Source organism: Onychomys torridus, chromosome 7, assembly GCF_903995425.1.
Source record: "Onychomys torridus chromosome 7, mOncTor1.1, whole genome shotgun sequence".
In the NCBI taxonomy this organism is placed as follows: domain Eukaryota; kingdom Metazoa; phylum Chordata; class Mammalia; order Rodentia; family Cricetidae; genus Onychomys; species Onychomys torridus.
Genome location: NC_050449.1, coordinates 10,948,817 through 11,074,291, shown reverse-complemented (window position 1 = coordinate 11,074,291; position 125,475 = coordinate 10,948,817). Strand labels below are relative to the sequence as shown.

The 125,475-nt window shown below is 42.6% G+C and overlaps 5 protein-coding genes and 10 non-coding genes across 31 annotated transcripts in view; 5 read left to right on the top strand and 10 right to left on the bottom strand.

The window, feature by feature from the left end:
- The first annotated feature begins 5,291 nt into the window (after positions 1-5,291).
- Positions 5,292-49,952, top strand: Cep295 (centrosomal protein 295). Of its 7 annotated transcripts, XM_036193975.1 has the most exons (30): positions 5,292-5,409; positions 8,262-8,395; positions 9,986-10,186; positions 11,593-11,717; positions 12,737-12,830; positions 18,280-18,375; positions 22,462-22,602; positions 24,707-24,890; positions 25,072-25,179; positions 27,724-27,945; positions 30,452-30,544; positions 30,671-30,774; positions 31,119-31,256; positions 31,451-31,548; positions 31,818-35,226; positions 36,359-36,539; positions 36,645-36,788; positions 40,294-40,443; positions 41,643-41,746; positions 42,244-42,346; positions 42,712-42,930; positions 43,824-43,969; positions 46,098-46,242; positions 46,694-47,229; positions 47,999-48,136; positions 48,490-48,583; positions 48,666-48,755; positions 48,833-48,932; positions 49,011-49,110; positions 49,190-49,302. In XM_036193975.1, exons 1-30 carry the CDS (start codon positions 5,292-5,294, stop codon positions 49,226-49,228), a joined length of 7,554 nt encoding a protein of 2,517 aa, XP_036049868.1. In that variant the 3' UTR covers positions 49,229-49,302. The 7 variants fall into 7 exon arrangements, with proteins under 7 accessions (XP_036049868.1, XP_036049867.1, XP_036049866.1 ...); XM_036193974.1 differs by having other exon boundaries at positions 46,101-46,242; positions 49,011-49,952; XM_036193973.1 differs by having other exon boundaries at positions 49,011-49,952.
- LOC118588142 lies at positions 41,849-41,928 on the top strand. Its single transcript, XR_004945542.1, has one exon. It is a non-coding gene; the product is annotated as a small nucleolar RNA U2-19 (small nucleolar RNA).
- Positions 42,086-42,154, top strand: LOC118588141. The gene has a single exon (XR_004945541.1). It is a non-coding gene; the product is annotated as a small nucleolar RNA U2-30 (small nucleolar RNA).
- LOC118588135 lies at positions 49,486-49,614 on the bottom strand. Its single transcript, XR_004945535.1, has one exon. It is a non-coding gene; the product is annotated as a small nucleolar RNA SNORA25 (small nucleolar RNA).
- LOC118588139 lies at positions 49,787-49,907 on the bottom strand. The gene has a single exon (XR_004945539.1). It is a non-coding gene; the product is annotated as a small nucleolar RNA SNORA32 (small nucleolar RNA).
- Taf1d (TATA-box binding protein associated factor, RNA polymerase I subunit D) lies at positions 49,949-59,043 on the bottom strand. Of its 10 annotated transcripts, XM_036193983.1 has the most exons (11): positions 58,586-59,043; positions 57,218-57,315; positions 56,168-56,543; positions 54,837-55,012; positions 54,394-54,445; positions 52,600-52,661; positions 51,895-51,935; positions 51,647-51,680; positions 50,735-50,767; positions 50,426-50,469; positions 49,949-49,979 (listed from the first exon to the last, which is right to left on the bottom strand). In XM_036193983.1, the coding sequence occupies exons 2-10, from the start codon at positions 57,286-57,288 to the stop codon at positions 50,457-50,459; spliced, it is 858 nt and encodes a 285-aa protein (XP_036049876.1). In that variant the 5' UTR covers positions 57,289-57,315; positions 58,586-59,043; the 3' UTR covers positions 49,949-49,979; positions 50,426-50,456. The 10 variants fall into 10 exon arrangements, 7 of the variants coding, with proteins under 7 accessions (XP_036049876.1, XP_036049878.1, XP_036049879.1 ...); XM_036193985.1 differs by having other exon boundaries at positions 49,952-51,680; positions 51,895-51,936; XM_036193986.1 differs by lacking the exons at positions 49,949-49,979; positions 50,426-50,469; positions 50,735-50,767 and having other exon boundaries at positions 51,646-51,680; positions 51,895-51,921.
- On the bottom strand, positions 50,286-50,359 carry LOC118588131. The gene has a single exon (XR_004945532.1). It is a non-coding gene; the product is annotated as a small nucleolar RNA Z40 (small nucleolar RNA).
- Positions 50,536-50,668, bottom strand: LOC118588136. The gene has a single exon (XR_004945536.1). It is a non-coding gene; the product is annotated as a small nucleolar RNA SNORA1 (small nucleolar RNA).
- Positions 50,903-51,040, bottom strand: LOC118588132. Its single transcript, XR_004945533.1, has one exon. It is a non-coding gene; the product is annotated as a small nucleolar RNA SNORA8 (small nucleolar RNA).
- Positions 51,784-51,856, bottom strand: LOC118588152. The gene has a single exon (XR_004945549.1). It is a non-coding gene; the product is annotated as a small nucleolar RNA SNORD5 (small nucleolar RNA).
- On the bottom strand, positions 51,968-52,100 carry LOC118588140. Its single transcript, XR_004945540.1, has one exon. It is a non-coding gene; the product is annotated as a small nucleolar RNA SNORA18 (small nucleolar RNA).
- LOC118588143 lies at positions 52,775-52,902 on the bottom strand. The gene has a single exon (XR_004945543.1). It is a non-coding gene; the product is annotated as a small nucleolar RNA SNORA40 (small nucleolar RNA).
- Positions 59,044-59,131: 88 nt separating the features above from the next.
- C7H11orf54 (chromosome 7 C11orf54 homolog) lies at positions 59,132-83,514 on the top strand. 2 transcript variants are annotated; one of them, XR_004945490.1, is made up of 10 exons: positions 59,132-59,260; positions 64,913-65,062; positions 69,838-69,936; positions 73,793-73,866; positions 74,040-74,141; positions 76,144-76,320; positions 77,451-77,600; positions 80,429-80,545; positions 82,681-83,007; positions 83,308-83,514. XR_004945490.1 is itself a non-coding variant. In XM_036194171.1 (9 exons), exons 2-9 carry the CDS (start codon positions 65,008-65,010, stop codon positions 82,852-82,854), a joined length of 948 nt encoding a protein of 315 aa, XP_036050064.1. In that variant the 5' UTR covers positions 59,132-59,260; positions 64,913-65,007; the 3' UTR covers positions 82,855-83,514. The 2 variants fall into 2 exon arrangements, 1 of the variants encoding a protein (XP_036050064.1); XM_036194171.1 differs by having other exon boundaries at positions 82,681-83,514.
- Positions 83,515-88,887: 5,373 nt separating this feature from the next.
- On the top strand, positions 88,888-111,019 carry Med17 (mediator complex subunit 17). Its single transcript, XM_036193296.1, has 12 exons — positions 88,888-89,276; positions 91,154-91,320; positions 92,792-93,011; positions 94,207-94,343; positions 94,425-94,509; positions 98,391-98,543; positions 99,489-99,619; positions 101,325-101,509; positions 105,704-105,841; positions 107,493-107,610; positions 109,066-109,225; positions 110,493-111,019. Exons 1-12 carry the CDS (start codon positions 89,033-89,035, stop codon positions 110,702-110,704), a joined length of 1,950 nt encoding a protein of 649 aa, XP_036049189.1. The 5' UTR covers positions 88,888-89,032; the 3' UTR covers positions 110,705-111,019.
- A 4,659-nt stretch (positions 111,020-115,678) lies between these two features.
- Positions 115,679-125,475, bottom strand: part of Vstm5 (V-set and transmembrane domain containing 5) — an 18,800-nt gene continuing 9,003 nt past the window's right edge. The window contains exons 2-4 of the mRNA XM_036193210.1: positions 117,469-117,795; positions 117,239-117,379; positions 115,679-116,744 (exon numbers count right to left, since the gene is read on the bottom strand). Of these exons, the coding sequence (XP_036049103.1) occupies positions 116,701-116,744; positions 117,239-117,379; positions 117,469-117,795 (512 nt within the window). The 3' untranslated portion in view covers positions 115,679-116,700. The remainder of the gene's footprint in view (positions 116,745-117,238; positions 117,380-117,468; positions 117,796-125,475) is intronic.

The window sequence follows — 125,475 nt, the reverse complement described above, 5'->3', positions numbered from 1 at the left end:
AACATACATATAGTATAACAAAAATAACTTTAAATTTATATCAATATACTCAAATCCATGCCAATGTAAAATATCTGAGTTTAATAGTTGTCTTTGTATTCTATATTCCTATATCCCCCATAAACAACGGCTGCTATAGAATAATCCTCTAGTACACTGTTAAGATGGCCCAGTTGATCCAACATTTCAGAGTGCCTCTGTTGCAGTTTTCTCTGAGTTCTGCATCCAGAACAGCTTCAAGATTGCTGCCTAAGATGATCCAGCCTCAGACTACTCCAGTCAGGACTTGACCATATCCTAAATTTTCTCTGGGTCCTCCAAAGATTACCAGCACCCCCAATCAGCAGTAAGTAGTCTAGAGAACTATGTATATATTCCCCCAAATAAATTATGAACATTTGTTTTTATTTAATGGGGGTTGGCTATAAATTCTTAAAATTCAGCTACAAATGGCAATCATCCATAACCCACCAAATGATTATAAACCACCCACCCCACCTTTTGGGAATGTGGGCATTGTGTTCTTTAGATTGCTTCCTGTTGTCTGGGGGTGACTCTGAGAAAATTGAGATAATTGTCAAGTCTTGGGAAAACTAGTTGTAACATTTGTTGTCCAGTCTCAGAACTGTTGCCATTCAGAGGTATCAGAATATATGTCACCTGTCTTGTAGTTTTTCTTGGTTTATTTCTTTATGTCTGCAGCCAAGATTTTCAGGAGGTCTCCTCCAATCAAATCTGATCTCTATTAACCTTGAAGGAATCTACAGCTTTTCATTTCCTGTGGAAACAAAAGCATAACCTCTCCCCCATAGCAATACATTTTCTGAATTCCATTTTAAAGTTAAGACATCTCTAAAGTATCTAGGCTTGTTTAATTCAGCAGTTCCTTTTATAATCCAGTATCTGTCAGCAGCTGTCATTCGCTTATCAGCATTCCAAAAAATTCAAAGTCAACACAAAAGATTATAGGATCCAGACTCCTTGTTAATTTCCCATCTTTACTTGGCTGTTTTCCTTTATATTACTTTACTCTCTCTCTAAAGACTTGATAATTTTTAAACTATTTTTTGTTATGACTATCTATACCCATTTTCTTTTCTTTTTTTTTTTTTCTTAAGCACCTACACACATTTTTAAAAACACACTGCAACCTGTTTAGAGATTCCTTTGTTCTGGACCTGCTTTATGGCACACCTGTAGCATTCTCTGACTGAGCGAGCCAAACAAACTGGCTACTTGGCTTTGTGCTGGTGGCTGGCTCAGGTCCACAAGAGCAGAGCTTTATGCCCTGTGGTCCTGGCCAAGAGCTGCATTTAACTGGGAGCTTTGTTTAACAAGGAGCTGTACTTAACTGCCCCAGCTGTAGGAAATTGGTATCCTCACTGTGGGATGTTTTTATTTAGCTTGTTGTTTCTACTTAATGTGCCTGCTGCTCAAGTGGTTGCTATACAGCAGAGCTATGCCTCTGTACGCTATTAGCACCAGGCTACTAGGAAGCCACGTCAGTTCTCTTTTTTCTTCCTTCCTTTCTCCCTTCCTTCCTTTCTTCCTTCCCTTCTTTTCTTCCTTCTTTCTTTCTCCCTTTTTCTCTCATTCTTCCTTCCTTTCTTTTCTTTCTTTTTCCAGCTTTCTCAGGCCCTGCATAGAAATATGTGCCCTACATTGGATTCCAAATGTAGTTGGAATATTTTTTGGTCCACCAACCAGCTCCCAAGTAATGACATGGAGAGTTATTATTAATTCTAAATGCTCAGCCTTAGCTTGGGCTTGTTTCTAACTTTTTTAACTTAAATTAACCCATTTCTATTCATCTATGTGTTGCCCTGAAGCTTGCTTACTTCATCTAAATGCTGTCCATCCTGCTTTCCTGCTTCCTCCATGTCTGGCTACCTGGCTCCCCCCCCCATCTATCCCTCCTCTTGCCTAGCTATTGGCCATTTAGCTTTTTATTAGACCAATCAGGTGCCTTAGGCGGGCAAGGTAAAACAGCAACACATCTTTACATAGTCAAACAAATGCAGTATAAACAAAAGCATCACATCTTTACATAGTTAAGATAAAAAAGTATTAACAAATGCAACACATCTTTACATAGTCAAACAAATATTCTGCAACACAAATAAATGCAAATGCATCTTTATATAGTTAAATATTCTATTCCACAACAAAAGACCTCCTTTCTTTTGGATTGATTGTTGAATAGGGGTCTCACTGCATCCCTGATTGTCCAGGAACTTGCTATGTGCCCTAGACTGGCTTCACACTTGTGGTAATACCCCTGCCTCTGCCTCCTGTGTGCTGAGATTACAGGAGTGCACTCAACCCAACATTCTTTTGAACTTTATACATGCTTAAATGTCAGGTTTATTTTTTAATACAGAATATAGTTAGAGATTAAAGTGAACTCAGAGCTATGAAACCATCTTAAACTATTCTGCTGTGATTTGAATGCATTGTCTCCCACAGTCTCACAATTGCAATGTTTTGTCTCCACATGGTGATGCTGCCTGAGGAAGTCATGGAAATTTTAGAAAGTGGGATCTAGTTTGAGGGTGTAAATCATTGACAGTGGGTACTTGAGGGCATGCTTTCCCCAACTTCTTCCCATTTCACTCTTTCTATTTCTTGTCCATGACTAAGATATGAACTGCCCCTTGCCTTCCTGGCCATGATGGACCAAAGGCCTCTGAAACTGTAAGCCAGAATAAACCTTTCCTACATTAAGTTGTGCCTCCCAGGTACTGTGGTCATATGATACTAGTAACCAATGCTCCAAGCCTAATAGTCTTCAGTTGTATTCTGAAGAGAGGCTGCATTGCATAGAAACCAGCCACACTAATGTCACAATTCTTCCTCTTGACCAGCAGTGTTTGTTTACTTCAAGGACTGGGAAATGGCCCAATCAATAAAGTACCTGCTGTGCGAGCACAGGGAACTGAGTTCGGATTCCCATCACACATCTAAAAACCAGGCATGGTGGTGTTGGAGGTACAGGAAGGGGTTGTGTTTAGACAGGTATATCCCTTGAGAACCCTTGTCAGTCTTGCTACCAATCCAGCTCAGTGAGACTTTCTTTCAAAAGACAAGGTGGAGAGCCATAGAAAAAGACACCTGGTCCTCTGACTTCCATACCTGTGCACACACACATGTGCACACATATGTTCAAACATACACACACATTCATTCCCAATGGATGGACATTAGAATCTAAACATACCCACCTTCTCTACACCCATAAAATATAAGAACATAATTAAAAATCAGAACCAAACCATTATGTGCTATAGTGACCATGCCTTTAATCCCAGCACTTGAGAGGTAGAGGCAGGCAGATTTCTGTGAGTTCAAGGCCAGCTTGGTCTATACAGCAAGTTTCAGGACAGCCAAGGCCACATAGAGAGACCCTGTCTCCAGAATAAAATTTTTAAATGTATTAAAAGGCAAAATTTTAAAAGTAGCATGTGTCACACACTTTGATGCCAGGAATTGTCCTAACAGCGTAAAACCTCACAGAGACCTTTTGGAGCACTTTCGCTGTATCTGAGTTGAGAAAACTGACTTCTAGGGAAGTTCAGGTATTAGCACAGGGTCAGAGTCGGTAAGCCAGGAATTTACATCCATGAAGTTGGACTCTGGATCCCATATCTCAGCCATTATTCTGTTTTAGCTCCCAAGATGCAAGATATTCTGTCTATAGACTATAACCTGTAACCTGACAAGTTGTAGTGGCACATGCCTTTAATCCCAGCATTAGAGAGAGTTCAAAGCCAGCCTGGTCTTGAACTCACATGGTTCCAGAACATTCAATAAGATGGTGTCTCACAAACGAAACACAGAACCCCATATTGAAAACATCTTAAATCCAGGGTTCCTGTCAGAAAGATACAAAATGACCAGGGGTGCTGCTGATGTCAGAGATGGCTGCATCCAGGGGTTTGGACACTGTTGGAATTCCTTCGCATGCTCCCTGATGTGTGTCAAACTTCTGCCTTCATTCAGATCAGCTTGTGTGGAATCACTCAATGAAGAATTCACTCAGCGAGGCTCTAGATTCATAGCCCAGCATGAACTTGAAAAACGTGTTCATTTTTGCTGGTTCCAGTAAGAACAATTACTACAAAATACTGTTGGCCCAGTTGAGATCATGTACCCATCCATGGGCCAGTCACAATGACAAGGGAGATAGAGGATGACAATTGTCCTGTCTTGGTCATACTTCTGTGCTGAGGGGCTGGGTCTGTATCAAAGGGCAAAGTTCTGAGCAAGAAAGAAAACACACAAAAAGACCTTATGGTTTTTAGAATCTGCAAAGTGCCTTCACATGATTCTTAACCTTTGAGTCTCCCATGGACTCAGGGAAGAGGGCAGCTCAAGTATTACTAAAGACACCGCAGGGGACTAAGATGCCCATAAAGACTTAATTTTCTCCTGACTTGAGTTTGGGCTGGCCCTGATACTTAGCCAATAAAATTCAGCAAAATTACAAAGCCTCAGCTTCCCCTACAAAGTCACTAACAGCCTCACTCTTTCTGGGAGAACGCTTAGGACTCTGCCTCTGAAAACCCAGCTAACAAGCAGTGCGATAGATGTCTGGTCCCCATGGTAAAGGCACAGGGAGGCAGGCACTCCACTGAACACTTCCAGCCGAGCCCTTAGCTGACAGGAAACAGATGCCAGGTGAAAAGAATACACCACTTTGGACATTCCAGGGTGGCGTGGTCTACAGCAATACAGGTCTAAAGAGAAACTATGACTCCAGTGGTTTAGGGTCCCAGCTAGCATGCAATAGAAATGCTCTCTCAGCTCACTGCGCTTGCTTTGATTCCTCATGGTCTCCTATTAAAAACAGAACACGTCTCAATCCCAAATTTCCACTTGAGGACTTCTTGTCCAAGACGCCCGCTGAGTAGAGCACATGTTTGTTCAATCAGCAGGTCAACAAACACAAGCTCGAAGTACCAGGCAACAGAACCAAACGCGCCTCAAGAACACGAAAGACTAACGTCCCCCTTCATGGCTCGCCAGCGAGCTTCCCTTCCCTACATCTCTGGTTCCCGGTCTGTGAAGCACACGGAGCGCCAGAGAGGAAGTGAGACTGGTCACCCCCGGCAGTTGGGAGAATAATGGACTCCTGCGCAAGACTGCGCGTGCGCGCACGTAGGCGGGGCTCCATGTACGCGGGGCTGGACGTGGGCGGGGTCTCAGCAAGGCGCGGCCTACCCGGCGGCCCCGGCGGAGGCGGGACCAGGCTGCTTCCCGCCGTCCGCTCCCGCCATTGGTGGGCCGTTTGAATGGCGGAAGTGACGGGGTCCTGGCGATGGCCGTCCCGCGGGCACCCAAACGGCTGCTGGGTAGCGGGCTGGCTGCGGACGCCTGTGTGCGGTGAGGTCCGACCGCACACGCTGTCAGGTGAGTGACGGAGGCCCAGCAGGGTTCTCCGGGCAGGCCGCGAGCAGGCGGGCGAGCCTTCCGGCCCTTTAAGCCGCCCCGAGGCCGGTCCTGCAGAGAGCACGGCCCTTCTGCGGGATCCGCCATCCGTAGCTCCCCTGGTCCTCTCTGTCACACTCAGCTTTGAAAGAATAGCAGCCCCGGCCGGGAGTGTTGGTTTACCCAGTGATCCCAGCACTCGCGAGGCAGTGCTGAGGCAGGAGGAGTGCCTCGAGTTCAAGACTAGCCTGGGCGACATAGTGAAACCCTGCCTCAAGAAACCACAGCAACGAATAGTTGTCGTCAATCTTCTTGTTAGAAAGTGTTAGGCGGTTTCGCACTAATAAAGCCACATACTTAGTACGCGGAGTAAAGAAACAAGACCCAAGGCATTTGAGACTTGGCTACTGCCTTCTGCTAGTGAATGGCAATGTTGTCTCTTGCATCCACCTCTGCGGAAGCCTGTATTAATGTGATTACTGTGTGTCAGATACTGCCTAATTCTCAGAATGAAATATATCAAAGTAAGTCCTATTGTATCTATTATTAGACAGCTACAAAACATAAAACTTAACCACACACGGATAGAAATGACTAGTGAATAAACCAGGCAACAGGAGTCTACTTGGTAGGTGTAGAAGTAATAATTTTCTCCTATGGCAAGCAACTTATAATATTCTTCCCTTGGAGCCCCAAACATCGTGGAAGTTTGTTTTTGTTCTGTTTTGTTTTTTCTTAAGACTATCAGTAGGGGCTGGAGAGGTGGCTCAGAGGTTAAGAGCACTGGCTGATCTTTCAGAGGTCCTGAGTTCAATTCCCAGCAACCTCATGGTGGCTCACAACCTTTTATAATGAGATCTGGTGCCCTCTTTTGGCATGCAGGCATATATGCAAGCAGAATTCTGTATACATAATAACAAATCTTTAAAAAGTGACAATATCAGGATGTATTGGAAAGGGTTTTCCATTCAAGCAATTACTCCTGTTTGACATCAGACCTCTTGTATATAATCATGACTGCATCTGCCCATGTGGTAATGTATTAAATCTCTCTCTCATTCAGTCCACCCTAAATTATCTATAAAGTGCAAAACAGTTTTTTAGACAAGAAACACAAGGTGATGAATAAGACCATATTTGTCCTGGCCACACGTGATGGAGAATTCACTGAAAAATGTATTGGTTCTTACTAGATTATCCAAGCACTTCATTGAAACAGTATTTTTAAGTTATTATATTTATTTGAGTATTGAGTTAAATAAAAAAACCTATAACTACTATCGTTCTACAAAAGACGGATAGTAATTAGTGAAAAACTAAAGGGTAACCCTTCCCTTTTTGAATATGCATCCAGATAGTCTGTATTCTAGGTGAGATGAGTGAGTAAAGCTCATTCATAGAGGACAGCTCCTTAGAAGAGGCTGAGCTTAAGCTCACTTCACAGAGCTGTAAATATCTAGTGATACAGTTTGCCTGCTCATCACTGAGAAGAGACCAGGAACATGTGTACTTACCTCAGATAAAATCATAATGGGGTGGTGATGCTGAGTGATCATGGGAGCAGACTGGTCCCAAAATTACTTGGAAAGAGTTTTCAAATCCCACCAGCTATAGATATCACAGTCTAGTTTCCAATACCATACTCCTTTAATAAGAGCATGTTAAAATTTAAGCTCTAGAGGAGAGGAGTGGGGTTATAGCGCAGTGGAAGCATGAACAGGTGCAGAGCCCTAGTTCCATCTCAGAACCACAGAGACAGAAAGGAAGCATAGGACGGACAAGGACACCACCAAAATGGCAGTAGAATAATAGACTTAGGAATCTAAGTACTTCATGTGTCCAATTAGAATTATTCTATAGGTTGTTTTTTTAAATGGTCATTTTTTTTAAAAAAGAATAACATAATCTTGGTTAGTTTTGTGTCACCATGACACAGAGTTGTTTAGGAAGAGGATTTTCAACTGAGAAAATGCTTGCACAAAGTCTGCCTGTGGGCACATCTGTAATAATACATTTTCTTGATTGATGATAATGTGGAAGGGCCAGACCCACTGTGTACTGATCCATCTTTGGGCTGGCCGTGCTGAGTGGTATAAGCAGCTTGAGCAAGCCAGTGAGCAGCATGCCTCCATGGCCTCTGCATCAGCTCCTGACTCCATGTTTCTTCCATTTGAGTTCCTGCTCTGACTTCCCACAATGATGGACTGTGATGTGGAACTGTAAGCTGAAATAAGCCTTTTATTCCCAAGTGCTTTTGGTCATGGTGTTTTATTGAAACAGTAGAACCTTTAACTAGTACAACATGTTTGTAATTGATGAGGAATCTTTTAGACTAAGCCCATGGGATTGATAAAATTCAATGGAATTTAGTGGCACTGGGTGGTCAAATTGTATATAGCAAACCAGGGGCCCTTAAAGTTACCTTTTTTTGTTGTTGTTGAAGTACAGGCTACCGGTGTTAAATTGTTTTTGATAAAACATTTATTCAATGCCAACACATCTTTTAAGTGCTTAATAAATTCTGGAAATGCCAAAACAGGGAAAAAATGTCTGAATTATTGTCAGTCAGCTATAGGTAGGGACAAACTTCTGAGCAATTCTACCTACTCTTAATTTTTTTTCTCATCCATATGACAACCAGTGGTCTAAAGACCAAATTTATAACTGTTTGTAAATAAGTTGGACTTTGTTTACCTATGCTAATACACACACACACACACACATACATATATGTATGTAAGTAACGGATTGAAGTTTTGACATTATTTTAATTGTTGCCCTATTTTAATAATATCTTTTATAGACATTCCTCTGTTTATTTCTCTTCAATTCAGATCCTTTATATTTAAAATACGCAGAAATGAAAAGAAAGGTGATGAACACTGGAAAGCTGAGATTGAGTCCTAATGAGGAAGCCTTCATTTTGAAGGAAGATTATGAAAGAAGACGGAAACTAAGATTGCTTCAGGTATCATTTACCTGGATTCTAAATTTCTTGTCTTCCTCAAGTCCTTAGTATTTTTTGGATTAGATCGTTCTAAATGAATTGTTGAATTTATGAGCTTTTTCTGTCCTTGAAAGAGACTTGGTTCTTGTGTATAAACCAGTTTTGGAACATTTGAAACATAAGCTGATGGTAAGCAGATTGGAGAAGAGTTGAAAAATAGTGCTTAACTCAAGTATTGGAAAATAGTTGTTTAAATGTATATATATATATATCTGTGTGTGTGTGTGTGTAATTTTTATTCTTTGGTAATTGCATATGTGGATGCAATGTATTTAGATCATATCCACCCCTCTCTTCAACCTCTATTTCCTCCCCAACTTCCTCTCACATTCTTCCTACTTCATGCTATCTTTTTCGTTTACTTTTTTTCCCCCAATAACTCACTGAGTTCCTTTAAGTCTGCCTGCACCTGCATGTGTGTACTGCCATCCACTGGAGCATGGGCAGTTTACCATTGGGCCACATGCTGAAGAAAACTAACTCCCCCGCAGCTATCAGCTCCCAGGAGCTCCTTAGCTAGGCGTGGGGCATCATGAGCACTCCCTCTCCATTCAGGAGTAATGACTGGCTTGATCTTATGCAGGTCTTGTGTCAGCCACCATAAGTCCATGTATACAACAGTTCGGTTATATCCAGGAGATACTATTTTGCAGTAATCTCCCTCAATTTCTGGCTCTTAAAATCTTACTGCTCCATTTCTAAATGATCCATAGTTGGTGAAAATTAGAAAAGGAAGCTTAGAAGGAATCTGGAGAAGACTACTGGAAAGATGAAACAGATACACACACACACACACACACACACACACACACACACACACACACACACCAAGACAGGGTTTCTCTGTGTAGCTTTGCGCCTTTTCCTGGATCTCGCTCTGTAGACCAGGCTGGCCTCGAATTCACCAAGATCCGCCTGCCTCTGCCTCCCCCCGTGCTGGTATTAAAGGCGTGCGCCACCAACGCCCGGCGAAACAGACTATTTATATCAGCTTCTAAGACAAATGTATTAGGAAATTTCTAAAGTTAAGCCTTTGTGAGTAAGGTAATAGCTTTCTATCTAGAGTCAGAGATGATATACCCTGGAGAGGGAACTCTTATCTGACCTCTTTGGCTATGAAACTTGTGAAATGGCCTACCTGTTTTAGCATTTGTATGTTATTGAGGGTAGAGAGAGCAGTTGAAACAACTCAATTAAGAGACTTTAGAAATAGCTTTGGGGGTTGCTGAGATGGCTCAGTAGGTAAAGCTTCCAACCCAGGTCCTATCCCAGGGACCTCATACCAGGGAACTCGTGCAGGCTGAACGCTGGCTCCTGGGCTATGACACACGTATACATAAATAAGTGAATGCAATAAAAAATTTTCCAAATAACCCTCCCCTGTTGTTTCTTTGTCGGTTGGATATTCTGCTAACCATAGTCCTTACTTAACAAGTATTTAGGAAAATTGATACACCTGAAGAGAATTCATCTGAATTCCTAGTCTCAGTTAGATTTTTAAAAATGTTTAAACCCCCTTCATATATTTTGTATGAAATACTCATCTTTCAGGTTCGAGAACAAGAAAGGGGCATTGCCTTCCAGAGAAGAGAAGACATAAAACAGAGGCGGAATCAGCAGTTTTCGCGGTTGGCTGAGGAGCTAAGGACAGAATGGGAAGAAGCACAAAACCAGAAAATACAAAACTTGGAAAAACTGTATTTGGCAAGTTTAAGACATACGGGAGAGGGACATCGACAGGCTAAAGAAAATGTGAGTGGCGCATCTCATCATTGATTGAGACAGTGTGGTATACTAAACTGGATTTATTGAGTGATTATAGGAAACGTGTTTTAATGTATAGAACTGGGAAAGCAAGCTGACCTTTTCTAAATCAGTTTAATCTATGGTGAGAATAATGGTGTTATTTGTTTCCTTGTAAATCATGCCAAGCACACCTTTCTTCCTCTGGTGTCCAAGTTAGCATTATTTCTTCTCATTCCTGCCTGTATAAAAGATGGTAACCTATGCAATCAGAAATTGTCTGTCTCAAGCAGTTTGACTAGATCTGGGGAACTAAATTCAGATTTCCAAACTCAGATTCATTCCTGACCTCTAAATACATAGTAGTGAATACATATGCACTTAGGTTTCGTTGATGACTTTCCTAAAGGCAGAGGAAAGCTCAGTGTTTGAGCAGGTCCTTGAGTCCTTTGTTGCTGACTGTGATTTAGGGCTGGAAAAAAAGCAGTTTGGCTAGGTGTGGTACACGTGGATGTTTGTAATCCCAACCCGCAAGTAAAGAGACAGGAGGACTTCTTAAGCTCTGAGCCATCCTGGTCAGCATAGTAAGTTACAGGTCAGTCAAGGCTATGTAACAGAACTAAAGAAAATGGAAACGGGGAAGGATAAAGGAAAGAAATGCCAGTTTGTCATCCCAGAGTCAGTCACACAGTAAACAGGCTGGCTCCAAAGAAGACTCATCTTCAATAGCTATTATTGAGGAAAAGGAGTACCTTGAGGGGATATGGCATCTTGGTTTTTGTGTGTTTTTACCAATAGCCCTACGTTCTACTGTTATTTATTGTAGTGATTTATTTTTACCTTTTTTGGGGTCACGGTCAGCCTTGTGTTTAAACATCTTCCCAAGCCTAACTCATTTGAATGACACTCATGATTTGTAGACAAAACAGCCTACTGTATTACTATAAATTCGATGTTCCCGTTTAAATAAAATATTTTATTGGTTAATTTAACCCTTATTCAAAGTAGCTTGATATTTTATGTTTTTATACTAAGTTAAATGATTGCTATTATGGTATGACAGTAGTGGTATCATTCCCATACTTTGGAAAATATCTGTATACTGTGGGAAGGAATGACAGAATTGAAAGGTTACTTTGAGGCTGGAGAGGTGGCTCAGTGATTAAGAACAACTGGCTGCTCTTCTAGAGGTCCTGAGTTCAATTCCCAGCAACCACATGGTGGCTCACAACCGTCTGTAATGAGATCTGGTGCCCTCTTCTGGCATAAAGTTGTACATGCAGATAGAGTGTCATACACATAAAATAAATGAATAAACCTTTTTTTTAAAAAAGGTAACTTCTGTGTTGATATCAAATAGACACATTTCTGTTCATCTACTTTAAAATGACTTTTTAAGCCATATATACTTCTAGGAACCTGACTTGGATGCTCTGGCTCGGCGGGCAGCAGAAAGAAAAAGAAAAGCTGAAATGAGGCATAAAGAAGCCCTTAAAGTGCAGAAAAGTCAAAAAGAAATGTTAATTAAACAGAGAACCAGGTAACATAATAACTTGACCATGTTTTCAGCTGACGGCAATGTGACTAAAAATAGAGGGCCTTTGGAGGCAGTGTAAGGACATACTAAGGAAGGAAGGTTGTGTGTCCATTGCATTCCGAACTGTGCTCACTAATGCAGTAAGGATGCTTTACCTAGCTGAGCGAACCTTCTGAGTTCAGTGGCAGTTGCTAAGTTTCTGAAGAAATGTATGGACAGTTCAGACTTAATATTAACCAAAAACTGTCTCTGATGGAAAAAGGAAGTAAAAAAAAAATCTATGTGGTTAAGAACATTAAAGAGATCTTGGGGCAGGACATGGTGGTGCACACCTTTGGTTCCAACACCTGGAAGGCAAAGGCAGGTAGATCTTTGTAAGTTCAAAGCCAGCCTGGTCTACATACCAAGTTTTAGGCCAGCCAGGGACAGAACAAAATACACAACAACACACACAAAACACAAGGTTGTAGACTGGAGAACTTCAGTTGTCAGTAGTTTTTGCATGTTGTTACTGGTCTGCAGTGGTCATTTTACACCATTTTTAGTTCTGCTCTTCCTATAAAGAACTCTAGACTAATGGTTCTCAACCTGTAGGTGGAGTCAAAGGGCCCTTTCACAAGTCACCTAACACCATCTGCAAATCAGATATTTATATTAAGATTCATAACCAGTAGCAAAACTTCAGTTATGAAGTATCAATGAATTAATTGTATGGTTGGGGGTCACACAATATGAGGAGTTGTATGAAGGGTTGAATCATTAGGAAGGTTGAGAACTACTGCTCTCTGTGATTATTCACTTGACCCTCCTGTCTTTAGATAAGCCTCTTGTAGTTGGTAAACTTGTTCTTACATGTTTGCTTGGTCAAACTGCAATTGAGTGTGCACTCAGCTACAAGATGAGTCTCTGGCTTTTACCTTTTTAACTCTGGGTAATGATATCAAGTAAATGCATTTCTGTTCCTCTTGGTGACAGCAGGTATTACCTAAGAGACTAATTGGCGGCATCTCTTATTTTTTAAGGCACATAAGAGCTCGAAAGGAAGCGTTGCTTGTGGAAAAAGAGAGATCAGCTAAAGTGGCCAGGCTGCCGCCTCCTGTCCCAGCCCCTTTTGAGGTGAATTGCCTAGAGCTTGGTTTAAACAAGTTTTAATTGTGTAATAATATAGGAGTATATATGGAATATTTTAAAATTTTTAAATACTGTTTTACCTACAAATACTTTAATGTATGGTTTTAAGAATTCTTTAAAAAAATAAAATACTGACATTTTTCTCAGTTTTACCTAATACCTACTATGTGTTGAGGTTTCTCCAGTGGGAATTTTGTGTTTGTGAAGCGTAGTGGTTTTGGTTTTTATAGTCCTACTAATCGTTCTGGTTTTTTATTTTTTTATAGCCTTTATTTGTCAAAAAAAAAAAGTTATTTAGTTGTCTTAGACAGCCCATATTCTGAATTTGGCCGCTCACAATCTAATAAAGAAGTAGAGCTCAGATACAGTTAAAACTTTGTTTACAATCATAAGGTCATGAGAAGGTTATTTATAGTAGTAGAGTGTGTACTTTGTGATTAGACTCAGTTTTGTTTATATGTTTATATGTTTAAAATAGTTGAATTTTATGAGTACTAGAATGGACATGCTGGCTCATACCTATATTCTCAGCACTTGTGAAGCTGAGGCAGGAGATGAGTAGTGAGCAAAACAGTAAGACTTTGTTTTGAAGGGAAAGGGAGGAAACAATCGATTCTCTTATTTATATTAGCATAGAAGCTTTAAAACTTAATACCTGTGTGAGTATGTCTATCCTGTGTGTGTGTATGTGTGTGTGTGTGTGTGTGTGTGTGTGAGAGAGAGAGAGAGAGAGAGAGAGAGAGAGAGAGAGAGATCGATCGATCAGCATGAGTGTCAGGCTCTGGGGTCTTCCCTTCTGATGTCTTCTCTGCTCTCACTGGGCCACCTGCCATGTAACAACACATGATCCAGTGGAGCCCAGGTGAAAGTATCCTATTTCGGCCACTCCCCCAGGACCATGCAAGATAGTAGAATGCAGGCACTCTTTTAACCTATGATGCCTTTTGAGAGTTTTTATTATATTCCAATATTCATAAGCCAAAATAACTTTAGCTTCTTGAAGTAAAATGCTTTTTCAGAGTGCAGGATGGGTAGAATTATCAATTCCAGAGCAGCAAATTTGTTGTTGCAGTTTTTTATTTGTTTATTTAGCAGTGAGGATGGATGTCTTTCATTTTTGTGAGCATCATTCTGAAGGTATTGAGTTTTATTTTTCTACACATAGCTATTGTCATTATTCTTTTTTCTTTCTGAAATTCATATCATTGAAGAGAAGGCTCTTCAAGCTGGCCCTGTATCCATGTTTCCCAAGTGCTGCTTGGTTCTCTAGCCCAGCAGATGACTGGTTCTCTGTGAACATACACAGCCCCACTTCCGGGTCTTCAGAGAGCCTTGCTTTGTTTGTGTGTTGTTGTCTGTAGCTATATAGCTATATAGCTCTTACAAACTAAGATCTGGGTGATTGTATTCTTGTTTGGTTAAAAAGGAATGTTTTGAGTAGGTTCTTTATTCAGACCTACTCAGGTGTTGGGAAAAGAACAGTGTCTTAGAATATGTTTTGAGCTGGTTGTGAGTTTGTGATACCAAAGGAAAGAATAGGACTTTGTTTAAAGGGCTGAGTTGTGGAGTGTTTGGGGATCCTGAAGGTAAGGTGTGCCCTTTAAGACATTCTGTCATATATATACAATACATCAGGGGCACTGTTTCTTCACACAGATAAAAATTCAAACAGGAGAAACCTGAGGAAAGAGATGTAAACTATTTAGGCTTTTCAAACTAAGAGTATCTTAGCAGGCATGGCAGCATTCTCCTGGAGGTGGAGGCAGGAAGATCAAGAGTTCAAGGTCATACCCTTTTGGAGAAGTAGATGGGAGCTTGGGAGGGAGAACTGTGGTTGGTATGTAAAATTAAAAAAAAATTTTTTTTAAAAATTCAAGGCCAGTCTTGCCTACATGGCAAGTTGGAAGCTACCTTACACTATGAGATGAGACCCACTCATGAAAAACCAAGCAAACAAATAAGAAACAAGAGTTTTATTTATTTAATCCAAGGGAAAAATATAATTTGGATATACTAAACTCTTACCCAGGAACTGTTCCTATGATGTAGTGAGTGGGCACTGTTGCATATCTGTGGTTTTAGGATGTCACATTTACTCACTGTGATAACCATGCAGAGTAAAAGTTATCCCTGCTTCACATGTGAGGAAAGGTGAAGATCAAGGGTTGACTAACCTGAGTAGAGAACCAGAGTTTCTATCAAGATCTGATTATACAATCATCATCTTTCTCCTGCGGCACTAGCTTCCCATGGATCCATTTCTTTAGACTTCACTGAGGTAAACTAGTCTGCCCTAAGGTCTGCAAATGCAAACAGCCATAGTATTGGAAACCTCAGAGCTGTGAGCACTGGACTATCTGAGGCAGTATAATGCACATTTAAAAGCATGTTCTTTCTTTTTTGCACTGCCTTTGGAGACAGTACTAGATACAGGAGAAATACAGGCTTTGTTTTTTTGTTTATTTTTGTTGGTGTTTTTTTGTTTGTTTGTTTGTTTTTTGGTCAGAGCTAAGGATCGAACCCAGGGCCTTGTGCTTGCTAGGCAAGCGCTCTACCACTGAGCTAAATCCCCAACCCTAAACAGGCTTGTTTTATGTGTAGTTATGAGACTTGTTGGATATACCCCCTTTGCTGGGTGAGCCATTGTGAGTACTGATGAGCTCTGCTTTTAGCCTATACCCTGGTAGTTTAAGTACAGGGGTAGCTTACAGCAGAGCTGATCTCAGGCTGGAAGCTAAATATTGTCTGAGCAATTTAAAATCATTTGCAAGTCATCCTAACGGTGCTGACAGTCCATGGACTTATTTAATGAAACTCTAAAGTCTAGCTCACTGGAAATTGTGTTTTAACTAAGGATTGGTGGCAATTAAAATCTGAGCAGGGAGTCCTGATTTCAGTCTGTATGTGGGAGTACTGGTTCTTAGAAGTTGCTTGTAAATTGAATCATGTTTTATATCCAGTTTTTAATATCCTTGTGAAGAAGTAAGTTTTGTTTGCCTGGGTTTTTTGTTGTTGTTGTTGTTGTTTTCGGGACAGGGTTTCTCTATGTAGCTCTGGCTATCCTTGAACTCTATAGATCAAGCTGGACTTGAACTCAGAGATCCATCTGCCTCTGCCTGATGTTTTTTTGTTTATAATTTCTTTTCTTTTTTTTTCTTTTTTTGCCTCAATTATAAGACTTTGAATGGGATCGCCCTGTTCTCACCCTGTCTTCCCTGTGTTTCCAGGTTCCCCTCTACACCTTCTGACTTGTTCTCAATTTCAACTGAACATTTGCCACCTGGGAGCTTAAAAAATCACTACTGCTAGACATTATCACCAAAGTTCTGATCATATAGTGGTTTGGTGGAGAGCCAAGATGTCTAGTTTTCAGAAGCTGTTTAGGTAGTTCTCCTAGTTAGCCCATGCATGGCGTTTGGTCTTCCTTGATCCTGTCTTCCTCTTTTTCTATTTATTTGAGTGCTGTTTGTTTTTTCCCACTCATTTATGTTAAAGCTGTGTCTGATCACTTCTTAGTCATACTTCTCCCTGTTAATAATATTCTGATCCTGCCCTTTGGTGCCGCCCTATGCCCTGCCGTAAAAGCCTGTTCTTAAGGGAAAACTCTGCCCATTTCCCTCTCCTCCTCTTCCGCTTTTCTCTGCACCTCTCGAACCCTTCATCACCTGCCAGCCTACTTCTAGGTCCCACTACATACAATTCCTAACACTCCCTCTGAACTTGTCAGTGTTACCTCTTTGTGGCTTAATAGGTGCTTTCTCATATACATTGTGAGTCCCACACTAATTGTCACCATAACCATGTGACATAGAGATAACTGTGTGCCTTCTTTTTATATCAGAGCTGAGGGACAGTGCTGGAATCAGGTACAGAAGAGACTCAAGAAAATTGGACTGTTACTTTATTTTCTGTACAGTACCTAGCTTGGATAGAGTGGACACACAGAAATCCCTTGTTTGTATAATATAAATGGACATGATAAATTGTAATGGGCTAAATCTACTTTTATGCCAAAGTATCGGAAGCAGGGAACTACTTATTTCCTCTCTTGAGACTTGTGCAGTTAGTATGCTTAAATATTAGCTAGTATTTCTAGACCAGAACTAAATATGTGATTAAACATTGGTAGGTGAGACTAATGTGAATTCTAGTGGAAATTTTGTGATTAGTTGTGCTTCTAACTTGATTGGGTGTGTCTCATAATCATGTTTTTAGTCAGGAGATTTGAACGTGCTCTGGAGATGGAGCTCAGTGGAAGATCGCACCTTCATGCTATAGGGTACAGTCCTCAGTACAGGGCAGAGTGTAGGAGATACTATTACAAAAACAAATTGCTGTGGATATCGCTCTGTATAAATAAATGCTGTTTGGCCAGTGGCCAGGCAGGAAGTATAGGCGGGACAAGAGAGAAGAGAATTCTGGGAAGTGGAAGGCTGGGGCAGGGGAGACACTGCCAGCCACTGCCAGAACAAGAAAGAGATAAGGTACTGGTAAGCCACGAGCCATGTGGCAAAGTATAGATTAATAGAAATGGGCTAAATATAAGAGTAAGAGCTAGACAATGGTAGGCCTGAGTTAATGGTAAGCAGTTTAAATAATATAAATGTCTGTGTGTTTATTTTACAAATGGGTTGTTGAACTAACAGGGCTTTGATGGCACCTGGAGAGAAGCTCTCCAACTACAATAAATGTCTCTTTAAATAACTTAGAAGTTAGAGTGAACTTCTGAACTGAAATAAAACAATTGGCTATATATAATATACACATCTAGAAGGTCTTTGAAATATTATAATATCTAGTACTTTTATTAAAACTTGAAGTAATTTAACTCTGGATGAAAAGAGTTATTTCATTATTAAACAGATTTTAACATTGATCTGGTTTTAGTGCATTTTCTGTTTCTAATCATACAGTGCAGTAGGCGAGGTAATTCATAGAGAAGACTGGCTCATGGTCCAACACTGATGGACTGCATCTGGCAGTAGTCTTCTTACTGGCAGTCACGAGTTGATGGAAAGCATCAAAGCCACAAATAAGGAGATCTAGGCAAATTGGCGTTTGTAGCAGACTCACCTTAGAAACAGCCTTGGAATTCATTAATCACTTGAAAGGATTAATCTGTCCATTAGAAGAGCTTCCCTAATAACCCAAGAAATTTCTCCTCTGTTCCCTCCTAACATCTCCTAGTGGGGATTCAATTTGAACAAATTTTAGAACAAACATGGCATGACTTAGTAAACTGTTTTGTGCATACCTATAATCCCAGCACTCAGGAGGTTGAGGCAGGAGGACTGCCATAAGTTCCATGCGAACCAGGCTACATGGCAAAATACTGTTTCAAAAATAAAAACAATTTTACTTTTTGCATTGGATCTAGACTTACTGAAAATGTGTGCTTTTAACCTAGACTCTTATTTTATGTTCTATTTTTCAGAACATTGAAATAAACAGAATTCCTTCATTGAAGACCAATAGTTCCACCTACCATCACATTTCCACTTTTGTGAGTAGACAGATGGGCACAAAGCAGGTGATTGACTTACTGTTTGTTCATATTCTTTCTGTGTTCTTGAGTTTTATCTTGAGTCTGTGTCTGGTGTGGCCAGTTCTCAAAATTTAAACAATCCTACTTACTATTCTAGGGTAAAAGAAAACAAAAAGCCTTGTAAATGTGTTTTGAATTTTCATGTCAGATATATGGTTATCCCGTATGAATGGAAGAAGTATATGACTATTTGTGACTGTCTTTTAAAATGGTAAATATATTTTTATCATGCATTGTACAAAATAGGTTTTATTATAACATAAATTAGGTTTTAAAACTTTTGATCATAAAATAATAGATTCTTTGCAGAAACGGGACTTTGTACAGAAGGTAAACTAGGAGCATCAATGACCCTTCACCAGAAGACAAAATAGTTAATATCATATGAGTTAGAGTCTGTCTTTATGTATAAACATGCATACCAAGGGTTAGAAACAGGATTTTTTTTTTTTAATGTTTATGGGTATTTTGCCTTGTATATGTGTCTGTGTACCATATCACATGCCTGATACCTGCAGAAGCCATAAGAGGGGTCTCCCTGATACCCCTAGGACTGGAATTAAAGAGCATTGTGAGCTGCCATATGGGTATTGGGAGTTGAGCCTGGGTCCTCCAGAAGCATAGCCACTGCTCTTAACTGGTGAGCCTTCTCTCCAGCCTAGAAAAAGGATTTTTAACAGCCCCTCATAATTCATGCTTCACTACATAATAGAAACATAATAATCTTATACATTTATATCTATACCTGTTTATATATTAAGAATATATTTCTAGAGGAAAGATTCCTGCTTCCAGACTGCACAATATATGATAAAATTCATTGAACTGCCTTTTAAAAAGTACCAATAATATCAGAATGGCTGTCTTCCCATTCCTTTATCTTCATAGATATTATGACTTGTGGGAGCCCACAAAAGCTTCCTAGTGAGATCTGAGCTTGCTTTACACAGCAAGGCCGTGTTAGAGGATGGCTTGACCATGTGCATGGTCACCAGGTGTCTGGGGTGGTCTGTACTTGGCTGTGCTGGGGAGAGGTCTTTTGCTCCACCCCTTGGCATTCCTTTAAAAGCCCTTTAGTAGAGACAGAAGGAGCTCCTGAGCTATCCTGTGTTTCTAACTGTCTCTATATTTATTTATTTCTATCTATGTTTCTCACTTCTCCCTCCTCAAGAGTACCCTGGGGGAAAAAGTGGGAGTTGGTCTCCATCAATGACTTAGAAGTCCCTGCCAGTGTTAAGAGAGAATGACTGATATTTCCTTATTATAATTGCTATTAATCTGTAACAGTCATTTTTCCTGTTTTTTGTCTTGTTTGTTTTTTAAACAAAGTTTCACCATATAGTCCTGGCTGACCTGGAACTCAGAGATCTACTTGCCTCTGCCTCAGCCTCTGCCTTTGTGCTGGAATTAAAGCATGTACTAATACTCCTAGTGTAACTGTAGTTTTAATACTTTTTCATAGTGTATATATTTGGCTACTAGGGAAATAAGTTATCAATACAGCATTAATGTGGAGTTTTAAATACAACAAAATTTTGGTTGGCTGCTTAATATGAGTGCTGAAGTCAACATATAGCTATTATATAAGATGAATGTTATATAATGAGCCTGTAGGTTTGAAAACTAAATTTGTTTAAAATTATAGGGTTTGGGGAGATGGCTCATTTCCTAAGTGCCTGCCATGTTGTAAGCAGGAAGACATAGGTTTGGTTCTCCAGCACCCACATTAAAACTAGGAATGGCATCACACATCTGTAAACATAGCACTGTTGAGGCAAAGCAAGCAGACCCCTGGCATCTCTGGCTGGCTGACCAGCATAGCTGAGTCCATGAGCTTCCTGCTTTCTGAGAGCCTGTTTGAAAAAATAAGGTAGAGATTGATAGAAGATACCCGGTCCAACTCTGGCCTCAGTGTGTACACATATGTCTGCCCCTAGCTTATATTTAGTTACTCTGGAATTTGTGAAATATTAAATATTTGTTGCTCTAAAATACAGTTTTCAGTTGGGCACCTTTAATCCCAGGACTCAGGAGGCAGAGGCAGGCGAATCTTTGTGAGTTCAAGGCCAGCCTGGTCTACAGAGAGAGATCCAGGAAAGGCGCAAAGCTACACAGAGAAACCCTGTCTCCAAAAACAAAAACAAAAACAAACAAAAAAAGCCAAAAATAAATTAACTAATTAACTAAAGTTGTCCAGTCATCCCCAACCCCTCCACCCACTACCCACCCACCCCTCCCCACTCCCGTGTGTGTGTGTGTGTGTGTGTGTGTGTGTGTGTGTGTGTGTGTGTGTGTGTTGTATATTGGATACAGGAGACTATATGTGCTAGGCTGAGCTACATCCTACACCCCCAACCCTCTTTATTCATGTTGCATACTCCATTATCCCTGGATTAGACATAATTATTATTCATGTTGTGTATTGTTTTAAAGTTTTTCATCTCATGATTTTTTCAAAATTGACATTCTGCTTTAAATTCATCCTCAAGAGAGGGGGAGAATTCCATAGCAATTTTTTTTCATTAAAACTTTATGGTCTGAACGGGTGAAGTATTGTTTAATGTTCTGTGCTCATTACAATTTTTATTTTGTTCTGCCTGGCATTATTTAGATTTGCATACATTTTTTTGTTTTTTGAGTTTTTGCTTTTAAAAAAAAGGTAATTTTGGAGGGGAGTGGGATGTTTCAAGGCAGGGTTTCTCTGTGTAGTCCTGGCCATCCCGAACTCTCTCTGTAGACCAGGCTGGCCTTGAACTCAGAGATCTGCCTGCCTCTGTTTTCCAAGTGCTTGGGATTAAAGGCGTGTGCCACAGCTGAGAGCTAACTTTTTTCCTGAGACAGCGCTTCCTCTGTGTGGTAGGCCGCCAGCCGTCAAGCTAACTACTTTTAATAGGTTCATTTGGCAGTGCAGTCCTCCTTACTGCCATCTTCTTTCCATCTTTCTTTGAGACAGTGCTTTACTTGAACCTGTTTGGCCTTGAACTCAAACCGAGTTTGCAAGAGTGAGCCACCATACCCACTCTAGGAGCATTTAATCTTGCATGTAAAGTTAATAACTTGTTTTCATCATTATTGTTTCAATTTATTGATAGAATTTGATCATATGAAAAACAAAGTTGCCGGGCGGTGGTGGCGCATGCCTGTAATCCCAGCACTCAGGAGGCAGAGGCAGGTGGATCTCTGTGAGTTCGAGGCCAGCCTGGTCTACAGAGCTAGTCCAGGACAGGCTCCAAAGCTACAGAAAAACCCTGTCTCGAAAAACCAAAAAAAAAAAAAGTTTTTCTCTCCTGATTACATTCAAAATGCTGCCTATTTGGCTAAAGACATGGCTTAGTAGTTAAGTGTTTACTATGCTTGTAGAGGACTTCTCATAACCAGCTTTAACTCCAGCTCCAGAAAAATCAGATGCCCTCTTCTGGACTCCCAGGGCACCTGCATTCATGGATGCACATATACATAATTAAAATAAGATAAGTGTTAAATAAAATGGTGTGTATATTTGAAAGTAGATATTCAAATAATAAAGAGTAACAAGGGGTAAAACTGGCATAGTCACTGTTTCTGCATGAGTTCTAGGAAGCCAAGATTATATTTAAATCATTATTCTGGCTTTCTTAGCTGAATCAGCATTGCCATTTAGAGGAATTTCTTTCTGTCTTCTTTTTTTTTAAGATTTATATATTTATGTACTTTATGTAGATGGGTGTTTTGTCTGCATGTACATTTGCGTACCAGAAGAGGGCATCAGATCCTATGGGACTACAGTTATAAATGGTTTGAGACTGAGCCACTGAGCCATCCCTCCAGCCCTAGAGGAATTTCTTAAAAGTCATGGAGTACTATCTTTGAATGCACAAAGCCTGATGTGTTTTAAAATGTATTTACAAGACTCTATACTAATAATTTGGTCATTTTATAGCTAAATGTTATAGTTGCAAATATTAAAAACTTTTTTACTATTGAATTTTATGTAAGTAGGAAAAATTCCATTAGTGACATTGCTTTTTAAAGCTATTTCTTTGTTTCACATTTTTTAAAAAAAAATCTCAAATTGTGTTGATTGACTGCTAGCCAGATGCTCATTTGGCTGCTGAAGAAGAAGCTAGGCGGTTGGAAGGACTACGAAGACAGGCCGCACAGGAGAGATGGGAGCAGTTTGAAAGGGCTCATGTGCGGGGATCCCAAGCCATGAAGAAGATCCACTTGGCCCAAGTAAGACCTGACATCTCCTTGTGATCTGTGACTGCTGCTGGTGGGCTGTTTGGTGGCATTGTAGAACTTCTCAGTGAGGGAGTTCTGTCCTAGAGTGTGAATACAGTGTTTCTTACTGTCTTTTTCTGTTGTTGTGATCAAATACCCTGAGAAAAGCAACTTGAGGAAGGACAAGTTGACTTTACCTCACGGTTCAAGGTAAAGTCCATCATGGAGGGCAAGTCAGGGAAGCAGGAGCTTGAAGTAACTGGTCACATCACACCACAGTCAGGAACAGCTTGAATGCCTGCAACTACTCAGCTTCCTTTCTCATGCAGTCTAGTACCCAACTAGGGAAAATGCCATCCACACTATGCAGGTCTCCACCTCAATTAATACAATAAAGATCATTCCCCATAAGCATGCCCAAAGACCCATCTTCAGCTGATTCTAGATTTTGTCATGTTGACAACATTAACCATCACAGAAAGTCTCTGATTTTTGCAATTATATTAAATTTTTCCAAAAATCCTTTTCCTTTTTTTTAAAAACTTGGATTAAAGATAGGCTCTTGTCCTTGCTTATTCTTGAAATAGCATAAAAGTGATTCACCTTCTGAGATTGACTACATTTGTGTATTTTAAATACCCATTACCTTAAGAGAGGGTTTTTAAGTGCCTCAGTGGACTTATCCTAAGGAAGTTTACTTGGATAGTAGGGGTTAGATTTTAACCTCCTGCCTCAATTTTTAGTTTTCATAAATTGGAAGTGAATTGTGATTTAGTTAACTGTCTGAATTATTAATCATCCCTATCTAAGAAATAAACCTCTAAGAAGTAACAACAGAAACTGTGAGAAACAGTTCTAAGTTGAACACATCCTTCCAGAAGAGCAGCAGTGTTGAGTGGCCACAGAAGTGAACTTTTACAGTTTGCCTGGACTCAGCTCTGTAGTATTTGGCCATCTTAGCTTGCCTTCATCGTCTGTTTTCTGAGGACTGTGTGAAGCTCATAGGTTTTTTTTTTTGCATGGAATTTAAAAACAGGAAAAATACTAATGGAGTGACATACCGTGCTTTTAGTGAGCCAGAGTAATGCATTTACTGAAGTAGCAAGTAACACATATGCTAGCATCAAAAAAAAAAAACAACAACAACAGCTGTTTGGGCCGTTCCTCTTTATTCTAGACTAGTATTTCTCCTAGGGAAAATCATCCCAAACCATGGCATCTTAGCATTAATAGATTCCATTGCCCTGTCTGAACCTTTGGCCTAAGACCTTTTGGTCTAGGAATGGATTTATTGCCGGCTCTGTTGTAATTGGCACTTGGCTCCTGTCCCCTCCGGTTTTATATTTTGTGTCTGTAATCCCTTTGCCCTCTGTGCCTTAGTCATACAGATGCTCTGCTTTTTTCTGTTGCCTTTAGCTGTTCCTCTGTGCTGCACCTATCTTTTCTTCTACTGCTTCATCCTCTGCTGTGTGACTAAATGCTTACCCAGCAACTGAGGAGGTTTCTCTGATCCCCTTTCTTTGTCTTTTACCATCAGAATTCAATTAGATAGCTTCATTAAGACATTCGGATTAAATTTGATGTTAATAGTACTCTACACAGAGAGAGATGAACACATCCCCTCTAATCATGGGAATCAGAGTTTGGAGTGATGGGAAGTATCATCAGTTAAGTCTCAGTCACAAGGACTTGAGAAGTACAGAGAGAGCTGAACTACAGCACCTTGCAGGAGCCCTGGCAGTTAAACAGAAAGTGTTGAAATGGCTTTCCTCGGCCAGGAGAACGGTAGTGGCAGACACTTTTCAGACGTTATAGTCGAGGCAATATCACCTCTCACTGCTCCCTGCTTTGTCCCATTACGAGTCTAGGGTTGTTGACATTTCCCCTGATGTTCTCAGTATGTTATCCAGCAGAAACTTGTTGACTAGAGAGATTAGGGTAGTATGTTTTATGTCAGAGCAAATGGAAGAGGAGGGGGAGTTTTAGGCCTTATTCTTTATACACCCCCCCCCACCCCCACCCCCACCCCCCCCCCCACCCCCCGCTGCCGCCGCCGCCAGTTAATGTGACTATCTGAAGTTTGACTCGGCTGTCATTAATCTGTTTATTCTTGAAGAACCAAGAGAGACTCATGGAGGAACTCAAACAGCTGCAGAAAGAGGACCTGGCACGTAGGAGGCAGACAGTGGCGCAGATGCCACCACAACTAGTTGAAGCGCCCTACCGACGCAGTGAGGTGAAGGAGCACTGGCAGCGAGAGCTGGAGTTCGCCTTTGAGGACATGTACAGCGCGGACAGGAGTAAGGGCTCGCCGCCGTGCTTTTCAGTGTCCGGGGTTATTTGTGGTAATGAGCAGTGTTGATTTTGTGATGGGCGACTGTGTGAAAAGGGCCTTAAGATTTTCATAGTTGAGTTCCTTTTTTCCCTAACTATTTTCAGTCATATTAGAAGGAAAACATGTCTCTGTGTTTCTTTATTCAGAGGTGAAAGGAAACCTGATTTTGCATCTTAAGCCAGAGCCTTTGCCTGCCATGTCCAATCAGCTCCAGGATGAAGAACTGGACCTTTTAATGGAGCGAGAAAACCGAGGTAAAGATGAGAACCCTCACATGCAGAAACAACTGTCCTAATGTGTTCTAGTGGACAGGTGGTAAAAGCCTGTAAGCTGAGTGTTACAGCTCACAGGAAATAACTGGAATCATCAGCTAAGAATTAGGAAAATGTGTTCAATTTAAGCACCGATAATGACTCCTGGAAGCAGTAGCAGGAAGTGGCTGCATGTTTCTGCCATTAGAGATCAGTTCCATACTTGTTGGAGGGAGCCATTCACCTGTGCTGACATCTGGAGAGCTGCAGGTTGTGTGAGCTAGATGCTTCGTTCTAGATTCGTATGAAGGCTCAGCAATTTTTAGACTTGACCAGATAATTAGGAATCCTATTACTGCTGGGTACTTCATGTATCATGATAAGCTGTACAGACTTTGATCTCCTACCACCCCGGCTTCAGCGGTGAACTCTCTCACTGGTTGTCCCACAGGTACTTAACACTCATACCCAGCACTTAGTGATCTCTTGCTTACTGAAAACTTCGCTTCCTATCTCAAGTGAACGATGGGGCCAGCACGATGTCTCAGCAGGCAAAGGCACTTGCCTCCAAGCTTGATAACCTCAATTTGATTCCTGGGGTCTTCATGGTGGAAGGAGGGAACCGACTCCAGCAAGTTGTCCTCTGACCTCCACATTCCCTTCCCCAGTAAATAAATAAATGTAATTAAGTGAATGATGGTATCATGGTTGCTTGAGGCAGATCAAACAATTTTCTCTTTTACTTCTGTGTCTCCTTAACAACCATCTCCACACCATTGAACTGACCTCATTTGTCCTCTTTATTTCTACCTATGTTGCCTTTATGTCATGCCGCTCGGGTTTTTTATCTCATCATCTGCCCCTACACTTCTACACTGTGGAAATGGCTCTATGGCTCTGACTTGATGGTGGGGGCTCAAGGTCTTCTCCCTGTCTTTTCTACAAACCCCAAGTCTCACAAGTTTGGTTCTGCTATGGCTGAGCAGACAGCAGGGTTGGTGCTTACCCATCCTGCTTTTCAGGATTTCCCCAGAAACGATTTCTTCTGAACAATCTTATTTTCTTGCTAGGTTAATAGTGTCTTTAAGAAGACTTTTTTTCTTTTTTTTTTTTTTTAACCATTTCATCCAGGTTTTAGTTGTTTTAATGGGGCTTTTTATTCATATTTCTAGTTAGCCAGAATTGAAGCCTATCATTATCTAAAGAAACGCTATTTCCTGCCAATTCCAGTTACGATCTGGCGTAATGTTGCTCAGTCTTCCAGCTTTTCATAAATAGCTAGGAAGCTGGGTGTTGTGGCACAGCCTGTAGTTTCAGCTCTTCAGGGGGCTGAGCCAAGGACAACCAGGTGTTTGGGGCTGGTCTGAGCAAAATAGCAATACTTTGTCTCTTGAAAACAACAGTAACAACGGGTGAGGAATTCCCATTACCCTCCTTTAAAACTAAGTCCTCTTTGATAAATAATTACAAATAAAAGTTGGCGATGTAGCTCAGTAGTAGAGTGTTTCCCTAGCATGTGTATAAGGCCCTAGGTTCCATCCGTAGTGTGTACACACACAAAATATGGATGGATGGATGGATGGATGGATGGATGGATGGATGGATGGATGGCGAGAATTAATCTGCCTTAAAAATGGGTAGGTCACAGACTAATGGTTAACTGAGAAGCAGCCAGAAAGTATTACCTCGATACCTGGCTCTGTGTTTATGTAGAACTAAGGAACAGAATAAACTAGTGTGTGGTTGTGAGGTAAGTGCAATTAAGTCATTTTTTGTATGTATTGACTGGAAGGACAAAGAGCCTTGTCAGGGCTGGAGATGATGCACAATGGCCTGGATAATGTTGATAGACACTTATGTGAAATTTGTTACACTGAACATGCAACTTTTGTATGCTGAACTGTTTATTACATTTCTATTAGAACTTTTCTTTAAATATGTATTAAAACATACTACTTTGCCAGTTTTCAACCACTTTGGTATTTTTAATTTTTTTCTTTGATTAAGCTGCAGCACAGTTTGGTTCCCATAGAGAATTTTTAGTTCTGTTCTTAGTTAGCTTATGCTGTCTCTGTGGAACGATGCTTGAAGAAATACCTTCAAGCATCGTTTTTGATAAGTGAAAGGATTTGCTTACAACCACAGAAAAATTTGCCTCAGATATTAGCAAGAATGATTTGAAAGCAGGTGCTTTACTTCAAGGCTGTAAGATTTTCTTTCTCTGTAGCCTGCTAAGTACTGTTTGGACCATTCCCTAACACAGAGCATGAAACCTTACAGTGCATGACTCAAATTTAACCCTAGTCACCAGCTGATTAGCAAAGTGAATGTCCTCTTGAGAGTTAAGCTTGAAATTAGTATATATGTATTATGTTGTTGGAAAATGGTCTAAATTTGAATTTAAGTGTATTTGTTGAATACACTAACCTTTAAATATTGAAAACAAAGTTGTGCCATTGCTTTAAGTAATTATAGCAATGACTGAGTAAAAAGGTAAAATAATTTGCTTCAATATAATGATTTGTTTTCTTTTTTTTTTTTTTAAAGTACCCTTTGCAGTGAAGACCCAACAGATCCCCTCAAGAATTCTGTTTAAAAGATTGTTAAATAAGATTCGAAGCCAGAAGTCTCTGTGGACAATTAAATCCGCGTCTGAGGATGAAAGTGAAGTGACTGGCAGTGTCAGCGAGACTGGGAGTAAAGCACCAACCATGGAGTCGGGAGCTGTGACCCTCGAAGAGGGAACGCTGTCCTCTGAGCAGGAGCAAGGTGCTCTCTCCCGTAGTCCATCTGCTGGCACACAAACCCTCTTCAGATGTTGAAAACAATGCTCAGACTGAGTTTGGGGTCTAGCACCACAGTAGAGATTCAGGGCCCTGGTTTCAGCCTGTGTTACTGGAAGGATGGCGTGGGGGTGCATGGTGGTTGTCTCATGCATGGGAAAACAAAGAATAGTGAGCAAATCATATATATATATAATTCAAGAGTTCTTATTAGTATGATCCTAGTAACTTCTGGAAATATGTTTAAGACCCATTCCCCCATTCTTTAAAGTTAACAAATAAGGAAAGGATCTCTGGTGGGAATGTAAAGAGATATAACACACTCAACAAACACTAACTAAAGATGTGGGGAGGCTGGACAGAGTTAGCTGTTTAAGAGTGCTGGGTTTGGTTCCCAACACTGGAGAGATGGCTCAGAGGTTAAGAGCACTGGCTGCTCTTCCAGAGGTCCTAGGTTTGATTCCCAGCACCTGCATGGCAGCTCACAACTGTCTATAACTCCAGTTCTAGGGGATCCAGCATCCTTATACAGACATACATGTAGGCAAAACACCAATGCACATAAAATAAAAATGAGCAAATCACTAAAAATAAAGAAAAAGAAATGGGTTGGAAGGAGGCTCAGTATTTAAGAGCACTTCCTGGTATTTCAGAGGCTTAGGTTCAATTTCCATCACCCTCATGGTGGCTCATAGTCTTCTGTAACTGCAGTCCTAGAGGGGCAGACCCTCTCTTCTGGCCTCGGAGGGAGGGTATGAGGCAGGCAAATGATACACAGGCATACAGCCAGCAAAACATTCATATACATACAATTAAAAACTTTAAAGTTAAGAAACAATCCTGCTACTTAAAGGCCACAGAAGAATGCTGCACACCCTAGTGATTCTCCTGAACTACTGCTGTTGTTCATTGTATAAACTTCTGGAAGTCATTGAACACATTAGTTAGTTACTTGTAATGTTTAGGCAATTGCTTTCTTATTTTTTTTGTATTATTACTGAAGTCTGTGCCCACATCTTTGTTTTCTATGCACTTGGATGTGTGTGTGTGTGTGTGTGTGTGTGTGTGTGTGTGTGTGTGTGTGTGTTTTATGTGTATGGTATGTCATATGCCTGGTGATTCACTCACGTGGAAGTAAGTCAGAAGACATCAGAAGATCCTCTGAAACTGGAATTACAGTTGGTTGTGAGCAAACATATGGGTGTTGGGAACCAAACCCAGCACTCTTAAACAGCTAACTCTGTCCAGCCTTCCCACATCTTTAGTTAGTGTTTGTTGAGTGTGTTATATCTCTTTACATTCCCACCAGAGATCCTTTCCTTATTTGTTAACTGTAAAGAATGGGGGAATGGGTCTTAAACATATTTCCAGAAGTTACTAGGATCATACTAATAAGATCTTGCTCTGATTTCAGTTGTATTTCTTAGAGATTTATCTTTTGGATATATATATATATATATATTAGGTGTGTGTGTTTGTGTGTGGAGGTGTTTTGCTACCAGACTGTTAAAAGATAGTTGGATTTTATGGGTACACAAGAAGCCTTAGCCTGCATCCTTCACTAGGCCTCCTAACACTTCTCTCATTTTTCTCCTTTGTGTTTTCTTTTGCTGCACCCATTTGTCATCGCCCCCAGAGCCCGTTCCTCAGCTCTGTTTTCCTTCATTCAGAACTCCCTATTCACCTCTGACTCACACTGTACAATATTTTGTATTTACTGATGTCATCAAAAGTGTGTATCCCAAGTTGGCCTCCTTAGATTCAACTCAATATTTGATACTTTCACTTTCAGATCGATTACCACCTTAAATTTGACCCAAATTGAATTCTAGGTAACTCCCAACCTATCCAGCTGCTTTTTGTACCCCCAACTCCCTACAAGTTCATTACCTGGTAATATGTTAATTCATTTGCTGGAGCAAAAAAGCTTATATCATTCTTGTTCTCTTGTTTCATTACCTACAATCCAAACCATCAGCAATTTCACACCTGACTCAATAATCTAATATCTTTATAATATAGCCTGTTTTCTTTACATAGTACCTGATTTAATTCTCCAAATTTTTATGAGGTGATTCTATGGTGTTTCTGTCCCTCTTTCAACCTTCAAGCCTCCTTGAGGCCTCTTGCCATTCAGCACAGTGTCCCTTGTCATCCTCCATGCCATTGTAGATGGCTGAATGAGTGCTCTGTGCAGAAAAACTGGCTCCCTATTATGGGGGAATTTGTGTCATAAAATCCCTAGTGTCTAGTTAGCCCAGGAAAGGCACATTGACCTTCCTTTAGCAGCTCTTTAGTCTTTGATTTTTCTTGTAATATTTGGCTTAGGTTGGCTGGTTAATTTATGTAGCTACCAAAAAGATGACTGAGCCTTCATTGAGGGTCTACTTGCTGTGGACCAAGAGAGAATGGTTGATCTGATCTAAATAATGCAGGTTATTTTGCTCTCCTTAAGCTTGATATTATCAAACTAACAATGGTATTTGTTACAGTCATGGACTCTGATAGGCTGACAATTGACTCTGGACCACTGAGTAGTGAAGATAAGCCATTTTTCTGCCAAGCAGGTGCTGGAAAGGAACAAGGTATTTCTGTCACATCCTCAAATTAAACCTTCTTGGTCCTCACATCTTTTCCTTAGTAGAGAAGGGTGCCACAGTGGGCGTCTTGCTGAATCATTAGCGCTAATTTCTGTTTGGTGATTTTTGCAGCAGTTGCTGTATTTCCACCTGTCACACCTGTGCCTCCGAGTTCAATACTCCTTCATCCTCAGGAAGATGCAGTCAGAATTCGAATGTCAGCAAGACACAAACAGGTAAGCAGGCCCTGGAGGGGGGGCTACAGTTTTGTCTGACTTATTCAGTTCTTCTTAATCTCGGATTGGTACCATGTTTTTAATCTTACATAACATTTGGCTGACAGTGTGCATTCGGTCTCGTTACACTCATTTGCCCCTTGGGTGTCTGCTGTGTGCTTCTTCCCCTTTCTCTTAGTTCTCCTATAATCCCCTTGGCAACACCAGCGGTAGATTTAAGACTACTTACTGCGTGGATGAGAGGTCCTTTTGGTGATGACATGTATTTCTTCCTCATGCAACACATGTGAACTTTTCCCTTGAGAGTCTGCTGTTGTCAGAACAATAGTGCTCTTATTATCTAGATAATGGAGATAGAAGAGCAGAAGCAGAAGCAGTTGGAATTACTTGAACAAATTGAGCAACAGAAGTTAAGGTTAGAAACTGATTGTTTCCGGGCTCAACTGGAAGAAGAAGAAAAAAGGAAGACTCAGCAGCCTGAGGTAGGAAGCCATTGGGAAGCCAAAAGATAGTAGTCATGGTGTTTAAGTTCCACCCACCTGACAGATTTCCTCATCAGTGTGTGTGCTGTGCCGGTGTAGATGCAACCAGGTTTGCTAGTGAGCTGTGTACTGAGCTTTTTGGACTTACCTGTCAATGTAGAAAACAGTAAATTACTTCATTTCTTCATTTTTAGGTTTGTCCTCCTCCAATGTCACATGCTACAATTTCTGATGAAGACTGTCACAGACAGATGATTCGTAACTATCAGCATCAGCTTTTACAACAAAACAGGTATGAACTGGGGTATAATTTCTATAAGACAGTGTGCTACATCTTTGGGATTTATTATTTGTTTTATATAAGGATCTAATTGGAATTACCTTAGGAATTGCCATGATGTTATCATCAAGGGCAGTGGTGGGAATGTCCTTTTCTGTGGTAAATATGGCCAACTTTAGATTGTTACTTACAGGGTTTAATGTATAAATATTCAAGAATTTGATGTTTTTTTAATTAGTAATTAAATTAGTAATATTTGTTTTTATATTTGTTTTTGATAGGTTACACAAACAGTCTGTTGAAACTGCCAGGAAACGATTACTCGAATACCAAACTATATTAAAGGAAAGATACCCATCCATGTCACCCACATCACTGATACCTGATTCTGTTATATCAGGACCACCACAGAAATCTCAAAAGCCTACTGCTGCATCAGAGCACTGGGATCCATGCCAGAGACTGAAGCTGAGTCTTAACAAATATCAACCTGTGCAATCCTCACAGGTCCCTGCATTAGATCAAAGTCATAATCAGGCACTAAGACAGGGTCACTTTTCACAGAGGCAAGGAGAAACAGATGCATCAGAGATATTAGCCAAGCAGTCTGTGGGGTCACGGGAACATCTACAGCATCTCTCTCAGGTGGAAGTACATCAGAGAGACTGTGAATTTGTCCCTAAAGAGTCTCATGCACTTTCAAGAACTTTGTCTTATGATAGGCCACAAACATTATTGGATGCTGGAGAAGTATCTCAACCACTGAGGGGAATAACTTGTCAAACTTTGGATTCCCAACAGATAACATCAGAGGATAGTGAAAATATATCCTCTAAGCCAACTGAACCTTCTTCATTTCTCCCACTGGTGCCTGAACGTTCTTTTACTAATCTCCCTGTTAAACTTGAATCTGGAAAAGTTCAGGAACCCTTTACAACCATAAGCAAAAGTACAGTTTCCATAAACCACTCGGTAATGGGTCACATGCATGACCAGCCTTTGTCATCCTCAGACACAATCACAGTCCAGCAGGGTAACTTCAGGTTTCTCCAAGAACAGTTAGAACTTCAGAAAGAAGTTCTTCAAGCAAGACAAGAAGCCCGGGAAAAGCTGGCTTTTTGCACACAGAAAGAACTAAAAAAGCAGGCTAGTCTTCCAGTATTCTTCCCATCATCAGCTGGAGATTTCTTTACTTCACTGCCATCTACCTCAGCTGAATCGGGAAAAATCCAGGCATCTTCAGCAGAAAGTGATGCCACTGTTTCCTCAGGCAATATGGACACGCCTTGGGGTTTTTCACTACCTGTCTCATCACAGCAAACTAATTTAGAATTTCTCCAAAACCAGATCAATGTTCAGAAGGACAACCTTCAAGCTAGGCGGGAAGCCCAGGAAGTTTTGTTGGCACATAAACAGAGTAAGCTGGATGAAATTGTACATTCTGAACAGGCTGGGCCCTCTGGGCCACATCAAGTGGCTCAGCAGTCATTTAGTTCACTAACATTGACTGATAGACAATCTAGAAAAATCCAGGAACAGCCTTTACCTATAAACCAGAAAGGTCTCCTCCGAAGCCAGTCTGAAATCTCAAGGTCTCAGGATGGGTCTTCAAGTTTTCTACAGCAGATCCTCCCTCTACACAGTAGCTTAAAATTGCTGCCAGAACACTTGGCTCCTCCAAGGAATGCAGTTCAGGCTGGAGGGGAAGCACCAGAGGAATTCCTTCTACATAGAGAAGGAAGTTTGGGAGACACCATGTCTAGGCCAGGAAATTCCCTCTCCTCGGTGGTTGCTCAGCAGTCAGATGTTTCTCGTGCAGTTTCAGAATCTGAGCCCGAGAGGCCCCAGAAACTGTATTCATCTGAGGAGACTATAGTTCCCTCTAATCATTTGATCACCCCAGCACTCGAGGAGGAGTCTCATGGCTTTTCACACCACGACTTAACAAAACAAGAACAATTTGCAACACTCCAGGAACAGGCACACCTTCAGAGAGTTATACTTGGTGCTGGAAAAGAAATTCAGGAATATGCACACCAAGAAAATGAATTAGAAAAAGGACTTTGTTCTCAACAAACTGGTGACTTGTCTTCTCCATGCCAGGTAGCTGAATGGGAAAGATTCCAGGAGCTTATATCAGTCAAGAGTGACAGTCCAAGGCCCCTAAGCCTTAAGATTCCAGGATTTCAGGAAAGACTACTTAGATTTTCACAACATACATTCCCTCTGCAAAATAATTTGCAAGAACACCAAGAATGGGTAGACCAAGACAAAGAGAGTTTTCAGTTTAGTCCTCAAACTCGGGAAAATTCATCTTCTCAACAGACAGGTTTTTCTTCCTTCATGCCGTCATTAGGACCATCGTCATGTGTGTCCTTGCCTTCTGCTGCCTCTGGTACAACACAGCAGCCCCTTTCCACAGAGAGTGACAGTAAAGTATCAAGCCGTCTTCAGATACCAGAGTTGCAGGATAGACTTTCGAAGATATCCCAGCTTATTCAGCCTCAGCAAGACAGCTTGAAGGCCCTTCAAGAACAATTAGCTACACAAAGGGAAGCCATCATCCAGCCTAGACAAGAAGCTCATGAAGAAATATTAAGAGAGTGGAAGGAAAGAGTATTCCCAGAGCAGGTTGGTCCATCTTCTCCCCTGAGACCTCAGCATTCACATGCATCATTCTCTCTCTCTGACTCTGAAAGAACACAAGAACTTTGTTCAACCAACCGTGGTGATGCAGTATCTTTAGGTTGTTCTGACATGCTGGGTTTGCCTGGCAGGGCATTGGGTTTATCACATACTGCTTTACCTCAGCAGAATAATCTGACTGCACATCCAGAGCACCTCCATGCACAAACAAATTCCTTTCATTCTACTGAGAAAGCCCAGGAAGGGTTGGTATTTCCCATACAATGCAGATTTGAAGAGATACCTGGTGAACGTTTTATCCAACCTCATCATGGTGACTTGAAGGCACTTCAACAACAGTTAGATATGCAAAAGAAAGTCATTAGATCTGGCCAGGAAATGCAAGAGGAACTGCTTTTGCAAAGGTTAAATAAATTGGAGCAAAGGGTATCGTGCAAACAGATTACCTCCTCTTCAGTCTCGTCACAGGTAGCGCTACTTGTTGCCAACTCTGAAGGGACCTCACAATCTTTCCCAACCAAAAGTGGTGATACTGAGATGCCTAGATCCCATGGTGAGTATCTGAGCTTTTCACAGCCCCTTCTACCTCAACAGGATAACCTGACAAGACAGTTGGACTTAGAAATGACATCTCCTAAAGAATTGCTTTTACACAAACCAAAAAGCCAGGACAAAGGTGACTCTCCTGAGCATGCCATCCCTGCTTTGTTTGTCTCCAAGGAACCAGAGCACCCATTCATTCCATTACCTTTTGCAGAAGCTAAATCTGAAAGCTTTCGTGAGTTGTACTTACCTAAAAAGGAGCATGCAGCTCGTCGTGATGCTGTGACCCCAAGATTGCAGAATAGACTTTTGAGTTACTCCCAGCCTGTTTTAACTCAGCAAGACAACATGAGACTTCAGAAGCAGTTGAATCTACAAAGAGAAGCTCTACACTCTAGGCAAAAAGCCCAAGAAGAATTACTTGTACAAAGACAGACAGCCTTGCAGCAGCAAATTGAAAAACACAGAGAGACTTTGAAAGATTTCTTGGATGTCAGTCAGGTACGTTCCAAATTTAAAACTTCAGCATTACACAAAGTTGTTTAAACCTGATTCTATTTTAGTCCTAAACTATCTTCCCTTTAGTTACTTGGGAGTATGGAAATTAAAACAAAGATTTACCTACTTCATAAGCTCATTTTAAAGAGTTACCATTAAAGAATATCTTATCAGAATATTTTCTTATCATATGGTAGATCCTGTTCTCTACTGACTTGTGACATTTGTATATGAATTAAACTCTATGCCCTCTTTTTCCCTAAGTGGCATATGATACAGCTGGCATGGGTGGAAACTGACAGAGACCAGACCTATTGATGACTGCTTACATTTGAGTTGTTGAGAAGACTGGTGTGGTCACTCAGACATTGCCATGTATTTATTCTCAGGAATATGAATGGGTCTATTCTATTTTAGGCCATTTCTTACGTTTCATAGTACAAATAGAATTCTGCAACACCTAGATGTTCAGGAGGCTCTTGGTTAAGTCTTACAGTTGTGAAGAAACAGTAAAGGGGCACAGAGGGGGACAGCAGGTCTAAGCTGTCAGCAGGCACAGTGGCAGCTAGGGTTGGGTGTGGGGGCCGCATTTGCACTAGGGGTGTCCTCCTTTAGTGTTGGAAGTATATCTCAGTTTTAATCTGTCCACATAAAACACAGAGATTATTTATTCTAGCTATACTTGGGTAAATGGGTTCAGGTTTTCCTGAATAGCATGTTCCACTTGGAAACAGTTACAGGAACTTTATAGGCACAGAGCAAAAGAAAATCATAAACTCATGGTGCTTTCCAAATACATTGTCAGGCCCATTAGGTAGGTGAATTACAGAGATACAGGGAAAACTGCTATAGTAATGGAGCTAGTGATTCAGTTGAGGTTCTGACTTAAGTGAGATGTAAATCTTCTTTTTTAATGTGTTTATTTTTATTTTGTGTACATTGGTGTTTCCCCTGCATGTATGTCTAGTTGTGAACTGCTGTGTGGGTGCTGGAAATTGAACCCAGGTCCTCTGGAAGAACCTCCAGTTTTCTTAACCACTGAGCCATCTCTCCAGCCCGAGATGTAAATCTTGTGGATTCTTCACATGATCCCATAACATACATCCCCATTTCCCTCTCCCATCCACTTTTTTAGGCAAGGAAGCCCACAGATGAGAATGACCTGAAAATGCAGCCTATAGAACAGCTCAGAGGGTGGCTTCCTCACATCCGAGGCTCTGCTTGGGGAGACTCTAATCAGGAGAGCTCTAGCAGTGGGCAGCCACGTTCAGTAGATGTCCTTGATGAGCACAGTGGTGAGATGATCCTGTTGTCTGGTGAGCATGCCTCTTTGCCATCATCCCTGCAGCTTGCTGACTGAAGAAAAGCTTCCTGTGTGTTCACAATGTTTCATTTGTTTAACCTTGTCTTTGACCTGATAGGTGAGAGTCTGGGCAAAGAACTGAGTGGTAGAGCCTCTAAGCCACCTGTCTCCAAAGTGAAATGTGATTTGGACTTAAACCAGCATGAGCTTAGTACTATACAAGAGGTGGAGTCACCAGCAAGTGGCAGGACTTCCATGCCAGGTAAACAGCATGGTAAAATTCAGTATTTTACTAGTTCGATAGCTTTCTGCCCTTTTCCAGTATGCTAAAAGAGCTACTCTTGAGTACTTGTAAAAGGAGAAACTGGTTTACATAAAAATAATCTAAAATTTGGGTCCATCGAGATGGCTTTTTACCAGTTCAAAAGCATTTTCCTGCTCACTGTACAAACCTGACAGCTGGAGTTCAGTCTCTGGATCCCAGGTGAAAAGAGTGAGCCAACTCCCAAAAGTACTCTTCTGACCTCTACACACATGCCATGACACACCTACACACACCAATACTCACATATCACATGTACACACAATAATAAAATAGAATTTATGGAAGTCCTTAAATTTTTGACTTAAGGAAATACAGCACTGTAGGTCTTTCAGTCTCACATGGGGTAGGCAGTGTACAATGTTAACTGTTACAGCTCTGAAGGAAAAGGTATCCTGACAGTCGGAAGCCAAGGATTACCTATAGCTCGAAAAGGGAAGGTATCCCAACAAAAGTGTTACAGCTCTGTTTCAGTGGGACGTTTCCCCCAGCAAAGTGTTAAAATCCTTTCTCCAGGAAAAATTTCCCTAATGCAAGTTTAACAACTGATCCAGAGAAATGTTACAGCTCTGCTCAGATTCCTGGAATGTAACAGTTCTGGCCAGTAAGGGAAAGTTTCCCCACCGAAGTTGTTACAGTTTTTCTTACTACTCCTGCTCTGCTTGGCGGACACATTACAGCTCTGCTCTGCTCTGCTCTGGCAAAAATTCTTACTCTAAGCATTAGGGTTGGGATGGAAAGGTATCTTGGCAGCCAGGAGCCAAGGAATATCACAAAGTCACACTGTACAACAAACCTCACATAAGAGATTTATTGGGAGAAGAAAAAAACCAGGTGATTGGCTGCCTCTCCTTGGGCAAGAAACAGCAGCAACCTGAACAGGATACAGAGCTTACATAGAGTTTCTTAGGAAGAGGATGGAGCTTTCCAGGGTGGAGATTGGTGGGATTTAATGTCCAGAGATTGAGCTTTTTACTCTGTAGGATGGAGGCAGGATCCAGCAGTTAGAGCAGTTAGAGTGTTCTGTGGGTGGAACTTGGCAGTTAGAGGTCCTCAGGGGAGGGGCTTACAGTTATAGCTCTGCTCTGCATAGGGGGTTTCCCTGCAGAAATGTAGCAGTTCTGCTTTACTCCGGCCAGAGCCATTACAGCTCTGCTCCAGCAAAAGAAAGTCTATATAACAAACCTCACTCAAGAGATTTATTGGGAGGGAGGAATCCAGGAGAGTGGCTACCTCTGCCGGGGTGGAAGAGGGTAGCCCCAAACTGACCAGGTATAGGGCTTATGGGTGGAGCTTTCCAAGGTGGAAATTTTTGGGGTGGGGATCGGTAGGATCTCAGTTCCTGAGTTTGGGACAAGCTCAGAGATTGATTGGATTTCATTTCCTGAGTTGGTTAGGAGCAGGGTGTGTTTCCTTGGCTCTGGTCTCAGGGCCAAGGTGTTCTTTCACTGGCCCTTTTTACCCTAGAGTAACTAGCTTCTCTGTCTCCCATGGGAAAGGCAGTGTGCTGTGACAAAGTCTTTGTTGTCCCACATTTCGGACACAGTGCGTTCATGTCTGCCATCTAGACATGTTTCAAAGATGAGACTCAGTTCTCTTTTTCCCTTCTGCTCTCTACTCTCAGTACTCTTCTACATCTTAATGGTGGTTTTTTGTTTGGTTTCTAAACAGACTCTCACTTTGTAGTCCTGGCTGGCCTGGAACTCAATATGTAGACTAGCCTGGCCTTGATCTTTTCTTGTATCTTTTATAGGATAATTATGCCTAAAACAGATGTATTTGTTTACCATACTACTTTTATGTCCAGACAACTAGAAGTTCCTTCCTGAAATCCTTGAATTTCTTAACACCCTTTAGAGTCACCAGATAATTTTCTTGATGAAATTTCCTAGAGCAGGGCTTGTGTAGGAGAAAATTGGCTTTTTGTTGATAAAAAGGCACACAGGAGTGTAATGTTAGTATCAGCTGTTTGGGTCAAGTCATAAACTAAATGCCTGTTTTTTACTGAAAGATCGTGGGAAGGTGGGGAAACACAGAGGCCCTCCAAGATTCAGTGCCTTTCTGTTCATAGTAGGAGAGAACATGATATGTTTCATGAAATGAGAGGATTTTATCAGTGGTTTTGGAAGCTTTTTCCCATTCAGGAATTAAACAGTTTACCTAATTGAGAATGATTGTGAGCAAAGTCCTTGTCACTGATTCCAGTAGTTAATTGAATCATGTTTGAGATTACAGAAATGCCATCTTGTCTAAAGAGAAAATCCACTTCCTCTTTAAAGGTTGACCCCTCCCTTGATGTCCTCCTAATACCCAGTAAATTACTATCTCTTAGTTCTCCTCTTTGAGCTCGTAGACCCGCCCACTTTCCATTCCCACTCAATCCTGACTGTTGTGTTTGGTTGTGACTTGGATGGCTGCAGTAACTTCCAGCATCATTCCTTTGTCTCTTTGAAGCAGAGCCTTGCAGTGTAGCTCAGGCTAGCCTTAGATACATGGTCTTCTTGTCTCAGCTTTCCAAGTGTTGGGATTAAATATGTGTGCCTTGTAAAACAAGGTCATTCATAAAAAATGTCCTTTCCCCCAAAGGAAATGAAAACTGGTTGAGGGAAAAGGAGAAAGCCTTGCATTGTTTTTAAAGCTTGGTTGAAAGCTTCATATGGGTAAGGCAGTTAGAGGGGACACAGGTTGATAATTAAGTTGGGAACATAATATGTATTGATATTTCTTTTCTCTTTTGTATTTTTGTTGTTGTTGTTTGCTTTCTGGATAAATTTCCTTAATTCTTTTATTCCACTGTTTCTTTGTTTCTGAATTTTTATTTTGATTATCCAATTGCAGTTAACAGAAAGTCATTTTTTCTCGTTCTCCCTACACACCACCTTGGTAATATCCTACTTTTGTTTCATGAATACAAAATAGGAGTTACTTTAAAAGTTAGTTTTTTGTTTGGTTCTCTCTTTTCTATTGGTCCAAAATTTTATTTACTGTTGAATTTCATGGAAAAGGTGGGGCATTTTCATCATGGACCCTCAATAGGAAAGTCTTACACCAGCCCAAGCCTGTCTGGTGGGAGTAAAAGAATGTAAAGGCCTGACTAAGCAATCAGCCCCTATCTTCCTGCTGTATAAATTGAGCCTTTAAGAGTTCAGATATTTAAGAACTATTATCTAAATGGCCATTTTCGATTGATAAAACAGCAATTTATGCACTAGAGAGGAAGTTCAGAGGTTGAACACTTACTGCTCTTCCAGTACCCAGCACACAGCCATTTCACCTCCAGCTCCATGGGATCCAGTGCCCTTCTGACCTCCAAGGGCACTGCACACACAAGAACACAAAGAGAAAAATACTCAACAAATAAACATATCTAAAAATAAATGGCCGCATTAGTTTTAACAACTGCAACTTAGTGAGTCTTTGTTTTGTTTTTTGATTTTTAACCCAGGTAAACGAGACTTTGATCAAGACCGGGACCCCTTAAGGGTCTCCATAAGCAGAGAACAAAGTTTCCTGGGGAGTCCACTGGCACATGACCCATTTGGTTGTCACCAGCCACCTGCCCAGAACTGCGGAAGCCATGACTATGATGAAGCAGGTAGGTTGAAGTGTTGCACACAGGACATGTGGACAAAAGGTGGTGGTTAGGTTGTGTGTAATAGTGGTAAGTAGCTTTGGTGATTGGTGGTAATCGGTTCACTGTGGTACACCCATGCTCTCTTGATTTATGCAGTCATTAAGTCATGAGAGTGAAGCTAGACCAGACTATCCTGGAACTCACAGAGATCCTTCTGCCTCTGTCTCCCAAGTGCTAGAAAATCTTTTTATTGTAAAACTGTCATATTACGTGAGTACCATCAGGATTATATGAGATATGATGAGTTGGTGACTTTGCAGGCCACATTGTGAATACAGTGCCAGGAAATTCTGTCTTCTGAAAATTGTGACATTCCGAGAGAGTGCTGCATGATACCTGTAAACATGAAGCATTTTAAGTCAGCCAATTCCACCATCCAGTGGCAACCAAAGTTAATTTTCTTGCTTTTGAATTTATGGATACATTATAGATATGAAGCTAAAATATTGTTTCCTAGCCTGTAAAACAGAGCTCCAATACCATTTTATTAGTTGTAACATTCTTTTTAAGTTTATCTTTCTCGGATTTCTGTTTATTTCAGCTTCATTTAAACACAAATAATTGATAGGTGAATTGTAGCTATTGGAGGGTTCATAAGAGGAGGACTGACTCCAACATCTGCTTTTTGTGTTACAGTTGAAACATTAATAGGACATTGTCATTTTTGATATTTTGACTCTCCCAACTTCACAATTAATATTTAAAGAGAGTTTTACCACTGGACTAGCAATGACTACATTTTTTAAGTAATCAATATTGCCCTAGTGAATCCCCCCCCCCCCCCCCCCCCCCCCCCCCGGAGCTGAGGACTGAGCTAAGGAAGTGCTTGCTCTACCACTGAGCTAAATCCCCAACCCCAAACTTTTCTTTGGTTTTTCGCGACAGGGTTTCTCTGTGTAGTTTTGGTGCCTGTCCTGGATCTTGCTCTGTAGACCAAGCTGGCCTCAAACTCACAGAGATCCGCCTGGCTCTGCCTTCTGAGTGCTGGGATTAAAGGCGTGCACCACCACTGCCTGGCCTGGTATTTTTTTATTTGGCCTGAGGTAAGACAATTTTAAGAAGCAAAATATAAAAATAAAGTATAGAAATGCAGGTACTAAAATTTTACTTTGTCTTAACCTCCCCTCCCACTATTTTGAAACCTCCAATCCACATTTTAGTTAAAGTCAAGGAACCTGATGTTGAGAATCATGCAATACTGAGTCATGCTGTCTCAGAAGAAGGGTGTGCATACCTGGGTCCAGTTGTGAAGCCAGATGATAAGGTCAGTGATGCTCCTTTGTGTTCTACATTGACCTGTTTGATTTTGTATTGCTGTTTAGTTTGTTAGAAACTTCAAGTTTGTCCTCTGAGATCTACTGAGGTGGATCAATGATGAAAATAGCCAAATCTGAGCATCAGAAGACCTTTTGGTCTGCTTGGTGCATGATCTCGATAGTTCTGAGAAGCAAAACTACAAAATAGCTTAAAACAATTAGAGTCTGTGTGTGGTGAGAGAAGGGGTGTGTGTGGGGGGAGGTGGTATGGATGGTGAGAGAAGGGGTGTGTGTTGGGTTGGTATGGATGGTGAGAGAAGGGGTGTCTGGGGTGTGTGATCATTTCTGAGCAATGATGAAAAGGCTTTAGAACTGAACCTCTCACTATGAAGGTTTCTACACTTGACCTGAGCTCAGAATTGACAACTAGCAATATTGATCGTTTGTGGTTTTTCTAGATAGGTCATGATACATCATGATCTAATATTTCCTTTTGAAATTTTAGGCTGAAACACAAGAGATTTCTCAGGAGACATTATCTTCAGTAACTGTTTCTACTGGAAGCTTCTTAAGTTATGAAATCACAGATTTGAGCCTTACAGATCCAGGTACTATCAAACTGTGTGAACATATTGAAGGAACAGCAATGGCTGCACTGCAGTGTGGTAATGGAGGGAGCAATTGCTTTTTCATGTTCTGTCTAGGTGATGTGTTTAGGGGAGAAGCTGTCTCAAGTCAACAAAGGCAAACACTGGTGTTGAACAGATACCATACAGTGTGATATTCTAAAAATCACTCATGCTCTTTGGCACATTTTTCCATTTAGTGGAAATCTCTCTGAACAGATTTCTTGGTTGCCCCAATCTCAGCAATATATACTGCTATGACACATTATGTTTGTGAGGAAGTACCCAGACATTAACTTAATGTATTATAAATGTTAATTGACTGTTTTCATTGTACTCGATTTTAGAGTCATTTTTGGAACAGATGGAGCATCAAGAACAAGAATCTACCAGTAAGCAATCTACCAGTAAACAAGGTATTTGTCAGCAGCTGCACACCTCGGGTGCTAATGGATCTCTGTTGCCCACGGAGGAAGAAAGGGCATCCGATCACACAAGTGTTCAGCAGATCAGAGACAAGGATATAAATGAAGCAAATCTGATACCTGAAAAAAGAGACTTGCAGGGTAAAAATCATTTTAAAAGACTATTTTTTTTAGCTCTTCACCTTTCATCATTTTTGGTTTTATGTATTGTTGAGTTTCATCTTTTTTATGGCCTGCTATCATTTATGCCACAGATAATATTGAGGGTATTTATGAGACAGGGCATCTGGGAGCACTTTAATGGAAGAATAGAAGGGGCCAGCCAGATGGCTTGGCATTAAGTGTACTTGCTATCAACCTATGATCTATCTGAGTTCAATCCCCAGAACTTACACGTTTAAAGGAGAAAACTGACTTCTGGAAATTATCTCTGACCTACACACAAGCACAATGAATATAATTTTTTTTAATTAAAAAAAAAAAAAAAAAAAAAAAAGCAGCTTGAAGAGCCTAAAGAGATTAATGAGGACATCTCCCTACAACTCGGGCAGGGATTTCAGTGAGATTTAGAGCATTTCCTGGCTATGAGACCTTTTCTTCCATAAAAGAGAAATCGAAATTAAATGAGATGTGCACATAAAGTACAGTACATGCACCCCAGCAACAAAGACGACAGTGAACCTTTGTCATTTTCAACCCTTGACCATGAAATGAGCTAAGTAAGAGCTCAAAGCCTATAGTTAAGTTTCCCATGTAGTCTTATGTAGCCTGCTCTTCCTAATTAACCCGACAAGCCTTTGAAGCTGGTAGAATGGAGATTTGTATTTTAGCTTTTGTCCTAGAAGATTCCATTTTATACCTGGGGAACAATCATGATTGAACTTACTTTGAATGCATCTGGTGAGCATGGAAAACAAACGGAAGTAATCCTGCCATATTAGAAATGTTTAAAATCGCTAATGAGTTCTCAGGACTCCTTTGCCAGGTTTCATCACATTTTTAAATTAAACTTATTTTTTTCCCCCACTCAAAAGTTCCAGCTGTGGACCTTGACTTTCCAGAATTGGAACATATATTTCCACACTTACATCGTCAGCTCTTTAAACCCTTAGAACCATATCTAGATTTTGACTTATCATCATCCTCTGGAATTTCTCAAGACAACAGGGACTTTTACGAGGTAAATTAAAGTTCATTGCAGTGAATACTGATGAACAGTTGATTTTTCATTTTGTACTTTTTCGTAGTCCAAGGTGAAACTGGATGTACTGCCAAAACAGTCTGACCCTCCTGTGCATGTGCTGGGGTTCTGGGTGTGCACCACCATGCTTACCCTGAGTCGTTTCTTAATACTAGAAAAGAATGTCACTTTCTTCACACGTCCGTGCTCCAGCAAATAGCCCTCCATCTGTGTTTGTGCAAGCAACCCTAGTTAAACTCAACACAGAAGACCTGAAAGTGGGCAGAAGGGACTCAGTGGGAGGAGGGAGAAGGAAAGAGCAGCAGGGGATGGGGATGACTGTAATTCTTTGTATATATATGGATGAAACTGTCACAGAAGTGAGTGTTAATATACACATTATATTTAGTCCCTTTTTTTTTTTTTTTTTTTTTTTTTTGTTTTTTCAAGACAGGGTTTCCCTGTGTAGCTGTGTGCCTTTCCTGGAAATCACTCTGTAGCCCAGGCTGGCCTCAAACTCACAGAGATCCGTCTGCCTCTGCCTCCTAAATGCTGGGATTAAAGGTGTGCGCCACTACCACCCAGCTAGTCACACTTTTTATTTGTATCAGTTTTGGTATATTTTACTGTTTTAAATATTAGTACACTAAATGTAGATTACTAATTTTTTTTTTTTTTTTTAAGATTTATTTTTAAGTGCATTGGTGTTCTACCTGCATATATGTCTCTGTAAGGATGTTAGGGTCCCTGGAACTAGAGTTACAGAGTTGTAAACTGCCATGTGGGTGCTGGGAACTGAACCCGGGTCCTCTGAAGAGCAGCCAGTGCTCTTAACTCCTGAGCCATCTCTCCAGCTTGATTACTAAATTTCTAAACACACACACACACACACACATATATATATATATATATATATATATCCTAGCATACATATTGCACCCGATCAATTAAATGAGAATCTTGGACTACTTAGGCACTAGGTATGTACACATACAGACACATCCTCATTTTCTAATTTCTGATGTAAAAACACAGGTGAAGCCATGCACACTTGTAATCCCAGAATTTGGAAGCACTTGAGGGATGGAGGCCAGCATGCTACAGAGATGGCCTTATGTCAGTCAGCCTCATGTCTAGCTTGTATGTATGATCCCATAGGGACCTTATGTTTTAGTGTTTTGGTTTAGTTCTTACTCAGATTTTATCTTAATCTGTTGACATATTGTAAAAGTTAAATATTTCACAGAATCTTAAAAATGTCAGTTATAAAGACAAGCCCAAATGTGGGACTTTGTAATCCTGTATGTAGACTGTAGGTGGTTCTTTACATTTACTGTGTGTGTGTACCATGTGCTTGTGTTATGGTGTGAAATGTCGTCGAGGTCAGAGGACAGCTTTGGGGAGTCTTCTTACATTGTGGGTCTTGGAGATCAAGTCAGACCATTGGGCATAGCAGCAATTGCCTTTGTATGCTAAACCATCTTGCCAGCCCATCTGTTCTACATAGTTCCTATTTATCAGGGAAAAAAAAAAAAAATTAAGTGATCTATGTCTTTTTCAGGGGTTTGGGAACTTAGACTGAATTGAGCATAGGTCATTGCATTCATTCTCCAACACCAAGAAGCCATTAGATTTATCAATAAGCACGCTATTACAGAGTTCACTAAAGACCTCTAGGAAAAGACAACAGACTCAATCCAAATTATAAGTAGATTAATTTATTAATACTGTTAGCAGGGCAACAGCCTTGTGTGCTGCACAAAAGGGACTAGGGGGCTTTTAAGGTTAAAGACCAGTTACGATTTTATGGAATTTGCAGCTACATGAGGTGCTGTCCTTCTCCCCCTTGTACACATTGACAAAGGAGCTGTCTAGCTTGGCATTAAGTGGGTTTACAGAAACCAGAGCAACTTCATTATCTCACAGCAGTTATACCATTCTGGGCAGGGTACAGGTCGCTAGTTCATCTTTCAGGAATTTAGGAGGGTGGAATGGAGTTTCTTTAGCCATCACAACACCGTGATTATAATGGTAAAGTGTAGTGAAGGAAAAACAGTATTAAAGACATGTGGGTGATTTGACTGGTAATACAGAATCAGTATTCCAGCCTTTCTCTTACTGTTCTCAGCAGAGCTCCGATGTTAAGGTCTCATCCACAACCACAGTTTGTTTCACAGCACTGAGGGCCAACTTGCATTCTTCTAACTCAAGACTAAACCAGCATCCTGATGTTCACCTGGCTCACGATGCAGCTCAGACTTTTGCTGCTGAGGGTATGTGTAACTAAGTTAGAGATAGATAAATGAACTCCAAGACTCACTTCGTTTCTTTGGCATTTATCTCTCATGTCTTTCTTAATCTGTCCCCTTTTGAGGTTCTATTCATGTTTGATTTAATATTAAGTCTCACACAATGAGAAGTCCCTTTTTTCCCCACCCAACCTACTCTAGTCCTCTTTCTGGATCTTGTACACACTTACACACATACACTTAAGTATTTTTCAGAACTCTGATGGGAATATCCTTAGTGTCCAATAACCATGGATTTTAGTTGATATTAGGAATACTTTTTTGAAAATCACTGACCACTGTGCTTTATGTTTATATATATATCAACTTTCCCACCTAAAACTATAGATCATAAAACCTAACTGCAATTTAACTTAAAATGTGACTTTCTCTTCTCTATACAGTGTTTATGCTGACTGAAACTTTTTTAATGCAGGATCTGCACAATCTTTTCAGCAGCTTCTACCAGAATTCTCTTCACAGGAAAGCCAACATGCTGATCTACCAAGTATTTACAGCATCGAAGCAAGAGGTATTTACCAAAGCATGGAAAACCAGAACTACTCTGAACAGACTGAAATACCACAAAGTAAGAAAAAAAGTGTTCATTTTCAGTCCTCGACAGAGAATCTGAGTCCAGTCTGCTGTTCACCTGATGATGCTACTGTATTTGATCAGTTACACCAGCACAGCACTCCATGTGGTTCCATCTCTAGTGAGTGCTCAGGAAAACAATTAGAAAGCAAAGAAGAAATGCCAGGCTTTAAAGAACTGTCAAAGAAAGTGGTTACAGTGTCAGAAAGCCAAAGACTCACTAAAGATGAAAATGAAGCTATAAATCCACATGTAGAAATGGACTCGGAGGGAAATTCACTGAGTCTTCAAATTAAAACGGAAAGAAACCTATCTCAGCTAGCACAAGCAGAACACATCACAAAATCTAAGTCATTTCAGAGGTCTATTCCCATCTGGGTAAGTAGGTGTGTTTTGTATAACACTTAATCACTTTTCATGAGAAATCCTTCCAGCACATCTGGCTTGGCTTATCCTTTTAGCAGAAGTTTAGTTCTAAGCTTATAGTCAACTAGCTGTGGTTTCCACTTTCTACTACATACTGTGGCTGGAGGAATGGCAGTTACATCTAAGAGCTGGGAAGGCAGAGATGGACAGATGTCTGCAGTTGCTGGTCAGCCAAAATCTGTCAAAACAAAGATTGGCCTGATGCTATGGCACACTCCATTAATTCCTTATGGGATTAATCTCCTGTTTCCTGTGTAACAATTCAAAATGAGAGGAACGTGTCATACATAAATTCCATGGTTATTGGACACTAAGGATATTCCCATCAGAGTTCTGAAAAATACTTAAATGTATGTGTGTTATTGTATATGTGTACAAGATCCAGAAAGTGGACTAGAGTAGGTTGGGTGGGAAAAAAGGGACTTCTCATTGTGTGAGACTTAGTATTAAATCAAACATGAACAGAACCTCAAAAGGGGACAGATAATGTCCTGAGGACAGCCAGGAGACCCTACCTCTTCACACTTATGTCAGAAGTTGATTTCTTTGGCCCTGCATACATGAACATGTACACAAAGATACTTCAGTCCACATTTAGGTTAAACTTATCATTGCTCCCATACATGCCCTGAATATACCCCAGTCCCATAAGGTCTTCCAAATTAAGTGTTGAAACCTAATTTATGTATGACACATTCCTCTCATTTGAATTGTTACACAGGAAACAGAGTCTGGCTATGGTATAATGGAAGAACCAGACCTCACTCTGGTAAGCACCAGTGATATCAGCATTGCTGAAACAGATCTTGCAAACTTAACCCTTGAAGAAAGTGACAATGAAACACAAAGCTGTTTCCAGGTAAATACCCCTAAGTTCTGGACTTTCTGTCCTTCTCATTAGAACACAGAGCAGGATTATTAGTCAAGTACAGCAGGTTTTTATGCTACCCTTAAACCATTGAAAACAGGTTAAGTCGATCTCTAATTCATGTGCTCAGCCACAGAATTACACAGGAAACTTCTTGGCACTTTGGCAAAGTTGGTGACAACAGCTCACATTAAGTACACAAGCTACCTAGGCACATCCACTAGTTCAGGGGTCTACAAAGGAAGACTGGGGGTGGGAGTGGATTTGGTTTGAGGCCAGCAGTCTTACATACAAGGAAAAGCCTCAGTGCCACAGCAAAACTTAGCGACTTTCTCAAAATTTAGGCAGGTGTGTTTCTGCCTCCATCTCCAACAGAAACCTCTGATTATGGAGCTCTATCAGAGCCTTGTATAAATCAACCCCAAGTGACACTTTCAGGTAAGTGCAGTATCTAGTATAATATCAGCCCCTAATGTTTAAGTGAAATGAGGATATTCATAAAGAGTTCTTTAATTTACAGCCTCACCAATGAAAAGGAAAAATACATGTATGGGGCAATCCTACCAGAGACAGAGAGAAATGCGGAATAAAATTCAACTCCCTCAAACAGGTATGCATGACTCTGGCAACAGGTATTAGGAATGTTTATGTGACCAACCCTTTAATCAATCCATCCCTTGATCTCAGGTTCATCCCTAAGCCGCCTGAAAGGTGTGAATAAAGTTAGAGCACCTCTCCCTGAAGAGAAAAAGGCCAGACAAGCCCTCACTCACCAAAGGGCACTAAGGTATGGGGTTTTGTTGTTCATTTTGCTTCTAGTGTTTGGCCACTGATGCCCATTTAATTCCACGTACCCATCTTACAGATTATACAAGCAGTTAGCTGAGGTAAGACAGCAAAGAGAAGAAAAGGCAAAGCAAGAAGTCCATGCCCAAAATAAAGCAAGGGCAAAAGAATTTCATAAGGTGAGCAGGAGCCAGTTTTTACCCTCAGAGGTGCTAACTCCAACAAAACAGCTAAATTTAATTTTCATTCTTTCTGCAGAAAACACTAGAGAAACTTCGAGCCAAAAATACATGCTGACTTCCTACAAACTGTGTAAAGGGTTTTCTTTTAGTAACCGTGTAAAGGGTTTTCTTTTAGTTTAATGTATAAAAAACTAGACAAAATTATTTATTGCAAACAATAAATTTTTATTTAACAATTTTTATTTAAATAAATTTTCTATTTAGTTGCTCTTCCATTCATCCAGGTCACATGGGTTCAGGATTTCTGAAGAGAGAGTTAAGTTTTAAGTTAAACTCTTAAAACTTGACTCTTAAAACTTGACTCAGGGACATGCATGTATCTTCTCAGAAAAACACAGCACTATTGAGTGCTTGTTTTGTTCTGTAGAGAACATCAATCTCTGGTCACAGCGTTAAGAGCTTTTGGTTTCACGATCCAATAAGCCCTCTTTGAAATGACCTTCACTGTCTTTCTTGTATATATACCTTTCCTCTCCCAAGGATGCTCAGTCCAGTGTTAATTACCAGCCCTGCAGGACAAGAACATGGGAAGAGTAAGCAGCTGAGCATTCTAGGGCCATCTACCTCAGAAACAGTCATTAGTAACTGAGAAGAGATTTACTCATCAGAAACAAAATGTCCCCAACAGGTTAACTGCCAACCAAGTAGCACATAGAAAACCTAATGGGAATTGTTTTATGGTCATGTCCACAGCAAATGAGAAACTTAAATTCTCAAAGCCTTGGTAATGACCATTATATAAAAAATAACATTAAAATGACTACTTGCCTTTATTCTTTCTTTTCATGAAAAATTCAGTTTTCTACCTGTGGGAAAATGTTTTAAATTCACATGGTTGTAAGCATTACCAATGTTGAAGTTTTTCTAAAATCCACTGCCCAAAAATGGTTGTGTTAAAACTGCCCTGGATAAGGCAGAACCGTTAGTTCGTAGCAGGCTACCAAGCCAGACTGTCTTGCTCACACTTGTAACCCCCGAGTAGGTAAAGATAACTGCACAACTTCCAAGATCCTCATAATTAAAGGAATAGACCTCCCAAGATCAAATAAATCAATCCTTTGAGTCTATATCCTTATCTACATAGATGGTATCTGGAGAGACCCACCAAAAGTGGATGTTCAGAAAGGCTAATTTCACTCAGCCCATTCAGAGCAGTTGAACATTTTTGCCCATCATCACAACATGTCTCTGACAGCAAATTCCAGTACCTTGTCATCTAACTATAATGGTGTACATAAAGTTAACATCTTACCAGAAGATTACTGGTGACTCCTTCAAATGATTTACTTTAGGAACCTAAAAGTTTGATGATCATAGATTAAGTATTGTGAAATGAATCATTATGTCTTCACACAAGAGGCAAAATGTTACAGGTCTCATTGTCACCACTGTAATACATCTACTGTGATGGAAGCATGACCTGTGCCTCAATTTAGCCACATTAACCAGTTCTGGACACTGAATGACAGTGCCCATTCTTATGTAGAATGAGGCTCAGTAAGTTGCAAGTCTCACACATTATTCATCAAGTAAAACCAGCTAGAAGCAAACAATGCCTTACCATTTTAATGTAGGCCTCTCACTTGTTGACATCCTAGGAAGTAAAGGAGAGATTCATTCAGCAAGTGTCAATGCTTGCCCACCGAGCGTACCAGCTATTCTCCAGAATCATGCTCTGACCTCCACAGGACACCCATAGCCACAATAAATATACCCCGTATAAAATAATAACTGTATCATTAGAAATACCAGGTTTAACATGCACAAAGCCAAGAAACCAACGATGCCAGATAGTGAATTTCTATTGCACTGTCTTTTGAACACAACAGCAGGAAAGAACTGCTGAGTGCAGATACCATGCAGTGCCAATTCCTAAAACCCACAGCCTGGTGCTCCTAATGAAGAAACTAATTAAGGGGGCTGTTCATTTATGCAGGTGATTCAGAATCCCATCTGATTCTTCATTCCCACCCACACTGGAAAAGTGCCCAAAACAAACTTTAACTGTTTCTCTTCTCTTTGGGAACACAGACATACGTGCACGCTGTTTTTCTGAGGTTTTCACTGAACCCAGAGTTCCCAGATTTGGCTATCATACTGGCCTAGCTTCTAGGGTTCTGAACTGTAGTGTTCTAGGACCAATTACTTTATCTGCTAGCTATCTAGCCAGCAAGAACTTTTATTTTCTGAGGCAAGTTTCCAATAGTTTCCTAGGCTGGCCTCTAACTTGGATCCTTCCGCCTTCAGGCTCCTAATTCCTACAATTACAGGAGTAGGACATGCACACTGTACATGGTGTGTTAAAAGAACAATATTCCTATTGATCAAGTATTTCTAGGCACTTTGACTGACATGAGGGCACAAAGGTTTTTTTTCTAGTCTATACACAGCAATTGCCTTTGCTGGGAACTATACCATGTAACACCTGGGGCATGAGACACTGAAACTAAAACAGAAACTTAGTTTCACTTACCAACATGTTTGAAGAGTTCTGCTAATATTCATTCCTAGAAAATAGTACATAAGATTTCTTTAAAACAGGATGATAGGATTCCCAATTATAAATTATATAGTCTATGTTCACTGTCCAGACTTAATAGCTGTAGCCAGTTCTATCAGAATTAAGTTTTAGTTCATGTCTGTATCATTCAGCAGTTGAACAGTTTTAATTCATCATCTGAACTGTAACTATGTTTTCCCAAGATACAGTGCCAAACTTACCTAATTTTTTGAAAGATATGCCAGTGCCTGAAATAAAAAAAACTGAATGAAATATTAGTGTTTCATATTTCTTAAATGTCTTGTAGTTCCTCCTTTCCACAGACCTAATAAGCAGTCCTGTGAATCAAGCAAACCACAAGTTACTATATGAGGCGTTTCCAACGATGCGTGGCTATTAGGGAAGCCCCATCGGGATAGACCTCAAAAGGAAAACAGTGTGATGCCAACTTCTATATGAACATCTACAATTAGGACCTTAAGGAAATCACAAAAAGTAATCTCAGAACACTTGCCTAGTGAAGCTCATTCTTATACTCAGCACATGGTATGGATTCTTTACCAGCTGTTTTAAGCACCAGTACAAAGTAAATTTTCATCAAGACAGTCTGATTTTTTTTTAAGGACAGTATTGACACTTTTGAAAATTACATGTATTCAAGATTGTTACAAATTTCTGCTGTAATTATACAATGTTTCACAAAGTTTACAGGGTAATGTTTTAACTCAAGTATGAGACCTTATTGCCTTCAGTGCTTATTCTTGCATTAATTATCCTGTTAAACATTTCAAATTACTGTTTCTAAATATGCACACTTGAACATGCTCAACGATTTCTTGAAAGCTAGAGCGCTCTTAATAAAACTTTCACAGAATATAACTGGCATCACAAATATAATGAAGATATAAATTCAGTATGCTACTTACTATACTGAAACAAACATCCATTCGCAGGTATCTTCAATTCTGCCTTCATAATCAAGACAAGCCTTTAAAAAAGAAATATTCGTCACATTGGGCCTTTCTTATTGTTCCCTATGCCTTTAAATTATAGGACAGTTAGAACCAACCTCATCAGTACCATAATCCCTTTGTGCTGTCCTATATTCCTTCTTGTATGTATCAAAACTCATACTGAACAATGAGTTCTGGGTTGCAAAAGAGGATTTATTGTTGCACCTGTCTAGCCTGCCTTTGTCCACCAGCTGAACAAAAACATACACAAGTGCTGCCAAACAAGGCCATAGAAATCAGACACAAAAGCCAGCTTCCAACTCTGACTATAATATGAATAATGGCAATATTCAAAGCATCCTAGGGGAGGGAAGACACGCTCTTATTCCACTCAAGTTATACACCTGGCCAGAAGCTGGCACATGGGTTGTAGCATCCTAAAAGCTGTGTTTGAGAGAAGGTATGTGAAAAGGAGATTCAGATAAGAGAACTCTTACAGGATTATGATTTGGCTCTCATTACCCATGAAATGGCTGGTTAATAACCATCTTGTAAGTCATCTTCTGACCTTGGGTACCAGGATGCATAGCGTACACACATACACTATGGCTAAACACTCACACAGGCTGAAATCAGCAAGATGTGTGTGGGTCTTTATATTCACACTTTTCTTCTAGCATCAAAATCACACTTGAAATTAGTAAGTAATGAATGGCTTTTCCCAGTAATTTGTGGCTTCTTTCCCAGGCTGGCTCACGTTGTTTCTTCATCTAGTTGGCACACAAAATCACCTATAGTCATGTCTTCCTGTTGTTTCTTTTTTCTGAGTGCTCTTTACCTTCTTTGATATTTGTATATACATCTCCTTTCCAGGCCCTTCCATGCTCTCTCTGTGCAATTTCATTGGCCTTAGGTTTTTTAGAGAATGTAGACTCTTTCTTACTCTTCTCTTGCTCTAAATTTTTCTTTGGAAATTCTGAGCTTATTATGAAGCAACTGTCTTCCTGCATTTAACAGAAAAATCAGTTAGTAACTAAGTTCACCAATGACAAGTGGGTGAGTGCTACATCTATTCCTTAAAGTCCAAATAAACACCTACACTATTTTCTCACTTGACAGCCTACATAGCACATGAGACTAATTAAATATTCATTACAAAGTATTTTAATGGGAAGTGGAGAGATCACTCAGTGGTTATGAACACTGGCTTCTCTTCCTTACAGAGGACTAAGATTCAATTCCAAGCACCCACATGTATATTACTCTAGTTCCAAGGAACCTATGCCCAATTTTGGCATCCCCAGGTATCAGGCATGCACATGGTATAGACATACGTGTAGGCATAACACCTACATACTTAGTACTGAAAATTGCATAAGCCTATAGCAAGAACAAACAGTGCTGGCAGATTAATCCACTGGTCTATGGTCTCAGGGCTCATTGATATCTGTGATAAAATGGAGAAGTGACACTGACGTCTGGCCTACACACATGTATACCCATACCTATACCTGCATACAAATATTCAAAGATGGGGCTATAGCTCAGCAGTAGGATGCCTTGTCATAAATGTGAATACACAGACAAGGTCCTGAGCTTTGAATCCCATCATCAGGGATAAGCAGAAGAGCCACAAAAAAAGAAAAAAGCTCAATATTAAATATTCTAGAGTATTTTCATTCTTATTTCCTAGTTTAAATGGAATTGTAATAGAAACCACTGTATATAACTTATACATTCCATAAACAGTGAAAATCAGCCACTTACAACCAATTTGATATCACATCCAGACTCGGGATTTGTTGCCTCATCTTCTGTTCTGCAATATTAAGTAAAAAAACTGTCACAAATCTTACCTCTTTATATTCTACACTACTGAAATCTATGCTCTAAGGAAAGCATAACATCCTGCCTGTAACTCTCTGAACTAATGTCCTGTGCCTATATCCAATTATTAAACAATCCTACGTGTGCTATGATTACATGTTTAAGCATTTTATCACTAGATGGTTAGTCCATCAACATGTCTTTAATCCTAGCACTTGGGAGATAGAGAGGTAGGTAAATCTGAGTGTAGGCCAAAGCCACAAAGTTGTGAGACAGTCTCAAAACTAGTTAAATCTGCAATAAGATATTTAAGTTATCTTTAAAACACACACACACACAAAACACAAACCTAGGAGCAAATTACTCTTCAAGGTTCAACTTACAAAGGCTCTTCAATAGGAGAAAGAGGACCATCATCATCCATGTATTTGTGTCTCCGGCTGTCAAGGTCTTCCTTTTCTAAATCTTCCCCAGCATGCATTTGCTCCAAGCATTCCTTAAGGTGGTGCTCATACTTCAGTTTTTCAATGTGGTGAAAAAATCCTCTTGCAACAGCTTGCTGCAAGTTAGATACACAATTCCTTAAATTTAATGATAATCAAGCTTGAAATTCTACAAGGGGCTGGGCGATGGTTCACACTGTACATCAAGACCAGATTTGGAAGCACAGAAACCATGTGAATGCTGAATGTACACAGTGGTTCTACTGTAATTCCAGTCTTGGAAGGTGAAGACAGTACCCCAAGAACAACAAGCTGAATAGTAAGACAACCTAAATTGGCAAGTTTGCTAAGTTTGCACATGCACACACATGAAAAGAATGACTACATTAATCCTTTCTGATAACAAATTCCAAATAAGGATCATTTGTATTTTTGTAACATTTAATGCTCAAATATTTGAAAACCCTAATATCTAGGTATTCTTGATTTCATGTGTATGGGTGTTTTGATTGCCTATCAAAGCACTACTACATGCCTGGTGCCCTCAGAGACCAGAAGAGAGCATCACTGGGGTTACAGATACCTGTGAGAGACCACATAAAATACTGGGCATTGAACCTGGCTACTCTGGAAGAACAGCCAGTGCTATGAACCTCTCCAGCCCTTGTCCTAGTTAGCTTTAACTCAATTTGACATTGCTCAGAATCACCTGAGCAGGGATCCTCAACTAGGGTCTGCTACTATTATTGTGTAGAGATTGCCTAGATTGTAGGTGGTACTATTCCTTGGGCAAGGGCTCCTAGGTTAACAATGCACATGACCAGCTAGAAAGCAGCGTCTTTCACGTTCCTATTCCAAAGCCCTTTCTGGATACTTCTAAGAATGGGCTTTAAGAAATGGTAACCTTACTTTGAAATGACAGGTCTGACTTGGGCTACTGAAATGGAACCTTCAGTATTGCATGCTTGAGAGTAGTTTAGACTGTAAGATGAAGCAATTTTCTGCATACAAACAATCTTGGAGCATTATTCTCTAAATCTGCAGACTTCACTCAGAAACAAGCCACTGTTTGTCAAAGTAACACTGTTCCAGGTGTACCTCAAGAGTGGCCAACAACCACACCTTTAATCCCAGAACTTGGGAGGCAGATTTCTATGAGTTCTGGGACAGCCAGAATTTACAGGGAAACCTGGTCTTGAAAAGGGGGATTGGGAGTGGTACACAAACATTCCATTTTACCTAGTGTGTTTGTCTACATGAGAATGACTCACCTCGTATGTTAAAAGTTTCTTCCAAGGTAAAGGTTTTCTTTCATTTTCAGATTCTAAGAATGGAAACACAGCTCCTTTGTCTTTAATTTGTTTGACATCTATTTGTGACCTTCTAGGGTTTCTAGCATTTTTTATTCCAGGGGGTCTTTCTCTTGGTCTTAATTTTGGCTTATACTTTCTCTTTTTCCGTTTCTTTTTCTTAAACCTTTCAAAAATAGCCTTCAAAGTCAGAGGCTTTGGTTCTAGAGAGGAGTCACTTGATGAGTCAGTTTCAACCCTTGCAGATGAAATGACACATTTTGCAGTAGGATTTCTTTGCCTTTGTGTAGGTGAAGGAACATACTGTGTTTTAAATAAGCTATCAGATGAGTCATCACTAAAAAAAAAAAAAATTAAACCACATTACTGAATTATCACTAGAAACAATTCTCATTCCTGAGTGGCAAGGCAGGTCAGTTATTAGTAACCCTGTTTCCCAGAGCCCCACACCCTCTTCTGATGAGAGCCCAAGAACACATGATACAGACTGTAGGCAAAGCACTCACACATTGGACAAATCCGAGAAAACGTTAAAAATTCAATGTGCCTTCCTTCCAAAGCCAGCCCCCAAATCATACCCACCACTTTAGAATGGAGTAAGTACCAGTTAGTGTGACACACACACACTAAGCCACTGTGTCCTGGCCATCACAGCTAAAGCACACAGCTACTTAGAATGTTCAATTTTATCTTCCATGAGAAACAAACTCCAAATCGGCTTAACTTTTCTAAACCTTCCATTACCTACCTACTAGACAAAAATAGGCCAATTTAGTAAACGTACATATTTTCCTAAAGTAAGACTATGTCCCACTTTTACAGTTTGGGGAGTTATCTGCAGTAGTTTGCAGGGTGTGTAATATGCCTTTAATCCCAGCTCTTAGGAGGCAGGGTTATCTGAATGAAACCACCCATGGCCACCTATTGAGACCTAATCTCAAAAAAAAAAAAAAAAAAAAAGAACAGGTGAATAGACTGAATCTAGGCCTTTACACACAAAAGATGCCTTACCTTTGGTTTCCAATGTCCCCAGCTCTATCAGATGTCATGCAGTCAACAGAATTCACTTCTGGTTGAGCCATCACTTGCTCTTTGCCTTATCCAGTTTTCTGCAATTACAAATTTCAGTGTGACTGATGCACCTTCCCTGACACCCAGCCTTCTACTGAAAAGTTCGACACACCACCACATGAATTTAGGTAAAATTGATCTAAGGATAGTCCACTTTAGATCTTTAAAAACCTTCAAGTGAGGAGCTCAGCAGTTAAGAGTAACTTTCCAGATTGAATTCCCAGCACTCACTTTGGGTGGCTCACAACTTTAATTCCAGTTCCATGCTTTTTTGGCCTCCTGGATACCCCCACATAGTGAAATACATTTACAGTATTTTTTTAAATCTACAAGTGGAAGCACAGAAACCACATTCCAATGAAGTTTGGTTTTCTCTCAACCTACCTAACAAGAGCACCTGAGTGGCTTTACCAGCAGCCAGCCACACAATATTGTAGCATTATTAATTTCAAGGCGAACACTTGCAAGGATGAGACAAGAGCGTCATCATCAGTTCAGGCAGTTTAAGTATACACAGAGATGGTGGCTCAAAATTACTGTTCAAAAATCACTGTAATCCCAAGAGTCAGGGAAGAGTGTACAAGAATCTCTAGGGTGAGACTGGAGAGATGGCTTAGCATTAAGAGGACTGGCTGAGCCGGCCGGTGGCGCATGCCTTTAATCCCAGCATACGGGAGGCAGAGGCAGGTGGATCTAGGAAACCAGCCTGATCTACAAAGTAGATGCTAGGACAGCCAGAACTGTTACACAGGGAAATACCGTCTCTGAAAACCAGAGGGGATGTAACCAGTCCTAGTGGATTATGTGCTCTTCCGTGGGCAGTGCACGCACGTGGTGCAGACTTAACAGGCAGGCAAAACAACCAAACACACAAAAGGATAAAAACGTTAACGTTATCCTTGGCTACACCAATCCTAGAGCTAAACTAATCATAACCTTCAAGGATAAGAAAAACAGTTTAATACTCTAGATTGTGAAATACCCATTATATATATATATATATATATATTTTTTTTTTTTTGGTTTTTCGAGACTGGGTTTCTCTGTAGCTTTGGAGCCTGTCCTGGACTAGCTCTGTAAACCAGGCTGGCCTCGAACTCAGAGATCCACCTGCCTCTGCCTCCCGAGTGCTGGGATTACAGGCGTGCGCCACCACCGCCCGGCCATGAATTGGTTTTTTACTATTAACCCATCAAAACCTCAATGTAATAACATACTTGGCCTGTTTGCACCAACGATATGTATGTGTGGAAATTCTAAGGTAATTGCAAACTACAGTACAGCAATCTACCTAGAAATCAATCCTACCTGTATGGTGCTTTCAAATTCTGAAACTGCGAGTTTGGAAGCCACGTGCTAACTGCCCAGCAACTGGTGCGAATATATGCCGTGGGCCGACCGACGAGACCTTCTAAGCCCTCAAGAGATTTAGGCAGACAGGGCAGGACACTAAAAAAACCCTTCCTGGCCGCATACACCTTGTCATCTCCCGACAGCGACCGGGAGCCACGCTCGGCCCGCGAAGCCCCGGAGCCCGGCCCGCGAAGCCCCGGAGCCCGGCCCGCGAAGCCCCGGAGCCCGGCCCGTTGCGCCTCACCCGACAACTGCGCCGACTCCGTGTGCACAGCCGCCCAAAGAGCCCTGGCCCGAGGACCCCAAAGCCCCCCACCCGTTGGTCGCTCCACACCCGGGCGCCCAAAGCAGAAACGGCCGTCCTCTTCCTCTACCGCCCGGAAAAGAACGTTCCTGCTCACTGCAGCGGGACTAAACCGACTGAAATCTCGCGTGAGCTCTTAGCGGCGTGTGGGACGAGAGCGCAGTCACGTGCGTGGGCGTGGCTACGTGGTGGGCAGGCCTCCGGGAGGGGCGGTCCCCGGCTCTTCTCTAGACCTTGAGCTGCGGGAAGAGATAGGCAGGACATTGAACCTGTGCTCCTGAGTGGAAAGAAGGCATTCCTGCAAGGGCGAAGGCACAGCGCGTCAGGTGAGACTCCGTATGTTGTGGGGGTCGAGCCTCCAGCGGGCCGAGTTCCCCCTCAGACGAAGGGTGCCGGGTGCTCTGGGCACCCCACCATCCAGGAGTTAGCTCCCAGCAGGATGAGCTGCCTCCTTCAAATCCTGAGCTGACTGAACAGTTTAGCTGGGGTTGGTTTTAACACTTACAGTACTTACTTTTCAATACTGAGCTGGTTTGAATTATTTTCCATGCTGCATGCTCTGGACAGAAGCCCAGAGCTGCTGTCCATGCTGCGTCTCTGTATTGTATGGTAAGCAAGCCAACAGAGCTGCTTACCCTTTGCCAGCGCTTATCATTTTACGATTGAACACGCCAGTAAGGTCTACTTGGGAGCTGCCTGTGCAATCGCTGTGAGCTCCCAGACAGGTATCTCAAGCTGTCATATTCAGAGCCCGTGTGTTGTGAAAGCACCCGGGCAAAGTCAAAATACAGGATTCTGTTAAAAACGGAAGAGACAGATAGCTGGGCACCGTGGCAAGTCCTAGAACGGGAAAATCAGAGCAAAGAGGGTTGCCAGGCCAGCCTAGACTACATGGTGACACCCTGACTCAAAAACATGTTTTTCCACACTAAGTAAAGAAAAATTAGAATTACTAGCTGAAGCTTTACCATCTTCTTTATGTTGTGTACTGCCAGTGCATAAGAGCTTAATGAGCAGGGGATGTGGGAGAGGCACACACCTTTAATCCCAGCACTCCGGAGACTGAGGCTTGCAGATCTCTATGAGTCGAGGCCAGCCTGGTCTATGGAGTGAATTCCGGGACAGCCAGGGCTACACAGACAAACCCTGTCTTGAAAAAAGAAAAGAACTTAATGAGTGGAATTGTTGTGGGGTGGTCACCAGAGAAGACTGTTCAGACATGGGTATAAGCCAATAGAAAGTCTTTATTAGCTGGGTGCTCTGGATCCCAGTGGAGCACCGAGCCTTTCTCAGGGTGAGCTTTTGAGCACAAAAATCATATTCTGGATGACATACTTCAGTTAAAATGGACAGTTAGCCAGAAGCAAAACTATAGAAGCTAAAAAGCAAGGTTAGTACATTTTGAGACTGTCCCAGAACTATGGACTTTGATGGATTAGGCCTTTCAGTTTGGGCTGTTGATGCTGTCCATGTGCTGAGTTTTGCAGCCTGAATGGCACTTCCATCATGGAGTCAGTTGTCCTCAGATCTTAGGGCCTACTAAAGTCATCGGACCCTGGTACAGAATCACTGCAGTTTGGATTTCTGCTTCATAACTTATACAAGTTACATATTTGTTACTGTAGCTGTGGAATCATGTATAAAACACACTCACCTTCCTTTTACTTCCTGATCCTTGCACATTTTGCCTGTAACCTGGAATTCTGCAGCACCTACTGTGCTAGACATGGCAAGTCTACCAGGGTTAAATTCTAATGGGACATTACAAACACCTTATTAGGTCAGGTGGTGGTGGCGGTGCACACCTTTATCCCCAGCACTCAAGAGGCAGAGGCAAGCCAGTCTCGAGTTCGAGGCCAGCCTGATCCACAGAATGAGTTCCAGGACAGCAAGGTTTACACAGAGAAGCACTGTCTCGAAAAAAAACAAAACAAAATCCCCCACCTTATTCCATGGGTGACCAGGTGTGATGAAGGACATACCTTGGCCCTACTCATGCATGCTTCACTCTTCTGTGAGTTTTCAAACACAGCTCAAATGTAAAGGTGTTGGCCTAGAGATATAGCTCGATTATAGGGAGCTTGCCTAGCATGCAATGCCCTGAGTTCAGTGCCTGGCACCACACACACACACACACACACACACACACACACACACACACACACCACACACAAAACAAAACCCACAACTGTATGTGTAGTTTGATACATATAGATCTGTATGCATATGGGGTCCTGTGTGATTGACTGTATGACTTGCACAGCTGTGAAGCCAGACACCCCTTCCTCTGCCTCTGCTAAACATGTGCACCACCATGCCTGGTGTGGATCTGCTTTTGAATTCTGTTTCTGTATTTAATAACTGTTTGATCCTGGGTGAATTCTATGTCCTTTCTGACCTGTTTCCTCTCCTGTGCAATAAGAAGTGTAATGCACGTCTGTCATGGACTTGAGAATTTTGAGAGACTTTAAAGGGTGTGACAGTTTGTGACATATGCCTTCCATCATGGCACTCAGCTTGGTCATCACAGTTGGCCCATTGCTCTCTGTGGTGTTAGCTTCCCGCCTGTTCACCCTTCTCTACCTGTCTCTGAGCCACTGACACCCCCACTTCAGTCAGGAGAGTAAGTATTTGCTTTCATCTGACTTTAGTGGAAACCATTCCCTTTTGGTCCTAACTCCAACCCGACCCTCCACACACACACTGTCACATGTTCTCCCCTGCTGTCAGCCTGCATGAACTCTACATTTCTAAACCAGTTCTTCAGGCTGAAGCTCCTCATGGTTAGATTTCTGTTTCCATTTTGGTAGGAATATAAAACTTTTAAGAAAGTAAGGAGTATAAAATTAGGGATAACTTTGAATCTAATTTGAATTCTTCTTCCTCCTGTGAGCATAATTATTGAAAGTGCTTTCATTTTTCTCCATATATACTGAACTATATTAAGGCCAGGTATGGTGGCACACACATAGAAGCCCATCACTCAAGAGGCTCAAACAGGAGGAACACTGCTCCAGACTAGCCTGGGCCATATACTGAACCTTGTCTCAACCAAAAAGAAACTAAAAATGACCAACAATGAGTGAATATGCTGTTCATCATGCAGACTTTGGTATGTTCTTATATTAGGAAGTATCCTGCTAGTTACCCAGCACAGACTGTGATAAGTTACATGGAACACCTGGGTAAGGAGAGTATCAGAGCTATGTGTATATGCTGTACCAATCTTCAAGTATTTCAAAAGAAAGTAAGATGTTTGAGTTCTAAACAATTAAAGATCACTCCACTGAAAAGTATGTTTAGAGTAATTCAAGAATGATTATACTAGTTGGGGCCCATTTTCAATAGTTACTTGGCTTCATTTGAAAAACAAGAATATATGTGTTAAATAACTAAAGGGCAATAAAACCTAATGTTTGTAAGGTACTAAAGTAAATGTCACCTATTTAAACTACCTTGGAGGCTGAGGCAGGAGGATGATTTGCAAGGGCATTGTAGGGATCCTATGTCTTCAAACAAATAACTATAAATGTCAGGTGCTAAATATGCACAATGGCATGTTCATAGACGATATTTGTTCTGAAAGTATGATCAAAAATAGAAATTGCAGACCAGCAAGATGGCTTAGGAGTTATAAGCGTTTTTCACCAAACTTGATAACCTGAGTTCGGTCCCTGGGACCCACACAGTGGAAAAAGAAAACCAACTCCTGCAAGTTGTCCTCTGACCTCCACATGTGTGCTGTGGCACGTATGCACACACATGTACACACAAATAAGTAAATATGTTAATGAAATATTTTTTTAAAAATCCAGTGCCTAAGAGACCTATGAACCTGGAAAATATTTCAAGAGATTCTAGGCTAGAGAAATGGCTTCACACTTAAAAGTGTGTACCACTTTCCAACAGGACTGAGTTCCATTCCCAGCACACAGGTCATAGCTTCCTTCTTTTTTTTTTTTTCTTTTTTTTTTCCAGAGCTGAGGACCGAACCCAGGACCTTGTGCTTGCTAGGCAAGCGCTCTACCACTGAGCTAAATCCCCAACCCTCCCCCGCTAATAGCTTCCCTCTTAAACTAGGTGTGAATTCACTTTTAATCCTAGCACTGGAAACACAGAGGCAGGCAGGAGGAGCTCTGTGGTTTATTGGAGGAGTTCCATTATGCAGACAGGGTGTGGATACCCTTCCTAAAAACAAAAACAAAAGAAATCTACAAGAGATCTGAGGGACCCACTTTTTTCTTGCTGTGTGAGTACTTTTAAACCCCATAGTTCAAATTAAGGAGGTGTTCCATAGTTAATTTTTAATTTAATTAATAAATATTAAAGACTACTCCCGGGCTGGAGAGATGGCTCAGAGGTTAAGAGCACTGACTGCTCTTCCAGAAGTTCTGAGTTCAATTCCCAGCAACCACATGGTGGCCCACAATCATCTGCAGTGAGATCTGGTGCCCTCTTCTGTATACATAATAAATAAATCTTAAAAAAAAAAAAAAAAAAAAAAGACTACTCCAATGGTGCTCTGAGAGGCCAAATGCCCTCAATGATTTGACTGTCCTAGGCTGTGATTGACCTTGCAGTCATCTCCTCACCCTCTCCTTTTCTTTCCCTGAATAGCTCTGATCATCTCCCTCTGCTTGTCAGCCTCACACTCCTGAACTGTGTGTGTGTGTATGTGTGTCTGTGTCTGTGTGTCCATTTCTGTGTGTGTGTGTGTGTGTGTGTGTGTGTGTGCCCGTGCATGTGTGCGCATACTGGTCTTTGCATATTTGTGTCCATTTGCTGTAAAGTGCTCTTCTGTGTATTTTTTAAAACATAAGATTATAATTGGCTAGGTTATTAGATTAATTTAACATCAAAAGTATTTACCAAGTAAGTATGTTTATTTGTAAATTAAAGTAAAAATTTGACTTTCAGAATTCATTCCATAGGTTTCCATTTCAATTGGTAACTAAAATTGTCTCTTATTAAAATGATAGATAAGAGGAATGATTTGAATGTAAACAAATGAAATTTTACAACATATCCTATAATATAATTTTGTAGCTTCAGGGAAGAAATCAAACAAACTCCTGGTATCCTGTTTTTCTTTTATAATGCAGCTTTTGGTATTTTGTTGTTACTGAGATCTACTTTTAGAGTCAAATTTGTTCTCCATTGAGAAATAATAATAAGGGTAGTCAGGCCAGCAAAACGGCATGGTGGGTAAAGGTACTTACCATCAAGATTGACTGTCTGAGTTCCGCCCCCAACATCTACATGGTGGAGAGAGAACCAACTCCTATAAGTTGTTCTGTGACCTCCACAGGTGTGCTATGATGTGCACACACACACATAAATAAATGTAGTATTAAAAACAACTTATTAGGTCTAAGACAATTAACTTTTAGTTTAAATGTCAAGTAAAGAGTAGGAAAAAATGCTCTATCATGTTTTCTCTAGAGATAAAACAGTATAGAATCTTGTAAACTGTGCATACCTACACACATGAACACACAGAGTTCAACCACTTGTTTGTAATCCTTAGTACATATCTTTTGTTTCAAGACCACATTCTTAGACCCTCTGTTAGCAATGCCCAGGTTCAAGCTGAGTATAGCACTCAGTGGGAGAGTGCTTTCCTGGCATGCCTGAGGCCCTGGCTCCATCTCAGAACTGAACACATAGAAATGAAGAAGAGGTTCAAATACAGTATTGGGCTGGGATATAGCACTCAGCTGAGGCCCTGAGTTCTACATACAACATTCCCAAGAAGCGGGGAGGGGGAGGGGGGAGGGAGAAAATAGACAAACAGACTAAAAGGAAGAAGAGGGGAAGGAGTAGGGAAGAGGTCGCTCGCCTCCTGCTCACATGGAGTGGACATGGTGCTCGCCGTGTTTGGGGCACTTTGCCCTCCTTACGTAAGTGAGCTCAGAGGATGTAGAACCCTGATGGCCTTTGCCTTCATCAAGTAACTGAACTCTAATGCTCATTTCCAGAACCCCCAGGACTGTTCGTGCTGGTGCCCTGTGAACTCTCGTGATTGTTAGCCAACAGCCACTGTGTTTGAGCAACCTTGCTGAGAAGGAAGAAAATGGCTTGTGTTGAGTTTTCTTTTCATGTGCCAAGTCTGGAGGAGCTTGCTGAAGGTAAAAATGATGTTAGCCTTAGGATTTTAAGGACTGTCCCAGGAATCAAAACCAAAAGATCCCTGAGATCCCTATGTAGCTAATTACCTATGTGTATCTTATTGAAATGGTACTTTTGATACAGGAACTTCCGTTTCAGTATCTGTTTGGTATTATTTTTAAATTTTAAAAATCCAGAATTCTATCTCTCAAAAAATAAATCAACTTTTGTAAGTTTTTATGCTAGGTTATAAGCATTTATACTTATTAGCCCATCTTATAGAAGTTGTTTAATTTCAAGATCCTTAGCATCACCTAAAACTGCACCTAATACCTTAAAAGCTGGTCCTCTCTACATACTGACATGTATTATGCAGAGTTTTAAATGATGATTATAGATAAATTCAAAATTCCTTTTGTTCCCAACCCTTGTGGTGGTCCCTTCTCTGCTTATTTGTCCTAGAAGTAACCATCATATCTCATTTATAGTGATCTTGTTGCTACCCCCTTTGTGCAATGCAAATTAGCAGAGAGTTGTGTAATGTTAACAGTAACAGTATTCTTTAAATACATAGTTTGCTGGAGCAGGAGAGATGGGTCAGTGGTTAAGAGCACTGGCTGAACTCAAGTGTCCCGAGTTCTGTTCCCAGAACTCCCATAGCAGCTCACAATTGTCTGTAATGTCAGTTCTAGGGGATTCAGTGCCCTCTGCTGGCCTTCGGCACCAGGTGGTGCACAGACACACATGCAGGCAAAACACTCACACATTACAAATAAATAAATAGATAGGTAAATAAATGAACAATCTACTATTGAGTATGGCTCATAGTCCCAAATATACTTTGCCTGCCTCCTTGTTCACTGATTGTCAATTCACTTACTTAAATTTGTCTGTGGATATTTCTTGTGATTTGTTTACCTTGTTCAAACAAGAATTTATGGAAGTTCTCCCAATCTAAACTAGAGAAGGAAAAAGATGATTGAATACACAAAATGAAGCCCAGAAGGTGTGCATTCAAACCTTTGATTCTCAGGATCTGCCCTGTCTTTGATGTGGTTAGGTTCCATTCTGTGGTAACTCCTGTCTCTGTAACGATCCCATACTTCTCACAGTGTGCTGCCTGGTAATTAACTGTTCTTGAAGAGACTGACTCAAACATGTACCTGCAGTTTGCTTTTTTTTTTTTTTTTTTTTTTGGAGCTGAGGATTGAACCCAGGGCCTTGCATTTGCTAAGCAAGCGCTCTACCACTGAACTAAATCCCCAACCCACATTTTTGCTTTTTTTATTGCTTTCTTATACTATCTTTCTGATCCTTAAAAGTATATTGCTCAGAGCCGGGCAGTGGTGGTGCACTCCTGAAATCCTAGCACTTGGGAGGCAGAGGCAGGTGTATCTCTGTGAGGCCAGCCTGGTCTATAAAGCGAGTTCCAGGACAGCCTCCAAAGCTACAGAGAGACCCTGTCTTGAAAAACATATATATATATATATCATGGGCTCATAGGGTTGATGAAATGGCCCAGTGGGTAAAGGTGCTTGTAGCACAAGTATGACAACCTGAATTCCATCCCTGGGACCAACCTAGTGAAAGAAGAGAACCAACTTCCACAAGGTGTCACCTAATCTCTATATGCACCTTAGCATGCATGGGTGTGCATATGTGCATGTGTGCATGCATGTGTTCGTGTGTGTCCTATAAATAAACAAAATACATATATTTCTGTTAAATTGATCTGCACTGTAGCATGCCATGGAAGAGCCTGTTGTTGGCAAAGCTGTAGCTGTTGGTTGGCTTTTTTTTTTTTTTAACTCTTTTGGCTCTTTGCTCTTTTGGGGGGCCTGCCACCAAGCTCCCAAATAAATACACATGGAATCTTATTGTTATTTATGAATGCCTGGCCTTATCATGGTTTACTTCTGGCCAGCTTTTCTTAAATTATCCTGTCTACCCTTTGCCTCTGTGCTTTTACCTTTCTCTATTTCTGTATATCTTTTCTCTCCTTCTTATTCCATGTCTGGCTGTGTGGCTGTGTGGCTGTGTGGCTGTGTGGCTGTGTGGCTGTGTGGCTGTGTGGCTGGCCCTTTCTTTTCTCACTCCTTCATCTCACTTGTTCCTAGATCTTCTGTTTATTCTCTATACCTGCCAGCCCCACCTATCCTTTCTCCTGCACTGTTGTTGGCCATTCAGCTCTTTACTAGACCATCAGGTGTTTTAGACAGGCAAAGTAACACAGCTTCACAGAGTTAGACAAATGCAACATGAAAGAATGCAGCACACCTTTGCATGATTAAACAAATGTTCCACAGCATAAACAAATGTAACACATCTTACAATAATATTCCAAAGCCAGGCAGTGGTAGCACACACCTTTAATCCCAGTACTTGGGAGGCAGAGGCAGGCAGATCTCTGCAAGTTCGAGGCCAGCCTGGGCTACCAAGTAAGTTCCAGGAAAGGCACCAAAGCTACACAGAGAAACCCTGTCTCAAAAAACCAAAATAATAATAATAATATTCCATAACACAAAGCTGTCACTCACTTAATTGGTATCAGATTCTGATTTTCACAAGTATCATTCTTCTCTGGTAAGGAGCTATGGGATACCAGGTTATTGGATGCACTTTTATAAATTATTATGAAAATGTCTCTTGAACAGGGTCAGAAAGATCTCTCTCTGTGTTTGAGGCCAGCCTAGTCTATGTAATAAGTTCCAGAACAGCCAGGGCTACATAGTGAGACTTCTGTTTCAAAAAACCAAGTAAAATAAAATAAAGTTCTTAAAGAATAAAGTTCTGGAATGTGACACTGTGTTTTTCTACATTTGCATTATGGCATAATGCACCTACAATAAAGTATAGTGCTTCCAGAATGTGAGCACCACACATATGTGTGCTGGTTTGAACAAATATGGCCCCATAGATGTATTTGAATGCTTGGCCCATAGGGAATGGTACTATTAGGTGTGGCCTTGCTGGAGGAAGTGTGTCAGTATTGGGGTGGGCTTTGAGGTCTCAGAAGCTCAAGCCAGTTCTCGGCCTGGTGCCTGTATATTATTATATATGTAGAACTCTCAGCTCCTCCAGCACCATGTCTGCCTGCGTGCTGCCATGATGATAATAGACTAAACTTCTGAACTGTAAGCTAGCCCCAATTAAATATTTTCCTTTATAAGAGTTGCCGTGGTCATGATGTCTCTGCACAGAAATAAAACCCTAACTACATAACTGCCATTCAAGTCAAAATATATATTCAGCATGTATATCCACATAGGGAAGCAAATGTTGTTCTAAATCTCTGTCTTTTTATTTTACCAAGAAAGACTTAGGAGCCAGATGCTGGGGTGAAAATCTGCTAGCTCAGAGAGGCAGAGAAAGCAGCCAGTTGACCTTCCTCCTCTGCTGTCGTCTTAGAAAAAGACTTTTCTCCTATCCTGTCTGAAACAAAAACTCCTCCAACCAGTTGTCCCTCCCTTCTACTTCCTGTGTCCCTCTCTCTCTCTTTCTGACCTCCTGACTTGCCTTCACTCTCTATGATTACTTCGTGTCAACTGGCTCCTTGCTCCACCTCTTGACCTATGGTTGATTTTTGTTTAAATAACGCAATCTCAGGGTTCACAGTGTGATCAAATATCCAGCAATACTTGTCTGTAACCTCCACAAAATATGTGGCTTGAAATTGCTTTCATTGGGTTTTTTTTTTTCCTTGTGTTTTATTTTGTTTTGTTTTTCGAGACAGGGTTTCTCTGTAGCTTTTGAGGCTGTCCTGGAACTCGCTTTGTAGACCAGGCTGGCCTCGAACTCACAGAGATCCACTTGTCTCTGCCTCCAAAGTGCTGGGATTACAGGTGTGTGCCACCACCGCCCGGCTTCATTGGGTTTTTTGAAAACCCCTCCTCAAGAGAAGCTAGCCCTTACTTGGGTACCATCTGCTCCCTTTCTGCACGTCTTAGTCACTGCTCTGTTGCTGTGAAGAGACACCATGACAAGATATGACAAACCATCCTTCACATCATAGAAAAGAGGGATGGGCCCAAGGCTTACCCAGGTACCATGGTAGCTCCTATAAAGAGAATTTAGCTGGGGCTTGCTTACAGTTTTAGAGGATTAGTCCATGATCACCATAGAGGGAAGTAGACCGGCATGGTGCTGGCGCAGAAGCTGAGAGCTTTGCATCCTGACCCAAGGCTGCAGGAAGAGAGAGAAAGAAACTAGGCCTGACAAGGGCTTTGGAAACAGCAAAGCCCACTCCCAGTGACAAACCTCCTCCAATAAGGCCACACCTTCTAATCCTTCTCAGAAAGTTCTACTTCATGGTAACTAAGCATTCAAATATATGAGCCTATGGGGGCCATTCTTATGTAAACCCTCACACCAAGGTTAGTAATTATTGGTATTTATGTGTCATAGAGTACATTATATCTTCTGATCATGTCAAAGTCTAATTTTATTCATGAGTAAGACCATTCCTCAGTTGGTGGTGCAGGTCAATGGTAGACTGCTTTGCACTGAAGTCCTGGGACCATCCCTCCTTTTTTTTTTTTTTTTTTTTTTAGTTTTTCATAACAGACTTTCTTTGAATAGCCCTGGCTATCCAGGGAACTCACTCTGTAGACCAGGCTGGCCTTGGACTCACAGAGATCCACCTGTCTCTGCCTCCCAAATGCTGGGATAAAAGGCATGTGCCACCACCCTGACCCATCCCTCTTTTTTATAGTGGTCTAAGTTTGAGGGAAGACTTAGTATATGGTGGCCAAATTTTGCCCAATGCTAAATAACTCCTTTGCTTGTTTTTTATTAGTTTTGCAGAAGGGGCTGAAGGACAACTTTGCTGATGTCCAGGTTTCCGTGGTTGACTGCCCAGATTTAACAAAGGAGCCATTTACCTTTCCTGTAAAAGGTGCGTAGTCTTAAAAAAATGGTTTCAGTTTCCAACCATACTCTTTTTCAGAAGCCAGTATTATTTTCCTCTATGAATAAAGGCTGTTGTTACAACTTTCAGGCTCAATTTGGCTTAGTTTCTGTGGGCCAGATTTCATTGTGTGTTCATAATCCTTGATGAACATTTGGTTATGTAACATACTCAGTAGGCTAAAATTTGAGAGCACAGGAATTTTGTTCTTAACTTTTCTAGTGACTTATGAAAGCTTATTTTGGGGTGCTGGAGAGATGGCTCAGAGGTTAAGAGCATTGGCTGATCTTCCGGGGGTCCTGAGTTCAATTTCCAGCACCCACATTCAATTCTTATCTATAATGAGATCTGGTGCCCTCTTCTGGCAGGCAGGCATACATGCATACAGAACATTGTATTCATAATAATCTTAACAACAAAACTTCCTTTACTTTTTGGTTGTATTATTTACTCAAGCCTATATTTGGGAGCTGGAGAGATGGCTGAGCAGTTAAAAGCGCTTTGCTCTTTTCGAGGACTTGTTTGGTTCCCAGCACCCACATCAGGTGGTTCTCAGCTGCCTGTTACTCCAGCTCCAGGGGATCCAAGGCCCTCTTCTAGACTCCGAAGGAGTCTGCATTCCTGAGCACATATGCCCACACATACACACATCATACACACAATTTAAAATTAAATAAGCCTCTTTTTAGGACTTATATTTGATTCATCTATTAAATTCTTAGACCTCTTCAAGAAATTTGTCGAGTTTGAAGTGAGAAGGGAAAGAAATGACTATTGGTTGAGTAAAATAGTCTCAGTGTGACAGACTAGAGTAGATGTGCCTTGGCAGCAGCATTCCAAGTGGACTGTGAGAGAGGCTCAGTAGACCCAGGACAGGCCCTGGTCAAGACCAAAGGCAGGTGTGTTTCAAAAGTCTAACCCTTCGGTATACCCTCTGGTGATGAGGAATTAAAGATTGGTGTGGGGCTGGAGAGATGGCTCAGAGGTTAAGAGCACCGACTGCTCTTCCAGAGGTCCTGAGTTCAGTTCCCAGCACCCACATGGTGTCTCACAGCCATCTATAATGAGATCTGGCGCCCTCTTCTGTATACATAATAAATAAATAAATCTTTAAAAAAAAAAAAAAGATTGGTGCATTTTTCTGTTTCTTTTATTATGTTAATTGACATACTTGGTTAAAAAGTAATCTGCATGGAATTCTTAGCCACTAGTCCTGCCTCTCCCTTGTGTCTGTGAATCCCATTACCTGGACTAAGCCCCATAATTTACCACAGCCTTAAAGACATTAAATAGGAAAGTTCAGTTTCATGTTGAGGGGAGTCGTCAGTTTGAACAGTCTTTGATTGCAAGTAGACCAGATGGCAGTCTCTCTCAACACCCGAAACCATTAGAAACCATCTCAGAAACGGTTATTTTATGTGTAGTAGCGCTTTGTCTGCAGGTATGACTGCACCTTGTGCATGCCTGGTGCCTGTGGAGGCCAGAAGAGGACATCAGATCCTCTGAGACTCCAGTTACAGACAGGAGATGGTGGTGGGTGCTGGGAACTGAACCCCGGTCTAGAGGAATACCCATGTTCCTGACTGCGGAGCCATCTCTCTAGCCCCAGTGAAACCTTGTGAACAAACAAACAAAATCGCCCATTTTTCCTCTCCCGTATAATCACCTGTGGTTTCTGATTTCATTTTCAAGAGTAATTTGTTTCTCCAGCTGCCTTTCTCTGTCTAGCAGACTCTTTAGGATGTTCTTCCCAGGATCTTTCCCCCTGCCTCCACCTCTTTTGTATAATCTTCCTGAGTTTTTCATCTAATCTTGTCATTTTAACCAGGATCTAGCACCTTTGAAATTTGTCTCAACTAGCTCTCTAGGAGTTTTCAGTTGTGTAGAGCACAGCTCTGCCTATGGCTCCCTTCTCACTTGTTCCCTGGATAGCCAAGAGCCCTGCAGGAGTTCCTCCTCCAGCCATCACCATCTCTATCACTCAATGCACAATCTGTGGATAATTTCTGCTCCTCCCCAAACACAGAAGGCACCTGTAAGACCTTGCATCTCTCCTCTATATAACAGGGGGGGGGGGGGCGCTGGAGAGATGGCTCAGAGGTTAAGAACACTGACTGCTCTTCCAGAGGTTCAATTCCCAGCAACCACATGATAGCTCACAACCATCTGTAATGAGATCTGGTGCCCTCTCCTGGTGAGCAGGCATACATGTAGGCAGAATGTTGTATACATAATAAATAAATCTCTTTCAAAAAAAAAAAAAGGGGGGGGGACGGTTTGGGGATTTAGCTCAGTGGTAGCAAGGCCTTGGGTTCGATCCTCAGCTCTGGCACCAAAAAAAAAAAAAAAAAAAAAAAAGCAGTAGAAATCCTTGCAAGATTTCTCAAGTAAAAAATAATTAATTTCTACTCTGCTTTAAAACAGTGCCTTCTCCCAAATTGTTATAATAATTACTAAAAATGTAGATAGAGGGGCTGGCAAGGTGGTTCAACAGTAAAAGCCATTGCTGCCAAACCTGATGGACTGACTGAACCCCAGAATCCACATGGTGGAAGGGGAAGATGCCCACAAGTTGTTCTCTGACCTCCACATTACACACATACAAAATAAATAAATGTAATAAAGAAAAAAAAGTAAGTAGAGGGGCTGGAGAGATGGCTCAGTGAGTAATGGCTCTTGCTGCTCAAGCATGAGTTCGGATCCCAGCACCCACATAAGAACCTGAAGTAGCCGTGTGTACCTGACTGACCCCAGCACTCTGGGGCAGATGCAGAAGGTTGCTGGAGATTGCTCCAAGTTCAGTGAAAGACTCTCAAGGAAAAAGGTAGAGAGTGATAGAGCAGGTCACCCAACATCCTTCTCTGGCTTCTACTTGTGACGTACATGTGCAGTATGTGCACATAAACATATACTATACACACATACAATACGATCAGATACATACACATACAGTCAATAAATATATATATATATACATATATATATATGTATGTATGTATGTATGTATGTATGTATTTTTTTGGTTTTTTGAGACAGGATTTCTCTGTGTAGCTTTGCACCTTTCCTGGAACTCACTTGGTAGCCCAGGCTGGCCTCGAACTCACAGAGAGCTGCCTGGCTCTGCCTCCCGAGTGCTGAGATTAAAGGCATGCGCCACCACCGCCTGGCTAAATCACATGCATTTTTAAATCTAAGTAGAGACCCTGGGTAGGGGACAACTTAATGGTAGGGTATGTTTTTAGCCCTGGTTCAGTCCCTTGCACAAAACAACAAAATACCTACACAACTACAGACATACACACATAGAAACTTCCTAGCATCCAAAGGTTTTCTATCATAGTGGTTATTTGTATAAACAACTTACAAAAAGAGTTACTCAGGAGGCCGAGCCAGGCAGATCTCTGTGAGTTCAAGGCCAGCCTGGGCTACCAAGCGAGCTCCAGGAAAGGCGCAAAGCTACACAGAGAAACCCTGTCTCAAAAAACAAAAAACAAAAAAAATTATGCCAAAAGAAAGAATACATTTTTGAAATGGAAATGCCCTTGGTGGGGGAAGATTTCTTAGGGATTACTAGGCAGATGAATTCTAGAAACTCTACCCGCAAGTTGGCCCCTGTCCTCTCAATAACCAGGGGTCGGTATGCCACCAGCCAAGCCATGCTCTGTGACGATTTTTGCCGGCGGCAGTTGAAGCAGGACCAAGAAGGGACCACTTGTACCTTCTCATCCCTGTTAGTTCCAACCCTGGGATCCTCTTACATCTGTTCCTGATAAGTCAGTGGCTTCTGGAATCTTATACTTGAATGCTATGTTTGCCTGCTTTTAAGATGGCTTGTGTTTTTTAGGCATCTGTGGGCAAACTAGAATTGCAGAAGTAGGAGGTGTGCCTTACTTAATGCCTCTTGTAAACAAAAAAAAAGTAAGTATGCTTTTATTCTTTGTATGCACAGACTATAGGAACTGGGTGGACTCCTGTTTGTCACTGCGACCACTGATGAGTGTTGCAGGCGGGCGAGGAAGCAGGGGACTGCTGTAAAATGCAAATCAGGAAATCGTTATATTACAGCTTCAGTAACTTTTTCCTTTTTATAGGTTTATGATCTAAATGAGATTGCAAAGGAAATAAAATTGCCTGGAGCTTTTATCCTTGGAGCAGGGGCAGGTCCATTTCAGACACTTGGGTTCAATTCTGAGGTCAGTGTGTATAGTATTGTTATCTGACATCTGGTTATTCAATGACCTGTCAAAATCGACTTTTATCTGGGAGTGGTGGTGCCTACATGTAGTTCTAGCACTTAAGAGGCTGAGGCAGGAGGATTGTGAAAGTTCAAGGCTACATAGTGAATTCCAAGCCAGTCTGGGTTACAGTGGGAGAGCCTGTTTCAAAGAAAAAAAATGAAACCACCCTCTTGTTGAGTGAATTGTAAGTAGTTGGTGACTCCAGATTTGGGCAAGTGGACGGACAGTCTACTGATCCAATGCTAAGGACGTGCCTATCTTCACTTTCCAATTTTTTAGGGAACAGGTTAAGCCCAAAAGGTAGGGGTGTGTGTGTGTGTGTGTGTGTGTGTGTGTGTGTGTGTGTGTGTGTGTGTGGTATGTATTGTGTATATTGTGTGTGTATGCATGTGTATTGAGTGTGTCCTTGTTTTTTCAGGCAGAATCGGGCTATGGAGTCCAGACTGGCCTCAAATTCACAATCCTCCTTCTTCCCTGCCTGTCCATTTCAGGGATTGCCATGACTACTGCACACCTAGAGATTTTTATTTATTCTTACATATATTAGGATCCCTCACTTCTCTGCAAATCCTTGTTGCCATATAAAAGCAGCTTTGAGTTAAAAAAGAAATGATGGGGATAATTCCATGTTAAAAACCAAACATTAAGAAACTATCAGAGTGAACCAATCAATGGCTATTTACAAAAGTTAATGGCTAGTACTAGTGTGTATCATGCATACTATATGTGGCGTGTTAATATGTGCCATTTATACTAAATACAGTATTACTACATATGCCATATGATAGTAAGATACCACTGTTGATTTACATCTCATGGTGATGAGACCAGACTGCCACTTTCTTTTAACCTCATCAGATAGAGCAAATGTTCAAAAATCACAGAAGATATAATTTTCCCAGTGATCAAGATTGAAAAAAAAGGTTAAAATCTGTGATTAGACATTTTGAGCTAAACGTCATGGCTCATGCTTTTAAGCCTAAGATTTGAGAGGCTGAGCAGAAGTACTATACATGTGAGGTCAGCCTGGTCTACATAGGCAGCCAGGACCACAGAATAGGACCCTATCTCAAAATACAATTCATTAATTAATTAGTTAATTAAGAAGACATTTTGTCAGGTGTTGCGATAGGCACAGAAGTACCAGAACTGAGGCAAGATGAGTGTATCTGAGTTTGTGAGTTCCACGCCAGCTTAGGCCTCATAGCAAGTTACTAGGACACACAGCAAGAGTTGTCTTCAAAAAGAAATGTTGTAAACATTTTATAAAACTGGGGATGGAGAAGTGGCTTCAGGGTAAGTGGCTACTCTTCAGTTCAGTTCCCAGCCCCCACATGGCAGCTCAGAACTGTCTGTAAGTCCAGTTCCAGGGATCCAGTGCTGCCTTCTGGCCTCTGTGAGCACCATGTCTACCACACACATATGCAGGCAAAACACTTAGACACATAAAATAAATGACTAAAAGAAAATTTCAAAAACCATTTTATAAGATATTTGTGACAAGATCATGGCAGTAGGTGATTCAAAGGACACATTTTTGGTTAGTGCTTTCAGAAGTTTGTGTTCCTCGCTGATTTTCCCCAGTGCTCCAGCCCTTTGGGGAGATAGAACAGCACAGTGAGGAAGACATGGTGTACCAAAGCTGCTCACCTGCTGCAGCTGGGCAGCAGAGAGCAGGGAGAGGGGGAGCCAGCTCCTCCCCACCCAGTAACTCCCACAGAGGGCTAGTCTGTCCCTGAAGTGACGCTGAGGAGTGGCCATGTTGTTGTTGGATTACAGTTTGAAATAAGGGCAGGGAGTGGAGGCCAGTGGGAGAGCCCTGTCCTAGCATGAGCAGAGACCAACATCACAAAAGTGTGGGGACATGTTGGGAAAGAGACCTGCGATAACATTTCTTAAAGTCTGAGAGAAAATGTTTTATTCGTTAACACACTAAAATTGACTTTTTTATTTCCAGTTCATGCCAGTTGTTCAGACAGCAAGTGAACACAACCGTCCTGTGAACGGAAGTTACTTTGCCCAAATTAACCCTACAGATGGGAAGTGCCTGCTGGAGAAATACAGCCAAAAATACCATGACTTTGGATGCGCACTGCTGGCTAATCTTTTTGCCAGTGAGGGCCAACCTGGCAAGGTGATTATGCCCATTACAGCATGCATTCTTTATGTCTTCTCAGCTAAAAATTTGAGCTTTTATAGTTCTCCGAAGAAAATCAGATGTGCCAATGCCAAAGCTTTTATATAATTAAATAATATTATATTAATTAATTAATTATTCAGAACAGTACAGGGAAAGACAAAATCTTTTTTAAAGCCAAAGTTAAGAATATTACTTAGGAATGGGTTGGGGATTTAGCTTAGTGGTAGAGTGTTTGCCTAGCAAGCACAAGGCCCTGGGTTCGATCCTCAGCTCAAAACAAACAAACAAACAAACAAAAAAGAAGAATATTGCTTAGTAAACAGGACACTTTTCTGAGTAGAAGATAACAAGATACTGATCTAGGGTGTTGTCATTTGCATGGAACAATAAGATTGTGCCTACTTACGGGTAGTAAATAAGCATTTGTTTATTCCGGAATAACCGGAATTGTGCCAGAAGTGGTGGTAGCTAAAACAAGAAAAGGAGAAGGAGTACCTGCTTCATCTCAGTATTAGCCTCTGTGAGAACTTAGATCTTGAAAGAAGAGCCACTTCGGCTACTTGAGAAATGAAATAGAGATCTAAAAGTACCCAAGAACGTAGAGGGACCTTGCCCAGAATTTTACAGGAAGTAAGACCTTGTAAACATGTCATGAGCCCCTATTACCAGAGATGAATCCCATTAAGCCTGGTAATTCTCAGACTTTCCCCATCTTGGTCTCCAGAGTTCAGTGTAGGACTCAGCTCAAGGACTCATGAATAAGATTATTGGAGTCACACATAGCTGGTGTGTGCGTGTGCGTGTGTGTGGTGTGTGTGTGTGAGAGAGAGAGAGAGAGAGAGAGAGAGAGGTTTAATTAAGACAAGGACTGAGACACCTCAATTCTAATCTGTGTGCTGAGCAGACAAAACTATTTCCGTGGTGGCAGTAAGTTTCTTTTTCTTTTTTTTTTTTTTTTTTTTGAGCTGAGGATTGAACCCAGGGCCTTGCTCTTGCTAGGCAAGTGCTCTACCACTGAGCTACACCCCCAGCCCAGCAGTAAGTTTTATAATGGTACAGTTAGGTAGTTATCGACATAGAATTGACAGTTGGTGAGGTTCTGTCCGTCATTTCACCCTCTGCAGGTCATCAAGGTACAAGCCAAGAGAAGAACAGGACAACTCAACTTCGTGACTTGCATGAGGCAGACTCTGGAAAAGCACTATGGAGACAAGGCTGTGGGGATGGGAGGCACCTTCGTCGTGCAGAAGGGGAAAGTCAAGGCCCACATCATGGTAAGGGCTCTGCGGCCTGCATAGCCGCGGCAGCTGTTCACAGTGTGTGGGGATGAGGGGCAGAGTCCTGCTGAATACTTCAGGCTAGCCTCAGACTTACTTAGAGACTGCATTGACTTTGGATTAACAAGTCTTTTGCCTCGGCCTCCTAAGTGCTAGGATTACAGATATATACCATTCATGGTAAAAGTTTTTAATTTTCACATGGCCCAACAAACCATCATCAACCCTGGGGTCACAGGAATGTTCCCCTGTGGTTTTTTGTTCATTTCTGTAAATTTTAGCTCTGACAGTCTGTCTTTGCTCCATTGAAGGTAGCTTATATATGGTGCAGAGATCACATAAGCTTCACCCCTCTGCATGTGTGTGTCCGGTTTTCCCTTTGACTGGTGCCTGACACTCTTGTTGAAACATCACTCACCCATGCAGGAGAAATGACTTAGTGGTTAAGAGCACTTGCTGAGGACCTGGGTTCAGTTTCCATCCCCCACATAGTGGCTCATAACCTTCATTAACTCCAGTTCTAGGGGATCTGATGCCTTCTTTGGGCTCCACGGGCACCAGGCATGCACATGGTGCACACACATACATGCAGGCAAAACATGAAAACACATAAAAATAAAAATACCTTTTTAAAAAGGAAAGAAATCATTTGTTCCCACTCCATGCAAGGCTTTGTTTCTGGCCTCTCTCCTCTGCTGCATTGGTCTAGATGTGTTCTGGTTAGTTTTGACATGGGGAGAACCTCGGCTGAGGAAGTGCCTCCATTTGATTGGCCTGTGAGCAAGTCTGTGGGGTATTTTCTCAATTAATGCTTGATATGGGAGGGCCCAGCTTACTATGGGCAGGGTGGTATAAAAAATAAGGCCTAGCAAGCCGTGGAGCCAGTAAGCAGCACTCCTCTGTGGTCTGGGCTTCAGTGCCTGCCCCGACGTCCTTCATGATGGACTGGAAGCTGTAAGGTGAAATGACCCCTTCCTACTGAGGCCGTTGATTGTGGTTTATCATAGCAGTGGGAAGGAGCAGGGAGAACATCCTGGCTGTTTGGCTGTCACCTGTCAATCATGCTAACTAAGAAGTGAAAACTTCTCACTTCTTTTACAGAATTGTTTTTAAAATTTCACTAGTATTTCATAGAAAGTTTAAGTGGATTTGCCCACTTAGAAAGAAAGAAAGAGCCAGGCAGTGGTGGCACACGCCTTTAATCCCAGCACTTGGGAGGCAGAGGCAGCCGGATCTCTGTGAGTTCGAGGCCAGCCTGGTCTACAAAGAGAGTTCCAGGAAAGGAGCAAAGCTACAGAGAAACCCTGTCTCAACGCCCCCCCCCCCCAAAAAAAAAAGAAAAAAAGAAAGAAAGAAATCATTAAGATTTAAATAGCAGCTTGGTATGGTGGTGCATGTCTTTAATCCAGGACTTGGGAACAGAGGCAGGCAGACCTCTGTGAGTCCCAGGCCAGCCAGAGATACATAGTGAGACCAGCATCTAAATAGCAGTTATGTTGACTTTCTCTGCTTTGCCCTTTGCCGTGCTGATGATCAAACCCAGGGCCTCACAGTCACTTTACCACTGAGCCTCATCCCCACAGTGATGAGTCTTGTTACTGGGTGGGGGTGGGGTCCTAGGGATAGAAGCCAAGGTCTTACACCCAGGAGGCAGGGACTGCGGTGCTGGTAAGACACCCTCAACACTGACCAAGTCCTCAGACAGTCTTCATGAGTACCAACATCTCGATCTCCAGTCATCTCTGTCTTCCCTAAACACAGCACATTTTCCCATCCTAACTTCTCTGTGCTTTTATTATTGTGTGTGGTGTTTGTGTGAATGCAGGGGCACACGTGTGGAGGTCAGAGGACCATTTTCAGAAGTCTGTCCTCAGGCTGAGAGTTGCCTGCTCTCGAGGCCTGGAGATAAAGTTTAATGCCCAAATCCCACTTAGATAGACTCTGTAGTCCTCTGACTTCCACATTGGCACTGTGACACACACACCCATCATGCACACATACATTAATAATCTTTTTTTTAATAGAAAGTTGGAGTTTTTCTCCCATTGTGCATTTGAGGGGTCAAATTCAGGTTGCAAGGACTTTGACATGCTGAAGCAAATTGCTGGCCTCACTCTCATTGCTTCCAGCAATTTTTATAGTTTCCTATATATGTCCTCTCACCTCCTTTTTTAAGCTTATTGAAAAGTATTTTATTCTCTTTAATGCCTCTACCAACTTGCAGGGCCTTGTTTCTCTCTCTACCACTTGCTATTCCTGGCAGCAGTTACGGGGTACAGATCAGACTCACAAGAACTGGGGCTGGGGCTCGGCGGAGAGGCTTTGACTAGCATGTGCAAGGCCCTGGGTTTGATCCCTAGCACTGGAGAAAAAACAAAAGACTGGGGTGGAAGGATTGGAAAGGGAAAGCCAAGTAGCTCTGTGATCAAGTGCTGATGGTCTCAGTCTCCAGAACTACAGCAGAAACATAGTTTAGAATGGGGAGGGGCTGGGCCTATGGCTTAGGGGCACAGTACTTGGCATAAGTATTAACAGGTCCCCATTTATCACAAAAAAATTAAATGAAATTAAAATTACACATCAAATGGAAAACATACAGCAGAGAGACTGAAAGTCTATGAAAAGTAAAAGCAGATAGTAATTGCCTCACTCCTTCATTGACTGAGGAATTAGTCTTAGTTTGTACAGATTGATTAAACTGGGGTATGTAATTAATGCCAAAACCATTCAGTGAGATGTATAAAATTTACAGTGAGGTCATATTTTAAATGTCTTTAATTCTCATTTAATAGTGGGGTGTTTTCCTGTTTAACTTTTTTTTTCAGCCAGCAGAGTTTTCTTCTTGCCCATTGACCTCAGACGAAGCAGTCAGTAAGTGGCTGCATTTCTTTGAGATGACGGCTCCTTTGGTCTGTCTGCCAGTTTTTGTGTCCAAAGACCCGGTGAGTCTTCATCTGCCTTTTATACTCAGTTATAATGCTTGGTGGCATACTCATTTTTAAAATATTTACTCTGTGTGTGTGTGTGTGTGTGTGTGTGTGTGTGTGTGTGTGTGTGTTCGTGCACACTTGCACACCACATGCTACAGCACATGTGTGGAGAACACCTTGTGAGAGTCACTTCCCTTCTACCACTGAGTACACAGATCAGACTCGGCTTGTCTGCCTGGGCAGCAAGCACTTTGCCAGCTGGACCATCTTGCCAGCCAAATATGGATTTTGTTATTTAAGCATGAGGATAGCCTTGTATGTTTTGTGGGGGTGGTAGTGGTTTGGGGTTTTTTGTTTGTTTGTTTGTTTGTTTGTTTGTTTGAGACAGGGTCTCTCTACACAGCCCTAGCCATCCTAGAACTCACTTTGTAGACCAGGCCACATGCCTCTGGTTCTCAAGTGCTGGAATTAAAGGCATGTGCCAACACACATGATTTCTTTTTTTAATTTCTTGACCTCATGCATCAGTCCAGGCCACCACCAACTCCTTATGTAGGCAAGGATGACCTCTTGCCTGCATCTGCCTTCTCAGTGCTGAAATTACAGGCATGTATCACCATGCCCAGCTTATGGGAACTGTTCTGAAAGATGAGGGGATACATGGCTTTCTACACTCACTGAGTGTTAGGCAGAGCAGATTTTACCTTCAGTAAAGTAAAAGAACAGGCTTTGTAAATTACACAGAAGTTGTTCTATTAAATAATAAAAGAGCTGGGCGTGGTGGAACATGCCTTTAATCCCAGCACTCCCTAGGTTCTCTGTGAGGTCCAGGCCAGCTCGGGCTACTTAGTGGGTCCTTGTCTCAAAAAACCAATAAATAATAATAAAGCACAAGATTTGGATCTCTTACCATTGTATTTGGAGTTCATCATATTCTAATGCTACAGGCTAGAAATAGGTGCTATTAGCTAATTCAAAGAAAGTGTCTGCCAAAATAGTGATGGGTAGGCCTTTGGAGCCAGTGACAGTATCTAAGATTTTATCTTTACAAGACTGTGAAATGATCAGTTAACAGATTACCAGTGACAACATCTTGTAGTAGTAGAAATACTGTAAATGTGGCTGTTGACAGAGTCAGTCCTGAGCAGAATGCCATATAGGTATCAATGGAGCCGAAGCATTTAAACTGTCTTCAGCTATATTGTAATTTGTGAAGAAAGAAACTAAATGTTGTTACTTTTGTGTGTGTGGATGTTTTGCTGACATGTGTGTCTATGTACCATGTGTGTGCCTGTTGACCCTGGAGGCCATAAGAGGGTGTCAGATTCCCTGGAACTGGAGTTACAGATGGTTACAGCTGCCACATGGGTGCTGAGAATTGCACCTGGGTCCTCTGGAAGAGCAGCCAGTGCTCTTAACTGCTGAGGCATCTCCCCAGTCCCCTGTGGTGTTGATTATTAAATAAGCAGTATGCAGAACAGTCACAGAAAGCTACAGTTTGGATAAAAATGCTAAGAGTCTCCCCAGAAGGACATACAGGAAGGTGCTCATGGCTGCTGCCTTGAGGAAAGGAAGGGAAGAAAGAAGGAAGTTACATCTCCGTGACTGTGCTGACTACCCTCTTGGAGTGTCTTATCATGTGACTCCATTGCTTCCTTAAACACTAGTCAGCTGGAAGATGGAACTCAGTGATAGAGCCCTCACCTGGCATACATGAGGCCCTGGATTCAAGCACCAGCACTACAAAACATTTAATTGCAGGTTTAGTGATAAGAGGCCTAAGATCTGTCATTCAGGAGATACAGGTCAGAAGATTGGGAGTTCAAATCTAGTCTTAGCCATGTAGTAAGTTCCTGTCTCAAAGAACAAAATGTGATGTTAAAAAACTTTTTAAAAGTAACAAAAGGTAGCAGGGCAGTGGAGGCCCACTCCTTTAATCCCAGCACTCAGGAGGCAGGCAGATCTCTGTGAGCTGGAGGCCAGCCTGGTCTACAGAGATCCAGAACAGGCACCAAAACTACACAGAGAAATCCTGTCTGGGAAAAAAAAAAAAAAAAAAAAAAAAAAGCAAAAGGCTTCTCCTTCCCTTAAATACATTGTAATCAAAATAGTTTGAATCCATACTAACAGACTGTCCATTGTCCTAGGGGCTCGATTTGAGGCTGGAGCACACTCATTTCTTCAGTCATCACGGAGAAGGTGGACATTACCACTATGATACTACCCCAGACACAGTGGAGTATCTTGGCTACTTCTCGCCTGCACAATTCCTCTATCGCATTGATCAGCCCAAAGAGACCCATGCATTTGGGAGAGATTAAAGCAGTTGATGCTTGCTTAGAAGAAATGATTAGCTAAGGTTAAATCACTAACTCGGGAGCTGATACTAATTCGAAAATCCACTAGAGGCTCTGAAGAGAGTGCTTCCATAGCAAGCAAATCCCCAGCTTAATCTCCAGCACAGAAGAAAAACAGTAAGAGTCATTTCATTACATAAACACTATTTTTATGGCATTTGAAATGCAAGGATATGGATACATGATACCCATATTATTTTGCATCTTTCTTGTGAAGGAGATTCCTTCTCCTTAAACCTTATGCCAAGGACCCCAACATAGATTTAGCAGGATGGTGGAGGATGGATGGGAATCCAGAGACCTGTTTGTTCCTCTTCCCAATGTGACTACATTTCAAAAGAATGATACATTACTGTGTGATGGTGGTTAATGTGTGGTGATGATGATTGGAAAAATTCTTGCTGCTCTGTGTTACAGAACCTGGGATCATTAGCCAGAAATCAACTCTCCAACCTTGATAATGTCAACAAGGTGTGGGTCTAAGAACTCCTTAGAAATAAGATACAAATAAGTGTTCTGATTCTCTATTTTGTAGTGCACATGACTTGTGAGTATGAATCCCCAAATTATTTTTAAATAAACACGATTTTGAGGCAGAACTGAATAAAGTCATGTTTAATATTGGTTTTAGTATCTTACCTACATAAAAGCAATATTACTATTCTTTTTAAAATGTGTATGTGTATGCTACCTGTGTGCATGGGTGCATTCAGTGCCTATGCATATGGAGGCCAGAGGGGATGCCCAGTATCTTTCTCTCTGCCTTAAATACTGAGGCTTGCTGATTGAGCTAGGCTAATGAGTCAGAGCAATCCTGACTTCACCTACTGAGCACTGGGATTACAATGAGCTGCCACACCCACCTGGCTTTTTAATGTGGGTTCTGTAGATCCAAACTCCAGTCTTCATATTCATTCATCAAGGACTTTATCCACTTTATCTCTCCAGCCCAGTGTATGTATGTATGTATGTATTTTGGTTTTTTGAGACAAGGGTTTCTCTGTGACAGGATAGCCCTGGCTGTCCTGGATCTCACTCTGTAGACTAGACTGGCCTTGAACTCACAGAGATCCACCTGCCTCTGCCTCCCAAGAGCTGGGATTAAGGAATGCGCCACCACCGCCTGGCCCAGTGTTAGTATTCTTTCATTTCACTTCCCCCCTCTGGAGCTGTGTGAGGTGTTAATTCCCCTTTGTAGCACACTGCCAACATACACATGCACTAAATATGTGTTGGCTGGATGATTATGCACGACATGTCACTAGATTCTGAGATATGTTTAGTTGGAAAATCCAAATAAAGATTATGTGATTAATATATGATATTAATATGTGAAGAGAAATACAGCAGGGGTGGAATGTAAAGAGAATTCTATTTCCTCATGGGGTCCCATGCTGAGAGGGTAGATTCACTTCCTTAATTTAGTTTAGATATCAAGACTAATGAAATCGCATACCAATGAGGTATTAATCCTGATATAATGAAGGTTTCTGGACAGATCAGGACAGCTACTAGGCCTGTCTGAAAAAAATGGCCTCACAGAACAGGGAAAGATTGGCTTTAATGGTTCCTGCATGAGTTTTGAATTTCCCACAGGTATCAAAGGAGCATCTGGGGGCTCTTGAGTTGTCAAATTGTAGGGTACAAGGGAAAGTGGAGACAGTACAATTTAAAGGCATGCCATTTAATTTAGTAAGACAAGCCATGGCAACTCTTACATAGGAACATATTTAATCAAGGTCTGGTTTACAGTTCAGAGGTTTAGTCCATTGTCATCATGGCTGGAAGCACGGCGGGTACATGTGGATGTGGTTGGTGCTTGAGAGGGGCTGAGAGTTCTACATCTGGATCCTCAGGCAGCAGGAAGGGAGAGTGAGCCACTGGGCCTAGCTTGAACTTCTGAAACCTCAGAGTCCACTCTCTGACACACTTCAACAAGGCCACACCTCCAGTCATGCCACTCCCTGTGAGTGTATGGGGGCCATTTTCTTTCTTTCTTTCTTTCTTTTTTTTTTTTTTTTGGTTTTTCAAGACAGGGTTTCTCTGTATAGCTTTGCGCCTTTCCTGGGACTCACTTGGTAGCCCAAGTGGCCTCGAATTCACAGAGTTCCACCTGCCTCTGCCTCCCGAGTGCTGGGATTACAGGCGTGCGCCACCACCGCCTGGCTTCAATGGGGCCATTTTCATTCACACCACCACAGCAGTGGAGCATCAAAAGTAGAATTGGGAGCTGGAAAGATGGCTAAGAAGCACTTGCTGCTCTTCCAGAGGACCTGAGTTCATTCCCTACCACTCACGGGAGGCAGCTCACAACTCCAGCTCCAGAGATTCCAGTGCCATCTTCGACCTTCATGAAAACCTGCACATGCATCCAGGGGTGGACACACACACACACACACACACACACACACACACACACACACCCCTCGGCTGGGACTGGACTGCCACAGAGTTAAATTGAACCAGAAAGAACTGATACTTGTCATTGTACAGCTGGCCCAGTGCTCTCTGTTCCACCTGGAAATCCAGGGGAGGCAGGCTTGTTGAAAGTTGGTCTCCAGCAGCTTTCAACTCCCTCGGTGTGGCAGTAGTCAGTGGTGGCAGTTGGTGGGAGGGGCATTGTCAAGTGGCACTCTCTAATGCTTCCACTTCCCGTTTTCTTTATGCCCTGACCACTGTAGGAACTTTTCAGTGTTGTCCTTTAGTTAAATGATTAAGCAACAGCTGTCTGAATCAGCAACTTCAACACCGCCGCTACCAGCAACAGTTACACCACAAGGGCTTTAGGCGGAGGGAATTCTGTTCCCTCTGGCTCCAATTCCGGCAAAACTATGAAGGGAATTTAACTAAACCTCTCTCCCTCTAAAGAGCTCAAGATTCAAAGGTTAAGGTGGAATTCTGCTCTTCAGAGGCTGAATAGCAGGTAGCTCACCTCCTCTCCTTGCTCTCCTCCTCCAAAAAGTCCTTTAAAAACCCTTTCTCACCTGGCTCCTCCCTAAGACTTCCTGTCAGCTAGTTTCTGACTCAGCCTCCTAACCACAGGTGAACTTTATTTAATCAACTCTTTGCATCATTAAGCTAAGTTCTAGAGCATAAACAAAAGTAACAAACCTTGACATCATACTCAACATTTCAGCATCTTCAGCTATCAGTGCCACGGTCACAACTACTTGAGATGTGCTAGAGCCGTGTTTGAGAGCCAGCTGTTCAGACAATGGACAGTGGGCCCAATGAGGATCACTCAGGAAGCATCTTCTCAAGCAGACTGACTCTCCAAGGCTTTAAGGACTCCACCAGGGGCACTCTTGCCTGTGGGCATTGTCAGGAGTAAGTCAGAGGTGAGCCACAAGAAAATATTACAGAGATTCAGCTGTGTATTAAAGCTATACTTTGACCAGCCAAGGGTCTGTCAAAAGGCAAGCCATTTATTATGAATATTTGGTGCTATCCAGCTTTTAATATTTCAGCTGTCTTCTGCTATGAAATTCTGTATGCCCAAATATTTCCAAACCAAACCTGCTGAACTTCTAGGTTACTTACTCCCCCCAATCCCCCCACTCTCCCACCCCCCCACTGAGCCTAGGAGACAAGCTGGCTGGAGCATTAGACCATCAGACCATTACCTGCCTCAAGGCCTAGAATAGAAAAGGTATTTACATATTAAGGTAGAAGGTAGAACAACATTCCTGAGAAGGCAGAGAACCTCGAGGCCAGGCAAAGAAAGGACAGGCATTTTCTGTAGAGCAGACAGAACAGTGTGGCCAGAGAAAAGAAAGGAAGACAGGTTTTGTAGGCAGTAAGGCAGAACTCTTGTAGAGTCCATCAGTGCCAGGAGTAGAGAGTAGTAGAAATGGAGAACGAGGAAACAGAGGACAAAGATGAGGCTGGAAGCAGAAGAGCTTAGACGTTAGCAGGACTATGAGAGGGAACCGGAAGGAACTGAAGCTATGGAGACAGGATTTCATCCCAGAGAAATAAAGTAGACGGACAAGGAGCTTGTCGCATATAGAGTTACTCCTGCCCTGAACGCCTGATGGAGCTGTAGCTGTATTGATAGAACTTCGGCTTAGGGGAATAAAGTTAACAGATACAAGGACATAGTGTATATAGATTTTTTTTCTCTCAGATATCCCACACCAGACATAGCACAATCTCCAGGAACTCTGGGTAATCAATACTTCTGTGGACTACAGCTTCCTCAGCGGTCAGTCAGCTGTGCTGAAGCCTCCATCCACACTTAGTCTTGGGAAGCAAGGGCCCGAGGACTTACAAAAGATTATTAGACAAGGCAAGGTTGTTCAGGAACCCAGCATCAGATTCAAGGTGGTATCAAAAGCCAGCCTGGTCCACAGAGTGAGTTCCAGGACAACCAGGGCTACACAGAGAAACCCTGTCTCAAAAAACCAACCAGCCAACAAAATAACAACAATGAAAACACTGGACAGAAGTAGGAGAGTTAGTACCTGCCAAGCTGTGGGCCACAGCTGCCAACCTGCTAAGGTTTCTTGCTTTTTCCAGTACGGCCTACATTACTGAAAGTGAGCACGGAAAGGCCATTCAATAAAAGGCATTGCTGGCTGACACCACAACACCATGAGAGGCAGTACAGGAAGATGCCTCTTGACAGACTGAGGAGTAGCCTGCTTATACAGTCCAAGAAGCCATTTGTTTCACTAGTGACATATCGTGTGCGTGTGCGTGTGCGTGTGTGTGTCCAAAGTCCAGATCCCCAAAAGACCACCCACAGACCAAATCCGATACAAAAAAAAAAAAATCAAAGTGTCCTTAATGCGAGTTAACTCAAGCTTCTCTGTCCAACTGACCAGCAGCAGAGGAGGAGAGACCTCAGACAGCACAGGGTGAGGGAGGGTTTTTATAGTGGCTAGACAAGAGGGATTGGGGGATTCCAAGACGCCTAGTTACAGACCTGGGATTGGCTCAAGCCCTGGTTAGGGTATCTGGATTGAGTTGACTGGCTCTCTTGGCCTAGGGAATTGTAACATTTTAGTCTCAGCAGAGGAACACCTAGAGCTGCTTGTCTGCTTCTGATTGGCCCCTTCCTGGGTGGAGGGGTGGGGGATGGGGGGGAAGGTGTTCCAGTTCTCTAGGGCAAAGGTCAGGGGCAGTCGGGGAGTTGGGGTGGGGTGGGGCGGGGAATCCCATTCAGGCCTTTTTGCTGTGGCAGTACTTCTGCTGAGGCCTGGGGCTCCCACGTGTGAGTCTGAGTGTATACCATATGTGTGAGGTGGCTGCAGAGACTGCACAACAACCCTCCATTTTGTCATTTTCGAGGACAGGGCCAAGACAATCAGTTACAATCTTTTGTGTAGGTATATCAAGGTGTCCTTGGGGTGTTAAGACAGATGGTGCAGCCTGGAGGGTAAATCTCGCTAACTGTTTGACTCAATCCTTTTGCTGGAGGTAGCCCCATCAACAAGAGAGAGTCCAACGGCTGCTCATTAATAGTGAAATTCCCATGTACAGTGTATTTGTGAGTGCGTACATAAAGTATTTATTTGGAATGGTGCATACATCTTCACCGTCAACCTCACTGAATGTAAAATCACCTAGAGGGTGTGTCTGTAAGGATGTTCCCTGAGAAGTCTAACTGGGAAGTGAAAACCTACCTGGAAGATGGGTGGACGCATCTCCTGGACTGGTGTCCCAGACTGAATGGGGGGGGGGGGGGGGGGGTAAGCTGAGTGTTTCAAAAGAAAAAAAAATCAAACTAATCAAATGATTAACCAACTAACAAAGGAGCCGCGTGTCTCAATAACCAGTTAACAAATTAATTAAGTCAATAGGAAAGAAGCTATTTCAAAAACCAAGCTGCCAATTAACCAACTAACGAAGATACTTCCAGCGCCCGGGGTCTCAAGACTTGCCCACCCTGCCTTCCCGGCAGCTGCTGCACCTCCGTCAACCGGAAGCTCTCTTGTGCAGCACACCGGAAGTGTCCGAGCAGCTGGACCGCCACGCCTGCTCAAAGTGTTCCGCGAGACGCGGAGCATTGTGGGGTGGTGGTGAGCGGTTGGCTTCCGTCTGGGCGGCAGCGGCTGGCTTTCGGGGTGTGTGGCGTGCAGTCTCCGCGTCCCTCCTTGTTACTGCGTCTCCACCGTGCTGCCCGCAGGCCAGTGCCAGCATGTCGGGCGTGCGAGCCGTGCGCATCAGCATCGAGTCAGCCTGCGAGAAGCAGGTGCAGGAGGTGGGCCTCGATGGCACCGAGACGTACCTGCAGCCGCTGTCTATGTCCCAGAACCTGGCGCGCCTGGCGCAGCGCATCGACTTCAGCCAGGGCTCCGGCTCCGAGGAGGAGGAGGCGGCGGGGCCCGACGGCGATGCGCAGGACTGGGCGGGCGCCGGGGCCGAGCAGGACGACGAGGAGGGTGAGGTGTTCTCTGCCCCGAGGGTCTTCCCGAGGGGTAAAGTGCGTCTTGTGGTGAAGAGCTAGGCGGCCTTGAGCCTGCCACTTTGCTTGTCTGTGCATGTAGGTGATGAGTAGCAGCCGTCACTGTAAAGAGATGTGATAACTGCAATGGGAAGGCCGACCTACTCGGGACTCAGGTCGTGTACAGCGTAACAGGCCAGGAGAAGCATTCGATTTTTTTTGTTAGAACAGCTGAAAGCTTTGCGGAAATTTTGGTGGAGACGGGTGATTCTTAAAGATCATCTCGGAAGCTTTGAAGTGAATGAATTACAAGGAAACAAAACTCAAAGAGGAATTTGGAGAAGAAACCAGACTGGATTTTAGATTCTCCTTGTTATCAGAAGTTGTTGTTGTTGTTGTTTGAAAACACCGTTCTTTATTTAGTGATGCCACAGGATCGGTGTAAGTGGAGATGTTCGTGTGAAGTGTGGTAATACAGGCATTCCTAGCCCTCACCAGGAAGAGGCAGATTTCTGAGCTAATAGTGAAACACCGTCTCAAAAAGTAAATAAAAATTTAAATGTAGTTTTTCATAAAGTTGGTAGAAAATTAAAACATTGTTATTGGCCTATGTTTTGAAAGGTAGATCAGCTCAGCAGTTGTGTATCTCATTTGATCCATTAAATCCCCCACTTACAGGAAGAACTATACAGCACAAGTATATATTGAATTACAGTACTGACGTCATTAGAAGAGCTTGACCTATCTGTTAAGTAGGAGTGCTTAAATGTGACACGCCTCCAAGGTTTCCAAATGTCCTGTGGCAGCGGTTCTCAGTCTTGTGACCTCCTTGGTCATTTACCAGATACATTATGATTCATAACAGTAGCGAAATTACAGTTATCAAGTAGCACCAAAAATAATTTTATGGTTGGGGGTCACCACAACGTGAGGAACTGTATTAAAGGGTCGTAGTGTTAGGGAGGTTGAGATCTGCTGTCCTAGGGTGTGTGAAAGAATGAATGGGAACTATATGCTGGTGTGAGGTGTCTCTAGGACACAGCAAAGGAAGGAAAGGGCAAGTAACAGGAGAATAGGAACGGATTGTGTAAATTATCGGAAAAAACCTTTGGAAGGGTTTATCCCCACTGTTAGTAATGGGTATGTCTCAGAAGGGAGGATACTCATACCTGGGAATAAAGGAAATCTCACTTTCACTCCCTGATGCTTTTAGCTTGAATTCTGTGGAGTGAGCGCATATTAAAAATTGATTAAAAGGAAAATATGCTTTTGCAGCCAATAGCAATGCTGGTGTTGTAGGCCATTTGAGGCTTTGCCTGCTTTTTTTTACAGTTTAGAAACCCACTACAGTTATTCAAGTTCTAATGCTGGGAGGAAGCAGGTTGTTTACAGTTCAGTGCTTGTCCGGCATGAATGAAGCCCTAGGTTAAAAAAGATATTTGAGTGTCTACTACCTAAGACATAATGACAGATTTGGCCTGTGGAAATTAGACTGCATTTGTTTTGCCATAGAAGGAATGTGGTGTTAAATGCTAACAGCTTAAGATAGGGTGGTGAGGAGGAGATGAAAGGGATGGTTTGGAAGAAAACCTGATTCTCCTTTTCATAAACTTTTAAAAATAATTTATTTTAATTCATTTATGTGCATTGGTGAGAAAGTGTTAGATCCCCTGGAACTGGAGTTACAGACAGCTGTGAGCTACTATGTGGTTGATGCAAATTGAACCCAGGTCCTCTGGAAGAGCAGCCAGTGCTCTTAATTGCTGAGCCATCTCTCCAGCTCCCTTTTCATACTGTTAAAACCTCTAATTAAACTTTCTTCTTTTATTCAGTATAACCAGTAAAACATTCCTGCTTTTCCTTTCTGTTTTTCAGGGTTGGTAAAATTCCAACCTTCTCTGTGGCCTTGGGACTCAGTGAGGAACAATTTGCGAAGTGCCCTCACAGAGATGTGTGTACTCTACGATGTCCTCAGTATTGTCAGGGACAAAAAGTTCATGACTCTGGACCCTGTCTCTCAGGATGCACTTCCTCCCAAACAGGTACATGTGGCCTTTAACCAAACAGCTTCTCTTAAGTCCCAGGACCAACATTTGGTTGTATGCATTTTATTTTCTTGAAAAATGAAATCCACGAGCTAGAGAGCTGGAATATGATTGCACATATTGGTGCAGATGACCGGAGTTCCGTCTTCACAACCACATGAGACAGTTCACAACTGCCTACAGCTGCAGCTCCAGGAGGTCAGACTCTCCTGACCTCTTCATATGCACAGACACACATGCTCACATAACAGAGTAACGTTATTATTAAGAAAGAGAAAAATTGAGAAGTCCGGGTGAAGATGTAAGGACTGAGCGCTTCACAGATGAGGAGCATCGTTGAGTCAGGCTCCTTTAAGTAGGAACAGAGTGATATGGTCTCTCTCTCATCTCACCCAGCTTAGCTAGCTTCTAAAGTCAGCTGAGGTTGGAGGTATTCAGAGCAGTATGGTCATAGAAGACTGTGGCCTTTTTATAAAACTTACCTGTGTCTTTTTGCTTTGTTTTTTGATACATTCCTACAGTCAGAAAACTTGTACTTAATAGACTTATCAATTGGTCGTTGTGGTATCCACAATCTAAGGTCAGTTTTCAACATCTTCAGTGAGTGAGTGAGTGTAGTGCTATGTGACTGATACCAGTCACAATTTCAGAAGTACTTTAGTAGGTTTAAAGTGTGTTCACAGAAGGTTCCTACTTGGTCAGAAGTTGTTTATTGTAAGCTGGGCATTGATGTGTGCCATGTAGGTGGTGGTTTCTATGCATAGGTTATATCTAAGCAGGGATTTGGAATTTAATGTGAAGTGTGAGTGCCACAGAAAGTTATGAACTGGGTAGGGGCTGGGATGGTGAATAAGGACAGGGCCCTGCCTAGGTTTGCCCCGGGTGGTACATTGCTGAGTTTAGTTTCTAGACCACTGTGGCAGTTTTGACCTAAAGTCTTTTTGTAACTTGGCCAAGAAAAAGGTTACTTCTGTTTAAAAAAGGTTTGCAAGGGAAATTTTTTTTCAAAATCTTGGTATATGTTACTTCACCACCCACCTGTTTTCTTCTACAATTCATTTTGTATATGTACTTGTGTGTGCACACATGTGTGGAAGGGTGTAGAGGACAGAGGTGTCTTCTTCAGTTGCTCTCTCAATTATCATATCTTTGAGTCAGCTTCTCTTCCCAAATGTAAAATTCACCAGTTGGTTAGATTGGCTGTCCAGCAAGCCTCCAGAATTGTCCTTCCTCCCTGGGACTGGGGTTACCGGTGTGTGGGGCTGCACTGGGGTTTATGTGGGTGCTGGGGCTAGAACTCAGCAGGCCCTCGTGCTGGCATGGCAACAGTCACCCTTCTTCCTCCCTGTTTTTGTTTGTTTGTTTTCATTACAAATTTCCTGCTCGAGAAGAGATGTAGTTTTAAAGTTATCTAAAATAATTTGGAACTCCAGTTGGGATAGGAAAAGAGCTGACTTCTTTTTGGTAGAGTCCTCAGACACTGCAGCTGATCTCTAAGAAGAAGTCCCTTGCTGGAGCAGCTCAGATCCTACTGAAGGGAGCAGAAAGACTGACCAAGTCAGTGACTGAGAACCAGGAAAACAAGCTCCAGAGGGACTTCAACTCTGAGCTCTTGAGGCTACGGCAGCACTGGAAACTGAGGAAGGTTGGAGATAAGATCCTGGGCGACCTGAGCTACAGAAGTGCAGGTACAGATTCTGACCTTAGAAACTGCTTTGTGTGAGCAAAGGAGGTAAGATGATGTCTCCCAGCCTCCTGTCGTGATCATTTCTCAGCTCCCTGTTGTACAGTGGTATTTAATTTCTTTACCTGTCAACCAAAACATTCTTGGCAGGGCCTGGAGTCTTAACACTTGAAGGCTGAGTGGGAGGGTCAACAGTTCAAGGCAATCTTTGCCTACATGAGACCCTATCTTTAAAACTCCACACAGACCAGTCTTACTATAGCCATATAATAAACAACCTGCCATCAGTTTGAAAACCTTTTAGATACATTTAAGAGAGAGAGTTCAAGGATGGGCTGTTTAAGGTTCAGAGCTCAATGGGAGATGGCCAAGCATTCCTGCTGGGATGCTTGAGAGCAGTAGTAGAAATGAACCAGACTCCTTGTGCCAGAGTCAGGCTGTTACTAAAACACAGTGAGTCGGGTCAGTGCCCCTACACTGATGTGAATTCTACTGCAAGATGAATCGGGGCTTTCTGGTTTTAGACATTATAAGTTCTTTCTCCCAAAACAATTATGGGCAAATATTTGATTTTTCTTTGTGATGGTCCTTTGAGATTATAGAAGAATTTAGTTGCATTCTTTTAACTGCAAGAAGATCCTGACTGTCTTCCCTTGTTAGACAGGCATTGGACCTAACCATCCACTCATAATGTAGCAGTTACTTAGACTTCTGACCTGTACAGAGGTGCTTCACATAAAAGTAGAGGAACTGGCTGAAAATAGTACTGTAAGCACTGTTGCTCTGTCCTTCTGATGCTGAACTCAGATCTAAGAAATGTACTCATAGAGGCATGTTCATTTTATCAACACTCCATTAGATACAATGTGTGGCTTGTGGAGGTCACCACCATGCTTGCATAGTATTTTGTTGTTGTCTTTTGGTTTTATTTTGACATACAGTCTCATTGTATAGCTCTGGCTTGCCTAGAATTCACTGTGTAGACCAGGCTGGTCTCATACTCTGTAGATTTACCTGCCTATACCTCTCTCCCACTTCCTCTTTTGGTTTGGCTCAGTAGTGTCTCCTCTCTCTGCACATACACATTTCCAGTGCAAAGAATTCATGCTTTAGTGATGTGGGTGTGGCGTGCTATACTTGACAGTTTATGTTAAGTTAATGTGCTGTGTTAATTTTTTTAATCTTTAATACCCAATTAGGCTCTCTCTTTCCCCATCATGGCACCTTTGAAGTGATTAAGAATACAGACATTGATTTGGATAAAAAGATACCAGAAGATTACTGTCCTCTGGATGTCCAGATTCCTAGTGATTTAGAGGGGTCTGCATACATCAAGGTACTGATTAGAGTCTTTTTCAAGTCATTTCTTGCCAATTACCCAGAAGCAACTTTGCTAACATTTTTTCATGTTGTCTAGGTTTCTATTCAGAAACAGGCTCCAGACATAGGTGATCTTGGCACAGTCAACCTTTTTAAGAGACCGTTACCCAAATCCAAACCAGGTATGTCATGGCATCCAACCTCCACTCTTATACTCACATAGTCAGTAAGCCAAACAGAGAGGAAAAGAGACCTGTGCTGTGAAAACAGTAGGAAGTCCATCTTTAAAAGCAGAGTTGGTGGTTATTGAAGATGGTTTGAGCATTGAGGGTTGAGAAAAACAGGGCTGCTCAGAAAGGCACCCCAGAACATGGATATGGGTTTCTCAAAGAACTGTCATCTGTCTTGGCTTTTTGAGGTAATCTTTGACTTTAAACTCATAATCCTTCTGCCTCAGCCTCTTGTGTCCTGGAATTGCAGGAAATAAGAGCCATGATTGCTTCTGGAAGCAAACTTCTTATTATTTACAAGTAAACCACTAGTGAAGAGCTGTATGTTTTTGTACAATGTAAAAGAAGTAAGATTTCAACCCATCAGGGAATAACATGAAAGTAGAGACAGAAAGAACGTAGGAGCCAGAGGTGGGGAGGAGGGCTGTGAAACAGTGTGTTCTGGGTATGACACCCCCATTACACATGTCCTCTCTGTGGCTGCGGTTACCTGCTGTGGATTAGTACAAGACTGTTTCACTGTGGATGGCTGAGGGGATTGTGAGGACCCTTACCCTTACTGAGGGACTATAGGCAGCTAATAGTTTCTATAGGCAAGGTGCAGCATTTTCCTCAGTGGTGTAGTGCAGGAGTCCCTGAAGGCTTTACAGCCAGCAGCAAAATGATCCAGATGAGGTAAGTATGAAACTTAGTTCATATTGACTTAGTCATCACTGTTCATCTCAGTCATCACTGTTCATCTCAGTCATCACTGTTCATCTCAGTCATCACTGTTCATCTCAGTCATCACTGTTCATGTCAGTCATCACTGTTCATGTCAGTCAGTCATCACTGTTCATCTTAGTCATCACTGTTCATCTCAGTCATCACTGTTCATCTCAGTCATCACTGTTCATCTCAGTCATCACTGTTCATGTCAGTCATCACTGTTCATGTCAGTCATCACTGTTCATGTCAGTCATCACTGTTCATGTCAGTCATCACTGTTCATGTCAGTCAGTCATCACTGTTCATCTTAGTCATCACTGTTCATGTCAGTCATCACTGTTCATGTCAGTCATCACTGTTCATCTCAGTCATCACTGTTCATGTCAGTCATCACTGTTCATGTCAGTCATCACTGTTCATGTCAGTCATCACTGTTCATGTCAGTCATCACTGTTCATGTCAGTCATCACTGTTCATCTCAGTCATCACTGTTCATCTCAGTCATCACTGTTCATCTTAGTCAGTCATCACTGTTCATCTCAGTCATCACTGTTCATCTCAGTCATCACTGTTCATCTCAGTCATCACTGTTCATCTCAGTCATCACTGTTCATCTCAGTCATCACTGTTCATCTCAGTCATCACTGTTCATCTCAGTCATCACTGTTCATCTCAGTCAGTCATCACTGTTCATCTCAGTCATCACTGTTCATCTCAGTCAGTCATCACTGTTCATCTCAGTCATCACTGTTCATCTCAGTCATCACTGTTCATGTCAGTCATCACTGTTCATCTCAGTCATCACTGTTCATCTCAGTCATCACTGTTCATGTCAGTCATCACTGTTCATGTCAGTCATCACTGTTCATCTCAGTCATCACTGTTCATCTCAGTCATCACTGTTCATCTCAGTCATCACTGTTCATCTCAGTCATCACTGTTCATCTCAGTCATCACTGTTCATCTCAGTCAGTCATCACTGTTCATCTCAGTCATCACTGTTCATCTCAGTCATCACTGTTCATCTCAGTCATCACTGTTCATGTCAGTCATCACTGTTCATGTCAGTCATCACTGTTCATCTCAGTCATCACTGTTCATGTCAGTCATCACTGTTCATCTCAGTCATCACTGTTCATGTCAGTCATCACTGTTCATGTCAGTCATCACTGTTCATCTCAGTCAGTCATCACTGTTCATCTCAGTCATCACTGTTCATCTCAGTCATCATTGTTCATGTCAGTCATCACTGTTCATGTCAGTCATCACTGTTCATGTCAGTCATCACTGTTCATCTTAGTCATCACTGTTCATGTCAGTCATCACTGTTCATCTCAGTCATCACTGTTCATGTCAGTCATCACTGTTCATGTCAGTCATCACTGTTCATCTCAGTCATCACTGTTCATGTCAGTCATCACTGTTCATCTCAGTCATCACTGTTCATCTCAGTCATCACTGTTCATCTCCAAGTCATCCACTGTTCATCTCAGTCATCACTGTTCATCTCAGTCATCACTGTTCATGTCAGTCAGTCATCACTGTTCATCTTAGTCATCACTGTTCATGTCAGTCATCACTGTTCATGTCAGTCATCACTGTTCATCTCAGTCATCACTGTTCATGTCAGTCATCACTGTTCATCTCAGTCATCACTGTTCATCTCAGTCAGTCATCACTGTTCATCTCAGTCATCACTCTGTTCATCTTAGTCATCACTGTTCATCTTAGTCAGCAGTCATTGGTTCAGACTTCTAGAGTCTGACATCGGGTCATTTATTTTAGCAATATTTAAGCACAGCACAGTTTTGGAAAAACAGTTGTTTTGATAACAATTAACTCAGTCCTGTGTGTACAACAAATCTTAGGGCATGTTTACATTGAAACTCTTTACAAAATACATCTGGCTTCTTCCCTAAAAATGTTCTTTTGAGGGGCTGTAGAGATGACTCAGAGATTAAGAGCACTGACTGCTCTTCCAGAGGTCCTGAGTTCAATTCCCAGTAACCACATGGTGGCTTACAACCATCTGTAATGAGACCTGGTGCCCTCTTCTGGACTGCAGAAATACATGCTGCATGTATTTATAAATAAATAAATCTTTAAGCTGGGCGGTGGTGGCACACGCCTTTAATCCCAGCACACGGGAGGCAGAGGCAGGCAGAGGCAGGCAGATTTTTGTGAGTTCGAGACCAGCTTGGTCTACAGAGCGAGATCCAGGAAAGGCGCAAAAAAAACTACACAGAGAAACCCTGTTTTGGGGGGAAAAAAATGATCTGTTGACTCAGAGACAGTGCTCAAGATAAAGGTCTAGGGAGAATGACTGAGGTTAACGTAAAGTCCATGGACTTCTGGATTGGCATCGTCCTGTGATAACATAGAAGTCACTTAGGCTGTTGTAAAATACAAGTGACATCATCACAAGGATGGGAACTTAAAAGCAATGCTCAAGAGGGAAAGGTCTGGAACAAATAAAACATAATTTCTGGGGAATGCAGGTGAAGCTTGGCTCTACAGACAGCAATGGATCACAGATTGTAAGATATATCCTTATCCAGTACCCTGGAGGAAGACATGGTAAACATATCCTCCCTTTGAAGAGATAAGTCTGTGTGTTTACTTTTTCTGGGTTCTCCACTGCTTATCTGTGTATATACAAGACCTCTTGCCCTCTACAGTGTAGCCACTGATTAGTTGCCTATATTCCTATAGATAATCTCAATCTCGTTCCTGTAAATAATCTAATCTCATGCTCAGAGCAGCCACAAATTATCTGTCTGTCTGTCTGTATCGTCTCTGCGTCTCTGTCTCTCTCTCTCTCTCTCTCACACACACACACACACACACACACACACACACACACACACGTGCGCGCGCACGCACAAGGGGGCCTTCGGAAGAAGAGTTAGAGTAGGAGAGGAAAGGGATAAGGGAGACAGTGATGAAAATGAACAGAAGTTTGTTTGCGTCTGTCGAATTGTCAGAAAAATTTGAATGAGGTTTTTATGTTGGAGAAAAGACTATACCAGTATTCTGAGCCTTAATTATGAAGTGAGGTTATCATTTGTGCACTGTGTACTTAATCTGGCTGGACACTGGGATTATGCGTGCCTTCTGTCTTCCAGGTTCCCCACATTGGCAGACGAAGTTAGAAGCAGCACAAAATGTCCTTCTTTGTAAAGAAATTTTTGCGCAGCTTTCTCGGGAAGCCGTTCAGATTAAGTCTCAGATCCCTCACATTGTGGTGAAAAACCAGATCATCTCTCAGCCCTTTCCAAGTAAGAGCAGCCAGCCTTCTGAGGCCTGTAAACAGGACTTTATGGGGGGGGGGGGGGGGGGGGGGCTGTGCGCTGCAAGAGGGCTGCAGGAACGGGCTGTGCTGTGTATCCAGTAATGCTGTAGGCCAGCGATACCACCTATTCTGTCCTGTGTCCTGATGGGAGCATCTTGGCTTTCACAGTCTGTTTAAAACTGTGTAGTGCTGTGGCAGTTGCTGTGGTTCAGTAGCTGCTGTCAGATGGCATTTTATTTCAAGGATACTGCCTTTTCTAAATGAGGTTCCAATTTAAAAACACTTTGACTACTCCTAATTTGTAGAAATGACACTTTTATTCAGAAGCAAACAGGCTTAACCTAGAAATCAGTTGTCATTAGCTATGCACGTGGTTTAGGCAGTGGTTCTCAACATGTGGGTCGTGACCCCGTTGGAGCTGCATATCAGGTATTTATGTTACAACTCCTAACAGTAGCAGAATTACAGTTGTAAAGTAACAACAAAATAATTTTATGGTTGGGGCTTACCACAACATGAGGAACAGCATTAAAGGGTTACAGCGTTAGGAAGTTTAAGAACCATTTGTTTAGGGTTAGACATGAACAATTTTTCCCTATTACTTTTGGGAATAGGGAGGAGAGCCTGGTAACTAACTGCATGTTGAAATAGAACTAGAGAAGCTTGTTTTTCAGATTGTGTGTTTGTGAAAACAAGAGTTGCATTTCCCCAGCCTTCAGCTGCACTCAGGAGCAGCACCACATTGTAGTCTGTGGAATTACAGTGTCCTACCCTGTGGGGGTTTACCATGTTAAGTAAGGGGTCATTGGAGTAGAGGTGCTCACATGAAGCAATTGAAGAGAGTCTTGAGAATGTGCCTGATTGTCCTTTGGGAAGTTGGTTTCAGTGTCCAGTTCTTGGCTCTCTGCATCTGTCCTGCCTCTCTATACAGGCTTGCAGCTGTCCATTTCCCTGTGCCACTCCTCAAATGATAAGAAGTCCCAGAAATGTGCCACAGAGAAGCCAGGTGCGGAGGATCACCTCTATGTTCTGGAGCACAACTTGCACCTGCTGATCAGAGAGGTAACAACTCAAGTACGCTCTGCAGTGTGAGCACGGCTGAGCAGTGCACAAGCCTCCACCACTGAGCCAGGAGCGTGCAGCAGTGTGAAAAAACCTGCTGTGTGCCAAGGGATTCAGAGACAATCAGTGCATGGGCCTTGCTGGCAGGATAACTTGTAGCAATAGGGATATACAGCAAGTTCTGGAGTTACCATGGGAAGCACGTGCCACTGGACAGAGAAAGGGTGGCTTTGGTGGGGAGGCCTGCGATGCATGGTAATGTCCTGTTTTGAGAATCTTTATAGATGAATATATTCCAGCCTCCCACCTTCCTACCCCCAACTCCCAAGGTGGCGTTCAGTTGGTCATAAAGGTATAAAAGCCTGTGTTTTTAAAAGGTTTTTCAGACTGAGGATTTCACTTAGGGTTGAACACTTGCTTAGCATGGGTGATGCTCTCATTTCAATTTCAGTATTACATGTTTCTTGGGTTCTGCCATATTGGTTTAATTATTAAGGCAACTCCATGTAGTTAAAAGGGAAGTTTATTTTGTGGGTTAACTTACAAGTGAAGGAATAGGTTACAGGGTTGGGAAAGATGTAGCACAGTCCAGCAGTGTTCTCTGGAGAACTCTGCTTGGTCCACCTCTAGCGTCCAGGATCCAGGAACCAAGAGAACCCCCACATCCGGATCTTGGGTCTTCAGGGGTCCTCTCTCAGCTCTGCCTTGTAGGTGTGACAGTTACTGAAGCCTCAATGGGGGTTGGAACTTCCAGGTCAAAGCTGAAATGGCTACCCACTACATCTCCCCCTTTTGTCTAAATAAGAAGGTTTAACCTAACAAGACGATACACAATAGGAATGATTATGGCATATTGTCCAGGAGTAGTAAGAGATAATGACCTAGATAAGATAGAACTACAACCAACATGAACAATATCAAACAAGAGACACATACTAAAATCCAGAGAAGTCTGGAGCATAGGTAAATGGCATGTTCCGGAGATCATTCCAAAAGGTGTCCTATCCTGAAGAACCTGAATCTAATATATGTTCTAGCTAAGATTATTTTTATATATATATACTAAGTTGTAACTATAACTGCTAGTCTTCAATCTCATCAAAGACCTGAGAAGGAATATAATGGTACCTGAAGAAATGGAAGATGGATGCAAGCAACTTTTGGGAATCTTGCAAGAGTAGACAGAGACAGCTGGCAGCCTGGGCAGTCACCTAATGTTTCTCAGCATTGTTGGTGCATTCAAATTGGCTACAAGCTAGAATATCTGACAAACCATTTCTTGGGTTCTGCCAGACAGTCTAGGACAATTAATCTGATCATGATATGAGACTTTATGAAGAATGCTTTGTAATTTAAAACTTTCAAGATAAAAGTTACAGCTCAAAGGAGCCCTCCTCTTTACAGACTTGAGTCATGCCCATGGCCACTCAGTGCATTTATCTCTGTATCAAGAAGATGATGATAATGATTTGGAGGCAGGGTCTTGCTATGTAGTCCTGACTAACCTGTACCAACCTATGTAGTAGACCAGGCTGGCATCTGCCCCCGAGTACTGAAATTAAAAGCATGGCTACTACATCTGGCAAGATTACTTTTTAATTTATTACTTTCATTTCCAAAAATTTGAGCCAGGCTTTGGTTAAACATCTTTGTCATGCTTATTACATAGGTGCTGGTCATTAAAGTGGCTTTTTTTGTGTGTCAGTTTCATAAACAGACCTTGAGTTCCACCGTGATGCCTCACCCAGCAAGTGCTCCTTTGGGCCACAAGAGAATGAGACTTTCAGGTCCTCAGGCTTTTGATAAAAATGAAATTAATTCGATACAGTCCACAGAAGGACTCCTAGAAAAAATCATTAAACAAGCCAAGCATATTTTCCTGAGGAGCAGGTAAGAATGAAGAAATTACTGCTTTTCTCTGATCTCAGGTCCTTTTCCTGCTCTCTCTAATGTATGTTCCTTTTGAGTGTGTGTGAAGTTCCTTTTTCCTGCAGGGAAAAAGCAGCTGAGAGTAAGGCTGTGGTGATTGATTGGGTCCTCCTGGCTAGCTGAATGCTCTGGTTGTTTGTTTGTTTGTTTGTTTGTTTGTTTGTTTTGTTATTGAGACAGGGTTTCTCTGTGTAGCTTTGGAGCCTTCCCTGGAACTCATTCTGTCGCCCAGGCTGGCCTTGAACTCAGAGATCCGCCTGCCTCTGCCTCCTGAGAGCTGGGATTAAAGGCATGTGCCACTACTGCCTGGCTGAATGCTCTGTTTTTAATACCACCCTGCACTGGTGCTAACAGCTGCTAACAGCTGGCTGGTAGCCAGGAAAACAACTTTTCTCCTGGCTTTGTGTTTTGTTTGGCAGCCCATCCTTAAGGCTTTATTCTCACATGTTGATTTAATTGTTACTGGGGGCAAACAGCATTAAAAGCCATTTTCACTGATGAGCTGGTTGAGGCTTTGATAATTTAGTCAATTTGCTCAAGGCTAGACAGTTAAAGGTAATAGCCCAAGGTTGTGTAAGCCCAAACTCGCCTTGTCTTTCTCTGTTCTGAGAAGGGTTTCACTGTAGACCTGGCTTTGAACTGACAGGTCACTGGCCTCTGCCTGCCCGTGGCATCAAAGGCATGTGCTGCTGCACTGGCTTTGTTGTTCATCTTCCATGCTAAGTATTTGCAGGATAGCGGGCATGATGAGAAAGAGGGCATCTGGTTGGTGTTGGGGGCTGCCCTCTCCATCATTACCATAGCTGATGGGAGGTCTGTTTCTACTTAATCTTGCCTTCAAAGTTCTGTAGTATTGTCATTTACTAGGTGATATTGTTGATGGATGTCTTGATTTTCAGTGTCTTCTTACCACTTGGCATGGTGATGCTATCTAGGGGTGCAGGAACTGGTTTATTTTCTCTGTCAATAAACTAGTAAATGGCAGGAGGGCTGGAGAGATGCCTTAGCTGTTAATAAGAGCACTGGTTGCTCTTCCAGAGGACCCATATTCAATTTACAGCACCTACATGGTGGCTCACAGCTGTCTGTGACGCCAGTTCCAGGGGATCTAGCATTTTTACACAGACATACATATAGGTAAAAATAAGTAAATAAATTACGTTGTTTTTAAATTAGATTAATTTTTTTTTTTAAGTAGGTTAAACAGCAAGAAAGATAGCCAGAATAAATCTTGAGGGGTCCTAGCGGAGCCATCTAGTGGTACCTGGGAATTAGGGTCACCTCCTAAGATTAAAACAGTTAATTAGAGTTTAAAAAGGACCCAGTCCCCCTCCCCCTTGCAGGAAAGCTGTGAGTCTCCCAGCTGCCTGGAAGGAAGGAAAGTGGGGAAGAGAAGGAACAATGGAGTGCAGCCTGAGCTGAGGCAGGGAGAGGTCAGAGCTTTAGCAAAAGAACAGGGAAGCCCAAGGCAGTTGTTAGGGAGCGAAAAACACCCATGAGCTCTTGCCACCACCCAAGGAAAAGAGACAGAAGAAAAAGAAATAGTTATATCTGTCTGAGTCAGGCCTGAAAAAGATAGGTAGACCTAGCTAAACCTCACACTTTGTAGTGGCTCCTGCGACTGTACCAGGGTGAAGAAATTCTGGAAAAGAAAAGTACACGTTATCTTAAGGTTCTGCTTCGCTTCCTAGGGGTGATCTACTAGCTAGGTCCCCGCCTCACCCCACTGGATTAACCTTTCAGGAAAGAGACAAGGGCTTGTCTTCTCCTGGAGGCAGATTCCATTCTTTAACAATGGTTTATTAGGACCTTTGCTTATGGTCCCAGCAGGAATAAAAACTTGGATTCTTCAGCTTCTAGTAAACTAACTTAAGAAGAGGTTTTAGATACTGTGATGCAGCAGAAGGAAGGTGGGATGTATGGTGGCGATGGATTAAGATCAGTTTAATCACTGACATACCCCTTAGTATCCAAGGCCCTCCGTTTATTCCTGGTTCACTGTGGGTGTGTATAAAAGCCTGGTCTTGGGACAAATTGAGTAACTTGTGCAGATGTATCTTAGAAACATTAAAGTGCTGTGTCTGAGGTACTGCTTTCTTTCCTTTATGGATTTCAGTGATAGACAGTATCAATATGAATATATTCTGTTGTTATTCTTACATTTTTCTCATTGACCATGAAGTTAAATATTCCTTGAAATGTGTGCAAAATGTGTAGTGTGGAGAGTACTTGTATACCTGCTGCCACATTTGAGGATCATTAATATGCTGGTGACGTTTTACATCTCTTGGTGCAGTGAATGAATCTCTTTTTTTTTTTTTTTTTTTTTTTGAGACAGGATCTTAGTCTATGAAGCCCTCTTAGAACTTGCTTTATAGACCAGGTTGGCCTTGAACTCAAAGAGCTCTGCCTACTTCTGTCTCCTGGGTTCTGGGATTAAAAGTGTATACCACCATGCCCAGCCAATCCCATTACTTTTTTGTTTTATTTTGCAATGCTGGATCAGCCTGTGTGTGCTGGGCAAGTACACTCCCACTAGCCTGCACCATAGCCCCCAATAAAATAGGGGCTTATGTAGACCTTGGGCTGGACTCAGGTTTGCTTTCCTCCTGCCTCCTCTTTCATAGGCCTATGCACGCTCTTTCTCTCTCTTTTTTTCTCTCTCTTAAAAACAAAAACATTTAGAATCATTTAATCATTACTTTTTTTTGGAGCTGAGGATTGAACCCAGGGCCTTGCTCTTGCTAGGCAAGCGTTCTACCACTGAGCTAAATCCCCAGCCCTCATTACTATAACATAGCATTAGACACATATTCCATGATTTATTTCCCCAGTTAGTTGCTGGTGTGTGTGTGTGTGTGTGTGTGTGTGTGTGTGTGTGTGTGTGTGTGTGTGTGTGGCTATGGATCAAGCTTGGCAGCTAGTACGTGGTAGGCAAGCCTCTGCTACTGAGCCACATCCAGTATGTTGGTATTTGCTGAGCAGAACATTCTCATATACCTGTCTGCTGCAGAGATTTTGAAGCATTGTTCAAGAAAGGAAAGGAAGTGAAGAGCAAACCTTGTGTGTGTGCAAATACCTCTTGGGCTGTTCTCCTGTGTTCTGCTGCCTTTCAGCTTCTTTCTGTTTCTGATAAATTATTAGGGGCAGACAGACAGTGAGAACTAAGGGCCTTTGGAGGCCTGGTGGGTGCACATACCTTATGCCTTGGATTTAAACACTGTTTAAGATAAGAAGGATAGCCACTTCATAATTTTGTTCCTGGGTTTGGGCTCTGAAGTTAAACCCCATGCTGTTCCTGCGCTTATTTCTGTATGATCCAGGGCAAATGCTTTACCTGTTTTCAAGCTGGATGTAGTGGGGTAGTCCTACAATCCTACTATGTAGCGGTAGAAACAGGAGGATTGGAAATTCAAGGTCAGCTCTGGCTATAAGAGACCCTGTCTTAACCTACTCCTCCTCATTAAAAGAAAGGAGGAAGGAAGGAGGCTCTCTTGGCAACAGAGCTCTCCTAAAGCCAGGCAAGGCCCACAGGTAACCTCGACACTCAGAAGACCAAGCTGAGACCACAGAAGTATAGACCGCTTCAAAGCAAGATCAGATGAAAAACAAAAGCCAATGCCTGCCAAACATGCAGGGCTGTTAGGGAGAATAGATGATAATGTTCTTGACCACATGCAGTTTTAGATGCTTAGGTCTAGCAAGCATTGCTGACTTTCCTGGTGGGTGATATTTGGATTGTGCTCAAGGCTCTGATTTGCCTTGATTAGGATTTTAATAACAGGTCTGGGTGTGTTCTAAGTCACTTGTTGCCAGAGATCAGACACTAACACCTGTGAATGGTGCGTGACAGATTAGTACCTGGGAAGTATCTTACTGTATGGTGATCAGCTCTCATGCACAGGACAGGATTAATGGAGTTGTAAAGGAACCAGCCCGTCAGGATAATGAGAGGTGGTATGTGTGTTACGATGTAAAACTGAGACCAACAGAGCAGTGTGTATGCAGGGGCTCCCAGAATCAGCTAATGTCTCTAGAAGCTTCACCTTCTAAATGGTGAAAAAATGAGGCAAAAATGAAAATGTTTAGGTTTTTGTAAAATTGATGCTTTCATTTATATGGTGATTTTTAATTTTTTCAATTTTCCTTTTAAAGAACGGCTGCAACGATTGATAGCTTGGCAAGTCGCATTGAGGATCCCCAGATCCAGGCCCACTGGTCAAACATCAATGACGTTTATGAGTCTAGTGTCAAAGTTTTAATCACATCTCAAGGCTATGAACAAATATGCAAGTAAGTGTCACCAGCACATCACACAGGTAGCGCTGAGGCACTGGCTGGGTCTTTTCCAAAGGACTCTCTGAAGCCTCAGGTTATTTGCTAGTTGTCATGGAGTTGCCTCCCATAAATTATATCACCTGTAAAGTATTTGCAAAAACAAGAGGTAAGAGGCTGGAGAGATGTCTCAGTGCTCTTCCAGGGGACCTGAGTTCTGTCCCTAGCACCCACATCAGGTGACTCACAACTGCCTGTAACTCTAGCTCCAGGGAATCTTAGATTCTCTTCTGACCTCCAGGGGTGCCTGCACATATGTTACATACACATACAAATCTTTGAAAAAACACATAAAATCTCATGTGTACAGTTTTGTGTTGGGCCATATTCATAGCTGTCCTTAGCCACATGCAACCTGTGGGCTCGCAGTCAAGCATGCCTAGGTTTTAAAGTGGAAAATGAGTCCCAGCATTGAGAAGAAAGCTACTTCACTCGCTGAGACAAGCCTGTGTCAGTTCTTGTCTAGAGGCTGTGCACGTCTAGTGTGTGAGGCGTGAGTTTGGCCATCCAAGTCTGCACTCAGCATTGTCTGCTCAGGGCAGTCTGAGTTTGTAGTTCTCTCCTGACTTGGTGTTGCCCTTGGTTCTGATGCATGAGTTGATAATTGTACCTCTCAACCAGGTTGACCATTGTGTGTCTGTGAAAGAGCAGCATAGTCCTTGTTCTGGCATTCTTAGGCAGATGCTTGGTAAGGTGTATGGCTCAGAATGCTTGTTTGGTGCATTCAAGGCCCTGAGTTCCATGCCCAACATTGCAACAAAAAGAAGTTTGTTCTCAGTTTGATCCCTAACGCCTTATAATAAACTGGGTGTGATGGTATACACCTGTAATCCCAGAGCTTGGGAGATGGAGGCAGAAAGATTGTAGTGAGGTCAAGGCCAGCCTTGGCTTTACAAAAAAGATCCTGTCTTTAAAAACTACAATAAAAAGGTAGAGCTGCACCCCCCTGTGTTGGTCTGAGAGATCTGACCCTGCCTCTCCAGGCTCTGTAAGTGCTTAGATGCTAACTTAAGAGAACTAGCTGGCCACTGTGAACAAAGCACTCCCCTGTGAGGGAGCAGCAGAAGATCTGCATGCGGTACTAATTTTCAATAACAATAAACAAGCATATGATGAAGTACAGAAAGTAAAAGTATGTGATGTGAAGGAACTGAGGGGAGTGTGTTTTCCATTTATTTCCTTATTTGGGCGTTGTCGTGTATGCATGCCATGGCACATGCCTAGAGGTAAAGGACAATCTGTGGAAATTGGTTCTCTCCTCCCAGCATATGGGTACCTGGGATTGAACTCAGGTCCTCAGGCTTGGCTGCAAGAACCCTTATCCACTTCTTAAGTCAGGACCAGTCCCACATATCCTGCCACTTGGGGGAAGAATGTGCTGCTGTGCGCATGTCCTGTGATGACTCCAACTAGCCTGCTGTGGAGCTAGTGACGGGTGCAGTCTGAGGAAGTCTGCCTTGGATCTCATCCGGTGGAGGCTAAGAAACCACCCTCCTCTCTGTAACATAAAAGTTAGTTTAGGTTGTCAGAACTGCTGCCATCTTTGTCCATGCTGTCAACATGATGTAAAGATCCTTGTGATTGTACAGACTAGAGTGTGTGTCTGCAGGTCCATCCAGCTGCAGTTGAACATTGGTGTGGAGCAAGTGCGTGTTGTGCACAGAGACGGACGGGTGATCACATTGTCTCATCAGGAGCAGGAGCTGCAGGATCTCCTTCTGTCTCAGGTACGTTGCACACTGTGTTTTGGTTAGAGTTTTTGTTGTTTTATTGCTTTGAGAGAGGGTCTCACTGTGGCTCAGCCAGCCTGAAATGAGTTGTGCAGCCCAGTGGTCCCCAGCCTCTGCCTGCTGGTTGCTGGAATTGCAAGTGTGCAGCACATGCCCAGCCACACTTCAAGCTTCAAGACCCTTGTCATTAACTGTTTAACGGACACCTTGAACAAGCAGGACTGCCATGGTTACAGAAGGAGAAACCATTTTTTCCACCCTGTCATTTACTTCCAGTACACATTTCTGGTTCATCTTCTGTCCTGGTTTATTTGCACTTCTTTGTGGTACAGTGAAGGATCAGTTCTGCAGCCAGCAGGGTTTCTGTCTCCGGGAAATAGGCCCTTTCTGGAGTGGGGAAGTGTTAGCCCAAGGAAAGCAGAGAGAGCAAGACAGACGCCGGCACCAGCAGCCATTATCCATAGTAACAAGTGCAGTGATTGAGTCTTTGGCCCCAGAGAGGGCTGCCCCTGTGAAAGGGCAGTAGAAAGTACAGACTTGTTCTGGACACTGGAGTGTAAGCAGAGCTTTGGTTTGCCTGCTTAGCGTTGGGATTATCTAGTACACTGATGAACTGTGGCAGAGAAGGGAGGGTTGTTGTTTTTTAATGCTAATGTAAAAGAATGATTATTCACACAAAGTAAGAAAAAAAATATGCTAAAATTTCCTCCAAGTGCAGTCCTCTCATGGAAAATTATCTCTTTGATGCCAGGTCATCAGTGCATCTGTGAGGGCCATGGCTAACTTAGGCGCTAGCTGGTTACATCCTAAGTGAGTTTGGTTAACTGAAGTGCACACAGATGTGTTAGAGTATCTCAGAGAATGGCATGTCTAGAGACCAAGGTCTGCAAGTGGACAGGGACCAGGGAAAACAGGTAGTGCTGGTGCCACTGCCCTGGTGCCTCTGCCTTCACTGTTGTGGCAGAATGTGTGCTACCAGGATGAGAATGAAGAACAGGTAGGATGCTGTTTACTAAGGGTCAGCTGATCATGTGAGCCTGAGGTCAGTAGTCTTCTGGCCTTGAGGGCTGTAATGTAGAACAAGCCCAGATGAGCAGCTTTTTGTCATGATGTCCAACTGACCTAGCCAGCCTCCAGGGACAGTGCCAGGAGGACAAGACCTGACCCACTCTGTTCCTTACCATTCTGCCGGCCGCATTAGGTCCCCCGCTTAGAGGGCTGCTGTTACCTAAAGCCAGAGAACATAGTAAGCTAATGGTGTCTGCACTCCAGCTGCCAGTGGACACAGAGAGACAGTACCAGGCAGCTACAGTTTCTGCAGGGAAGGTGTGGATCTGCCCTCTCTAGTAGTCACAGAAGTCCTCAACTTTGGGCCAGAGGTTGAGGACCCCAACAAACTACATCAGATCACCAGAGTGGGCCTGTGATTCAGTCACATCTTCTCATTCACAGATGTCACAGCACCAGGTGCACGCAGTTCAGCAGCTTGCCAAGGTTATGGGCTGGCAGGTCCTCAGCTTCAGCAATCATGTGGGACTCGGACCCATAGAGAGCATTGGCAATGCCTCTGCCATCACAGTGGCCTCCCCAAGTGGTGACTATGCTATTTCAGGTACTTTCCACTGCTCCAAATGGGAGGCAACTCTGGAACATTATACTTTAATAACTATCTCTGGGATGAGCTAACATGTTTACACTGCTGTTATCTGATGTTATTTGTTACTCAAGACAGGACTGTGTGTGTGTGTGTGTGTGTGTGTGTGTGTGTGTGTGTGTGCGCATGTGTGTGAGTGTGTGTGCGTGCGTGTGTGTGTGTGTGTGTGTGTGTGTGTGTGTGTGTGTGTGTGTGTGTGTGTGTGTAGGGGGAGGGACAGAGAGGGAGGAAAGAGTGTGTGTGAGAACTTACTAAGCAAGCCTTCTGTTCTTATAACTCAGAATATTGGGAAGTTCAAGGGGTCATTTTTTAAATCTTACCTGCATCAGTTAAAACTTCATTAAAACCAGCATTCTTCCTTTATTTCCTTTTTCTGGGATACCAGGTCTTGTGTGCAGTTTAGGCAGGCTTCAAACTCTTTGTAGCTCAGGCTGGCATTGAATTTAGTTGATAGCCCAGGCCAGTCTTGGTCCTCCTGTCTCAGCCTTTGAGGGCTTGGATTGTAGGAATAGGTCACCACACCTGGCACATCTTGTCTAATTTTTATAGAACAAATAATTCAAAGATACTTAAATCATCTTAGAGTGTGAGCAAAAATTTAGCATTTGGATGTCTGGCAAGATGGTGTAGCAGGTAAAGGCACTTGCCATGATGTACTTTGATGACCTCTCTGATTCCAAGACCACGAGGTGGTCAGAGATAACAATTGAAAGTTGTCTTCTGGGTCTACAGAGTGAGGTCCGAGACAGGCACCAAAACTACACAGAGAAACCCTGTCTCCAAAAACCAAAAAAAAAAAAAAAGTTCTGACTTTCACACGTGCATACACACATGCATTCATACATATACATGCATAAATTATTAATAAATATAGTATTTTGGAACTGAGACACACTGCCCTTGAACTATGTAGCCAAAACTAGCCTTGAACTCCTGATCCTGCAGACTGTACCACAAGGTGCCAGGCCTCAGGGTGTGCCAAACCAGGTGTCGGGGCTTGGAATATGCACCACTAGGTGCCAGAGTTAGGGGTATGCACCACCAGGTGCTAGGGCTCAGGGTATGCACCACCAGGTGCCAGGGTTAGGGCTGTGCACTGCCATGGCCAGCTCCTGAACACTTGTTAAGGAGATTGAGTAGGTTTCTGTGCTCACAGAATGAAGTTTGGGTTTTCCATCACTTCCTAAGTTGCAGTATATGTTACTGATGTTGGTTTCCTCAACAGTTCGTAACGGACCTGAGAGTGGCAGCAAGATTATGGTCCAGTTCCCCCGGAACCAGTGCAAAGACCTTCCGAAAAGTGATGTTTTACAGGACAGCAAGTGGAGTCATCTCCGTGGACCCTTCAAGGAGGTTCAGTGGAACAAGATGGAGGGCCGTAATTTCGTTTATAAAATGGAGCTGCTTATGTCTGCACTGAGCCCCTGTCTGCTGTGATTTTCTCCAGAACAAGTTCCAGAAACATTGACTTGGATGTTTGCAGATCAGTTACAAGCACAAGGGAGAGATGTCTTCCATATAAGTACTGGCACTCCAGTCCTTCCCAGGAGCACTGTGTAAAAGTTAGCAGCTGCACCCTCACTTTATAAGTGACGAGTGCTTTGGAAGGGAAAGTTTGTGTACAGTTGTAGTATGCAGTATGGGGAGATGTAAAATAATACATTTTTATACGGCTAACCTGAAAACATTACTAACTTAAGGGCTTGAATTTGCTTTTTAAAATAAAAATCCTATCTTTGATGTTCACATAAACTTTGTGTTAAAATCTCCAAGTACTTTGTGAATATAAGCTGTATCTCAAATCAGCCACTCCTACTGTCTCTTTAAAAACCTAAGAAGAACATCTTTGACACAGAGTCACTGAGCACACCAGGCTCTTTCCCTGAAGTTCACCAAGATCACCCACAGGGAGTAGTCCTCCCCAGCACTGGGGTTCTTGGGGTGTCTGGGAACTGATACCCCTCTCACTCACCTGGGTCAACAAGAGCAGGTTAAGAAGTGCCTCAGCAGGGAGCACAGAAGGAGACAGGTGTGGTCTAGGCCTTGCTTTTGAGTAGTCTGTGGCAAATCTACTCCAGACATGCCCACCCTGCTCTTGATGCTTCCCAGTTCCTAGTCTTTGAATTTCTCAGTGGAAAGAGGTCACCAGGTCTTGCTTTTTGGTGTGAGTTTTTGCTCTGTGTTTTGAGACACAATCTTACTCTGTATCAAGGGTTGGCCTTGAATTTGTGACAAATCTGCTTCAGCCTCTGAAGTGTGATTCTAGATAGTTGCCAAGTTCGGGTGGTTTTCACCTTAAAGGTGTTTGGACTTGGTGTCCTGCCTCACTTTGTACAGAAACCTAAAAAAACCTACCATGATACAGCCTGTTTTCCCTTTAGTGGTGACTGAGTCTTTGACGGTATAAAACCTTCCATAGAGCTGACTGCACTTGATTTGAGATTTGACAAGTCAAATTTGAGATTATGTCTATAATCCCAGGACTAGGGAGTTGGAGACAGGAAGATCAGGAGTTCAAAGTCAAGCTGATCTGCATGAGAGTCCGTTTGGTTTTTCGAGACAGTGTTTCTCTGTGTAGCTTTAGCTATCCTGGAACTCACTGTAGACCAGGCTGGTCTTGAAGTCAGAGATCTGCTTGGCACAGCCTCTCAAGTGCTGGGATTAAAGGTGTGTGCCACCACTGCCCAGCTGAGATTCTGTTTTTAAAAATAAATAAAATAAATGACATATAAACTGAGAAACCTGGCAATAACTAATAAAGTGAGTACACTAGGAAGAAGCAGAACATAGTATCCCCGCTTTCTCCTCTCTCTCAGCCTTGCAGGAGTGCCTAATAGGAGTCCCTTGTTGGAAATTCTGCTTGGCTTAAACTACTGAGGAATAAAATAGAAAACTGAATTACTTAATAAGTTTGCTTTGTTCAGTCAGAGAAAAAGTCCTAAGCAGGCAAAGTAAGAGGTTCCTGAAGAAAACTATTTGCAGGCATAGCTGGGTCTGTTAGACCAATGGAATTTAGCCTTCCTATATGCACACTGTAAACCAAGTCTAAGGTAGACATTTTGACTCATCTTACATTGGCAGTGCCCTCTCACCCCAGTACTCTGACGAGCTTCCCCTGGAACCCTCCACTTTATAAAACACAGAATTACCAGATAGACAAAGGCATCACCAGTGGGGAGCCAGGCTGGGAGACGGCTGAGGGGAGCACTTGAGTGAGTGTGAGGACAGGCTTGGGTCCCAGCATCTATATAAATGCCAGATGATTGTAGCAATCTGCCTCTCATCCCACTTTCCTGGGGCAGAGCCGGGGTCCCCAGAGCCAGTTCCACCTCAGCCTATAAACTAGCCATCAAGGAAGACAATGGACATCAACCTCATGTTTCCATGTGCATAGTACATGCACGCATATGTCTACAATGTTTACATGCACATGTACCACACATGAAAAAATGTGAGTGGAAACCATGTACCTGTAAGATTTTTATTTTTGCACAGTGTGCTCTAAGCCTTTAATCTCAGAGGCAGAGGCATACAGAGTTCCAGGCCATCTGGGGCAACATAGGGAGAACCCTATTTCAAAATTTAAAAATTTTTTTTAAAATGTCATGAAATAAAAAGGATTTTAGTAAAGAGACATGAAATAATGCCAAGACACATCAGAAAGAGCAGTAGGTGATGTGTACTGACTAAACAGGTTAGGGGCTGGGATGTAGCGCACACACGCACAGACACACAGACACACGGGCAACTCACCCCTCTTGTGAGTGGAAATTGATGTGTAGCTGTGCTAACAGTAACTTCTCAATTAACTAAAGCTATCTAGTGTCTGAAAACAGCCCAGGAAGCCAGTTCTGATACGTGAAAGCCAGCGACCTCTGGAGGAGTCTCCACTGTGCTGGTACCCACTAGATTTTCAAGGCAACTGCATCTGAGACACAGTCCTGGAGGCCATCCCATCCCATTTGGTTCCCTAGTCATTCCGTGGCACCCCAGCTGCCGCCTCCTCCCATGGTTACATTTCTCCCACCTTTCTGAATGATGTCCTAGCAACCTTACCTCACTGTATCTGTTCCTCACTGGGGTTTTGCTCCCAGGTATGCCTGAGACGCTCTCAGGCAGTCCCCATCACTGTGGGCCTCAAGGGAATGGGGTCTGTGTCAGCTCTTTCACCAGGAAGCTGCCACATGAGCGCAGCACACACCTCCTTGGTTCTCAGTTCATACTCTGAGAAGACACAGATGCCCACAGGGTGTTCTACAGGGCAAGGACTGCATTGTTGAAATAGGGGCATGGCAGTCTCCTGGTCTCCCCTTTCCAGAAGGAGCAAGGACTCGAGAGTTACAGTTAGAATTTTTGAAGCACACATTTCAAAATGGCCTTCTGGCTGCAACACAACAGTCTTGTTTTTCTAAGGTGCAAAGATGTTGACAGGGCCAATGTAAGTTCTGTTGTCATTTAAAACATGCATCTGACCCCGGGCAATGTTTGACAGGCTGTATGTGTTCAGTACTAACTGGAAACTTTGTCTAGGGCCTTTGACTTTTTTTTAATTTTTAAATTATTATTTTATGTGCATCGGTGTGTTGGCTGTACCACATGCATGCCTGGTGCACATGGAGGCCAGACAAAGGCATCAGATCCCCTGGAACTGGAGTTACAGACAGTTGTGAGCTGGGACGCAAACCTGGGTCTTCAGGAAGAACAGCCAGTGCTCTTAACCTCTGAGCCATCTCTCCGGCCCCAGCATTTGTCTTCCTGACACGAGTGTGCTCACACAAAATACTAGGACCTTAATTTCAGAACTATTTATTTTCATTAATTTTTAAAACTATTTTTCACAGTCTCTGAAACAACTTATTATTTAACATTACATTGGTCATTCTCTATAATTTATTATTTTCTTAAAAAAAAAAAAAAAAAGATAAAACTTTAGACCCTAGAATTTAAAAATGGAGTGGCTTCAGAGGTGCCCAGGAAAGCCACTTTCCAAACAGGGCAGTGGAGAAAATAACCCCACGAAGATTCTCCCAGGACAGTGTGAGTGCAGATGGTTTCCCCGTGGAAGCCTCCTTGGGATCCATTTCCTTTTGTCTCCTCTGTTCATGAGGCTTAGTCCCCTGACTCCCAGCCGGGTGTGTAGAGCAGCACAATCTTCGGCAGTGGAGAGCCAGGGTTTGAGAGGTATGTGTCCTTGCGTCCTCTGCTCCAGTGGAATGCGTGGAAACTGCCCTGGCCCAGTACCTCCTTCCTCAGCCTGCTGCTAGGAAAGGGGGCACAGGTGTGGATGCCTGGGCACAGGAAGTGGCAAGGATGAGTGCCTCTGCTGACTCAGGTGCACACCAACTGCTCCCTTTGCTGCTGACTGAGACCCTCTAGCCTGGCGCAAGGTCCTGTCTGAACCCTCCCCAGCCCTTTCCTCTAGCTCCGGATTTGGTCTTTAAGGAAAGGCTTCTAAATGGCTTCCCAGGTAACTCCCATTGTTCAGGACTATCCTCCATCTTCAGGGATTCTGCTGGGCCTGTTGACTGCCTACTTTTCCTCACAGAAGGAGTGGGCAGGAAGGATCCTGGAACCCTCACTTGCGTATCCAATTACCCCTCCCAACCAGTTGTATGCAGCTTTGCGGGGGAGACCCTAGAGCATATAAGTAGGAAAGAAAAGGTCTTCATCAAAGCAATCCTGAGGAAGTCATCATTGCCTCTGGGTGCAAACCTATTATTTTAAGGTCACCTCTGCACATATCTCCTCATCCAGTGCTCTGTAAGAAGCCTACTATATTCATTGGTTCCTGGGTGAACTTTGGTGGCACTGCACCTTGGTTGTTGGGACTTGAGAAGAGGCAGCTGATGTTTATGTCTCCCCAAGGAAAGGGATTTTAGCAACAATCCTTTAGCTGCCACACGGGAAGTAGAAAAGATACGGGCAGGCATTGGGACCTGAAAGGAAGGAAAATAAAAGGAATGTTCTGGGGCTGGGGTTTAGCTCAGTGGTAGAGTGCTTGCCTAGCAAGCGCAAGGCCCTGGGTTTGGTCCTCAGCTCCAAACAAACAAACAAACAAACAAAAAGGAATGTTCTAGCACACTTATCTTTGTATGCATGAATCTGCAGCCAAGGGCCTGCACATAATTACTGACCTCAGCTTCCATCATAGTTGGAGTGGTAGCTTTGATCTGCAGCCATGGATACTGATGCAAAAAGGGTGTGATGCCTGCTGCTAGAGCTTGGCAAATGGAAGTTGGGAAGGAGGCCCTTTCGAGTAAACATTGTGTCAGCAGCCTGAGAATGTGAAAGCCAAGGCCAACTCAGACCCAAGCCCTGATAACCAGGTCATTGAAAAAAATTTTAGATTTATGTTTTAAATTTTATTTCATGTGTATATATAGTACACCATGTGCATGCAATGCCCATGGAGACCAGATGAGGGCATCGGATTCCCTGGAACTGGAGTTACAGAAGGTTCTGAGCTACCGTGTGGGTGCTCAGTACTGAATCTGGGTCTTCTGCAAGAACAGCAAGTGCTCTTAACTGCTGAACCTTCTCTCTAGCTCTATCCCAGGACATTTTAACCTTTGCTACTTAATACAGCACTTTCCCATATAGCTTTCCAGATCCTTCAAGGATTCTCATGCTTTTCTCCAAGAGATCTAGGCTAATGCTGGCTTCCCCTCATGGCCTGTGAGGTAGGTGAAGGCCACACATTTTTTAGTCCTGGATCTGACTGGAGACAAGAGTTGGTGACGAATAGGATGTAGCTGCCCTGGTCAACATAAGCCATGTTTTCCTCACACTAAACCCAAGTTTAGGCCACCTAATTAATTTTGTATGAGGGAGGATGAGAGCACTATCTTGTTTCCTCAGTGTGCTCAGCTTCACTCTCTGCGGTGCAGCACACTGCAGCCCATCAGACTGTCTCAGAGCCTCGGGCTTGCTCACATTGTCTCCACAGCTGTGTTTATAGGACGAAAGATAGGGGGATGGAGGGTGCAGCAGTTTGCAGATCAGACAGGAGCACAAAGACACAGAGAGCATGTCCTAATGCTGATGCTCTAATGCTGGCCGCACATCAGCCCCTCTGTAGACACTCTGGCCCTGGAGACAGGGCCTCCTCCATCAGGCCAGCGTGGGGTGATAGCCAGTGCTGTAAGAAGCCACTAATGCCGCCTGCCTGTGTCATTGGTTAAGGATCAGCATGGCCCTGAAGCTGCAACCAAGGAAAATTCCTGGCTGAAAGCCTCAGTTGAACTGTTCCTTGAACTACACACAGGTCCTAGAGCTGGCTGTCTATAGAAAACTGCCACTTCAGCTGTCCCGCCAGGAAAGGGGTGCAGGCTAGGATGGTGAGAGGCTGCAGCAAGGACTGGCTCACTTTGTTCCTTTGACTGGAAAATACTGTTTTTCTCTTGAGGTAGCAGTGTAATTGGGCCCAGTCTTGGCTAACACTCAACGTCTTTCATTTCAAGCTCCTCAGTGGTGCTTTCTGCAAGCAAAAGACAAGTCAAAGGGTTGGGGAGATGGCTCAGTTGGTAAAATGCACAATCATAAGGACCTGAATCCAGAACCCCAGAACACATGTACAAAGCCTGGGCACACATCTGGAATTCCAGTGTTGGGGGCATGGGTGGAGACAGCAGAGTCCAGGGTTTATTGGCCAGCCAGTCTAGCCAATTGGTGATCTCCAGGTCAGAGAGAAACTGCCTCAAAAATAAGGGATGGAGTGTGCTCGAGGAAGAGACCTTGTATTGCCTGTGACACACACACACACACACACACACACACACACACATGCACACACAAATGCATGCACACACAAATGCATGCACACACACATGCACACACAAACGCATGCACACACACACACAGTCCAGAGGTTGAAAACCTACCACACAGTGGTTTCTTACAGTGAATGAAGTAACAAGTACCACCTGTGGCTTCAGAAGCATAAAGGGATTGTCACAAGGCCCAGAGCATTACCTTGGAGCTTGTGTCTCCTCTTCCTTTGGAATTTGTAGGCACACCGATTGCAGACCCACATGAGGCTGATGAGCACCGCAGCCACAGCAGCGAGCAGAGCAAAGAGAACAGCAACAAAGTGGAGGTCTTCATAGCGGATCTCTGCAGAGGGACAGGGGGAAGGCAAAGTCTCTCAGTACTACAAAGTCGCCCGCCTGTGCCTGCAGCTCAGGGAGTCCTGGGGCTCTTACCAGACACATGCAGTACAATTGTGCCGAACTGCCTGCTCCCTGGGTGCTCTGTGACAGTGATGACGTAGTAGCCAGAATCCCTCACACCCACACTGAAAAGCTGGATGGAGCCATTGTCGAAGGTGCAGACTCTGTCTCTGTGGCTTTGGGAGACATTGGCTGGGGTCCCTGGTTTCCACTCCACAATCTTCTGCACACCCCAGTTTGAGGTGTACTTCCACTCAATAGTGGGCACCCCATGACAGGCGTAGTCCACGGACAGCAGGATGTCTTCTTGGACAGTGGCATTGATGGCTGACCGTGGAATGTGCAGTGACACACCCTGACCTGTAGGGTACACATACGAACTCATACTCAATCAACGTATCAACTTCTTGATGAAGATTTATTGAGCACCTAAACAGAGCAACCTGCTGTGAGATAATGCTAGTGCACTGAAGCCAGTAAGCCAGGCTAACAGTGAGCAGTAGATGGGGATAGGCAATGGCTTGGGAAGACCTCCCTGAGAGAATGGCATTTGAGCTCAGACTCAGCGGACAAGCAAGAGGAGGAAGCCCCTGTGAAGGAAGATATGGGGCAGACGTCTTTGGCAGAAGTGAAAAGAGTTTTGATGCCTGTGTCCTGAGGATGAGCAGGATGTGTTTAAGGGTGGCCAGATCACTGAAGGCAAGAAGCACTGGGCAGAGCTTAGGATGCAAAGCTGGAGAACTGGAAAGGAGTCCAGACCATGTTCAGAGGTCATGGGAATGGCCGGGTGCCTTAGGCCCAACGATGATGCTAATATCTGCCATGGAGACCAGCCTGGGGGTTAGGGGATATGGGAACAAGAGAGGCCATCAGGTGGTTATTACAAAAGAGAGATACAAAATTAGAAAGGATGGTGTGGGGCTGGAAAGATGGCTCAGTGGTTAAGGGCACTGACTGCTCTCCCAAAGAACCTGGGTTCAAATCCCAGCACCCACATGCACATGGCACATGGCAGCTAACAACTGTCTGTAGCTCCAAGATATGCCATTCTCACAGACTTCCTGCAGGCAAAATACCAATGCACATAAAATAAAAGTAAACACATTAACAAAAATAAAGGACAGTGTGATTTAAGACATGCACTTGGAAGTACTTGGGACTGGAGCATGATCAACTGGATGTGGGTGTGGGGATGGATAAGGCAGAGGCATCAAGCAGGGGTTTCTGCAGAGTGTGTAAGGGAACAGCATTGCTATGTTGAGTACAGATGTGTTTCACAAATACTAAAGAGGTGTAGCTGGAGAGCTTCTCTCCGGGTCCCGTCAAGCCCCCACAGCCCACTTATAAAATCAACACACAGACACTTAAACTGTTTGGCCTAATGGCTCAGGCTTCTTGCTATCTAGTTCTTCTATCTTAAATTAACCCATATCTATTAGTCTATAAGTTTCCATGTGGCTCGTGGCTTACTGGTACTTTATATCCTGCTCCTCATGGCGGTGGCTGGCAGAGTCTCCTGACTCAGCCTTCTACTTCCCAGAATTCTCTTCTCTGCTTGTCCTGCCTATACTTCTTGCCTGGCTACTGGCCACTCAGCATTTTATTTATACAGAGTGATATCAACAACAAATAGTTACTATGTTGATCAACGCACACCAGACACCAGGCCCATGGAAGCCTCCAATAATTCATTGCCAGTTAATCAGTGGTTAAGCCTCAGGCTCATCGTGATTAGAAAGCCTGTCCAGGGTCAGTCTGCAGGGCTGAGGTCTACACATGGGCAGCTGACTTCAAAGCTCAAGCATTTACATCTAGACTCAACTAGAAGCCTCCCCACACAGGAAGGCTAGAGATGGGAGAGTGCTGTGCTGCCTAGTTTTATGTCAACTAGACACAGCTAGGGTCATTGGGAGGAGCGAACCTCAACTGAAAAAATTCCCACAGCAAGCCAGTAGTGCATTTTCTTGACAGATAACCCATGTGGGAAGACCCAGCACACTGTGGGTGGTGTCACTTCTGAATGGTGGTTCTGGAGTGCAGAAGAAAACAGGCTGAGCCAGCCATGAGCAAGGAAGCTGGTAAGCAGTGCCCCTCCATGGCCTCTGCTTCAGTTCCTGCCCTGAGTTCCTTCGAAGGTGGACTGTGGATGTGGAAGTGTCGGTGAAGTGCACCCTTTCCTCCCTGGGTTGCTTAGGGCCGTGGTGGTTTATCACAGTAATAGAAACCCTAACTAAGACAGTTTCCCCTTCACTTCCTGGTTAGCTTTCTCATGCTCTGGTGCCCTGGATCCCTGCTGTTGGCTATAAGCAACCCCACTGTAATGTTTCCAGGCCCTTTCTATTGTCCTACGCCGTTGATAACAGTATCCCTCTTGTACCCATTTCCCAAGGCCGGGCTGGGTAACTAAAACAATGCAATGGATTTCATGCTAAAATATGGGTAGTAAGGTCATAGAGATGGTCCAGTGTGTTAGGAACTAGTCACCTTATGGCCTGATGTTCAGTCCTGAGACCCACATGGTGGGAGAAATCTGACTCCTTCAAGTTGAGCTCCACAGTCCCCATGGAATGTGTGGGCACGAGTGCGTACCTTTTCCACACAAAATAAATAAATTCAGTAAAAATCTAAAAATAATGACTTTCTAGAGTCATTCTGCCAAGAAACAGGAGTGCATTTACTTTCTCCCTCTAATTATGATACAACAAGGAATGAATATTTGATTTGTCTCCACTTCCTGTCACTGTGTTCCTAAAACCCTGGACTCTTCAGAGTGATGGGGGTGCTGCTGAGTCTCTGTGCACACAGCATGACTGCTGGCTGGCCACCCTAGACAGTTCCGGGATTGGACTGGCCACCGGGAAAGCCAAGGAGTGACTGGAATGTTGGAACTTTAAGTCCCTCTCCCAGCCTTCAGGGAGGGGAAGGGGCTGTTCTTTCAGTGGTCTGCACACAGTCACTCATGGAAAACCCCAAAGGACAGTGCTCTGAGAGTTCTGGAGAGTCAAACACACAGATGCCCGCAGGGAAGCTCACCCAGAATCAGTAAAAAGCCCATGTGTGCAGCTGACTTCAAAGCTCAAACATTTACATCCAGGCTAAACTAGAAAACCAGTGGCTGGCAGTGGAAGGGACAGATGTCTCCCACACACAGGCGCCAGAGAAGCCCTCCCTTCCACACCCCCTTTCCTGAGTCTGTCTTCCTCTAGTGTTCATCTACAGTATGTGTACAATCGTCATGAATGAGTAAATGTAAGGACAGTATTTCTACATGTTTTATGAGCTGCTATTAGTTGAGTGCGAAGAGTGGGGCATGGTAACTTGTGACATGTGGCCAGGCAGTTGAAAGCACAGAGACAACCTGGGACTTTTTAAAAACAGAGTTATGCGGGTTAGGGATTTAGCTCAGTGGTAGAGCGCCTGCCTAGCAAGCACAAGGCCCTGGGTTCGATCCTCAGCTCAACAATAAACAAACAAACAAACAAACAAATAAATAAATGCATGTCATTTAAAAAAAAAAAAAAAAAAGAGCCAGGCAGTGGTGGCGCACGCCTGTAATCCCAGCACTCGGGAGGCAGAGGCAGGTGGACCTCTGTGAGTTCGAGGCCAGCCTGGTCTACAGAGCTAGTCCAGGACAGCCTCCAAAACTACAGAAAAACCCTGTCTCAAAAAACAAACAATCAAAGAAAAAACAAACAAACAAACAAAAAAACAGAGTTATTTCTTTGTGTGTATGTATTGCCTGCATATATGTATATGCACCACCACATACATGTCTGCTCCCTACAGAGGCTACAAAAGGGTGTCAGATCCCTTGGGACTGGAGTTACAGATGTGAGCTGCTATGTGCTTGCTGACTACTGAACCCCTGTCCTCTGCAAAAGCAGCAGATGCACCATCTCTACAGCCCCACCCTGGGGCTTTTGATCGGCATCTGAAGAGCAGGGCAGCTTTGAGGACTGAACCATAAGGAAGTAAGTCACAGATACCCTGAGACCTCAGAGCAGTTGGTCTCAGACATATGCATGCTATCACCCACTCCTGAGATTTAGCTTTGGAATAACACCATTTTCTTAGTATGTGTTGACTTATTTATGGGTGTGGCTGTGTGAGTGTGTGCCATGTGTGAGTGTGTGCCCTGTGTGCCATGTGTGGAGTGAGACCTCTCCTTCCACCACGTGGGTCCTGAGGATGAACAGATTGTCAGTGTTGGTGAAAGCACCTCTATCCACTGAGCGGTCTCTCCAGCCCTGTGAATGACACTGTTTGCTAATGTACAGTGTGTCTTCCAAGTTCCTTCACTGTTCACAGAATGACCTGTTGTGCTTGTGTTCTTACACTGAATCCGATCACCACGTTTGGTCTCAGGCCATGTTAGTCCTCTTTAATCCCCCAAAGCTCCTACACCTTAGAGATGGTGTGAGACTTTCACAACAATGTTTTAAAACATCTTACTCTACATTGTTTGGAAACAAGATAAAAGCACCGTAAAAGTGAGGTTTTCATGTAGCCAGTTCAGAAAACAAATACCAGAAGTTTGTCCCACGGCTAGGGGAACTAAGTTGGCTAGATCACCTGGGTTGTGGTTGGCATGTCACCCCTTTTCTCTAGAGACCACGTGACTACCTTGTTAGGCAACACTGGTGCATTTGGAGTTTTGTCCTCTGTAGATGTACTTCACCTCTGTGGCTAGTTCACAGATGGCTACAGCAGTAAACCCATGCTTTTTTTGTTTTTTTTTTCTTTTGAGACAGGGTTTCTCTGTGTAACATCACTGGCTGTCCTGGAACTCAACTTGTAGACCAGGCTGGCTTCAACTCAGAGGTCTGCCTACCTCTGCCTCCCAAGCACTGGGATTAAAGGCCTGCACCACCATGCCTGGTGATTTTTTTTTTAATTTTAATTTAATTTTTAAAATTCTATCATTCTTCTAAATGTATTGGCTAGTATTATTCATTATTCTGTTAAAAATAATAATAAAAAAGCCATTTCTCAAGACAGATGTCTCAAACAAGATAGAAAGGTTTGACCTAATGCATGCCTCCCAACCCCAGTATAAAGAGAGCTATTTCTCAGGATTAGTACAGTGGCCCGTAATCCCAGAATTTAGGGAACTGAGGCAAAGCATGGGAAATTTCAGGCCAGCCTACATCACGTCCCAGACCAGTCAGAGCTACATAGTAAGACTCTGTCTGAAATTCAAGAGGGATGGAGATATTCTTCTTGGTGTTCAGGTAGACTTGTGGATTACTTTTTCAAATTTACTCTGTCATACTGATATCATGTAACACGTCCTCGGAGGTAGCTACGTTTGGCCAATAGGAGATTCTTTAGGCCTGTTAAATGTTCTTTGGAATATCCTTGCTGATTTTTCAGCACTTTCTTGGACTGATTGCATTTTAACAAGGACCCTCATGTCTCAAAGCCAAAGAATGAGAAACAAAGATGATTCTGACACCAAGCCAAACTGGTGACGGGATCTCTGAGGGCTAGTGGTGAGATCTCTGGAAGGTAATGTTAAGGAGACCACCTAGAGCCAGTGGTCTTCTTGAATCCAGTGCTCCACCACTTGTAGTGGCCACGTGACCACATTTGGGACAGAAGCCTGGACCAGTGCTATGACAGGTGCATCTCAGCCTCTCTAGGTATAGACTTCCTGGCCAACATTACCTCCGGATGAGAATTTAGAGAGCTCAGCTTCCAGCCTCTGCCAGGACTCCCCCTCAAAGACAGTCTGCTCAAGGGTCCTTCAGGAAGCTGCCCTTCAGCCCAGCCTGGATAGTAATTTGAATCACAGGAGCTGTCCAGAGTTGGAGCGCGTCAGCTACCTAAGGGCCATGCCTCTGACTGCTGGCCGTTCCCAGGACAACTCTCACTCCGGCCAGTGTGGGACACTTCGTTGTCCTTGAACAAAAAACACAGGGCTGAGTGTAAGGCTGAGTGTATCCTGGGATAAGTAAGAAAACAGGTCAAATTCCAGGTCATATCTGGAGCGTCAGACTCCTGTGTGTCTTCATCTTGTGCCTCCTGTAACCAGCACAATATGGGGCACATGGTCAATCAATGTCTGTTGAATCAATGAATACTCAAGTTACAGTGAGAAGTGCCAGTGTTTTCTCCCAGGAAAGCGCATCTAACAGCCAGTGTGTATCTGTGTGTGTGTGTCTGTGTGTGTGTGTGTGTGTGTGTGTGTGTGTGTCTGTGTGTGTGGGGGGGCAGGGCCTGGAATTAAAGATTTACTTTTTTTTTTTTTTTTTTTTTACTTATTTGTGTATGTGTGTACCTGTGCGTGTGAATGTGTGTGCATGTGCGTGTGCATGAGAGAGAGAGAGAGGATTCTGGGCATCAAACTCAGGTTCTCTAGTTCACACAAGTGTCTTTACCTGCTGAGTTGTCTCTTCAGCCCAGAATCTAGGCTTTCTGTGTTTGATATACTTTACAAGCTATGTATGTATGTATATATGTATGTATGTATGTATGTATGTATATATGTATGTATGCATCTATCTATCTATCTATCTATCTACCATCTATGTGTCTACCTATCTACATATTTATGTATATATCTACTTAGTATCTATACATATATGTATGTATCTATATGTAGGTATCTATCATCTATCACTGATTATTATTTTTACCTATTATTTCATTTATCAACTATTATTATTTATTATCTATTATAGTCATTTATATATGTTTTTATAACCTATAAGTCATCTACCTACTGTCATCAATCTATAACCTATCATTCATCTATCCATCATCCATATATCAATTTATCATCTATCATCTGTCAATCCATTTATCATTATCATCTATTTTTTTTAAGTATCTCTGTATCCTCTATTATCTATTTTAATCTATCAATCATCTATTATCTCTCAATTTATTTATCATCTATCTACCCATCACCTATCAATCTCTCTATCCCTCTATTATCTATCAATCAATCAACCTAGCTATCTATTCACTTGTGTGAGTTGGGGTTCCTGTTATGTGGTCCTGGCTGTCCTGAAATTTGCTTTATACACCTGACCTTGAACTTGCAGTGACCTCTCTTCCCTTAAGTGCTGGGATTGCAGGATTGAAAAACTACACCACCCTTTTACATTGAATCATTTTTAATTATTTATTTTAGGTTTCTTGTTTTGTTTTGTTTTGGTTTGGTTTTTTTTGAGGCAAAGTTTCTTGTAATACAGGCTGGCCTTGAACTCTTGTTCCTTCTGCCTGGGATTTATAGTTGAGTGCTACTACACCCAGCTTTTTCTTTTCTTTTCCACTTAATCTTAGCCAAAAGGCTGAGAAACATGATTTTTTTTTTTTTTTTACATGTTTCAAATGGGAATCAACAATACACCCACAGATCCACTCTGTGTACAGGTGGGGTTTTATTGCAGCTCAGCCTGGTCTGTGACTATCTTATCCATCATCTCTTTATCTTTGTTTCCTATGCCTCTGACCTCAGATGTGAGTAGCAATTACTCTATTACTGTAAGATTAGAGAGAGATCTGCTGACAAATTTGCATTCCAATCCCTGTGCCGCTCTGTGTTTGTTAGGGTTACTGACAGGCTAGTGTGCAGGGAGACCACCAACCCCTTTAGTAGCCCCCAGCACAGGGCCTGGCACCCGACTGGAGCTCAAGTGTACTCTGAAGATGAGTAAATGACTGTACGCAGGTCCTGCTTGTCAAATTGTTACAGTTTGGGGAGGCCAGTGGGAGAGGATGTGTTGAGCTGGCAGGGGGACCCCTTTCTCATCTCTAGGCCTGCCAACAGACAAATGTCTAGGGAAGAAATGACAGGTTTAAGCAGCAACTAAATACTCATGTCCTTGCCAGATTCTGCCACTCTTGACCCAGGTAAAGTTGGAATTTGGAAGACATCTTTGTGTGAAGGCAACCAAATACTGGCTGGATGTTTTAGCTGCCAAGAACCCTGTTAATGGCTGACATGCTCACACAGTTCACCCTTCAGCAGTCCCTGCCATCTTGCTGATTCATGACCGTGAGAAGCAACCCCAATTCAGGCCAAATTCAAAC

What these genes read in the sequence shown, in the direction of transcription:
- Cep295 (XM_036193973.1), top strand. Translation starts at nt 5,292, where the DNA reads ATGGCGGAAGTGACGGGGTCCTGGCGATGGCCGTCCCGCGGGCACCCA. An exon ending in CAGCTTTTACAACAAAACAG is followed by an intron (nt 31,549 to 31,817) that starts GTATGAACTGGG and finishes TGTTTTTGATAG; the next exon opens with GTTACACAAACAGTCTGTTG. An exon ending in ACTCACCAAAGGGCACTAAG is followed by an intron (nt 48,933 to 49,010) that starts GTATGGGGTTTT and finishes CCCATCTTACAG; the next exon opens with ATTATACAAGCAGTTAGCTG.
- Taf1d (XM_036193980.1), bottom strand. Translation starts at nt 57,288, where the DNA reads ATGGCTCAACCAGAAGTGAATTCTGTTGACTGCATGACATCTGATAGA. An exon ending in AGAAACTTTTAACATACGAG is followed by an intron (nt 55,013 to 56,167) that starts GTGAGTCATTCT and finishes TCTAACTTGCAG; the next exon opens with CAAGCTGTTGCAAGAGGATT. An exon ending in GATGTGATATCAAATTGGTT is followed by an intron (nt 53,631 to 54,393) that starts GTAAGTGGCTGA and finishes TGTTAAATGCAG; the next exon opens with GAAGACAGTTGCTTCATAAT.
- C7H11orf54 (XM_036194171.1), top strand. Translation starts at nt 65,008, where the DNA reads ATGGCTTGTGTTGAGTTTTCTTTTCATGTGCCAAGTCTGGAGGAGCTT. An exon ending in CACTTGGGTTCAATTCTGAG is followed by an intron (nt 74,142 to 76,143) that starts GTCAGTGTGTAT and finishes TTTTATTTCCAG; the next exon opens with TTCATGCCAGTTGTTCAGAC. An exon ending in GTGAGGGCCAACCTGGCAAG is followed by an intron (nt 76,321 to 77,450) that starts GTGATTATGCCC and finishes CACCCTCTGCAG; the next exon opens with GTCATCAAGGTACAAGCCAA.
- Med17 (XM_036193296.1), top strand. Translation starts at nt 89,033, where the DNA reads ATGTCGGGCGTGCGAGCCGTGCGCATCAGCATCGAGTCAGCCTGCGAG. An exon ending in CATATTTTCCTGAGGAGCAG is followed by an intron (nt 101,510 to 105,703) that starts GTAAGAATGAAG and finishes TTCCTTTTAAAG; the next exon opens with AACGGCTGCAACGATTGATA. An exon ending in TGGTGACTATGCTATTTCAG is followed by an intron (nt 109,226 to 110,492) that starts GTACTTTCCACT and finishes TTTCCTCAACAG; the next exon opens with TTCGTAACGGACCTGAGAGT.